General features: G+C 38.7%; 3 long non-coding RNA genes and 1 pseudogene across 3 annotated transcripts; 1 reads left to right on the plus strand and 3 right to left on the minus strand.

The window, feature by feature from the left end:
• Nucleotides 1-36,385: 36,385 nt before the first annotated feature.
• LOC143663476 (uncharacterized) lies at nucleotides 36,386-44,372 on the minus strand. Its single transcript, XR_013165948.1, has 3 exons — nucleotides 44,300-44,372; nucleotides 36,662-36,827; nucleotides 36,386-36,513 (listed from the first exon to the last, which is right to left on the minus strand). It is a non-coding gene; the product is annotated as an uncharacterized LOC143663476 (long non-coding RNA).
• On the plus strand, nucleotides 39,815-99,841 carry LOC143663034 (uncharacterized). Its single transcript, XR_013165718.1, has 3 exons — nucleotides 39,815-40,004; nucleotides 48,132-48,214; nucleotides 98,922-99,841. It is a non-coding gene; the product is annotated as an uncharacterized LOC143663034 (long non-coding RNA).
• On the minus strand, nucleotides 60,377-65,413 carry LOC143663035 (uncharacterized). The gene is made up of 4 exons (XR_013165719.1): nucleotides 65,220-65,413; nucleotides 64,500-64,626; nucleotides 62,740-62,805; nucleotides 60,377-60,515 (listed from the first exon to the last, which is right to left on the minus strand). It is a non-coding gene; the product is annotated as an uncharacterized LOC143663035 (long non-coding RNA).
• LOC143663706 (mRNA-decapping enzyme 1A-like) lies at nucleotides 79,999-90,100 on the minus strand (annotated as a pseudogene).
• Nucleotides 99,842-144,179: the final 44,338 nt, after the last annotated feature.

A 144,179-nucleotide genomic window follows, 5' to 3' on the forward strand; every position in this document is an offset into this window, starting at 1 on the left:
TCCTGGATATTCCTTCAAGATGAGCAAGCTTGTTTCCATCTGCTTTAAATATTAGGTTTCTGCTTTAAAATTGCCATCATGGAAAGCTGCACATTTTTGTTTGTTTGTTTACAGCTTTTCTTTAGTATGTACATAGTGCTTTTTTTTTTCTTTTTTTTTGTATGCTGTACCGTAGGGATCACATTTCCTTCTTTTTCCTGTGAGTATCCTCTTATTGCAGCATCATTCACTGAATTTTTGGTTTGTTTGTTTTTTTGTCTGCTTGTTTGTTTGGGAAGTGCATGGGTCAGGAATCGAACCCAGGTCTCCCACAAGGCAAATGAGAATTCTACCACTGAACTACCCTCGCACCCCCTACAAAGTGCTTTATGGCCGCTAACTCACTTAATTCTCATAGCAGTCACATGATGTGAGGATTATTATTTTACAGGTAAAAGAAAATGTAGCAAGCTTAAGTGGTGGTCAGGAGATTAGATAGAAAGTAACAGAGTCCAACACCAGCCCAGTCTTCTGATTCTACCTTTAGGCTTCTTTTTGGCAACCTGAAAAATATAAAAACAAGCCTATAGTTTCATAGTATCATGTACTTCTCCTCTTTCCTTCAACTTCTCTTCCTTTCAAACTTGGATCATGAAAAGAAACCTCAAAAAACTAGAGTTCAAAGATCACCAAAAAGTACACATTGTATTCAGAAAAAATCATATTTATTCTTACTAACTGATAAACTCAAAACATTTCCTGACAGAGGTTTAAATGTGAGTATGTGTGTGATTTTTAAGATAGCAATAAATGGAATCATATAGTCTACTTTTTATGTGATAGATAATAGAAACACATAATATTCTTGTTCACTCCGTACATACAAGAAATATTTTGTTGGTATTCTAGGACATGTGAGTTACAATTTCTGACTTCTTCCTTTTGTTTTATTCTTTTCAGAGTCCACATTTTCAGAGGAGCACTGAGAACTTAGAGAAGTCCATAAACAAGCATTTCACTAACAGGACTAAACTCTTTTTTGAGGCTAGAAAATAGAGTTTTTACACGGCCATGTGCCTGCCACCCATGAAACTGTCAGGAAGGTATTGGCCTTCCCTGGACCTTAATTTTTCATCTTCAAAACAGAGAGTCAGAGGGGATAATCTCTAAGGCAATGTATTTAAAAGAGTGTTGAACTTAGAGAAAAAATATGAATCCAAGCCCTGACTCTGTCACTGTCTAGCTATGTGATGTCAGGCAGGTCACTTAGCTCCTTTGAGATTTATTTATTCTTTTCTAAAAATTGTGGCTCTGATACCGCAAATCACAATGAGGCAATAAGGATGTTATGAGATAATGAATGTGAAAATACCTGGCACGTTGAAGAATTCAAGTAACTGTTGATTTTATTTTCATTTCAGCTCAGAAATGCTGTGTCCATAAGCACTTTGATTGAATCAGATAGAATCTTGAAACATAGTTTGAATCAACTTCTAAATAGCAGGTAAGATTGCCAAAAAGAATGTTTTTACTCTTCCCACTTGCTCAGATGGACACATATGCAGTAAAATCACTTCAGTCATCCCACATTTTTATTTCTTACTGATATATTTTAAAAGACAAGAATGATGTCTTCTAGACATCACTATGATGTGCCAGAACATGAGATCATTTAGTGTTGAAATTGCTCATCATCACCTCTAATATCACTCCCACTGGCTGAGACACCTTGGATATGTCAAAAGTAATTTTGCTTAATCCAACATGTTAGTAATGAGTATCTCCTAATTCTTGGCCATGAACAATCCACGCTTTTGAAGAAGTTCAAAATGGTGCTTTGGTTGATTTTAAACTCAAAAACTCTCTCCAAATTTTCAGCTACTTGCTGTGAAGGCAAATGCCTTCAATTTCAGATGAGCCAGATGGTTCTTAATGAAATAGTAAGATCCAAGTGGATTCTTAATATTCACAGCCAAATTTTTGAAGCTATTAGAGCCTAAAGAGTGTATTTGCAGAGATCACTCTCTATCCATCCATTCACTCAACCTATGCTTATTAAGCATCTATTAGATGTCCATCACTATACGCCTAAGAAGAGGAAAAATGAACTTTTATCCTTCTGTGAAATCCAGTAAACATGTAGATACCCTAGTGTGTAGTCTGCTTTGTGCTAAAGTGGAAAGAAGATGAATATAACAGGGACTTCTCTGCAGGAACACATAGAGAAGACATACAAAAGTCACTTACTATACCTACAAAGATTGCCTTCTATTTTGCAAATCACCCAGTTCCATCAGGTCTAAATCTTGAGACCTTATCACCTTGGACCTGTAGCAAGCAAAGAAGAATTTATGGATGCCCCAGAATACACTTATATAAACAGAGTTTCACAAAAGCAATAGAGCTAGATGGTCAGACAGATACAGAGGGAAAGAGGAGGAGTGACAGAGAAAGCCAAAAGGTGGAAGAAGCATAGGGGAGATTTTGCTAATCTGACCAATCAGATTAACAATTTATCCTTCCTCAGCTGAGAAATAAAGGTGAGGACCAGTGATATGAAGAGAACTTGAGACTTTTCTTTCCCTCTGGTGTTAGAAGGAAGACAATAAGAGACAGGAAAATGGGCTAGAAAGCTATTATGATTGGCCAGGTGTAAGAACCTATAGTAGGGTCCTGGAACTGTAAATGCTGGGAGAACATATGAGTGAGATAGGTGAGAAAACAAAAACATCATAATGGAACCTCTGAACGTCAAAGGGGAACCTTAAAAAGATGCCACAGTTTTGAGTTCTAGTTGATTGAGGCAATGACTACTGATTTGCTCAATGAACATTTTAAGCACCAACTATGTACATTTACTAGACCTAGCAGTACCTATAACTTAAAGCTACAAGATGGGCTGTCTTCATGAACAAATAATTGGAATACAATACAGTAATTGCTAGAACGGACAGATTTATCAAGAACCAGATCATTGCAGAAGAGACACCCTGTACTGCCAAAGGAAGTAAAGAAAGGTTCCACAAATTAAAAATATGTGAGCTGAGTCTTTGAAGCAGGAGAAGGAGTTGAGCAATTTGACTGAGTGGAGGGAGGGACATTGAGTTGGGTCCTGAGAAGCATTTACTTATATAATTATTGAGCTTGTACCATAAGTGGGGTATGCAGATAAACGCTTCCTTTGTGGTCTTGGAGCAGTAAGAGCAGATAATAAACAATGAAATGCATAAATGACAAAGACATTTTTAGGATCTGGCACATGCACGTAGAAAATGAAGTGGGCTAAGGGAGATCTACTTTACATGAGGTTGCTCAGGGAAGGTGTCTTTGGCCAGGAAAATTGAATTCAAATATAGGGAGGATTAAATCATGTGAAGACATGGGAAAGAATAAGCAGTTAAGGTAAGTTGAATGACATACCTCAACAAACACATGTTCTTAATCTTATGGTATTTTTAGTTCAGGTGGTGGGCCTTAATTTAGATTACTGGAGGCTTTGTGAAGAGAAAGCCATAGAAAGAAGCCATCAGAAACCCAAAAGCATCAGAAGCAGAGTCATCAGAAACCCAAAAGCAAAAGAAGAGGACATTGCTGTGTGGTGGTAAAGCCAAAGGAACCCTTAAAGATTGCTGGCGGCCAGCAAAAGAATGCTACAGTCTTCCAGAACTGATATTTGCATTTTGGACTTGGCTCAAACCTGTAAGTTATAAGTTCCTATTGCATGAGCCCACCCTTGTGTGACATTGTATTAGCAGCTCTGGCAAACTAAGACATCAGGAAAAGGGAGGGAAAAAGAACAGGCATTCAGACACTGTAACAGAATTGGAAGTTTCAAGGAATAGGAAAGGACCACATGAGTGGAGATGCAAGAAAGCAGCAGCATGAAAGGAAAGGACACCAGAAAGGAAGCAGCCATACCAAGTAAGGCTTACAAATGTTTGGTATGACAGGGACACAGAGTAGAGAAGCTGGAGAGTAGTTGGAAGGGCAGGTCATGAAGCACCACACATCCCCCTCTATGGAATAATGCCATTCCACTCACAGTGATGGGAGGCTTGTGAAAAGGAGCAGGATTGGGAAAAAGCTATAATTTCAGTTCTGTTAGCCAGTTGAGTAGACAAAGCACTACCATCTAGATACTAATCTGTCTATGGATGTCTACAACAAGCACGCTTTGGGATAAAGAATCAATAAATTCTCTGTGGACCTGTAATCCAGAGCCTGCAGTCATCCTGAAAGAGGCAAATTCACAAGTTGTTTTCTGTTGTGTTTTGTTTTTCCCCTTTCACGAGCACCCTGGATACAGAATGTCCTCTGTGAACCAGCCAGCAGAAAGAAATCCAGCTTTACAGTGCATGTAATCTGGACAGCAAGGAAAGAAACATTTAAGCTGTTATTTAAACAAGTTTCATTCCAATTACTCCTTTCCTATCTGTCAAAATCAATTATTCTCACTTATGACATGATCATTGCTTGCCGAGGTGATTGGGGGTATCTGCCTCCATGTTTTTCTCCTGATGTTTTCTTTCTTGGGTTGCTTTTGGTCATGGGTCATTCTATAATGTTGTTGTTGATTTTCCCACTGCAGACAGCGCCACAGAGTTGCTTTTACACAGTCATAAAATAAAATGAATGTACACAGGAAAAGGAGCCTTGCTCAGAGTCAAGTGCTGCACGGCTTAGCTTAACATGCGCTCAGCTTCACAAGCAGGGACCTGTTGGAACAACCTGTTTACTCTCATTACTTAAAGACACAGGGACCACTTGCATTGTGGCATCCCCCATGCTAATTCTGAGGCCCAGCCAGACAAGGACTGACAAGCTGGGTCATTTTTGCCTTGTGACCTGATAGAAATGCTAGACCTTAGACAACTTTGATGGGCTAATTGCAGTAGCATACTGAGTTAATCACACCTCGATTGGGTTCCTGGCAGCACTTCCATGATACTATCAGCTGGGGTTATTAAGTCTTCCTGCTGTATAGAAAAGGAAAGTGAGAACAGAGAGCTTAAGTATTTCCCAATACATGGCTATTAGGATAAATTTGACCAGTGTTCATGGAATCATGTTGGATCTCTTCCTGTTCTGACATCTTGAGTTGTCTTGTATTATTCCTCGCCCAGTCTTCTCAAGGCCAGGCATGAGTTTCAAATAGTGGCCCAGCACAGGTGTTTGCAGTGATTAAAATTTTTCAAATTTGTTCAGCTGCAGTTTCAACATTTTTCCCAGCCATTTATTCTTTCTTATTCATACTTCTATGAACTCCAAGAAATCTAATCTAAAACTTCGTGGAGTGGCAGTGGGGGATATGTATGAAGGAGCAAAAATATCCACATTTCTTACATTATACCCAAAGTGAATTTATTTCTGTCCTCTGCTTATATCATCAGTTTTATCATCTTCAAACCTTTGCTTACAGTATTCTTACAAACACTGAATTCTCCACTCCTACCAGCCCAGCAAATACAAATGTGCAAATCCTACCCAAACAAAATGTCGCTTTCAAAATTTAATACCACTAGCATCTCTTTTAATAGATTCCAATAACAAGCATAAGTTTCTGCTTGAAACATTAAAGCTATGAATCATAGTATGTCTTAGTCATAGTCTATCTCTAGCACATAGTAGATGCACAATAAATAGCCATTAAAATACATAAATATTGAACAGAAACTTCTTGTGATATAGCCCAACACATCTCATAATAACAAGTCATAAAATAATGTATGTACCCAATTACTGGATATAAACATGTTTTGTGTTAATTAAATTATATTCATTAAATATTTATGAATCAACAAGTTGAGGAAGAGAGAAGCAAAGATGATTTTAAATATATGGATAAAGGAGATGAAGACATTGATTCACTTTTTCATTAATTCACCAGTATTCATTGGGTGGCTTCTTTATGCATGATATTGGTTGATATGATCCTGAGTTTGTCAAGAGCAGACAAAAATAAAATTATATGATAGATGCCATATCAGAATTTTTTCTCTTTTTTGCTAAGGGCAAATATAAACCTCTCTCCAATGAGGAAAAGAGAAAAAAATCAGTTCTAAACAGGGAGTGTGATTAACTCCATCTAGGATATGTGAGCTGGGACTTCAAACTGAGTTCACCAGAATAAAGTGGGAATGGTATTCCTGATAGAGGAGTTAGAAAGGTAAAATAATGGCATCATCTCTTCTGTATTTTTCAGTACCAATCTTGCTCTTGATGAACTAGAACTTTTCCTGGTTTCACTTAAGCTTTCCAGAATCTTTGGAAGCCAGAGATGACCTTTTCCATTTGCCCAACTTCTAGTTCCATATTTACATCTTTCACAATAGCAACAGATTTTTCATATGTGTAACAATGGTAAATACCAAGCCCTCCAACCTACCTTGGAAAGAGCTTATCCTAGCACATATATTTTTGTCCTTCAATTCCCTCTCTTTCTACTATTGGCAGCATGACAGTGAACAGTCTAAAGCCAACGTCCCTACAAATCTTTCTAAAAAACCATAAGATACTTGACTATGACACTATCAAGGTGGTTTGGGTCAGATTTTCAGGCTGTATAAACTTTGTCCTTCCTTTCTAAACTCTAAACACACAAAAGAACATGTTTCTTCTTTTTTATATATAGTAATACCTCTTCAGTTTTACTGGTTTCTAAGCCTTTGTGTGTTGTTTCCCATGGATAACCAATTCTGATCCCTCATCCCACTTCTTGATGTTTTCCATTCAGATATATTGTAATAACTGAGGGTTTAGCCCATACCTTCTTAGGTGGTGTCTTAGTTTCCAGAGCATCTATCTATAACAAATACTACACACTGGTTGGCGTGGACAACAGGAATTTATTGGCTCAGTTTTGGAGACTGAAAGTCCAAAATCAAGCTCTCTCTAGGCCAGGCTTTCTCCTGGAATCTGTAGCATTCTAGTGCTGATTAACTTTTACCTGTGTCACATGGCAATATCTGGCTTCCACTTCTGGCTTGCTCTAATTCACTGAGTGTGAAATTCCTCTGCTTTTAAGGACTTCAGTCATATTGGATTAAAGCCCACCCATATTCAATTTGACCTCATCCAAATAGGATTTTCAGAAGTCTGATTTACAAATGAGTATATACACACAGGTCTGGGGGTTAGGACTTGAACATGACTTTGTAGGGGACATGGTTCAATCTACCACAATTGGTGTAACTAATTAATTAATTAATTTTACTTAATATATTTAGATTCATCTAAAATAATACCAGGGTCTCACAGTGACACAAGGAGCTGAGTTGGGAGATCTTTTCTTATCTGTTGTATAACAAAGAAAGAAAGTCACTTATAGAAAGTGATTTGGAGTTTTTGTTTAGTTCTTCATCTGTCACCTAGTACTTGGTGATTAATAAGTACTTAACATTACTCAATGAATGATTAAATGATCACTCAATCAGTTGTGGAAGTTAAACCATTCTAATCTCCAAAGCAATGCCTATATTTTTGATGTCCAAACTATAACTCTGTGCTATACTATTCCTTTAGATTTTTAAAATTTTTTAACAGTAAAAATAATTATCACTGGAAAAATAAGAACTTTCTTTGACATTCTTAAACTATTGTATGTCCTTAAGTAGCTTTTATTTTAAGCTACGTGTAGGAGGAGGGGAAGGGAGTCCCATAATCTTTTGGTGCCTGTGGCTTCCGTAGTCTTATTCTGGCCTTGTGCCCATGTTCTTTTGTATTACCTCCTATTTCCTTCACCCTTTGAATAGAAGCATTTGGACTTTATATTTCTGTCAAAACACCTACTCTGGGCTCTTATGATACCTACTAAGAGCAGCTCCCACAGCCTGGAAAGCCTGTGCAAGAGTTACCCTTAGTCACCTCTGAGTTAAGAAACCAGAGGCTGGATAGAGATTTGCCCCAAGTAAGAGGCAGGTCTTCACCTCAGAGGTGTTTATTTTTTTTTTAATCAATTAGTGAAGCAACCCAGACATGCAGAAATGCCAAGGGCCCTCTCAGCCCTCTCCCAAAGCACCAGCAGTATGAGATTAGAGGAGCTTGGAGGATCCCCTGGTGAGTCCCAGCAAAGACTGAGACAGCCCTGGGCTTTCTCAACTTTTAGCTCAACACTCAACAGCTCACTGCAAGGCCTTCCCAGTGAACTCTGTCCCATTGATATTGGACATTACAGGAAAAGAGAATAATCAGTCTTACTGGCCTCTGTGGCCTGGGAACCATGGGCAAGGATGTGAGCTAGATTCTACCCAAGCTGGCAAAGGCAATGCCGACTACATGGAATAGTGCAGAGACACTTGGAATCTAAGAGGTGGAATAGGCTGGATTACCTCTATGCTTCCTTTCACTGGTGGTTTTTTACCCACTCCTTGAATAATTCCTGAGATGGGAGTTCACCACTTTCTAGGGCTGCCAAATCACTTCTTTAATAATTTTAATTGCTAGAAATATCTACTTAATCATAACTCAGAACAACCTCTCATTTTTCCTATCTTTGTTATATGAAAGCAAAATAGTTGACAAAAACTTGTCCTCAATTTCCATAAGAGCTCTTCAAATATTTGAAGACAGGAGTTCTACAACTATAATACCTCCCTGTTCTGAGCTAAATAACTCCATTCCTCACCCTGCTTCAGTCTGGCTTCTACTCTTTCTGAAACTGCTCAACATGTTCACCAATGAGCTTCTAAATAATCAATTTTATGAACTGCTTTTAGACTTATCTTACTGAACTCTCTAATGACAGAGGTAATTTCTCCCTCTTGGAATATCTTTCCTGACACAAGTCTTTCCCTGATTTCCACCAACCATGCATTCCCTCTATCCCCTTCACTGTGTTTCAGTTCATTAAAGCTGCTGAAATGCAATTTACTAGAAATGGACCAGAGTTTGACAATGGGAATTTAGTAACTTACAAGCCTAAAGTTCCGAGACTGTGAAAATTTTCAAATCAAGGCATCATCAAGATAATAGCTTCTTCCTGAAGGCTGGCTGCTGATGATCCTGGACTCTGCAAACCCTGCCACCTGGCACGGGACATGGTGGTGTCTGCTGGTCTTTCCCTACTCTTCCAGGTTTTGTTGCTTCCAGCTCCTGGCTTCAGTGTCTTCCTCTTTGTTTCTGTGTCTTTCTCTTTTAGCCTTTGCCTCTTTCTTTCTCAGCTTCTTTCTCCGAATTTGTTCCTCTTATAAGGGACTCCAATTAGAGGATTAAGACCCACCTGGGGATAGATATCCCTGCTTAGTTTATGGAGTATTGGAGTGGCTGGAGGGAAGTACCTGAAACTGCTGAGCTGTGTTCCAGTAGCTTGATTCTTGAAGACAATTGTATAAATGTATAACTTTTACAATGTGACTGTGTGATTGTGTCTAATGCTCCTTTTATCCAGGGTATGGACAGATGAGTAAAAAATATGGATAAATAAATAGATAAATAAATAAATAAATAAATGTTGGGGGAAGGATAAAATAAACTGAGTAATAGAAACACTAGTGGTCGATGAGAGGGAGGAGTAAGAGCTATGATATGTATGCATTTTTTTCTTTTTATTTCTTTTTCTGGAGTGATGAAAATGTCAAAAAATGATCATGGTGATGAATACACAACTATATGATGATACTGTGAACCATTGTAAGCACACCATGTATGGAGTATATGTATGAAGATTTCTCAATAAAAATACATGAAAAGAAAAAAGAAGACCTACCTGGGATAAGCTCAAACTGAAATAATGAATTAAAAGTTCCCACCCACAATTGGTTTACACTCAAAAGGATGGATCAGTTTTAAGAACATGATCTTCTGGGGTGTATTACAGATTCAAATGACCATAACTGATTTTTCCTGCTTTAATCAGACATTGAATGTCAGTATTCCTCTGGGTTCTAGCCTCAACCCTCTTTCCTTCTTATTTTATCTGCCCACCCAGAGTGAACTCATCCACACCTATGCCTCCACTTTCATCTAAACATTGATGATATCCAAGCCTCATCTCCTGCCTGAAAGCCCCATGCCTGTATCCGACTCCTACTTATACATTATACAGGGGTCTCAAACTCAAAAGTCCAAAACTAAAATCATTACTTTCCTCACAAAAATCAGTTGCTCTTTTTTGTGTGTGTTCTTGTCCTTTTCCTCCTGTGTTCGCCAATAGTGCAAGGTTCTACCATCTCTCTCCTCAATGGCAAAGAGAAGAAAAAAACCTAAACATTATCCTTGACCTAAGCAACTTACCCATAATATTTCAGGAAATATGAAAGCAAAAGTTGAATTTAAATCCAAGACTCCTGATTCCAATCCACATAAATTTTCTTTTACATCTATATATATTTACGTTGGTAAATATGTGCAAATACAACTCTTTCAGAACTTTTAGGAAACATTTACTATATGTGATCAAACTAATTTCAGTGACAGACACAATATGTAATATGTAATATTTTTCATCCCATTCCATTTCCTTTCATCTTCATAAAAATGCAAAGCTTTGATGCAGACTACAATTGGTTATGAAGTCTATTTCTGTCAATGAGAGACTAGGCAACAAGGCAAAGTTCACAGCTGTGACCAGACACACTTTACCAACAGTTAGCTTAAACAAGGAGAACTTTGACATTTGCAATAAGGGGAAACCTTTCCATGAATTGCTGCTTTATTGAAACCTTGCCCAGCAGATGCAGTTTAAGTGGAAGGGGGAATTTCTGCTTCTGTTTATAGGACTGTGAGGGTCAGATGTCAACTAGGGCCTTCTTAAAATGGACTGGAAGAGATTGCCTTCTCTATGTCAGCCTCCATATTTTCACTTATGACAAATATTTAGGAATTAAATAATTTTGTTAGGAAGGCACAATGCCTTTTACAGCCTGAGCCCCAAGGGTTGCCATGGATTTGAACTTCAGAGTTTCCACAGCATTTCTAAATATTTGCAGAGAACCATTTCCTGCTTTGAGAATGACAAAAGTCTTACTTGGAGACTGAACATTTTAGTGCTGGTCAATTATTTCAAAGAGTTGGACTTTGTTAAAGTCCATACTCAAATATGTTACAACAGTTTAGGCTTGACAAGCTTATCCAACCCAGGAAATTCAAAATAAAAGCTGAATACTCCATCCTCAGTGCTCTCAGTGAGGGTCAGATAGCACAGTGGGGCTGTTATACAGGGAGCTATTCTCCAGAAGCAAGTGGCAGAAATTGAGTATGAAGTCCTCTATTCAGGAGACTACAACCTGGTATTATCCCCAAATCGTGTGATTAGGTGAGCATGTTCAGATAGAATAACATTTCCTTCCCAACCCAGCCTCTTAACCTTCAGCCACCTCTCAAATGATGTCATTATTCAGATTTATAAAATTTAAGTTATTTGCCCCCTCTTGCTGCCAGAAAAATTGCAAACCAGTACTAAGAACTGCTAGTTATTCTGAGAGTGAATAATAGAGTTTCTTACCTTGGCATAAAATATCAAATACATTCACTCAGCAGAAAAGAACTAATAGCCACTATTTATTAAATGTCTTCCATGTATCATACACTTTATGAGGATCTATACAGACTATATCTCCTTTAATTTTCATAAGAACTCAGTGAGGCAATAGTATATTCTACTATAGTCCAAAAATGATTCAAGGTTAAGAAAATGCTGTTAAACTTGGTTTGTGAAGAAGTATTTTGAAAATCAGAGTAAACAACTTTCTCAAGGGCCCACAGTGAATAATAGCAGAGCTTGGTGATTCACTCCAATAGACCCAACTCCAAAGGCTATGCTGTATCTTCTTCACCATCAGGCAGGTGCTACCAAGCAAAGTGACTGATGGCCCACAGCTGAACTAAGGGTGTCAGGGCAGAGCCTGAGATGGTGAGAAGCAACTGTCAAATGGAAAACTCAAACACTTGTGAATCATTTCACAATGAGAGCACTTTTTGCAGTTTGGATGGGACAGTTCTTCATTCAGCAGACCTGTCTCCACATGATAGAATGTTCTCTAATCCTATTCTTATACTAAATGCCAGTAGCATCTTCTGTCATTGATAAAGACAAAAACACTCTATTCATTTCCAAATACTCCTTAGGGAGGCAGTACTGTCTCCAGCTAAGGACTTCTGCTTAGAGAAAGAAGACCTGTTTAATCTTCTTAATTATGGATATTATTATTCTCATTTTACAAGACAAAGAAACTCCAAGTTCAAGTTCATAGCTTTAGAATGGAATCTATCAATGAATGACGCCAAACATTATTCTCTTGGAGACATCATTGTTCTAATTGCTTTGGTAATTTTCTTCTTGCCCAGATCATAACTTCTTTTGTATAAACATCCATTTGTGGATACACATGAAGATCACTGGGTTCCTAGAATAGGACAAGAGTCTTCTATATTCTCCAGAGTTCTTCTCATGTTGGATACTCAAATAATTTACCTAATTTATCTTATACTTAATTGTTAAGGGACAAGATACTAATAAAGGGATATAAACTTCTTGGGTCAATTTCTATTAGGGGGTCTGAATAAGGAAAGATTTCATGAAATAGGTAGTGATCTGGTGAATACTAAAAGAAAGATTTTATTTGAAAGGGGTCAATAGATTTAGAAAGCCACTTGATGGAAAACAAAGCAGTCTTTGGTATGGAAAGCACTTACATTGATTATAATTAGTCAGACAAAAGGCCCCTGGTTATTTCCAGATGGGAGAGTACCATACAGTCACTGCACAGCCCTTGAGTTACATTGAACAATTGAGGATATTTGGATTCAACAAGCTTGACCTGCCTTTACCTATCTGTGGACATGTCAAAGAGTGCCAGAAATGACTGTGTCCCCATTCCAAAGCCTCCACTACAGCACATGCTTCTAGTGGGTGCCCAAGAGAACACCAGCCTTCAGGGACCATAATGCAGAGCCACTGAATAAAAAAAACATGGATTTCTTAGAATGAGTCAGATTTCATTAAGTAAAGGAATGGAGTCTTTCCACCTTCTTTAAAAAGTTTAGTACAAATTCCAAATAATGACTTCCAAATATTGACTTCTCTGCACATTCCTTCTGTGGCTCAGTCTTTCCCTTGGTCCTCTCAGCTGGCTACTCTATATCTTCCCCCACCATCATTCCAAACCCATGCTTTGCCCTTCTCTGCCTTCCTCTTGGACCAGAAGCAAACTCCCATGGATGACAGTTCCCAGTCTTCTCTGCACCCTGACTTCCAGTTGGGTACAACCATTGAGAAGCCCAAGCAAATGAGAGTTTAGGTGGAGAAAGAGTTGAAGTATTTATCCCCTTCCCCACTTCCCACCCCTTAACTTGCTGCTCTAGTCCTGGTAATGACTCTATTCTTCATCTCCAATGGCCTTTCTTTCCCCTTGGCCTTGACCACTCACCACTATAGGTCATACAAAACACATGATCATCACCAGAACCTGCATCATCTCCCAAGATTTTAAACATTGAATTACCTGACCCCAACTTCCATTCTTGGACTCACTTGCTCTAGTGAATCCCTGTCAGTCCTTTTACCTTACTAAACCCCCAATCTTTTGATTTCACCACTTTCTCGTTATATCTTTAGGACAGATGGAAAGCTGAATCTGATACTACATATCAAACCAGATAGTCTCAAGGGGACTGAAATTGTAAATATTGACATTACTGAAAACACAGTGTCCTTCCTTTGTCCATGAGCACTAGCAGTCCTATGTGCTGCTGTTAGTCTATGGGTAATCCTGTTTGATGCTTCACAACCCCATATGTAACCAATGTCCTGAAAAAAAAATTCTTCATTTGAATCCTTGAAGTTATTTTATGTTTTTTATTAGACCCTGACTGAAATACAGACATCTTACTTAAGAACAAACACAAATGATTAATAAGTGTGGAAAGATATCTAACTTCACTAGCATCAAGAGGGGTGAATGAACTTAATAGACCAAATACCAAACAAACGACAAAAAAGAGTAACCAACATGTCTTTTAGAATCAAGAAATTTTTGTACACTCCTGGTAAGATTGTAAACTGATATAACAGATTGAAATTGAAAACAATGTGGCGTTATATCATATATGTGGAAATTTGCAGACCCAGAAATTCTAAGTCCTAGAAATTAGAGAAACTACCCCAAAGGAACATTAATAGTACAAATAATAAATTGAAATATATATATATGTATATTTTCACCAAGTAGAATATTATACAGCAGTGAAAATGACTGAAACACAACTTCCCTACAAAAGCATGAATTAATATTGGAAATATAATCGATTAAAAATGTCACAGAGGAAGATATATACAATTTATATAAAGCACAAAAAATAAACAACGGCAACATATTGTTCATCATATATATATGTATATATATATATATATATGTCATGGCATCTATATATATTTTATATTATATATATATATTTATTGTGTGTGTGTATATATATATATAATATATATATATATATATTACACCACGAAATTATTTTTCACACAAAGAGAGAAAAGAAAACATAGATAGAGGGATTACCTAGCATTAGCTGGCATGGGGCCACGGCAGGGCAGGCAGGTCAGGGACCTGCAGGAGAATGCAGTAGCCTTGCTAATGTACTAGACCTTCAGTTGTGTGGTGGGTTAGTGGGTAATCATATACATATTTCTCATAATTTTCATACACATTAATTTTATATTGCAGAATAAAAATATTTTTTCCTTTGTTTTTAAGGGAACTGTCAGTTCTATAATTGGCAATTTGGAAGCATCAGCATTCTAAGTTCCTCTCCAATTCAGATATCTCATCATTCTACAAAGCTGAATATTCTGAAGGTACAGCATTCTATATCAAAGCTAGCAATATTCTCCTGGTCATCCCTTATCATTAACTCATTTTATAGTTTCACCTCTCTGGGTCTTCATTTTCTGATCTGTGTAACAGCTTAAATGAGTGGGTTCTGCAATTTATATAGCCAACCGATTGTATGACGTTACTTAGTAAATCTCTAAGCCTCAGTTTCCTCCTATGTAAAATAAGGAAAGTATCACATATAGTGATTGAGATTGCATGAGATAATATTTTGGCCATCATATTATTTGTTTCTATCACTGCATAAATTTGAGGCCTTGGGCCACCTTTCATTTATCATTATAACTTCAGGTCCCAATATGTCCAACACATACACAGTGAATGTTCAATGAATGTTTGCTGACGTACATGCTCGTCGACCATGGAGAACCCAATTAAGCCTTCAGCATTCATGTGAAGCTTATTTGGAAAACTCTTTGGAGTTCTTTTGTGCTGTGTTCTTGGTAAGGTATGGCTTCCTTGGTAGCAAGAGGGGAAAAGTCTATATTTTAAAAGGTTTCATGGACTGCCAAAAACTGTTATAAAACAATATTTTGATGAGTTATACAGTAAATGAATCAGAAACATATGAGCTTAATTTCCCTGAAAATACATGTGGGTTTAAAAATGAAAGGAAAGGAATCTTGGCACAATTTGCTATGCCAAACCCAAAATGTTAGAAAAATATTTTAAGATGTTAGGATGCACAACTCCTAAATGCAGCTCAATTTGCTCATCCTTTAGTGGACAGCTTCCAGTGTACCTGTCAAGTCTAGTCTGCCATAGTTAGAAGAAGGAAAGCCTAAAAAGGAAAAAAAAATAAAGAAAAAAAAGTATATTGGACCAGCCAAAGAGCACAAGACAAGGAGCCAGGATTTCCAAGTCCTAGGTCAGCCTCTGCCACTTGTTAGCTGTGGGACTCTAGATTAAGGAAGGTTAGCCTTCCTGAACCTCAGCTCAGGATAACAGTCCATCACTTGCAGACCTCACAGGGCTGTTGGGAGCCTTGTTATAATGGAAGCTCAGGAAGCAGGAAAGCAGTGATATGCCGAGAATGATAGACAGTAGAACCAATAAGTGAGGTGGTACCCTCAGGGTAAGGCAAGTGTCCAGGTGGCCCAGATCCATGTGTCAGAATGAGCAGTGTACAAGATGAACATATGGCCAGCAATAGAGATGCCTCTAGGAAAAGGTAAACTGGGTATCCATGGTGGATGATCTGAACTACTCTTGCTTACCAGAACCCTCAATTCACTTATATTTATTGCCTCCAACCACACCTGCAGCAAAATCCCACCTCTACATCCAGGTGGTTGGACACTTGAGAAGTATGGTCACCAAGCTTAGATGGATCCTCTCTATTAACTCTTCTCCTGGCCTGCTATTTTCCATTATGTTACTTCCAAACTTGTCAATAAACTCAAGCCCTGCCACTGAAACCGCCAGGTTCTTACTTGTGGCAAATATGAGGCCAGCAGGCTTTATCTGATCAACATTATCTACATCTTTTTTTTCTTTTTCTGTCCATACCTATCTGTGTTAGTTATCTATTGCTGTGTAACTGATTACCCCAAAACTTGGCAGCTTAAAACAACAGTTTGCTGTCTCACTGAGTTTCAAAGAGCCAGGAATCCAGAAACTACTCATCTGTGTGGTTCTGCCTCAGGGTCTTTCATGATTTTGCAGCCAAGTTGTCAATGAGGACTCCAGTCAAAGGAAAGCATTTGAAGTCATGCAGTCTCACATGGTTGCTGAAAAGCCTGAGTTCTTGGTTGGGTGTTGATCAGAAGCCTCTGCTTTTCCAATGCAGCCCTCTCCAGAGGTTGCCTGAGTGTGCTGGTATCATGGCAGCTGGATTTTTCCAAAGCAAGTGATGAAAGAGAGTATGCCTAAGATGGGAAATACAATCTTATCTAAACTAAACCCAGATGACATTCTATAGCTTCTGCATACATTATTTGTCACACAGACCAGCACTGGTACATTTTGAAAGAAGATTGTGTTAAGGTGTCAATATCAGGATGTTGGGGCCATAGGGGGCCGTCTTGGAGGCTGGTTTCCCCACTACCTTCCCTCCATGTGTACTGAAGCCCGAGTCATTGGTTTACTTCCCAAATCTGCAACTTTCGAAAAGTTTGATCTTGGCAACTCATGTTCTTCAGGCTGATAAAATTAATTGTGCATATACATATCTTTCATCTTTCTTGGGATCTTACAAATGATAAATGTAAAAATCCAGGCATACCATTTAATCAAGAGCAGATGCTCCAATAAAGAAGGGCTCTCAATCTATGGAACTCTCCGTTACATCAGTGGAGAATAAATAAAAATATCTTTTTAGTATTTTAACAGAAGAAACTAGACTTCCTAATTTCAAGGAGACAATACAGAATTGTATTCAATGACTTTGACAGGAAATAGACAAATGACGGTTTAAGACAAATCTCTCTTTTTCTCTTCCCCCTATTGCCCAATATCTCACTGTGAGAATTTAACAAGTAAAGCACCTTTTCTATGGCTGTTTATTCACCTTAAAGGTGTCAAAAAACAACCTAAAATCAATACATAAACATATAGATATCTTAATAAAAATAGATAAATATCCTGAATGAATAAACACAACACCAGAATCACAGATTAAATATGTTCATTTAGAGCAGAAAATATACAAGATGACCCCAGAGCATCTTGTAGTGGCAAAAACTAAGGGATAAAGAAATGAAGAGAGAAATGAAAGAAGGAAGGAAGAAAAGGAAGGAGGGAGGAAAGAAGGGAAGGGAAAGAGAGTGAGAGAGGAAGAAAAGGAGGGAATAGGGAGACCGGGAGACAGGGAGGAAGAAAATCTCACAATGATGAGGGTTTGTCAAAGGGACACAGGAGCCAACTGAAAACTCTCCCAATGGCCAAAGCTGACACAATTTTAGCAACAAAACAAGTAGTATTATACTATAATGCAAAGCATAAAATATATATGCAGGTGTCCATATTAATATAAATAAGTGATCTAATAAATAAATAAATGGGGAGACTGGAGAAATCTCCTGTGCAGAAGAATTCCATATAATATATACATATAATTTACTATCAAGGAGGTGGAGCATAACTCCACATTCCTGTGCATAGTGACTTCCTTCCAATGCACATAATAGGGAAAGGAGGAACAAAAGAGTAACTTTAGAGTGGAGAAACCTGACACTACCTCAGCCACGTGATCCACGTTCATGTGTCAGGTTAGTATTGCAGTTTTTGGCTATGATTTGATGAGAAAAGCACTTTCCCGCTGTGGTCTTCTTTCTAAATTCCATGACTCCAGTGCAATGAGAAAAACATCAGGCAAATATCAATCGAGGTATATTCTACAAATACCTGACAGGTACTCCTCAAAACTGTCAAGGACCCTAAAAACAAGGAAATGTTTGAGAAACTGTTAGAGCAAAGGAAAGTCTAAGGAGACACAACTACTAAATGTAATGTGGTCTCCTGGATGGGATCCCCAAACAGAGAAAGGACATTAGGAAAAACTAAGGAAATGTGATTAAAGAATGGGCTATAGTTAATAATTATACATCAGTATTGGTCATTAGTAGTAACAAATGTACCATACTAATGTATGATGTCATCCACTGGGGAAACTGGGTACTGAGTATACACAGGGAGATTATCTTTGCTCTTTTTCTGTAAATCCAAAACTGTTTTAAAATGGTTTATTTTAAAAGAGATGTTTATTCTCATTGTAAGAAAATGAATAACTTTAAAAATTATCATTTTTCACATATTATGATGGCAAAAGTTTTTAAAAAATAGAGAAACTCAGTAGTGATTAGAATACAGAAAGAGTCAATTCTTGAAATATTTCTGAAGGACAGTTTGCATTAGTTAAAAGAGGTGTATGCCTTTGATTCAGAAAACTTGTTTCTAGCATTTATTCCTATGATTGGTTATCACGTAAGTGAGAATATGTATAAGGATGCTTCTTGCAGCAACTAAATGCTTATCAGTTTGAGGCTAGTTAGGTAAGCAATGATACAGCCTTAACAACCGATACAAGGCAGCCATTAAAATGATGTTTCCATTAGAAACATCATGCCCATATTGTAGTTGTATTAAAAATTTGTGGTGTGATTCCATTTGCGTAAGTCACTATACATCATGGTAACACACACATGGGTATTTTTAGCCATAATTGGTGGAGAATGATCAAATGTAAGGTGAGTGTGTTTTTATATTTCTTTATTAACTGATTTTCCTTATTTTTAAAAATGTTTGCAAACAAACACTCCCTGTCCCCAACATCTCCTTTCCCTGGTAACATCTAATATGCTTTCTATCTCCTCAAATTTGCTATTTCTAGTCACTTCCTGCAGGTGATATCATACAATCAATTATTTTTATGCAGATAATTAATCTAGCTCACATTTCAGTATTTGTTTGCTTGGGGTTTTGTTTGTTTTTAATTTTTACATCCCTGGTGGTCGAGTTCAAAGAGACTTGAGCCTTTTTTTTCCCCCTCCAGCTCAGGGAGAGGGGACAGAGGACCCCTCCCTCAGCCCCACATTCTAAATGTGGGCTCTTTGGAGCTTAACAAACTGAGGGAAGAAAACACATGCAAATGTGAACAGGAGGAAACTGAAGTCTTAAATGATTAAACTACTTGACCAAGACCGCACAATTAGTGAGTAGCCTACTTGGAATTCATATACTGACCTACGGTATTCCAAGCCCCTAGCTTTACAACCATCACCATGATTCTTGAAACAGACACACATGGCTCAAACCTTGGCTCTGCCATTTGCTAGCTATGTGGATACTGAGTAATTGAGGTAAACTCTCAGATCTTCACTTCCACCATTTGTAAAATGGAGGTAACACCACTTATTCTGCAAAATCATGTGAGGAAAGTGCAGTACTTTCAGACAGCATAGCACAGCATCGGTGCTTAATAAATTTTCCTTGGTTGGGCAGATGAAAGAATGTAGGAACAATTGGGGATGACTAAGCAGTATTTGATCATCAGTTCTTTGTCAACATATAAGTGGAGCAAGAGACTACTAATGATGCAATACCTTTTCCAAGGATTACTCTTCCTAAGCTATAAAACTTTAGAAATTTTACTTACTACAAAGAGGTCCTTTCCCTGTCAATTTGATCTCACGCCAAATGTTCTTTCTTTCTGGCCTGCACATTTTAAAACTATTTAAAAAGTCATTGATTTTTCCTTCAGAAAAAAATACTGTTTCCTCTACTTGCTTAAGAATGAATATATTATACGGATAGTTGAAGCTATCTTTTTCTGTTATGAAAGTATTTTATTGATTTCATAGCTGAAATATGATACATCAATAATAAGGACGTTTTGACATTAAGAGTTTGTCAACATAAAAATCTAGAAAATTTGAAAACAAAACCACAGCCTAAACACTGAGACCTTTTACCAGCTAACTCAAATTGTTATATTTTAAGAAAATACCTAAAAGTTTGTTTTTTTCTCATAAACTGCAGCATCTTTCAGTTGCATAGATGCAGCCTAAATAGACCTACAAAAGTTCATCTCCTTAATAAATTTTAAAAACAGGAGAGAATGTAATTTTTAATTTGTCACTTAGCATTAATTAAAAAGTAAACAAATAGAAGCCTCTTTTGAAAAGCAACGCAAGCCATGAATATAAGTTACTTAGCATTTAAACTTTCTAAGTGAAAGATTTCCATGGACCTACATGAACTGGAGCTCTATGGCAGAACCAGTTCTGCAGGTTTATCTGAAATGACAGTGGTTAAAGTTCAGGACCTCTGTGACCTGTTCAGTGGTAGGTTTACATTGAAACGGTTATAAATTAAGAGAGGTGAAACCAAGCCAAACAGCCCAGCATAAATATATCTGCAGACATACTAGCTACTAAATATTTTAAACATTGTCCGTATATGAGTAAACAAAACTTTTTAAATCATTTAAAAATATGTATTTATTCATAGAATTTAATAACTTTTTTTTTTTTTAGTTTAAACGCCTTCAAAAAACCAAAGACATATTAAACCTGATTTTTTAGAATTTGCATATTTCATGGATTCCTGGGAGGCTTCCCTTCTTCTGATAATGGTCAGGACTTCACACTTCACTGAGGGGTGTCTGAATGTTTCTCAGTTTGGATACTTGACTAATCCCTACCTGTGGAAACTGTTCCACTGCATTACACAAATTAAATATTTGAGCCCCACAGTTTCCACAGACTGACTCTGCATCTGTATGAAGGGACAAAGAATTATAATCTGAGAGCCCGATTTTCCTGGGTTTGCTAGGAAAACAGCAAGACTGCTGGCTTGCCCTTATGGGTGAATCACAGCCAACCAGCACAGACCAAATTTTGTGGTCTGGTTTTATTTATACAGTCATATAACTCAGGGCTTTAAGTCTGCACATTGTTGACCAAAATATTAATTGTGGCAAAATAGTTTGTGTCTGTACTGAAAGAGTAAAACCAGGGTAACCCACATGTAATGACCATGAATTAGTTAAACAAGGGGGAGAAAAGCCATGAGGCAGTGTTTTGCTGCCTAGAAAAGGCTCCTAACCTCTAAAGGTAAAGTAACTAAAAATTCTAGTGTTGAAGACAGCTTCAGCAGAAATGAGGAACTCCTGATTTAGCAGGAGAAATTGGAAGTCAGAACCCTTTTCTGTAAATATTTCTTTCTCTCTGTGCTCCAGTATTAATCAATATAATTGTCTTGTTCTGGCATCTGATTTTCCTTATCTATCAAACAGAGCCAACTCCGATAATCTGCAGCCTGCTCCTCCTTGGAGTAATTGGCCTTCACTTTTCCTTCCCACGATAGGCAGAATCCATGAAATTTTGATATAATCAATGAATGTTGGACACAAGGGGGAAAACCAAACACAAAAATGTCAAATTGGTTATCACAGTGTGTGGACAGCTTTTAAGGAGAGTATGAAAGGAGGTCTTCTAAGACAAATAAATCTGAGTTTTGGATGAGGTTCTCACAGTCAGGATGAAGGATAATGTTTGTTGCTCTTTTTTTTTTTCTGAATGTCTCAAGCATTATTTCAAATATCCACTTTGAAATTAGGCTGGAGACAAAACATGACCCAGTCCCATATTTACCAGACAGTGTAAGGACCTCAATGCAATAGTTTAAGTATGCATGAATAAGAGAGGGCTTTGTGTTCTTTTAAATAGCCCAAGGACTATAAAGGGTAAAACTATTTGACTTGCTTTGTCAGTGGTAACATCTGAGAGTCAAAAAGTTTTTAAGGAGAGCTCCTGACTGATCAGGGTAGACTTCCAGATCATTAAATATCTCCAGGTTGCAAGGGGCCAAGATAGTTTTCCTTAGGAGAAAGTTTTCGAATTAAAGGAGAACCACCTTTTCTGGACTTATCATAGAAATTATCCATCTCATCTATGACTCTTTAGAACATGCCAGTCCACTCATATATCACATTTCTTTAAGTCTACTAAAAATACTTCAGCCTTAAGTGCTAGCAATGCCCTCAGCCAGAAGTTCTGAAAGTGTAGTCTTGGGGTCCACAAAGCACATTCAGGAGTTTGAAAAGTCAAAATTACTTTCATATTAATTCTCAGAGTTATTTACCTTTTTTCACTTCTTCTATAAGTGTACAATGGACTTTTCCAGATGCCTCACGATACATGATGATGTCATCACTCTGATGACTAATGATGATGGATATGCATCCTTGTGTTCTCTAATGTTGTGGTTTTAGAGAATAAATATGTGTATTTCCAGAGCTTAACTCAAGTTTACCTCACTACTTCTATGTGTTCTTATTGGCTATACCTGCTATAATCTCTGCAGCCACATTATTGTCACAGTCATAATTCCAAAAGCTTCCCTGTAACTACATAAAAACACAAGAAATAATAAGTACACTCTATTGTACTAATGACTTACACTTACATTTTTGAACAGATCATTGGCTTAGAAGGGGAGATTAGAAGACTTGTTCTCTCAACCTACAGCTGAACATCTGCATCTAAAGATGCTGAAAAAGATGAAGCTGACATTTCAGAGAGTTTTCTGACTCCTGGAGAAGAAGAATCTACATCAAAGACAGGGGAGAAAACTGTAATATGAAGAAAATTATGAGTAAAAAGTGATACTGTGCCAAAAAGTATCTTTTTCTCAGCTCTATAGATATTAATAATTGACCTTATCTTGTCTCATACAACAGAGCATATTGGAATAATATCATGGTGTCAGTTAAAATGAGGTGTCAGTTCGAAACCAAGCAGTTGTAGTTTTTAAAAAAATGAATATTTTAAACGAACGAATGATGAGCTTTTTAGGCCAAAACTTTTCTTAGTGGCTTTTCACACTAAACTGAAGAAAGACCTTGAAGCATCAATCTTATGCAAGTTTCATGTATTATGTTGGCTAGAGAAGGACATTCAAAAGTGCAAAAGTTTGTAGAGTTGACATTGCTGAAGGTCTACTGAATGAAAAGTCAGTAAAAGAAATAACAGTACTGCCAGTTTCCAATGACACAGTAACTTGTCTAATTAAAGATGCAATTGCCAATCTGAAAGCTGAGTTCATATCTCAGCTGCAGAACTAATCGTCAGCTATTGTGTACTATCATTCACCCACGGGAAATTTTCCAAAAAGGAAAAAATAAGCCAATTCACTTAAGAATGACCTTAAAAGTTGTTCACTTTATTAACTCTCAACTACTAATTACAAGTCATTTTTTAATGCATAAGATCATGCAAAAATACTTCTGTTGCAGAATTGAGGTTGGCAGTTGTCTTAAGACAAACACTGGTAAAACTTTGTGAGTTAAAAGCTGAACTACTGTTTTTTCCATGGAGTACTATTTTTATTTAAAAGAATGAGTACAAACTAGGTTTCTTCAGGCTCCAGTATCTGTCAAATGTTTTCTTAAAATGCATGCAGTGAGGTTGTCAGGTCAAGGAAAATAGATGACAGTATTTTTTGCCAATGATAAAATTTAAGTTTTCAGTTGAAACCTAAAATTTTGAAAAACTTGAATCCTCCACCATGAGACTGATAGTTTCCCAATACTTAAAGAGTTTTCTAGTGACATTGGTGGTGATATTAACAAATACAAATTTCAGTATCCATTTGGGAAGATTTGCATAACTCAATGAACCAACACTTTTCAAATGGTCATTTTCAAATGACCATTGCATGATGTTGCAATGCCAAACACAGATAAAAGATTGATTCAGAGGTCAAGATGGAACCATGGATTTTAATGTAACAGAAACAAAAAGTTTATCTATTGTTTATCTATGTGGTTTGAGAGTATACTTTGCAATTGATGCTTTAGAAACATTGAGTGCAGTATCAAAGAAAAATAGCCACAATTATTTGAAAATCTGATTATAATACTCCTCCTTCTTCCAATAAAATGCCTGTGTGAGGTTGGATTTTCTGTGTATACTTCTATCAAAACAGCATCACAACGATTGGATGCAGAAGCAGATGTAAGGGGAGCTATGTTAAAATGGTTTGCAAAAATGTAAAACAGTGATTCTCTTTTCATTAAATACCTTTTTTATTTTGGAAAATATAGTGACTTTTCATTAAAAATATGCTTTTGAAGCATGCCGTGACTTTATTATTGTTATTTTTAAATGAATTTTTTTTTAATTTTTAAAACTTAGCTTTAATTTTTATATAATAAATAAACATAAATATTCTTAAAAACTAATAAGGATCCTGAAGTAAAAATTGAGAACCATTGACCTAAACAATCACTGATACTCCTTCTTTACCCTCTTCCTTACTCTTTGAATCCGTGTGCTTTTGTTTAGTTTCATCTTCATTATTTCCAAATCGTAGTCTAAGCTTCTACTAGTAACTCCACAAGTGAGAGAATCACTCTTTCATCTGCTCCAGGATAGATGAGGATGAGGGAGGGGAAGAAAAGGAGCAAAAGGGAGCAGAGAAAGAGAAAAGGGGGGAGAAGATGGGAAGGGAAAGGATATGATCTGAGTGGTAGGCACCCTATCCTTCCCCCAGGACCCCTTCCCCCTACAGTCCATAAACTAAAAGGTTAACACCTGGAGTGGCAGAGATCTTCTAGGACCCAGACCCAGCACTAAGGCCAGCATCTGTCCTCACCCACTGAGGCTCTGTTTCACTTGTGGTTAAATGTATATCACTTTGGCACATAGGATTGTTAGGAGGATAAAGTAATACATCACTATCGTAGTGCCTGGTGCATAACTAAGCTCAGTGAGTGTTAGCTATTATTGTAATTATTATTTCCTCCCCTCACCCCAAAAAGTCACTGTATTCCTCGAGTTTCCCCTTGTGCCATGACTAGAGTTTGCCTTATTTTTTCATGGTGAGGTATCACCAATCCCTAATTATGCAATAATGCTGAAAACAACTCTAGCATGCTTCAAGACAGTGACTTGCCTTGGGATGCAACCCACATCTTTCCAAGGAGCCCAAACAAAGTGTTCAGAGCGCATGCATACCTTCTAAGCATTGGCTTCCGTTGCCGTTTGCCAGCTGCAAAAGGAAAAAGAGCGGACTTTCAAAAATACCCCCAAGAGACTTCTTGGTATTTGAGCCCAGCTCAAGGCAGAAAATATGAAAAGCCCTGTGTGAAAATCTGTCTCTGGCGAGAGACGTCTGGCCAGCAAAGACTGACCCCAATATTCTTCGTAAAGCAAATAAGCTTCTGAAAACCTGGCCGCTAGCTCCAGAAGCAACTCAAATTCTTAACACTAGGAATATGACTTCTTATTAATACAATTTTCTTCATGAGCAGAGGTTGCTCGCAGAGAATTTCTCAACTAGGCCAATTCAGATTCCCAATCCTTCCTATTTTACTTAAGTTGTAGATGTATTTACACAAAAGTTTGGGCAGTATTAAACCACAGCAAGTCAGAGGTCCTGGAAGCTCAGGAGTAACTCATCCTTTCCCACTTGAAAAGCAGTTTTTAATCCAAGAATCAGCCAAGTTTCCGGTTCATTTGGAATCCAGGTCTTTCACACAGCATATCTTTTTGTTTTTTTTTTCCCCGTACCTGGTCAACCAACAAGCAAACTGAGACATTAGGTATTTTTCCACGGTTCTCTACAAATGTAAAATGCTGCTTCTGCTTCCATGTAAATGAGGCTTTACAGTTTACAAAGTGCTCTCTTACATGGTTTCTCACTTCATTTTTACAGCAGCCCTGATAGTAAGGTAGATGGAGGCACTAGGTGATAAGTAAAATAAAAAAAAAAACTGGATTTATAGTCTAAAGAAGATCCAGTTCTACTGCTACCTAGCCTGCTACCTATACTGTATCAATTAAAATTTGGGTCGACTCTGAAAGACAAAAAAAAAAAGAAAAGAAATCCTAAATAATGGTGGCTCAGATGAGATAGAGGTCTATTTCTCTCTCATATGCACAACAGAGCCCAGAAGTCAACAGTCCAAGATTGGTTGTTATAGGTTGAATTGTGTCCCCAAAAAAGATGTGGTCCAGTACTAAACTCCAGTCCTGTGGATGTGACCTTATTTGGGAACAGGGTCATTGCAGATGTGATTAGTTGAGTTAAAGTGAGGCTATACTAGAGTCAAATGGACTTGTAATCCAATATGCCTGAAGTGCTTATTAGAAAGAGAGAAGAGACACAGACAGAGAAGATGGCCATGTGATGATGCAAGCCAAGGAATGCCAAGGATTGCCAACAACGATCAAAAACTAAGAAAAGGTGAGAGAAGATTCTTCTCTAGAGCCTTCAGAGAGAGCTTGGCCCTGCCAACCCCTTGAATTCAGATTTCCAGCTTCCAGAACAGTGAGAGAAGAAATTTTTGTTGTTTTAAGCCATCTTGTTTGTGGTCATTTGATGTGGCAGCCCTAAGAAACTAAGACTCTGGTAGAAAGGACTGTAAAAGATTCAAGTTCCTTATATTTTATTGCTCCACTACATTCAACATGTGGTTTCCACCTCAGATCTCAAGATAACTGCATGGGCTTAAGCTGACCTGTCCACATTCCGGCCATCAAAAAGAAAGAGAAGAAGAAAGAGGGCAGAGGTTGCAGAACAACTATTCTCTATGCTTCCACACCCACCTACTTTCTGTGTCCCACATGGCCAAACCTAACTGCAAGGGAGGCTGAGAAATGTGTTCTTATTTCAGGCTGTCCATGTGCTCAGCTGAAAATCTGGAATTTTATGATGATGAATAATTAAAAAGTGGATTTTGAGGGACAATCAATAGCCTCTGCTATAATCTCAAGCAAATTACATGGGTTCTCTCAACCTGTTTCTCCATCTGTGAAATGCATAAATACTTATTTCACAGGCTGATCCTTGATCAAGGCTGGAGCTGGCCTGACTGATCTTTGGCTTTGGGGCAGGATGGTGCCTGGAGCAGGGATTTCATTGTTGTGATATGTGAGATTCCAAGACATAGAAGGTGAATTAAACTAGAATCTGAGTAGGACACTAGAGGTCTAAATACCAAACACAGAGTCAAGAAAAGAGACATTTGGGGATGACCTGGAGAGGGAGGTTAAGGATAGCAAAGGAGGTGATATGAAAGCAAAGGTAATAGGATAAGAGGAAGGAGAAAGGTGGGCCTGAGTGATTGTCTAGAAATACAACCATTTAGTAACATTGGCTGCCTGTTTACATGAGTCAATAAGGACCCTGTTCCTGCAAGGGACAACTCAACTTAAAAGTCTGTGTTTCATGATTGCCAAAAACTGGAAGCAACTAAGATGTCCTTTAATAGGTGAATGTATAAGCAAACAACGGTACATCCATATAATGGGATAAAATTCAGTGATACAGAGAAATAGCTGTTAAGCCACAAAAAATATGAAGGAACCTAAAATGTTTATGGATCAATGAAAGCCATTCTGATAAGGCTACACTATAAGGTTCCACCTATATGACATTCTGGAAAAGTCAAAACTGTAAGACCAATAAGAAGATCAGAGGTTGCCATGAGTTCAGTGGAGGGGATAAATGAGTACAGGGAATTTTTAGAGCAGTGTAACTATGTTGTATGATACTACAATGGTGGATACATGACATTATGCACTTGTCAAAATCCATAGACCTGTGCTAATGCAGAGGAAACTGTTGGGGAGAAGAAGTATATGGGAACTCTGTACAATCTCTGCAATTTTTCTGTAAACCCACAAATGCTCTTAAAAAAGTCTATTATAAAAAGAATATCATGATATCATGCCTTCCTATCCAAAAATAAATAACTAAAATATATCAAGAACAAAAAAATCAAGGCCAGGGTCGGGGAAAGCAATGGTAAGGATTAAATTAGAATGTTTGTAGAAAGTCTGTTAAACTACGTAGTGGCATCCAAAGGTAATAAGTAATAGTAGAATTATTATGACTAATGCCATGATTATTAACTTTCTGAGATTTTAAGTATAAGCTAAGTTTATAGGACCTCAAGTGTCCAAATATAAATGCTTAAATTGACGGGAATTTAAAGCCAGAACATATCAGGGCCTAAAGAAGTTTACATCTTTGATTAAGAACACACTTCCAAGGTGCCTTCCAGGCTTAAGCAAGAGGGGTGGCTCTGAATTAGAGTTTGGGATACCTGGTTTCCTGAACTGACTCTAACACTTACTACTTTTGTGGCTTTTGGAAGTCATTTAGCCAAACTGAGCCTCATTGTCCCCAACTATAAAATGAAGCATTGTGTGCTTATCTTATGAGATCGAGTCCAATTTAGTCCTGAATCTATGTATTAAGTTAATATTAGCAAAAGCTTTCTACATGCCAATCCTTTGCTAGAAGCTGAAAAACTATAATGTGTTGCTCCAAGGTAAAGCAGTCCACAGTTCTGATGAGTGTTGGTATGGAGACAAATCACTAGTATTCTGGCTCTGCTATTTACTGGGTGTATGGCCAACTCATTTAACCTCTCTGGACTGCAGCTTTCTTATCTGCAAAGTGAGGATAACAGCAATGTACCCTTCTTGGGCCAAAGCACGTGAAAGGCCTAGAATAACATGTAGCATATACTTAGTGTTCATTCGGTACATATTATTAGCATCACTGTCACAACCAATGCAACTGCCTAATCTGTCCACATGTACTTCTTGCCCTTACCTCACCCACCTAGATTCTTTGATGGATGTCATTTTGGACCCCTCCTATATGACAAGCAGTGAAAAAGGTCTCTGACATCATTTATTTCACATAAGCAATTGTTATTGCAGTGACTATTATTATTATTTTACTGATGAAGAAATAAATAAATTTGCCTAATTTCACACTTCTGGAAAGTGAATTTTGGCCACTCTGGCTCCAACACCATATTTTTTCAACCATTACCTATTTTATTTTTATATTACCCTCTGATTTTTGTTGATTTGTTAATTCTATTTCTCTGGTTAGAAGGAAAACTCCATAAACAGTAACTTTGTCTAGTTCACCACTAGATGTTAACTACAGAATATGGTCCAAACTCTAGCATAACATCCAAGGCCTTTGTAATCTGATCCTTGCCTACATCTCCAATCTTACCTCTTCTCCTCACTCTGCCCCTTGATATACCCTCTCTCTTTTTACTGAATTATTCAGTGTTCTTCAAAAGAGTCATAGTCTTCTAGAATTGCATGCTTCTTACCTTGCCGTCTATTTGGCATTCAATTCTCCCCTTCCCTCTGACCATCTTATGAGATACCTTGGATTTCTTTACTAACCAGCTCAGAAAGGGACCATCATGACTTATGGAGAGAAGATACAGTAAGACAATTCTTCATTGAGTCCCATCCTAGTGGGTCTTAGAGAATAAAATAAAGATTTATAACCTCTCTCTATCCCTATAAAATGGGGGTAGGATTTGAATTTTCTCCAAATTACAATCTTTCCTCAAAATTTCCAGCTGAAGTCTCATTCTTCAAACATTTGACCCCAAATTCAGTGTCAAACTTCCACTAGAGAGAGCTGACTCTCCCAAAACACAATCTATATTCACTACATTCCTAAGTATGTGCAATTATCCCTGATCTCCAAATGTAGTCTGCATATTTATCAAGATAATTTACATTTGGAACCAGAACCATAGATTTGACTGAATATAGCAATTTAAAGCATACTAAATAAATGGTGCCAAAGACCTGTGCATCCTAACTCCTGGTTTGAGTTCAGTTTCTCAAACTTCTTTTGAAAGCATATGTTCAGCTACAGGGGATCCCCTGGGACTGAGCTGTACATGTATGCACATAACTATTATGTTCTAGTTTATGACATATTCACTCTAAATAACCACACGTACCTGACCTTGTGCCCGTTCTGGGAAAACAAGACAACTAGGCTCAGTGTATTTGCATTACATGTCCTGGAATTAAAATAGACGATACAAAAGGCCATTTTGTTAGTAATTTTAACAAAAGATTACTCTTCGAACTGCCAAAGAACAAGAATTTTAAAGATTTCATATTAGGGTACTATTTTAGCCGAGTTGTGGAAAGGATTTTGTGAAAGAGAGCTTGTGCTTTAGCTTAAGGAATATTTGTTCCAGATAGACATATGAATGGGCACCTGATAAAAAGTAAGCTTCCTTGGTATTGCAGAAAGAACACAAGGCCAGAATTAGAACTAAGGATAAACTTCAGGTGTGTTTCATGCTGCGTAACTTCAGCTCCCCTAAACCTCAGTTCTTTGCAAATGAGAATGATAAGTCTAACATATGGAAAAGACACAATCATTAAAAGATATTATCTATGCTACTTGGCTCAGAAACTATTACCTTAGAAATGACCGAAGATATAAACATAAGAATGATAATAAAGAAGAGGGAGCCTGTTTTGCAAATGGCATACAGTTTAGTTAAAGCTGAGCCAGACCTCAACACTTGGATTTAGGTGCCTGCTCTGAGAGGCCAATGACTGGTTCATGAGACTACCCAGAAGTGATCAAGTCTGAGAAATGAACCACTACGTACAGAAGATGGGGTTGACAACAATGTCACTTGAAATATAAACTTGAATACTAATTGCAAAGTGGGTTGAGAAGGAAGAGAGCAATTTATCAAAAATATAAGCAGGCCCACACTTTGCAGTTATTTCAAAACTCTGAGGTGTGCATAGGGACTGGAGAATATGAGCACACCTCTATGGATGTGTGTGTGTGTCAATGTGTGCGTGTAGGTATGTAGTTGTGAGAGGGTAGAGTAGAGAAAAGAGAATGAAGGAGGCAAATGGCACAGAGAGAGTGGCTAGGATGGTAGAAGGAAACAAGTCTGATGTTCAATTTAAATTATTTGCACTGATCATTACCTCCAACGTTCAGGGAAGATTTAATGCCTACTCTTGCCTTGGGTATATTATACAATTTTGAGAATTATGTAGGAAAGAGGTTGGGATTCCTGGATCAATTCCCATGCAGAAATAAAGGAACAACAAGAATATCTACAGTAGAGAGACAAAAATTAGGCAAATATTGCAGGTCAGAGCCAAAGGTGATCCAAATCCCGGTTCCAACATGGAGAACTCATAGAAATATAAGGAAGTGTATATAGATACAATTGTTTTTACCTTGTTTTTAAAAGAAGTCTTAAATAATTTTTGTAGAATTCAAATTCTATGTAATTTACACAATATGTAATTGTGTAAAGATTAGATATGTGGTTATTTGGTAATTAGATGATACTTTCTTTTTAATGTTCCTTTTTTGTATCACAGTATTTAAATAAGCATTCTTCTGTACAAATGAGAGAACAAAAGTAAATGTCAAATCAAATTTCAGCATTTTTATTGATAGTTATTTGCATAAACATACATATGCATTCCCATTCACTTTTTACAATGTCAAGGAAATGGAAAATTGAAAATACTAATATCTCTTTGTAAAAATGTGCAAATTAATTATTGTGATTTCAGTAGAGCTTTACAGAAATTTCTCTTCAATATATGTGTCAAAATTATATGACATGGAGAGAAAGTAAAAATACAAATTTTCATTTTAATAAGTAATTTTTACCAGACATATGTGTAAAATCATTTTATTTTTAAAATTAAATGTAAATGTGTTAAAACAATTAAAATATGAGTGATATTGGGTATGTACAGTGGTTATTTTTCATGGATAAAGGATGGATTGGAATACTCTTACTAATTAAATTTTCTAGTATTACTCTTGCTGGATGGGCAATTTTTAGATGATCATTAAAATAAAAAGAGCAAAGTCTTGATGATCCAGGAATACCTCAAAAAGGCTATGCATGCCTAAATAAGGCACTAATTTTGAAATGTCATAGTCTTAAAATACAGTTAATATGAATTAATACTAGAATTTTCTTTTTTAGCGTTTTTTAGTGTGAAATATATGTACAAAAAAAGTGATAAAGTTCAAAGTACATTGTAATAAGTAGTTATAGAACAGATTTCAGAGTTTGGTATGGGTTATAATTCCAAAATTTTAGGTTTCTTCTTCCAGCTGCTCCAAGACACTGGAGATGGAAAGAAATATCAATATAATGATTCAGCAGCCATACTCATTCATTAAATCTTATCTTCTCTGTTATAACTCCTCCTTCTCTTTTGGTCCTCCTCCCAATCTTTAGGAGTATTTGGCCTATTCCTATTCTAAACATGATCATTTTGGAAAGGAGTGTCAATAAGATGGGGTAAGAGGATGAAGCCAGCTGATGTTCTTGGAAAAGCTGGCCCTTTTGGGTTTCAGGACTTATCTGCCTAGAAACCAATCTGGAGGTTGTTGGTTTCTGAAAAGTAAACTTAGTAGGTGACGATTTTGTAAAATCTCAGATAAAACCATAGGTGTTCTTTAGGGTTTACAGGAATGGTTTTGGTTGAGGTTTGGCAAACCCTGGTAATTAGCAATATATAGTTGTAACATTTTAATGAAGAAAACAAGTATCCTAGAAAGCAGATTATTTGAATTTTTCATAATGAGTACATACTCTTTTTGCCATCACTTTCCTTAAGAAGTTAAGCCTTAACATAAAGTAAAAGCTAAAAGAATGCAATGATCGTGAGGAAACGTCTTCTCTAAGATAGTTTCTGGGATGCTCACTATGTAGAGATGGCCTCGGCAAATTAAGACTGGAATACTCAAAATATATTGGCCAAGATGCCCTCTCTCCTAGGCAGTGCTAAAACATACTGACCTCATTTTATCAGCTTCCTTCTCTGGGATGAACTGTTCTGGCTAACCTCAGTTGGTTCTTTCTTTCTCCCGCTCCGTGTTTTTCAACACCATTGTCCATGAATTATCCTTAACTTGGTGGTGTAGCCTGGGCTGTCCCAAGCCTAAAGCTACCTCCAGATTGGAGTAACTTCTTGAGTCATTTTCTCTCTGTTATTTCAGGATGGTTCTTTTGGGGTTGACTACATTCCTCTACCATGTGCTGACTTTGTAGCTTCACCTTTGGAGAATAATCTTATTTTTCTTTTTCCCAAATCTTCAGAAGACAACTCACTATAGCCCTGAGTATGGAAAACTTGGTGTAATGAACGTGGCACTTAGCTAATGTTGAATAAATGTCAATCCCCTTCTTTTCCTTTTAGTGGATAGAAAACTATCACAATCTTTTAATGGACAAGTTTTTAATACGTGCTTGTGGAAAATACCAAGTGAATAACAGAGGTTGCCATATAAAATCTGTTGGCAAAGTAAGTTAAGAACTGTGACGTGTCTTATGTAGAAGACTAATAATGTGGGTTGTAACCTGGTGCCAATGTTATTGTTGAGATTAAACAAAGAAATTGCCATATTTCTACTATTGTATTTCTAAGCAGAAGAATTTCAATTACAAATTTATCTGGAAGTTAACCTGAGTTAGCATGAACCCATAGAAATGAAGAATTGTTAAAACTGCTCACACCAACAATATAATATGTCCCTATCATGTGTTCTTTACATATCTGTCTCCCTTACTGGTTTGCTAGGCAAACAAACCAGTTTGCCCTACAGGTTGAAGGCAAGAACCATGACCTTGTCAACTATCTAAACTTTCAATCCCCTTGCTCAATTCCTCTGCAGAGGCTAGTATTTATTCTCATTCAGCTTTTACTTTTTCTAAAGAAACGAGAAAATAATTTTTGAGGTTGGGGTGTGTGTAGTAGCTTTATGCACCCCAGAAAAGGCGATGTTTATTTACTCCATTCTTGTGGGTGCATATGTTTTGTGATGGCAGATTTTGATTCGATTGTTTCTATTGAGATGTGACCCAGCCCATTCAAGTTTGGTCTTAATCTTTTACTAGAAATGCCCAGAGAGAGACCTGAGTGAGAGAGCTCCTACAATCAGAGGCTGAAAGCAACAGAACCTGGAACAAAGCACCAGCAGAGGCCAGCCATGTGCCTTCCCATGTGACAAAGGAATCCCAGATACAAGCAACCTTTCTTCAGAGAAGATATCTTCCTCTTGATGCCTTAATTTGGACATTTCCATGGCCTTAGAAGTGTAAATTTGTAAACTAATAAATCCCTTTTGTAAAAGCCAATCCATATCTGGTATATTGCATTCTGGCAGCTTTAGCAAACCTGAACAGGGTGGGAGCAAAATTCTTATCAAAATCAACTCTCCAAACATGCAATATAAAGAACAAAATAAGAAAAGATATTTAAGACTTTTAACAAGCTCGGGGAATCTCCACATTATTTCCTGTACATGCTGACGCTGCTATATCTTTGTACCAATCGAAGAACAAGAACAGGGTCTTTCTATGCATTTAACTGGCACTAAGAAGCTAACCAAGGAAGCAAAATAGGAAAGAAATATTGGGCCCCTGGATAGGAAAGAGTGGGAGTGAAATGAATGTGTTTTGTGTGTCTACTGTGTTAACTGTTGTGGTAAAAACAGTTTTATATTGCTCGGTTCAATCCTATAAGAAAGGCATCATTATGTTTCCCATTTTGGAGATATTGGAGCTGATGCATTCACAATCACACAGCTAGTAAAATGGCTGAGATTTTTATTTAGGTCTATCTGGCTCAAAATCTCTTATCTGTTTCTACTAAGCCAGTATTTCCCATATAGTCTTGATTTACCTGAAGCACTTGTTAAAAATACACATTTTTGAGGCCTCTGTCTGGAGATCTTGACTGAATAAGCCTGAGGTGGGGTTCAAGCATGTGAACTTTTAACAATCACACCAGCTGGGTTTTATGACTGAGGTCTGAATCACTTGCTGCCCCTCCCTGCCTTCACAAGAGATATAGAAAAGTGTCAAATGAACCCTAAGATGGATGAGGATCTAAAAGGCTTTAAATATCCTCCCCATTATCTCCATCATTTCTCTTCCCCTCCAGTCTATTTATATATTTTATTTTATAAACAATAAAAATATACTAAAGTGTGTCAACTCAGTTTAAAGTACCCCTTTCAAGATTGGTTTACCAACACTCCCTTCTACAGAAATTCTGGTGTTTGCCCCAGCCAAATATTGCAGATATTAGTCTTAGTCAATCTCATTCTAAAAAAAAATCACTCAAAAAAGGGGCTAGTTGCTGGAGACTTGGGTTCAATTCCCGGTGCCTACCCAGGCCAAAAAAAAAAGGGGGGAGGGGGGCTAGTGAAATGATTGATCAGATTAATAAGGTTAAAAAGGATCTGAAAGTTCTTTTTCCTACTTGTCCCTTGTCCTGTCCCATCCTGTCTCCATCTTTTGCCATTCTGCTGTTTTTTTTTTTTGCATCTGTCTTTCTGAAATGTGTGTATATAATCTATGCATATTCATATCTTACCAATAAACTTTGAAGTGCTCATGATTTCCAGTTATTAAGGTATTCTAGTTTGCTAGCCGCCGGAATGTGATATACCAGGAATGGAACAGCTTTTAAAAAGGGAATTTAATAAGCTGCAAGTTTGCAGTTCTAAAGTCATAAAATGTTCAAATTAAGGCAAGGCTATAGAAATGGCCAATCTAAGGCATCTAGGGAAAGATAACCTCATTTCAAGAAGACCAATCACCTTCAGGGTTTCTCTCTCAGCTGAAGAGGCACCTGGTGAACATGGAAATGCTACTAGCTTCCTTGTCAATCTTCCTGTTTCATGAAGCTCCCCCACAGGTGTATTCCTTCTTCATCTCCAAAGAACTATGGCTGTGTGGGCTCTCATGGTTCTCGGGGCTCTCACCCCTCATGGCTCTGTTGCTCTCTCCAAAACGCTTCCTCTTTTTAGGATTCTAGCAAGCTAATCAAGACCTACCTGGAATTGGTGGAGTCACATCTCCATCTAACAAAAACTTAATACCCATAATTGGGTGTGTCACATCTCCATGAAGATAATCTAATAAAAAACTCCTGCCTACCTTATTGAATAGGGATTAAACTAGATAGTTGCTCCCACAGGATTGGATCGGGATTAAAACATGGCTTTTCCAGGGTACATAATCCTTTCAAACCAGCACATAAGGTAAGGTTTCTAAGACCCCCTCTATAAACAGATTAGTTTAAAGGAGTCAATCCCTAGCCGGTGTTTCTGAAACACTTTCTTTGAGGTATCCCTAATGAAAGAGGAAAGTTATTTGTGCCCCCGGTTCTTCCAATGAAAAACATGACATTCATTGTGAAGTTTTCTATTTTATCCTAACATTCCTGTGGATTTGGATTTATAATTTAAAATACATCCAGATTTGTTTTAACATAAAATTTTATTTTCTCAATATCGTTGAATAAAATTGAATCTCCAGAAAGTTACAGATCTTTGGCTGAGACGCTGCTATCCCTGTGCACAGATGAAGAGCCGCGGTTTTCAACCACCACCAGTAACAGTTCTGGGGGGATAAGTTCACTGGATCAGTGATCTTCCCAGTGATCTTCCCCCGGACAACGTGACCCAGCATGGGAATCTTTTAAATAGGAAATAGGAAAGAAAAGTTCAAAATACTGGTACACCCTGGTGAAATGTGAAATAAAAATTACCTAATCTGTCCACCAGTCAACTGTAGTAGAAGTGTCACAGGAGGTCAGACTTTGCTTCCCATTTCTCTCTCTCAGCTTCAGACTGAGTCATGTCCCAATTGTTTTCCAGACTGCACATTGTTTTCACATACACTGTCACATTTTATCTTCATACCAATCTATAGAACTAAATGAGACATTGTTATCCTCCTTTATCAAAGAAAAAAATCTGAAACAGTGAGATTATAAGACTTGCCCAGAATATATATCATCCAAGTCTATCTCTACTGACCCATAGATCTTCTATACCCAGCAAACATCTTTGACAGTTTCAGAAATACAGGATATATTTAGTAAACTATGGCTGAAATGAATTCATTATTCCAATTTAAAAAGACTTGGAGTACAAAGTTTAGAATTTCAGCTCAATTCTTCTACCCTTCTAAATCTGGTGTCATTACAAAGCTTTTGTTGTATTGCTAAAGTGCTACTGATAATTTGACTAGTAGTATTTGTGCCCCTCCCCACAAATGACCTTTCAAGGAATACAAATACGGAACTGTACACTACCCAACTAAAGCAGCTCCTGAGTTATCACTGAGGAATTGAGAGACTATCTTTTTAAGTTTCAAAGGTATAGACTAAAGTCAGTATTTGTAAATGTTAACTATTGTTTTTTTTCAGACTAGTCCAACCTGATAACAAGATTCCAATTGGATTATGACCTGTGTTCAATGAAACTTTCCATTTACATGAAATATGCTCTTTAGCCAGAAGGGTGGGGGATATAAAAAAGGACACAGTTCAGCTCAAAGAGGCCTAGACTCTTTATCATTCATCAGGCAAGGTGACAAGCTGACTGAAACTCCAGTGAGATTCAGTTTAACATAAACTTCCTGAGTTGAATTCCATTATTGCTAAAAATAACTAGAAAGAAATCATTTAAATATTTTCCAGAATACCAGCATGGGGAATTATTCATATTTGATTAATAGAATTATGAGAAGGGCTCATCCTGATAAGCATCAAAAATTGCTTAAGTTTTATAACTAGAAGGAACATTAAAAGAGCTTTATTTTAACCTTCCTACTAATGAAAGATTTCCTGATATACATCAGCAAAATGTGGCTTCAAACATTTAGTGATGAATATCCATTACTTTCTAAGGAAGTTCATTGTATTGTCGGACTTAAAATTTTGTTGGAAAGATGCAAACAAAAGTAAAGTGAAATAATTGTGAGAACATATTACAGCTCCCCAAGCCAAAGAAAAGAAATGGGTGATGAATTTCTCATATATTTCTTATAGGCAGGTTTGATATGGCCATGGCGGTAACGTTGGCCAGTATCTGTTAGAAATCTCATTCAAAAGAAAAGCATGCAGTAAGTTCTCAATTCATCCACTGATATTTTTCATTCTTGGGATACAAATAAAAAGAAGGAAAGAACTTGTTTGGACAGTATCCTTAAGAATTAATTACTGGCTCTGTGGAAATTAAACTTGCAAAAAACAGATTAGTGCATTACATTAAATTTTAGATAGTTATAAAAATCAGCATGGTCTAGACTTGGACATGAGGCAACTATGAAAAAGACAAAATTCAAAATTAGTAAAATTTCATAGTATTCAGTCATTCACTCATCCTATTATTTTATTATTTGATATTTATTGAGCAACTACTGTGGACCAGACACTGCAAGATACCAAGGAATAATGATGAAAAATATAGTCTCTGTCTGAAGGAATTTGCAATCTAGCCATAGAGACAAACAATTCAAGGATGTAGGCTCTAACAGTAGCTTTAACAGAGAAAACTGTGACCACTTGACTTCACTCTTCTCCCCTATATTTTACAGAATTTGGGCAAATTATTCTCTGAGTTTCCTTACAATTGTAAGTAAAGGATTCTTAGAGCATTGTGGGCAACTATATCATTAATGTGAAGATTTATGCCAATCTTCATTTCAATCGAACACTAAAAGCCTTAACGGAATTTCACCTTGTAAGGGATTTAAGGCAAATTCCATTTTCCAAGGTTTGGAAAACCACATTTTGAGTTATGTTTCTTCAACATCCTTTATTAAGGATGGCAGTCCATTCAATTGAATTCAATTCAACAAAGCCCTTAACCACATTCCAAAATCTGTCAAATTTTATAGACACAAAGATGAAGCAGACGTGGTTCCTGATTTCAAGGAGTTCAACTCTACGAAAAGACAGAAATGTTAACACAGAAACAGAGACTAGTGAGAAACATATCATGGTAGATGTCACCGAGCCACCACTCACTCCCTCCATGATTGGACTCCACTTACCTCTCTAGCCACCGTTCTCTACTTTTACCCATGAACTCTACATCCATTCACAAGGGCATTCTTTCAGTTTCTGAACATTCATTCAACCTTTCCTCAGGTCTTTCACATATTCCTTTTCCTCTGCCAGCATCACTTTTGCCCTTCTTTTTGACACCCTTCCCTCTCACCTGTTTAATTCTTACTCAGCATTCAGGCGTAACCGAACTATATTTTTGCATTACTCAATATCCCCCAACTCTTCCAACTTTGTCAGCAGTTATGCACAATTCCACATGTACTCTCTCAGCTCTGTGCCTTGGTTATCTTTCCCCAAGGCTAACTTCATGAGAAATTGTGTCCAGAGACAAACATTAAGAAACAGTTAACTTTGTTAGCAACATGTACATGCACTCTCTTGGCTCTGTGCCTGCTTTGTCTACACCCACTATAAAACCCTGCTTCCCCCTCTGATGAATGTGAAACACTTTCACACTGACTCTGTATCAGCTGCCATCAGAGCAACTTGACTCCTAGATTAATTTCTTTCTTCACTTCTGTAAGTAAGTCCCTATAATAAATAGCCCATAGCTGGTGTTTTTTTTGGTCTCTAGGCTGGAAAAGTCCCTTCGGGTCAAAACAACAGGCTTCAAGGTGCATCTCTCCATTAAGTAAGCCCATGCTCAACTCTTCAGTAAACTCAAGTTCAATAAACTTTTATCACTTTGCTTAGTAAAGAAAAAAAACAAACAAACAAGTCTCAACCTTTGACTGCTCCACTTTACATAGATGCCCCTATTGTATGATCTTATAACACCTTGGACAACTCCTATCATAAGTTCATGCTGTGTCATAACTGTTGTCAAGATACCTATCTCTCCTACTTGACTAAATTAGCTCTTACAAGGGCAGAAACAAAGTCTACTATGATCACACTGTTCTCTCTAGTATGGAGCACATAGTAGATTTCTGATGAACTGCTTGAATGAAAGAAATGGCATTTAAATTGTGTTTTAAAGAATGAATAAGAGTTCCCTAGGAGCAGGTGAGCCAGGTGGAAAATATTTACAAAGGTAAGAGGTCAAAAGCTTGAAGATGTGCTAGAAAGTGTTTGTTTGAGAAAGAAAGTGGTTTTTAGACGTTTTAGGTTATAATTTAGGGAGAAATAAATATAACTTGGGGTCCAATTAAGAAAAAAAGTTTTCATATGTTAGGCTAAGGAATTTGGACTGTATCCTAAATGTAATGGATAGTCAAGTCTCACCAGAAGAGTAAGGCCAAACCAGTGAGTACCATGCATTGCTTCTATTATGGAAAATATATAGGGAAGATCAGATTTTTTCCATTATAAAAGATGCTCTGTGTTTGGCTGGCACAGTTCTTTTTAAGTACAGATGTGGCTTTTATATCTATAGCCAGCCACCATGTTCAGTTCACGGTGGGATGATGAGTCATCAAACAGATAAATGTTTGATGACTCTCAAAACAAGCTATAAACAAATTTAATTATCAGTAGAGCCCATTTTCGTTTTGACTTCTTTTCCCTGTGTAGCACAAGTATATGAAAAGGAAACCTATAAAAGTATATACAGTGCATTTTCCAAGTAATATGTAATGCCTAAAATATAATTGTTAAGGTAATAAGAGATCTTGTCTCTAGGCAAATTATATTTATCTACTGAGTGCCCAACTATCTTTAAATTACTGTTTAATAACCCTCCTGCCTTCTTATTAATGAATATCCATATGTAGTGTGATATTAGACTGTGGTTTATTATTTTTCTTGAGACATAGACATGACACCACAACATTAAGAAGTCATGTCTTTAGCCATATTCAAATAAACAAAATACACTAAAAGCCACAATCTGTGAAGGATCGCAGGGTTTCCATGAGAAAATGAAAATGTAGATGCAGACATCTGATTTGCTCAGTTCCTTCATGAGCCCTTTGCAGCCTGCTCCATGTGAGACACAAAGGGCTTTTGTTACGCACATGCCGTACATCACAAATGGAGACCCTCAGCCAAAGAAAATATACAATCACCAGAAGAATAAACCCAGGATGAGAAGCACAGAGGTAGCATCAATAGACGTCTAATATGCCATTGGACCCATCTGGTTAGAATCACATCATCAAAATCAGAGCTGGAGTAGACCTTCCAGGTCATCCCATCTATTCCCCCGCCAACACAACAATCATCTTTTTGAGGGCCAGGTCCAGTTCAACTCCACATGTCTCAAGAGACAGGAATTCCACAGATTCTGCAGGCAAGACATTTACCATATTTAAAAAAGGCAAATGCAGTCAAAGAAGTGATTTCAGACAGTAAAAAAAAAAAAAAAAAAATGTATTCAGACTTTGAAACATAAGGGATTAGCTTTTTAACATAGAAATTTTACCAGTAGAAGAGCTTCATGCCTGAAGAATCACAATTAAAATGGAAAGAAGTTCCCTGGGCAATACAAAGATTTAAGAGAGACTCAAAGCTCTGTCAAGGGCAGCTCCTAGAGGAGTTGTCGTTCAAGGAAATTGTATGCCAGTGTTCCAACCCTTCTTCCAAGTCACAGACAGAAATGGAGCAATGGTGACTAGTCAGCAGCTGAAGTATTGGAAAAAGAGGTGAGCTGGAAATCAGAGCCATAGACACATCATTGATAAGAAAAGACACTTAGACTTTTTTGAGAGTTGGTTAAAGAAAGGGGGCAATTGCATGGTAAGAGAAATCCTATGTCAAGAAATAAAAGATAAAATCAGAATTTATGTCAAATTTTCAAGGACCTAAAGTTGGACTCAAAGATAGCCTTTGAAGTCAAGAATTCAGAAGTAGAGAGATAATATCCAGTAAAAACGGGTTTAGGTAAAAGGAATGAGGGCTCCTTAATGGGTGCCTCTAAAACTCATTTTAGAATTGTTTTATGTAGTAAGATCTTTTAACAGAAGCAGTGCTTTCATGGGTAAGACATGGGTAAGACATGCAATAGGGTAAGGAAAGCTGGAGCCTTCCTGCTCAAATTCACCTATCCCTATAGAGTTCTCACTACACTTCTGTAGAACTTCTGGCATTGATTTAAAACACCAGCTCCAACTGCATTGTTAAGATTTAATCATGTGGGGTATTCTGTGGTGCGGCCTTAGAAATTGGATCATGTCCCCCACAAGACATATTCATTTGTCTAGTGAGTGTGAACTCATTTGTAAATGGGATCTTCGGGTCCTAACCCACACCATATGGATGTGGATGTATTTATTAATAGGATCTCAGAAGATACTACCAATATGATGCCAAGTTGAACCAGGATGGGTCTTAATCTAATATGACTGGAGCATTTATAAGCAAAAATATTCAGGAGACAAATATACAGATCGCGATGTGACAAAGGCAAAGATTGACTGCCAGCAAACCTCCATTAGAACACTGCAAACTGTAAGTCAATAATAATACTTATTGTTTCCCCTACTAGTGTGTGGCATTTTTCATAGCAGCCCTGGCAAACTGAGACATGAAGCATGTCAAAAGGGTTGTATAACTCTATAATGGGGAATTCTATCCACAGAGTTTAGACCTTATTTTATTTAAGTCATATCCTGTCACCTGGCCACATCATGTAGCTGAGTAGTCCTTGCAAATCTCGCAGTCATGTCTATCTTGGCAAAATACATGGTGTACAGTCTGTGAACATTGCAGCTTGTTTGTATATAGACCAAAGTGGTTCAGCCCAGTCGTTTAGGTTCAAGATAGAGAGTATATTGAGGAGAGAGAATGGTAGAATTAAAAAGAGAGAGGAAAGAATAGGCAAACTGGAAAACAGGAAAATGAAGCAAGAACAAGGTACAGGATGTCAGGGCCAAAACTGTGTATTGATGATGGTTTAGGCAATATTGTTGGTTTCCTAAACCAAATGCACACAGCATCTTCTTTCTTGTTAACAGAAATATGACTTTGTTTGGATAATACATTGTTCTCCACCCAACCTTGTGCTTCACCTAACCAATCATAGTAACCCATATCCCTTGACAATCATTGATTTAAGAACGGGCATATGATAGCATTCTGTCCTAAAGAGAAGCCCTACTAGGGAGGTTCCATGAAGGATTTTCTTGTTTCTACAGTGGTGCAGCTTAGGTAAAAGGGTTCCTCTTCTTTTCATATATATTATATCTGGACAACTGATACTACACAAGTTATATAGTGACAGTGAAGGGAGCAACCTGAATGACAAAGCTGACAGAGATAGCTTGAGACCTTGATGTCATGTTGAACAACTGAATTACCCAAACTTTTGACGTGCCCGACCTCTTATGATTCTCTGAACCATCTTGAGTACACATTAAGCTGTAATTCCCCAACTTCCTTATATGGTTTGACCATGTGATTGAGTTCTGGCCAATAGAATGTGAATGGACGTGATGGGTGTCATTTCTGGTACCAGCTTTTAAGAAGCAAGGGTACTATCTCTATATTCCCTTCTCAACCTTGCACCAGCTGAACAAGGTGACAGTGAGTCTCTAAGGATTGCCAAATCCATAAACTGTAAGTTTCCTGGATCTCTGAATTACTGTGATAAAGAGCTAACATAGACCAGAACACCTGTTGTAAGGTTTGATCTGTTGCATATTGTAGCATCTTTTTGTTATCATGTGTTAGCTTACTTTAAATAATGCAACTCGTACACATTCATTTGGCTTATAAGGACAATACCTACCTGGTCAGCATCTCAGGATGGTAGAGAGAATCATGTCACAGAAATGTGCAACAGGTGTGGGTTTGCTTTAGTTCATAATGCCTTCACAGACACTAGCATTCATGAACTTCCCAACAGTCCTGTAAGATAGGCTGAGCTATCTTATTACCCTCATTTCAGAGGTGGGGAAACCAATAATCAGGGAGATTTAACAACTTGCTTGAAACTTCCAAGTTCCAAATTTAGAACTGAAGCTCCAAATCCTTTGTCTTTCCCATTGTAATTTGCTGATTGTATGCCTTTTGAAAACATATCCTCGATTGATGGCTTTATTGCATAAATTCCTCCAGGAATTAGGGGATGTCTTAGAAGATCCAATTCAATTGAGTTCTGAATCTGGAATATGAAGGATTTATAATTCCAGAGGATTTAGCAATGAGGTTGGACCTACCACAGGTCAGTTTTCTTGGTAGATTCTCTCACCATGCCTCAGACATGGCTGGCTCCCTCAGAGGTTATGGAGCTCATTCTCAAGCCTCAAATCAAAAGTTTCTCTGGCATCTCCCTCAAAATTTGTCTGTCAACCTCTATTTGAATACATCTGATGATGAAGCACACAGTATTCAAAAGCTTCTCAATCCATTTTTAGAGTAACCAACTTGTCCTGACACCCCAGGACTTACCTGTTTTTAATACTACAAGTCCCATTCCTGGAAACCCCCTCAATCCTGAGAAAACTGGGATGGTTGCTCACCCTATTGTTGCCAAACAATGGAAATTCTAAACGCATTATTTTAATTGAAATGAAACTTGCCTTGCTGTAATGTCGACCCAATTTACATGTTTTGCCCTCTTTAATATCTATTACTCAACCAACATATGTTTCTTTTTAATATCTGAATTGTTTCTGGTTTTCTCTGGCTATCAAAAGCTTAAGGTAAACTGTCCTACTATAAAGTATAGGATCAAATGATCTAAACTTTTAATCACTGGTTTTGACAAGCAAGGGCTAATTCTGATTACTTAAAAAAAAATTATTCTCCCTACAAGTGTATAGTGTAAGACTTTGGATATTGTTTTTCTTGTTCCCCAGGTTTATTTTATGATAAGTTTCGTGAAAATAAAAACATATTATGATCTAGCAAGTATAAAGATAATTAATTGCTAGTAATTGATGCTTATATGAAAGTTAGTTTTTCTTAATCACTATATCCTCTTGAGAAGAGTTTTCACCACTGAACTTAATTACTCCTGAGAGCTAAACTTTTTTTCTTTCTTTTACTTTTCCTTTTTTTTACTACGAGTGTACCATTTACTCCAGGGAAAGGAGTAATTTCTACATTAGTGGGTACTGAGGGACCACCAAAACCAGGAAATAACTGTTTTATGAGTTTTCCTTAAATCAAAGCAACAGGGATATGGTCAACATCATCCTTTCACTCCCACTGGGTTCTTTAGACAAGTGCTTTTTGGGAAAAAGAAACTTTTTTTGCAGTGAAAGGCACATCCACTTCATTGCTTTCTTTTCTGTTGAAAATTGAGTAGGATCCAAATAGTCCATAAGCCCTCTGCACCAAGCCAAACATGTCTCTTTAAGCTGTTTTGATTTTCTTGCAACTTACCTGCTTGTATGTCACCTGTGGGAACACTTTGTAAAACTAGAATTAGGATGTTTATATTTTATATGTCATTAAAATTAAAATAAGTAAAGTCGTGATTACCATGATGATTCTGAGAATTTGGCAAAGTAAATATTTCTAGAGAAGATTTAGGCATTCAGTGACTTTGGGAACATTAATTATATAGTCTTATAAATGTAGTATGCTTTTCAAGGGCCAAATTTTTTATTCTAGAATGTAAGAATAAGATGAGGCTTTCAAGTCTATATATTTCAAACACCCCCTCCCCATTTTATAGATGGCTAATTGAAACTCAGGGAGCCCAGATGATCACACTAAAGTTCAGTGCAGAGACAAAACTAGAATTCTGAAGACAACCAGACAGATTTTTCTTGTTTTCTAACTCAACAAGTCAAAACAGTGATCCTTCAGCAGTTGAGGGTGATGAGTTCTTTTGAGAACTAGGTTAAAACTGTGAGACTCAGCAAAGATGTAAAAAAACACAAGAATTTCATATAATTTCAGAAGATTCAAAAATCTCCTGTATTTCATACTTTAAATCCCTTAAAGTCCCTTGGGTCATGGATAATTTTCTAAGGGGACACCTTGGACAATTCCTGGGCAGACTCCCTATTTAAAGAACAAGCCATGTTAGAATTTAATTGTCTGAAACTCAATAATTTTTTAATAAGCAATCAAATCCTTGTTTTTGTATATTTGAGTTTTTATTTACATTTATGCTAAGGCTTTAAGCATTTTATGAATGAGTTGCTTTGATATTAGACTAAGAATAAAAAATTAACTTCAGGAATTAAGAGTAGGGACTGGGTAATGTCATCAAATTTACTCCTGTAAATATTTAGATTTTATTTTATTAAATTAACTATCACTAAAAATTTGGGGAAAATGACTTAAATTCTTTAATTATCACAATTACAGTATGGCTTACACTGTCTAGCTATATTAACTACCTTTGATAAATATTGTTGTTTCTAATATTTGTAAATAATATTTACTTTATACTTTAACCTATACCAAGTACATGCTGATGAATTTTTGTTATATATCCTCCCAACAATAGCATAAATTGGGTTTTATTTTACACATTTTATAATTAAAATTATTGAATCACAGAGAGATTGAGAAATTCCTCAAGGTCTTCAACTAATGCAATCATTCTCATCTAGGGTAATTTTGCCCTCCACCTTCCAGGTCAGGAGATTTTCAGCAATATCTGGAGCCATTTTAGTTGTCACAAGGTGGAGGGGTGGGTGCTATGCACTTCTAGTAGGTAAAGGCTAAGGATGCAGCTAAAAATTCTACAGTACATAGGACAGCACCCCACCACAAAGAACTATCTGGTCCCAAATATTACTAGCGTCAAGGTTGGAAAATCCTTAAACTAGGAAATGGCAGATTGAGTCTTCAACCCCAGACGATATAATTCCAGGATACATATCCACTACTTGCTCTAAAAAAAAAACGTATCTAATAATATGTTCTACCAAAATACAAATGACAATAATCTTTCATTTTGCAAAATGTTTTTGTGCTAACTTGATAGTGTGTAGTTAATAATTACTTTGTGGTTAAGACATGTGACTGAGAAATTGTAAGTAAATTACGGCCAAGTCATTTGCATTATATACGCCAAGGGAGCTTGTGGGAAGATTGAAGCTCACCTAAGAGAGTCTCAGGGTCCCAGATCCACTCTAATAAGTTGTCAGTGCTGAAATAAATATTTTGAAGATTGTAGTTGGGTCACATTTTGCTGAGGGTAGTGCTGTGCAAAGAGTGGTAGAACTCATATTGAGGTAGATCTGTGTGATTAATGTTGAAAATATTCTTCCCAAGCAACCTTTGTATAGTGAACTGTGATTCATGTGACTATGAAAGTTGTAACTCAAGGTTGTAATTGAAAAATGTACCTGAAAATTGTCATCTGAGCTGCAAAGAGCTTTAGCTAAATACAGGTCATCTTCTCCAATCTCTGACCTGGGCAGGGAATAAGGCACAGCTTCATATCTTTGTGCACCATTTATCTTCCAGGCATCAGATATATACACTGAGGACAGTGGGTGATCATGGCTTTGTGGGACCAGAGAGACTGAGGACAAAGCTGTCTTTATGATACAGGCCACTTTTGGCCTGTGCTTAACTTCTATAGCTGTAGTGTTCAATATTCTCTAAGAAGAAAGGGAAACCATGAGGGTCTAGCCAATTGCCCATACTCAGGCATTCAAAGACTGCAGACCCATTTACTATTTGTACTACATGAATAGGGCATTCTAGTAAGGCCCTAATGGGGGCCTAGTTATTGTTATTATTTTTAATTATGGCAAATTTATAAGTTTGTTGCTAGAGGCAACAAAAAGAGAGAGAATAATAACAATAAACATTCTAGCTGATGTTTGCCATTTGTGTCAGGTAATCAATTTTTGTTCATATCACAAGGCTTTAGCAAACACTTAATGTTAATTGTGCAAGTTTTCACTAACAAAACTAAGAAGGATATGAGATTATCATTGTACTGTTAAAGCTATCACTGTAAATAAGTAATGTAACCACTGAGACTGTTAAGGGAAGAAAACACTACTTATTCATCTGGCATTTAAGAAACATCTACTATGGGCAAAGTACCATGCTAGGCATAAAAGTAAAACATAACTCAATATGAGCCCTTTCCTTAAAAAGCTTATAACATAGTGCTAAAAGCAGACAGATGGTTTGGTAAGAAAAGGAAAACAGCAGAGAGGAGACAGGAAAACAAAAGGAAAGAAAAGTAAGAGAACGAGAGAAGGGAATTCAGATGCAAAATCACAGACATCTGCTTGTTGTAAGAACTAAAGAAAGTTGCTGACCTCTCTGAGACTCGGTTTCTTCACCTCGAAAATAGGCACCATAACACCCACCTTGAGAGAATTTCTAAAGAAGATGGCAGAGTAAAGACTGCAGGACTCACCCTTCTTACAAAATCAGGTAATGAACATGCAGAAACTGTCTGAAACACTATGCTGGGGTTCTGGAGGACAGGAGAGAACTTAGAGAGTGGGATGAAGAGACTGTAAATGACTGTACAGCAACTGCTGGCACCCATTTCTGCTTGTGAGGCAAGCCACCTTGGGTCTGACCTGGGCTGGCTGCTGCAGATGGAGGGGGACATAGAAGCCCTCTTCGCCAAGAATAGGGGATGCATGGCCAAGCACTGATAATGACTTTTTATTGGCAAATTTAGATAGCTGGGTCCAGGCTCTGAACTGCTGTTTTAGCTTGCCCTGGACAAGGAACACTGTAGCCACAGTTTTAACCCCACCCCTGACAGTGGTGAATATGGTGGAGGATTAAAGGTTTAAAGTGGAGAGTTAAAGCCTAGGGTCTCCTAGTGCGGGGGGAAAAGTTTGCTAAAGAGCACCACCTGCTCAAAGGTTGAAAGCACAGCTTCAGGAGCCATCAAAAAGGCATTTTGGCATCTTCCCTGACCCTCTATTCCCAGGGTTCTTGGGAACTGTCTATTGTGGGTCCCTGGCCCTGCTTTGGCTGGGAAATACTGACTTGGGATGATTCTCTTTGAGTTGACCCTTATCACAAAATTTGTCATCAAGGCAAAAACAGCTAGAGGCAATGAAAGGAGAGATAATAATAATAATAATATATGCAAAACAAAAAGATCAGATCAAGATTCCCAGAGAAGGAACAGAGAAAAAGAAGATTTCTCCTAGGGGTGAAACAATTACACAAGTAATGCTAACTTAAAAATTGTACCTTATAGTCAGGGTAAGAACCAGATGAAGCAGAGCTGAAAAATCTGATCTGTTAAATATGGCAATTCTAAAGGACTAGAATAAATTGAACCAAGTGTCAATGAGGTGTCTTAACACAAAGCCAATCAGCAATGAAACCTTAGGCAAGACAGATAAACTGACTGTCAGAGAAAATTCATCAAGATAATCAGATGCCCAGTTATGAGCAGAAAATTATAAGCCATACTAAGAAATAGGAAGATTTGGCCTAATTTGTCAAAGGAATAAATTAAAATTTTAGATGAGACACAGAATTTGGAACAGCTAATCAAAGATGTTCAAACGAATCTCCTAAATTGATTCAAAGAGATAAAAGAAAATATGACTAAAGAGATAAAGGATATTAAAATGACATTTGGTAAGCATAATAGAAAAATTTGAAAGTATGAAAAGAAACATAAAAGAATTTATGAGAATGAAAGGCACAATAGAAAAGATTAAAAATACACTAGAGACATGCAGCAATAAATTTGAACAAGAAAAATCAGTGAACCAGAAGATAAAATAATTTGTATCTTCCAAACAAAGGAACAGATAGAGAAAAGAATAGAAGCTATTGAGCATGGTCTCAGGGAATTGAATGACAGCACAAAACACACAAACCTACATGTCATGGGTGTCCCAAAAGAAGATAAGGGAAAAGGGGTAGTAAAAATATTTCAGGAAATAATGGCCAAAAATTTCCCAACTCTTATTGTTAATATACATGTCCAAAAAGTGCAACATACTCCAAACAGAATAAATCCTAATAAACCTACTCTGAGACACATACTAATCAGAACATCAAATGCAAAGATAAAGAGTGAATTCTGAAGGTGGCAAGAGACAAGTGATTCAACACATACATGAGAATTGCAATAAGATTAAATGCCAATTTCTCATCAGAAACCATGGAGGTGAGAAGACAGGGGTATGATATATTTAAGGTACTGAAAGAAAAATTTCCAGCCTAGAATTCTTCATTGAGCAAAACTGTCCTTCAAAACTGAAGGAGGGGTAGGTGATGGTGGCTCAGTGGCAGAGTTCTCACCTGTCATGCCGGAGACCCGGGTTCGATTCCCAGTGCCTGCCCATGTACAAGTAAATAAATAAATAAATAAATATGCAGTAATTATTACTAAAAAAAAAAAAAAACTGAAGGAGACTACGGGGACATGACATCCAGGAGTGAAAGCGTCCCTGATGATGTGGGAGAGGACTCCCAGGGATGAATTCAGCCCTGGCACCATGGGATCAACAATTCCATCCTGACCAAAAAGGGGGAAAGAAGCGTAACTAATAAAGTATCAGCGGCAGAGAGAATTCAAATAGAGTCGAGAGGCTGCTCTGGAAGTTGCTGTTACACAAGCTTCAGGTTGACCTTGCTACCTATCATAACCTACCAACCCCCAACCAGGACCATTCCAGCCAATGCTGAAGAAGACCTAAGGCAATATATAAGATTCCACAAGGGTTCCATGCATTAGAGTAACTTTCCAGAAACCTACAACCTCCAGAGGGGTCCCTGGTCCAGATAAATCCTGAAACCTAGAGGGCCCAGCCTCTCCAGAACATCAGATAGTTCCATCTTCCTAACCCATATTAGTGACAGACCCTTCCAGTATGAAAAATTTAGAATGCCCATAGCCCAAACACCCCTAAAGAGAGGGATGGAAAGATGGTGGAGTTATACAATAAAGATAGGATTTAATAAATGAATGTGAATGCTAAATCATTAAACTGATATCTCTTTTAGTCTCCAGTATCTTAGAGCAGCTAGAAGTAAAAACCTAAAATTGTGGAACTGTAACCCATGTTAAACTCTTAATATGTTCTTCAACTAATTGTGGTGCTATGCTTTGAAATTTATTGCTTTTTTGTATATATGTTATTTTTCACAAAAAAAGAGGGAAAAAAGTTGATTGTGATGATAAAAATATTTAAGCCTTCTAGCCTCCTATATTCTGGAGCAGCTAGTAGTGAAAATCTGAGAGGATCGTATGGTAGCCCAAGACAAACTTTGGCATCTGTCCCTGTAACTACCTGTTGAAGAGTACTTTGAAAAGCATTGCTTTCTTATTTCTTTTTCTTGTATATATATATATTGTACTACACAATTAAAAAGTTAAAAAAAAAACTGATGGAAAGTGTATAGTTTGGTAGCTGCTGAAATGCAATATATCAAAACTGTAATGGCTTTTATAAAGGGGAGATTTAATAAGTTACAAGTTTACAGTTCTAGGGAAGTGAAAATGCCCAAATTAGGGCACCAACAAAAGGTTACCTTCACTCAAGAAAGGCCAATGGGGACTTCCTGGAAGATGGCGGCTTAGTAAGACGCGCGGATCTTAGTTTCTTCTCCAGGACACCTACTAGGGGAGTAGAAACGATACAGAAAGCGCCCAAAGCCACAACAGAGATAAAAAAGACAGCATACCCCATCCTGGAACGGCTGGCTGGCTGAGAGAAGCAGCTCGGGTGAGATCGCCGAGGCGCGCGGGCCTTACCGGGCGGGGTGGCAAGCGGCCGGAGTTACTCCCTTCCCCCTTCCCGGGCCGGCTGGGAGAATTGGAGAGGCGGTCCCCTGAAACAAAGACGGCTGGCGCCCACACCACGCGCAGCCCCCGGACCAACTGAGAGAATTGGATCGGAAACCCCCAGGCCGCGGAGAACGGTGACGGGTGGGGGAGGCCCCTTCCAAACCCGTGACTCCCGGGGAACGTGCACTCTCTCGGGCGGGCCGCTGCCGCTGGCGCCCTCCCGCCACGCTTGTTGCCCAGGGCCGACTAGGAAATTCGGACGGGCTCTTTCCCTGGCTGCGGCGACCAGCAACCCTCCCTGCGTTCGGACCGAGGGCCGGCTCAAGCCGCTTCGGCTAGCGAACCCCCAGGACGGCGAGAGTTTTCCAAAGTTTAAGGTCCCACAGCACCTTTTACTGGTGGGACCCGCAGACAAACGTGTGCCACGAGCGCCACCTACTGGGCAGGATAAGAAAAACAGAACCCAGAGATTTCACAGAAAAATATTACAACCTTGCTGGGTCCAACACCAAGAGAAATCTGAATAAATGCCCAGACGCCAGCAGCAGAAGATAACTGTCCACGCTCAAAAGATTGAGAATATGGCTCAGTCAAAGGAACAAACCAATAGCTCAAATGAGACACAAGAGCTGAGACAACTAATGCTGAATATACGAACAGAAATGGAAAACCTCTTCAAAAATGAAATCGATAAATTGAGGGAGGACATGAAGAGGACATGGGCTGAACATAAAGAAGAAATAGAAAAACTGAAAAAACAAATCGCAGAACTTATGGAAGTGAAGGATAAAGTAGCAAACATAGAAAAAATAATGGATAGCTACAATGATAGATTTAAAGAGACAGAAGATAGAATTAGTGATTTGGAGGATGGAACATCTGAATCCCAAAAAGAAACAGAAACTATCGGGAAAAGAATGGAAAAATTTGAACAGGGTATCAGGGAACTCAAGGACAATATGAACCGCACAAATATACGTGTTGTGGGTGTCCCAGAAGGAGAAGAGAAGGGAAAAGGAGGAGAAAAACTAATGGAAGAAATTATCACTGAAAATTTCCCAACTCTTATGAAAGACCTAAAATTACAGATCCAAGAAGTGCAGCGCACCCCAAAGAGAGTAGACCCAAATAGGCGTTCTCCAAGACACTTACTAGTTAGAATGTCAGAGGTCAAAGAGAAAGAGAAGATCTTGAAAGCAGCAAGAGAAAAACAATCCATTACATACAAGGGAAACCCAATAAGACTTTGTGTAGATTTCTCAGCAGAAACCATGGAAGCTAGAAGACAGTGGGATGATATATTTAAAATACTAAAAGAGAAAAACTGCCAACCAAGACTCCTATATCCAGCAAAATTATCCTTCAAAAATGAGGGAGAAATTAAAACATTCTCAGACAAAAAGTCACTGAAAGAATTTGTGACCAAGAGACCAGCTCTGCAAGAAATACTAAAGGGAGCACTAGAGTCAGATACAAAAAGACAGAAGAGAGAGATATGGAAAAGAGTGTAGAAAGAAGGAAAATCAGATATGATGTATATAATACAAAAGACAAAATGTTAGAGGAAAATATTATCCAAACAGTAATAACACTGAATGTCAATGGACTGAATTCCCCAATCAAAAGACATAGATTGGCAGAATGGATTAAAAAACAGGATCCTTCTATATGCTGTCTACAGGAAACACATCTTAGACCCAAAGATAAACATAGGTTGAAAGTGAAAGGTTGGGAAAAGATATTTCATGCAAATAACAACCAGAAAAGAGCAGGAGTGGCTATACTAATATCCAACAAATTAGACTTCAAATGTAAAACAGTTAAAAGAGACAAAGAAGGACACTATATACTAATAAAAGGAACAATTAAACAAGAAGACATAACAATCATAAATATTTACGCACCGAATCAGAATGCCCCAAAATACGTGAGGAATATACTGCAAACACTGAAAAGGGAAATAGACTCATATACCATAATAGTTGGAGACTTCAACTCACCACTCTCATCAAGGGATAGAACATCTAGACAGAGGATCAACAAAGAAATAGAGAATCTGAATATTACTATAAATGAACTAGACTTAATAGACATTTATAGGACATTACATCCCACAACAGCAGGATACACCTTTTTCTCAAGTGCTCATGGATCATTCTCAAAGATAGACCATATGCTGGGTCACAAAGCAAGTCTTAACAAATTTAAAAAGATTGAAATCTTACACAACACTTTCTCGGACCATAAAGAAATGATGTTGGAAATCAATAATAGGCAGAGTGCCAGAAAACTCACAAATACGTGGAGGCTCAACAACACACTCCTAAACAACGACTGGGTCAAAGAAGAAATTGCAAGAGAAATTAGTAAATACCTCGAGGCGAATGAAAATGAAAACACAACATATCAAAACTTATGGGACGCAGCAAAGGCAGTGCTAAGAGGGAAATTTATTGCTCTAAATGCCTATATCAGAAAAGAAGAAAAGGCAAAAATTCAGGAATTAACTATCCATTTGGAAGAACTGGAGAAAGAACAGCAAGCTAACCCCAAAGCAAGCAAAAGGAAAGAAATAACAAAGATTAGAGCACAAATAAATGAAATTGAAAACATGAAAACAATAGAGAAAATCAATAAGGCCAGAAGTTGGTTCTATGAGAAAATCAATAAGATTGATGGGCCCTTAGCAAGATTGACAAAAAGAAGAAGAGAGAGGATGCAAATAAATAAGATCAGAAATGGAAGAGGAGACATAACTACTGACCTCACAGAAATAAAGGAGGTAATAACAGGATACTATGAACAACTTTACGCTAATAAATACAACAATTTAGAGGAAATGGACGGGTTCCTGGAAAGACATGAACAACCAACTTTGACTCAAGAAGAGATAGATGATCTCAACAAACCAATCACAAGTAAAGAAATCGAAGCAGTCATTCAAAAGCTTCCTAAAAAGAAAAGTCCAGGACCAGACGGCTTCACATGTGAATTCTATCAAACATTCCAGAAAGAATTAGTACCAACTCTCCTCAAACTCTTCAAAAAAATCGAAGTGGAGGGAAAACTACCTAACTCATTCTATGAAGCCAACATTACCCTCATACCAAAACCAGGCAAAGATATTACAAGAAAAGAAAACTACAGGCCGATCTCTCTAATGAATATTGATGCAAAAATCCTCAATAAAATTCTAGCAAATCGTATCCAACAACACATTAAAAGAATTATTCATCATGACCAAGTAGGATTCATCCCAGGTATGCAAGGATGGTTCAACATAAGAAAATCAATTAATGTAATACACCATATCAACAAATTAAAGTAGAAAAATCACATGATCATCTCAATTGATGCAGAGAAGGCATTTGACAAGATTCAACATCCTTTCCTGTTGAAAACACTTCAAAGGATAGGAATACAAGGGAACTTCCTTAAAATGATAGAGGGAATATATGAAAAACCTACAGCTAATATCATCCTCAATGGGGAAAAATTGAAAACTTTCCCCCTAAGATCAGGAACAAGACAAGGATGTCCACTATCACCATTATTATTCAACATTGTGTTGGAGGTTCTAGCCAGAGCAATTAGACAAGAAAAAGAAATACAAGGCATCAAAATTGGAAAGGAAGAAGTAAAACTATCACTGTTTGCAGACGATATGATACTATACGTCGAAAACCCAGAAAAATCCACAACAAAACTACTAGAGCTAATAAATGAGTACAGCAAAGTAGCAGGTTACAAGATCAACATTCAAAAATCTGTAGCATTTCTATACACTAGTAATGAACAAGCTGAGGGGGAAATCAAGAAACGAATCCCATTTACAATTGCAACTAAAAGAATAAAATACCTAGGAATAAATTTAACTAAAGAGACAAAAAAACCTATATAAAGAAAACTACAAAAAACTGCTAAAAGAAATCACAGAAGACCTAAATAGATGGAAGGGCATACCGTGTTCATGGATTGGAAGACTAAATATAGTTAAGATGTCAATCCTACCTAAATTGATTTACAGATTCAATGCAATACCAATCAAAATCCCAACAACTTATTTTTCAGAAATAGAAAAACCAATAAGCAAATTTATCTGGAAGGGCAGGGTGCCCCGAATTGCTAAAAACATCTTGAGGAAAAAAAACGAAGCTGGAGGTCTCGCGCTGCCTGACTTTAAGACATATTATGAAGCCACAGTGGTCAAAACAGCATGGTATTGGCATAAAGATAGGTATATCGACCAATGGAATCGAATAGAGTGCTCAGATATAGACCCTCTCATCTATGGACATTTGATCTTTGATAAGGCAGTCAAGCCAACTCACCTGGGACAGAGCAGTCTCTTCAATAAATGGTGCCTAGAGAACTGGATATGCATATGCAAAAGAATGAAAGAAGACCCATCTCTCACACCCTATACAAAAGTTAACTCAAAATGGATCAAAGATCTAAACATTAGGTCTAAGACCATAAAACAGTTAGAGGAAAATGTTGGGAGATATCTTATGGATCTTACAACTGGAGGCGGTTTTATGGACCTTAAACCTAAAGCAAGAGCACTGAAGAAGGAAATAAATAAATGGGAACTCCTCAAAATTAAACACTTTTGTGCATCAAAGAACTTCATCAAGAAAGTAGAAAGACAGCCTTCACAATGGGAGACAATATTTGGAAATGATATATCAGATAAAGGTCTAGTATCCAGAATTTATAAAGAGATTGTTCATCTCAACAACAAAAAGACAGCCAACCCAATTACAAAATGGGAAAAAGACTTGAACAGACACCTCTCAGAAGAGGAAATACGGATGGCCAAGAGGCACATGAAGAGATGCTCAATGTCCCTGGCCATTAGAGAAATGCAAATCAAAACCACAATGAGATATCATCTCACACCCACCAGAATGGCCATTATCAACAAAACAGAAAATGACAATTGCTGGAGAGGATGCGGAGAAAGAGGCACACTTATCCACTGTTGGTGGGAATGTCAAAGGGTGCAACCACTGTGGAAGGCAGTTTGGCGGTTCCTCAAAAAGCTGAATATAGAATTGCCATACGACCCAGCAATACCATTGCTAGGTATCTACTCAAAGGACTTAAGGGCAAAGACACAAACGGACATTTGCACACCAGTGTTTATAGCAGCATTATTTACAATTGCAAACAGATGGAAACAGCCAAAATCTCCATCAACAGAAGAGTGGCTAAACAAACTGTGGTATATACATACGATGGAATATTATGCAGCTTTAAGACAAGATAAACTTATGAACCATGTAATAACATGGATGGACCTAGAGAATATTATGCTGAGTGAATCCAGCCAAAAACTAAAGGACAAATACTGTATGGTCCCACTGATGTGAACGGACATTCGAGAATAAACTTGAAATATGTCATTGGTAACAGAGTTCAGCAGGAGTTAGAAACAGGGTAAGACAATGGGTAATTGAAGCTGAAGGGATACAGACTGTGCAACAGGACTAGATACAAAAACTCAAAAATGGACAGCACAATAATACCTAATTGTAAAGTAATCATGTTAAAACACTGAATGAAGCTGCATCTGAGCTATAGGTTTTTGTTTTGTTTTGTTTTGTTTTGTTTTGATTTTACTATTATTACTTATATTTTTTTCTCTGTGTTGACATTCTATATCTTTTTCGGTTGTGTTGCTGGTTCTTCTAGACCGATGCAAGTGTGCTGGGAAATGATGATCATGCATCTATGTGATGATGTTAAGAATTAATGATTGCATGTGTGGAGTGGTGTGGTCTCTGAATGTTGGGTTAATTTCTTTTTTTCCGTTAATTAAAAAAAAAAAAAAAAAGAGAAGGGATAGTCGGGGATGGGGGGGTGCAGGCTGTGCGGCGGGACTGGATATAGGGGCTCGGGAATGGACAGCACAATACTACCCAGTTGTAATGCGGTTATGTTGGAACACTGAATGGAGCTGCATGTGAGGTATAGGTTTTTTGTTTTTGTTTTTTTTGTTTTTTTTTCTTTCTATTATTGTTTTAATTCTTATTCTGTTGTCTTTTTATTTCTTTTTCTAAATCGATGCAAATGTGCTGAGAAATGATGAATATGCAACTATGTGATGTTATTGAGAGTTACTGATTGTACATGTAGAGTGGAATGATTTCTAATTGTTTTGTTAATTCTTTTTTTAATTAATAAAAATAAAAAATAAAAAAATAAAAAAAAATAAAATAAAATAAAATAAAATAAAAAAAAAAAAAAAGAAAGGCCAATGGGTCAGGAACATTTTAGTTAGCTGGAGAAGTCGCATGGCTGGCATCTGCTGGCCCCCTTCTCCTGGGTTCTGTTGCTTTCAGTCTCTGTGCATGTGGAGGTTTCTTGCTTTGCTTCTCTGGGGCTGGTTTTCATCTCTTAACTTCCCTTGGCTCTCTCCAGGTTCTGGATTACTTAAATCTCATGGTAACGTCAGCTGGGCTCCAAGTATCTCCAAACATTTGTTTCTCTATTTTCCACGTCTGCATCTGTGTCAGCTCTGCTGTGAAGTTTCTGTCATTTCTCTAGGCTCTGTCATTTCTGTCATTTCTCCAAAAATGTTTTCTCTTTTAAAGGATCCCAGTAAAATAATCAAGGCCCACCTGAGATGGGTGGAGTCACATCTCCATCTAATCAAATGTTAATACTCACAATTGGGTATGGCACTTCTTCATGGAGATAATCTAATCAAAAGATTCCAATTTACATTATTGAATCAGGATTAAAATAAATGGCTGCTCTCACAAGATTGGATCAGGATTAAAACATGACTTTTCTGGGGTACATACTTTCAAAATGATACAGAAAGTTTAAAATATTAACAGATAAACAGAAGCTGAGAGGATTCATTAACAAAAGACCTGCCCTTCAAGAAAAACTTAAAGGAGTTCTACAGGCTGAAAAGAAAATGCAGGAGAGAGAGGCTTAGAGGAGAGTGTAAAAACTATAACTCGACAATAAAAAGACAAACAATCAAATTTTCAAATGGGCAAAAGCCTTAAAATAAACATTTTTCCAAAGAGAAAATACAAATGGCTAAAATACACATGAAAATACGCTCAATATAACAAGCTATTAGGGAAATGCAAGTCAAAACCACAGTGAGATATCATTTCATGCCTATTAGAATGGCCACTGCTAAAAAAACAAAACCCAGAAAACTACAGGTGTTGGAGAGGATGTGGAGAAATAAGAACACTCATTCACTGCTGGTGGGCATGTGAAATGGAGCAGCTACTATGGAAGACAATTTGGTGGTTCCTAAGGAAGTTAAGTATAGAATTATCATGTGATCTGGCAATCCTGCTAATAGGTATATACTCAGAAGAACTGAAAGCAGGGAGGCAAACAGACATTTTCACACTGATGTTCATAGCGGCATTATTTACAATTGCCGAAAGAAGGAAACCAATTGCACAATACCCAATTAATGTATAAACAAAATGTGGTCTATACTTCTGATGGAAAATTATTCAGCTGTAAGAAGGAAAGAAGAAGTCCTGATGCATGTGACAACATGGAATAAACTTGAGGGCATTATGCTGAGTAAAATAAGCCAGACACGAAAGGACAAATATTGTATGATCTCACTGATAATGAACTAATTAAACTCTATGCAAATTCATAGAGTTAGAAGCTAGGACATAAATTACCAGGAGATAGAATATGTTTAGAGAATAGGGAGCTGATGCTTAATCTGTGCAGAATTCTTAATTAGGTTGGTTGCAAATATTTGGAAATGGATAGTGGTGATGGTAGCTCATTATTTTGAGTGTAATTAACAGTACTGAATTATGTGTATGAATGCGGTTGAAAGGGGACGTTTTAGGTTGTCTATGTTACTAGAAGAAAAGTTAGAAGATAAAACAGGGAATGTAGAACACAATGAACCATGTTGTGGATGTTGACTGTGGTCAACACATATAAGAATGTTCTTTCATGAATTATAACAAACGTATATCACTATTACAAGGTGTTCATAATAGATTGGTATATGGGAAAAATATACCTAACACAAACTATGGATTATAGTTAACAGTAATATTTTTAGTATTTCATCAATTGTAATAAATGTACCATTCTAGTGCAAAGTGTCAACAACAGGGGAGTAAATGGGAACCTGCATTCTTATGCATGACTTTTTTATTTTTTGTATGCTGCATGGTGGGGTCACATTTCGTGCTTTTTTCCATGTGAGTATCCTGATATTACAGCACCATTTGTTGAATTGTTCTTTGTTTGATTTTGTTGGTTGCCCAGAATCGAACCCCGGTCTCCCAAATGGCAGAAGAGAATTCCACCACTGAACTACCTTCACACCCCACGTGCATGACTTTTATGTAAACCTACAACTTCTTTAATTAATAATAAATAAATAAATGATAATTTTTAAAAACATGCTAAGTGAAAGAAAAGACATAAAATACCACATATCATATAGTTTCATTTGCATAAAATATAAATATAAATAAATCTATAGGCACAGAATTGGATTAGTGATTACGTAGGGCTGGGGAAAGATAGAAGGATTGAGAGGTGTCTTCTAAAGGGTTTGCAGCTTTTATTTTTTTGAAGTAATGAAAATGTTCTAAATTGATTATGGACACTTGCTCCCTCATTTCTGCCTTGCTAATGTGTTTACGGTTGCACTAAAAACTATTGATTGAACACTTAGATTGATTCTATTGTACATGAATGTATCTCAATAAAAGTGCTTTAAAATGAAAATCACTTACCTTGTCAGATACAACAGAAAGTTTACAAAAAATAAATTGTAATAAAAATGTAATGATGGCCATTCACAGGAAGTGAGCAACATAATTGAGTGGTTAATAGCATGGACTCAGTCAGACTGCATCTTTTTCAATTTGGAATCCATCATTTCTAAGCTGAGTAAACTTGGGCCAACCATTTGCTATTATACCTCCGTTTCTTAATCTGTAAAAAGAGGCAATAATTATAAGTACATAATGGAGTTATTCTGAGGAAAAAATTAAATAATCCATGTAAAAGCACAATGTGTTGCCTAATAAGTGTTAAGAACTGCTATTATTTTTGTTCTTGTTTATGTTGTTTGTGGCCAACTAAAGAGATCAAGCAAGACATCACAGAGCTGAGCCTTATGGGAATTGGTGACCCCAGGAAGGGAGAAAGACTCTGATAGTTGAGCTGAGAAAAGGCACAGACTCTGGGGAATTCATGACCTACTCAGAGAAAGAGAATATGGAAGATGTGTCTACAATGACTACAATTAAGCCCTGTCTAATTTTCCAGATGAGAGCATACAAGTTCAAAATATGTGGCTTCTTCCAAAGATGGAGCCTAATTCCCTTCCCCTGAAGTTTAAATTGGACATAGTGACTTATTTCTTATGAATAGACAAAAGCAGATATAATGCTGTGTGATTTCAGAGACTGGGTCATTAAAGGCATTGCAACTTCTTGCTATTCCCCATCTCTGGGATTACTTACTCTGGAGACAGCCAGCTGCCTTGCGGTGAGGAAAGTAAAGCAGCCCAATGGAGAGGTCTGTGTGGTGAGGTGTTGAAGACTTCTGTTAATAGATTGATGAGTGAGCCATCTGGGAAGTTCTTCCCTCAGCACCAGTCATGTCTCCAGACGACCACAATCCCATCCCAACATCTTTACTACAACCAGGTGACAGACCCTTGGCCATAACTACCCAACTGAAGTTTTTCTCCTTCAGAAACTGTTTGAGATAGTAAATAATATTCTAAGCTACTAAATTTTCAAGCAATTTGTTATGCAGCAATAAATAGCTAATATAAGAGCAGATGTTGAGAAAAAGAGAAGTGCATGGGGGCTGTAACAGACCAAGATGGTCTCCTGAAGAGGTGAGTCTATAATAAGCAAAGTAATAAAGTGTGGAAAATGGCATTAGCAAGGCAGAAATGAGGGAGCAAGTGTCCATACCTCCTTAGAACTGGTTAGAACCAAACACAGTCACTATTTACCTACAGAGAGAAAGGAAGAAGAGGAGGGGAAGAAAGGAAGGGAGCCAGATGAGGGAAAAGGGGGACTTGCACTGTATCTATGATGATAGATTTTTTAAAAAACTGGAACAATTTTAACAAACATCGAAATCTATTATAACTGTACGGTGGTTAGATAGGTAGTAGATGTATTTTTCTCATTAGTCTATACAAACACAATTTTTTGCAAATATTTGCAATATTTGAAATGAACCTACAGTACAGTTGAGAAATAAGACAGGAAAGAGAAATTAGACAATTAGGTATGAATCTTAGAGGGAAGAAAAAATGCAGACCTACCTACCTAGATGATATCCCCACCGGACTTGCCTTCCTTTTGTTCAGTATAGTTCATCACATCTTTACTTAGCTTCTATTATGTACTAAGGACTCAGAGAGGAAGAGAGTTGGGGATGGGAGTTGGAAGTAGCAAGAAAGAGAAAAGGTTCCTGCCACCAATGAGATTCCATTTCTCTAGAAGTAGAGAAGGCAGGAAAACGAGCAATTGCATGGTTTTTAAGACAATGATAATGAAAAGGAAAGAGTTTTTTAGTTTTTAGGACTATAGAGTTAAGGCATCTGTGGCTAAAACTTCACTGAAAAGATGACAGCTAATTGGAAACTTCAAGTCCCATAGCAGGATTAGTCAAGTGGCTGGCTTAGGAGGAGGGACCAGGGTTGCAGAGACACCAGTTTATATGAAGACCCAGATTGAGGCCATGTAAAGGACTTCTGGGTTGTAGAAAAGCAGAAGTATTGTGTGGACTTTCTACACAATGTAGAAAGACCATCCCATTCATGTGATATGCTGCCAGTGATATATAAAATCCAGCTTTTTGTGTAATGTCTATCGTTGTTAGAATACCTGATTATCTTTCTTTTGACTTCCATGACCCAATGTCAGAGCAATTTCAAGTTACCATGACTAATTTGCTAAATCTGTAGACTCTTTTAATTTCACAAAAAACATGTTTTAAGGAGCAATTCTTTCACATATTCAATGAATATGAATGTTCTTCTTTGAATATGTCATGTGTTTTCTTGAATACATTAAAAATATATTTACAAATATTTTAAGTATATTCAAAATTATAATTTTCTCACTTATATTTTACAAGAATACATGGACTCTAGATTCATGCTGCCTGGGTTTAAATCCTTGACACTCACCTCATAAGGATATAATCCAGCCAAGTCTCTTTGATTTCAACAAATTAAACCTTCCTTGAAATGCTCCTAAATGAAAATATCCAAACAAATATATTAGGGAAGAAAAGTGCTTAAAACAAGTTTTAGGAAATTAGTAAACGTGGTAAAGTTGGTGAATTGGTCATCTGTTCAATTGATTACTCGGAGAAACATCTCAGCGAATTTGCTTTTGGAGAATTGACTTTTGGTTTCAATAAAACATAAGACATTATCTCTGTCTTTTCCCTTTCCCTGAATTTCCTGACCTTCTCCTCTGCGTCTCAAATTCTAGGCCCTGCTTGTGGGGATTACTCTGATGACCCTTTTGAACTCTTGGAGTCTCTGACCTTTCCCAGGAATCTGATGTTTGTACTCAGATTCAGAGATCTCAGGAAGAGATAGCCTTGGTCTCTGCGCCAGCCAGATGTCTTGGCAAGCTTTTCTCATTCTCCCCATCAGGGATGCTCTAATCTAGAAGAACCAAGGGAATACAGATATCAAGACTGACAGCTTGAATAAAATAAAAATGTGACTCAGCCAAACACCTGGCAATGCAAAATGGGGGATTAGCTCTTTCAGATTCTCCATTATGTTCCATAGGTGTAAGACCTTGCGAACATGTCGTGCGTTGATAAAACACTGACAGTGAATACTACCTATCCTGTTTTTGGAATCTTTAATCTTCTCAGAATCATTTTTAGAACTTGTTTAAAATGTAGATGCCAAGATTCTAGCCCAGACCACTGAATGAGAATCTGTAGGAGTAGAACCCAAGAAATCATATACTGAAGAAATACTTAAGGTGATTCAGGTGTGGAAATCACTGCCATAGTTCACCATGGTTTTAAGGGGAAAAATAGAAGCTTTCACTTCTGGTTTAGCCTCCTCAGCACACACAAAGTGACTGAATATTTGAATTCATACATGAGAAGACAAATTCTTTCTTCAACTTTATGATGATTAATCTGTTGATCTACCTGGACACTTAGCAAACCATCACTCCATCCAGTGACTCACATCTCTGGGAATGATGCATCCTTATTCTCAGCCAAGCTTCACGTTTTTATTTCACCCTTACCCTCCCTGATCTTTACAAGCCAAATCCTATCAATCCAACTTTCTTAATATTTCTCAGTTCTGTTCATCCATTTCTTACCCATATATACTATATTGTTTCAAGCCTTCATCATTTTTTATTTGCTTATTTTGGTAGCATAGTTTATTAATTTGAGTAAAAACAAAGAAGAAAAGAGAAAGATAAGATGTAGCTGTAAAGTAACTATTACATGTAAACCTTGTGCTTGAGTCTTCATATATTACTTAATTTTTTATCCTCAAAGCTACCTTCTGAGTTTAGTTGTCATCTCAGACTACCCTCTAGGAGAGAAGGTGAGGTAGTTAATAATTTTTTCCCAATGTTTCACAGCTAACAAGTGGCAGATCAAGTTCTTTAATCTAGTGCCCTTCCTACAGTCAGAAGCATTTCAATGACTTCCACAATTGTTTCCAGTTATTCCTTCCTCGAGGCTGATCTACATTCCAACAACTTTACATAAATGTATTTTCATTGTTTTCTTTGCCTGAGTGGACACAGGGACCAACTGTTCTCTGTCACTCATCTATTGCACTTTCATATACTTGAAGCCTGAGAACCTCTTCTAATTTTCTAATTAATCAATCATTCTTTCATATACTGAATTTAGTTTCCATTGATGGATCAGTCACAGATTGCTGACACCAACCTTGGCACTGAGCATCAGGTGGAATAAAGATGATAAGTTCACTGCCAGAGGGGCACTTGAAATCCAATAAAAGCATGACAGATGACAACCAGGTAAATCTGTTAAGTGCATTGTATGAAATCAATTCCTGAAATAAATAGGAAGGCTGTGAATGAAATGAGGCAATAGTCCAACAGTCCTCTTGCCCAGCTGGGCAAGCTCCTTAGAGAAATAAACAGCATCCTTTTAAATATCCAGACAGGCTCATGGTTGAGTCGATTTATCTATATCATCTACAAACAATATTTAACTTAATCTAAGGCAGAACAGGAGCACACACATTGAGGTCTGGATCTGTAGCCATTCCTACAACACTATAACATTTATGGGAGCTTTCAAGACTAAGAAAGAAAGAATGTGTGAGTCCTCTCTGACATGGCCACCCTCTCTGGAAATCAATTACTCATTTTCGATATGCTGCCTGCTTTGAAGTACTTACATTAGCTAACTGTCCTTTGGTAGGGAAGAAGGGGAAGAGAAGTCAAGTCAGAAGATTGTGATTCCAAGTTCAGTTTTGCCTCTCATCAGTTGTTTGACATTAAGACAGCCACTTGGACTCATTAAGTCTCATTTTGGCCAAACTTCCAAAAAGGGAGTTGGGCTATATTTCTCTAAAGAGCTCTTCCAGCTTAACAGTTCTAAAGTTGCATGTGAATGAGAATTTTTAAGAGCACTTCTTACCTGGGGAGATTCAGAAACAATGTGAGTGGAAAGAGAGTCTTCACTCTCCCTTGATCTCTATGTTACTCATGTATGTGTGTTATTGCCATGCCTGCCAATTCTAGCCAGGAGTGTATTGGTGCATAGTGCTTCTTGTAATCCTGTATGTCTGTTATGCCTTCTCATTAACATACATGCTAGGGATCTGCCTTATATTTGGCACACCAACATTCTCAGGAGCTGTTCAGTGTATCTGAGGGGGCAGGTATTAGGTGGCATTATGTCACAACAGAAGCCATGGAGTCAACCTTGGAGTTGCCAAGCAAAAGTCTCAAGATGGAGGACAAGCAAGGAAGCAACCTGACTGACAACCCCAAATAGGTTTGATCCTTCTTAGGCTTACAGGACATCTGTTGATTTTGCCTGCCCAATCATTGATACTCCCTTCCCTCAGTAACAGTAACCCAATTTTCTTGTAAGAAACAACTTCTCTATACTCAGTACACTTGGTTTTGGATTGGGCATCAGACCAAGGCCTCAACCAATCAAAAAGTTGGTTTAATGCAATAATGCATGCAAAACTGAGGCCGATGAAAATCAGATCAAGATTCAAAGAAAATATCCCTCATCTGGGATTGCCTGCAGTAAGGATTATGTAAGACTAGAGCTGCTGTGAGCCATCGTAGGAAACATGATAAGAAGCCAACACAAAGGAAAGCAGGGCTCAGAAGTAAGAGGATGGGTTTCAATGATATTGTCTGTGTCCCTTTGGTTCCAGCCCAACACAATTCTGAGACAAGAGAACATGCCAGAGAGTAGATTAGTCATGAGTTTTAATTAGGAGCTTATGTACAGGAGGAAGGTACTTCCCAATGGCAACTCATTGGGAAATGAAAGCTAGCCCTCTGCTGAGACTAAACAAGAAAAGGAGAGGGGCATGCCAGGCTGTTTAACAGTGTCCCTTGAGATTTGGTTATAATGGGGTGTCAGTAGATGCTTGTGAGTCTTGGTTCAGCAGAGTTCTTGAGAGTGAGTTTTGCATTCTTTGACCTTCAATGCCTGTCCTTGTCATGTAGGCAGGTGTGTGCAGTGACTTGCTCTCAAAATGGAGGAGGGGCAAGGCCAGGCCCTGGGTCTTTATACCATTGATTTAGCCATGCCTGCTTTTTCATTTATACAGGTCAATGAAGTCCCTTTTCTGTTTAAGCCAGCTTCCAATAGGTTTCTCCTATTTGAAATCAGAAAACGCTTGATTTATACACTGAATGCAAGCATTTGGTCTTGTATTTGCTTTTTAAAATTTTTCAACATATGGTTTGACAGGTTTGACCATCTCTAAAATGGCTTCCATGTTTATCATTCAGTGCTGGTCTTTAAACTAATCTGTCCAAGGGAAACAAAATGGTAGAAAGGCTAAGACTATGAGATCAGACTGACCTGAATTTGAATCCCAGCTTATCCACTGCTTCATCCCCAAACTATAGTAAATCAGCCTCTATGAGTCTATAGGTCCCTGTAAAACTGGGGCAGCAGTGTGTACTTTGCACGATCCCCTTACAGAATTAAATTGAATAATATATAGAAAGCACTGAGCACATTGCCCAGCATATCATATACAATAGACAAATGATAGCTGTCAGTGCTTTATTAGTTCGTGGAACCAGAAGCCACATCTAGTACTTTTCTGACATCAATGTAATAATGATACTTCCTACTACTATAAAACTCATATATCATTTGTAAAACATTTTGTTGTCCATTACTTCATTTCCCCCTCTCTCCATAGCCCAGAAATAGTGAAATTTGGTATGGTAACCTCTCACTTAATAGAATAAGAAATCAAGGTAGTAGGAAGCAGAATCAGGGCCAAAGTCTTAGTCATTGGGCAACTGACCCCAAGCTTGGAGCTCACTTCCTCACCAGGCTGCCCCACAGGCCTGAAGACCAGAATATGCCTCACCTCTCAGAGGTTCCACTAATACCCTCTGGGCTATACATATCACAGAATCATACAGTGATAAAGTAATAAAAGTCAATGAAATTTCCAACCTCCATTCCTAAGATTTCTGCTAATTTTACCCTAAAAACATAAAATGAGAAATAAGAGAGACCAAGGTTAGAATTTGGGGTCTTTGTGACCACAAGCAAGTGAAAAACCTTGCTGGGCTCCAGGTTCCTAATCTGTAAAGTAGGGCTCCTACAAGTGCCTCTCTCTCCTGCTTCTAATGAGAATCAAATTGGTAAATGTTGTACATTAGCATAGCAACTACACATAGAAAATTCTGTGAATGGTGTAGAACGTCAAATTAATTATTAATGTGATCATTATTATTATGAGCCCAGGATTCAGAACCACAGTGCACTCTCTATTCCTTACTGCCTCTCCATACTATAAACTGCTTAAAAAATAAGCAAAACTGAAGCCAGCAACTATGTCTCTGCTGTCTCAGTACTTCCAAATCGGTTCATAGTTTAGACATCCCAAAGAGTGAAAGATCGCAATGCTAAGGAATCAAATTGAAGTATAATCCTAAGGGCATAATCACCCCAAGTTCTTATGTAGGCTCCTCTTCCCTCCCACCAAGAAGGTGATTCCAGCAGTTTAAGAGGATGAAAGGGTTTGACTCAGACATTCCTACTTTAAGGGTTTTTTTGTGTTTTCCCTGTGTCTATCCATTATTCCCTTCACACACCTGCTTCAGAGATAGATGAAAGTCAAGGTGGCAGTAATGGGCCTGGGCCCTGTTAGAGCTGACTTGGACTTTATCCTTTGTTTGTGTTCTCTGCTTGTGATTTGTATTAAAGTCACTTTGGGATGTATGCTAGAAGGCACAAGAGGCCTTTTTGATTGAACAGTGAAAGAAGCCTATTAGAAACGTGAAATCATAATTTCTGGAAGTTTGGGGACTTAAAAAAAAAAATGTGGACAGCTGCTGGCCGAAGAACTGAGAAATGTTTAAGTCAGGAAAATATCCTAGGTAATGGAGCTGGAGAGTCTAAATCAGTGGTAAATGCTGCTAAGCCATCATTACACACTAAATAGTTATTAGTCATCTCTCTGTTTTTAGCAGAAAGCTTAAGGATCTGAAGTCCAAAGAATGCACTCCATTCTCTCCAACAAATCAAAAATCTATTCACCCTAATAGCAGAAATATGCCAAGAGAACATTAAAGGTCAAGCTAAATCCACAAAAAGCAAAGCAATACAGATTTCAAAGACCCCAAATGGAAAAATACAATTAAAAGTTGCCAGCTTATTCTGAGCAGGAGAAAAGATTGAGAACTTGATTTAAGGTCAGGAGCCCAGACGGGCAATGGCAAAGGGAAGCAAGAACTCTAAGCCAAACCATAAGCAAAGTGGCCTGTAAAGTTTCAAACTTGGCATGAGTCTTTCCCTTTCCAGCCCTCTCTTGAGCAAGTGGGTCACAGTGGAGTTGAAACATTGAATTGTTCCCATGGGACCTATATTGGAAATGGGATGTGAGGACCTGGCCTCAAGTAGTTAGACCTGGCTTTGTGCCCAGTTCTGCAGTAATTTTCCTGTATTACCTTAAACTAGTCATTTACCTTACCCTGACCTAGTTTTACCTAATTGAAAAATAAGTTCTTCTAATAAAGCCAAACTTTTTAGAAGGCCCTCATTTTGTTGTTTTGGGAATGCCAAAAAGTCACCACTGGGACTTTAGGCCTACCTCCATAATATCCATCCCCACCCCCATTAAACTTTTCCACAATGCCTGAAATACTACCATTCATAACTATATTTAATCTATGAGCATTTTCTGTGTGTCCACTTTATGCCAGGCACTATACTAGGCACTAGTCATGGAGGAATGAGAAAAACAAACATGGGCCCTGTTCATAATCCAGATGGAAGAAACAGAGTACATTACATTGGCAAATGCACATACATGTACATACATGTAAATTGAGAATGTGCTATGAAGTTAATGAACAAAGTACTCTGGGAGAAATCAGAAGCCTGAGCCATAGTTGTGGTCATAAGCAAAGCCACTAAAAAGGTGATGTGCTAATCTCTAAACTGGAAGGAAGCTTGTTGTGTTCCAGCAAACAAAAAGGATGAAGCTCAGAAGGTGAAATGGAAAGGAACTTGAGATGAGAAATGATACAGGGCCTGAGAGCCATAAAAAAGCATTTGGGTGTTAGTCTACTTGTAATGCAAAGACATTAAAGGGTCTAAGCAATAGGGTGACAACATGTCTCTCACTATTAAAATTACTCTGATTTCAGTGAGGTAGACAGAATGATGGAAGGTCAAGAGGAATCAAGGAAGACATATACAAAGTTTTGTTCCCCTCCTATGATGGTTAATTTTATATATCACTTTGGCTAGATTGTGGTGTCCAATTGTCTAGTCAAACACTAACTGGCCTAACTATCAATGTGGAGGTATTTTATAGATGGGATTAGCATCAACAAGCCTTGACTTAAAGGAAATTCCCTCAGCAATGTGGGTGGGCTTCATTCAATCAAATAGAGCTCTTAAAAGGGAGAACTGAGGATTCAGAAGAATCAGAAAGAATTCTGCCTCAAAGCTACACCTTCCACTCTTCCCTGGCCTCCCCTGCAGACTTGGACCAGATTTCAACATCACTCCTCAGGGAATTTCAAACCCCTAGCCTGCAATATGGAATTCAGATTTCCCTGCACAATTGCATGAGCCAGTTTCTTATAATAATCTCTTTATTTTGCTATTGGTTCTGTTTCTTCTAGGGGGAACCCTGAATAACATACCTCCTTAGATTGCAAACTCCATAGGATAAAGAGTTTTGACTGTTTTATTTACTGGTGATTTTCTGGTTCTTAGAACAAATGATGTGTATGAGTTTAGGGAATAAGTTCTAGTGGTATATAAAGGCAGAAATTTATTCAAGGTCAAGAAAAGAAGGCCTGGTGTAGCCTTTAAGAGAAGGCCTGAGTATGGATGAATGAATGAAGATTGCTGTAAAAAAATTAAATCGGTATGGATATAGTAGTGAAAGTGGAGAGAGTAAGAAGGTAAATTTGAGATATAGTTTGTGTACTACTGAAACAAGGTCGGTATTAATCAAACTAATTTATTATTAGTTTAAGATGTTAACTGTAACTGCAAAGGTAAACACTAAAAAAAAGAGAAAAGAAAAGAAGAAAGGGATTAAAATGGTACAATACAAAAAAGCAAGTAAATGCAAAAAGAAATTGGAGTAATTGCAATAGATTTTTAGATTTTACACTAAAAGCACAAATAACAAAAAAATAGATAAAATGGACTTCATCAAAAATTGAGAATCTTTGTGCACCAAAAGACATTATCAAGAAAGTGGAAAGACAGCCTACAGAATGGGATAAAATATTTGGAAACTACAAATCTGATAAGAGTTTAATATCCAAATATACAAAAAAAAAAAAAAAAACTAAACAACCCAATTTGAAAACGGGACAAGGAAATAATTCCTTAAAGAAAGCATTCAAGTGGCCAGTATTGGCATGCTCAAGATCATTAGCCATTAAAGAAACGCAAATTAAAACTATGAGGCACTCCTTCACACCTAATGGGATAGCTATTACTTTAAGAACTGAAAGTTTTTTTTTCACACTACAAGTGTTGGTGATGATGCAGAGAAATAGGAACCTTCATACTCTGTTGGTAGCAATGTGAAATGATGCAGTCACCGTGAAGAACAGTTTGATGGTTCCTCGGAAAGTTAGACACAGAATTGCCATATGATCCCCATCAATTCCATTCCTAGGTATATACCTCAGAGAATTGAAAGCAGGGACCTGGGCAGCCATCTCTGCACCAATGTTCATCACAGCATTGTTCACAGTAGCCGAAGAGTGAAAGCAGCCCAAGTATCCATCTATGGATGAATTAGATAATCAGAATCTGGTATATCCATACAATGGAATAATATTCAGCTGCAATAATAAGTAAAGAGATGGTTCAGGCTACAACATGGATGAAACTTGAAGAAATCATGTTGGTTGAACAGGAGAAAATATTGTACGATTTCTCATACATGACATACATAGAATGAGCAAATTCATAAATAGTAAAAGCAGAATAGCGGTTACCAGTGGATGGAGAGGGGAAAATGAGGAGTTATTGCTAACTGATTATGAGTTTTGGTTTGGGATGATAGGAATAGTCTGGAGATATTGGTAAACATTACACACTATTGTCAGCGTAGTTGTGTAGTTAATGTCAAAGAACTGTCCATTTAAAATGGTTAAAATGAATTTTATGTGATATATATTTTACCACAATTAAAGAAAACTGTTTTAAAATATGTAAGGGACTTCAAAATGGAATGGATGTGAGGGCTGAGAGGGACAAATAAAGATCAGTGTTATCCTTTCTGGCTTAAGCAGCAAGGTAAGGGGCAAAGACATTTCCAGAAATGGGAAATCTCTGGAAGGACAGGTAAATTAGATGATTGGCCTAGTCTGAATCAGAAACAGTCCAGCCACTCCAGGTATCTAAATTTGACAGGGCTTCTCTAACAAAATGCCACAGACTGGGTTTAAACAACAAGAAATTATTATCCTGCATTTTTGGAGTACAGAAGTGAAAAACGTGTTGGCAGGGCCATGTTTCTCATGAGTCTGTATTAATCCAGTGGTAGTTTGCTGGCGTTCAAGCTCTGCCCCCATCACATAGTGATCTCTCTCCATCTGTCACCTCCTATGGCTTCTACTACTCCTGATCATTCTGTCTGTGCTTAGATTTCCTCCCCTTAGAAGAATTACAAGTCATATTGGATTAAAGTCTGTCCTGATTCATTTTGGCCTCATTTTAATAGCATCTTCATAGATCCTATTTATGAACAAGTTCTCACATACACAACTGAGGGTTAAGACCTGGCCATGTCTTTTGGGGGACACAGTTATCCCTAACACCAAGTACGTGCATATCAGAATAAATGCTTATTACTAATAAGTTTGGGGGTGACATATTATGCAGAAATACTGTGGCAATAACTGACGGAGCAGAAGTTATGAGATTCAAGGGAAAATCATGAGTTCAATTTTGAAATATCAAACTGGAGATAGCTATGAAATACCCAAGCAGAAGTATCAAATTGGCAATTGAATACACAATTCTAGAAACATATATAAAAGGTCTCAACTCAAGATAAACCTTTTGGAGTCATCAGCATAAAGATTGTTTTTAAAACAGATTCATGAATGACATCATGTAGGAGGAGAGTATAAAAAGAAAGTAAAAAAAATACCCATATCTAGCCATCAGGTCTTTCTATATTTAGAGGCCACAAAAAGTAACTACCAAAGACTGAAAAGTAGAGACCAAACAGATGTTAAGAAAATAGTTCAATGGGCACAGTAACCAAGGCAAGAGATTGTTTCCAGGAAGTAGAGACTGGTCAATTGTGGTGAATGTTAATGAGAAATTCTATTAGCTTCTTTTTGCTGCTGAAACAAATTAACACAAACTTAGTGACTTCAAACAACAAAAATGTATTATCTTAACAGTTCTGGTGGTCAAAAATAAAAATGGATCTCACTAGGGTAAAGTCAAATGATGACAGAGTTGTGTTCCTTTTGAATGATGAAGAGAAAAAATTCATTTCCTTGCCTTTCCCAGCTTCCAGAGACCACCTACATTTCACAGCTTGTGGTCCCTTCTTCATTCTTCAAAGTCAGAAGGGTAGCATGTTCAAACCTCTTTTAGACTCTGACACTGACTCTCTTGCCTCCCTCTTTCACTTATATGAATTCGTGTGATTACATTGTATGCATATGAATAATCCAAAATAATCTCCCCATGTCAAGGTCACTTGATTAGCAATCTATATTCCATCTGCAACTTTAATTTCCCCCTTTCCCCATGCAACATATTATATTTAAGTGCCCAGGGGTTAAGAAACAGGCATCTTTGGAGGGCAAATATTCTGTATACTCACATCATCTAGGGGGAGAGTATAGGAAGAAAGGCAAAAAAAAAAAAAAAAAGTGCGTTTCTAATGTGTTAGCTCCCCAGAATATTAGAAGAGTTTAGGCTACCTTTCTACTCTACCTGTCTGTACTTTAAAAGAAGCCTTCTGTTTGAAAAATCTCTTATTCAAGAATTATGTGAGAGATATTCAGGGAATTGGAGAAATAGACCTAAACTACAAAGGGAACCTATTTAGCCACAATTCTAATGAGGATGCTAAGATGTATTTAAGAAGATAAGATTGAGCTCCACCCTGGTTCTCTTTTAATTGGGTTGTGAGTGAAAGATATACTTCTATAAAATTAAGCCACAGAAATGTGTAGATGTTACAGCATTTATTCCAGCCTGATCAAGTTTTATCTTTAAGAGAGTAGACTCTATTAAACAAAGGACATGATTAAAAAGCCAAGAAATTCTATGGACATTGTAAAGAAAGTATATGGTTGTCCTGTCAGCAAGTAAAAGAAAACAACTAGAAATGCCAAGAAAAATTAAATGATATATAAGAACATCTGGTTCAAGTATGAAATAAACTAAAACTTGATGATATTATACAATTAGGATCGAAGAAAAGAGCTTCCATTTGAACTTAACATTGGAAGCATCCTTTGTCAAACAAAAGCTTAAGTTACATACATTTCCTTCAACAACACTAGGTTATAAAGCATATTTGATGCTATTACATTCACATAATCATAAATACTGTAAAGGCAGTTCATTTACTTTCAGTTTTAGAATCAATTCATAATCTAATCATACAATAAAAGTTTGCATTATACACTTAGGCATTGGATAAGTAATTGCATGTTTGATGTAACTTGGGAAATGCAAGGGAGAGTGAAAATCAAGAGTTCCGTTGGGATGCTAATTTCCCAATAGTGGGGAAATAGTGGGGAGTCAAGAAATACTCTCTAAATTTGATGGAAAAAAGAAATAAAATTTTAAATGTATCATTTAACAAAACTTGGAAGCAGTATGTGTGATTCAAAATCCTTAATTTTCGTATAAAAGGAATGAATAGAAAAATAAAGAAATATATAATAAAATGTTTAATATTATTTCAGTAACAATTAGAAGAAATAAAAACACAAATAATCTTACTCAGGAGTGGGACTAGGGAAGGACAATAGGAATGAAGAAAGAAGAAATGGTAATTTTTTACCTGCTATTGAAATTTAATTTTTCAATAATTTCATCAAAGTAATGCAGTAATACATATTTTATTTTTATGGTACTATCAAGCAAGACTGTGAGAATATAAGACAGAGCAGGTATGCTTGAAGAATGGGAGGATATAGATTTTAGTTTAAGCTTATTTATTTGAAATCTTTAGATCAAGCTCAATTACTGTAAGTTCTTTGATAGTGGAACTATGAATATGCGCTCAACACACAATGAGGGACTTTAGTGTACTCACTTTGAAATTGGCATTTTATTTTCAAAAGAATTTTCTATTCAAAGATTTCATTATTTGTCCCTAAATATATCTAACTCTTTAACTTAGAGTAGTTATGATTCTAGTAAAAACCAAAACACCAGCAATTTTTCCATTGCTCCTCATAAATATTTCATTTTGATTCATATTTTCTAGTGGCTTCTCTAGTCCTGACGTTACTGAATTTTTTTTAAAGCCAGATTCTTGGATTGGAACATTTTCTATAGTTTTATAAACTCATGTGTCATGAACTTGGTTTGGCAGTTAATTAATAGCCTGCATTCTAAGCACTTTTTCATAAGCATAGCGTCATATTATAATTTGTTGGTCTTATAAAAAGGAAGGTGCACAAGAGAGCACTGAAGTGAAAGTTTGGACTTTTGCAGAGACAGATAGGTGAGGATTATAGAGGGGGCATATTTGATGGTCATTGTGGGACTGATATGCAAACCATGAAAGTAGATTTATTTGTCCAGGCAGAGAGGGAAATGAGAGGAGAAATAATATCAAAAAACCAGGCAGTTCCCACAGGAAGACGCAGACATAAGAATAAAATAAGATTAAAGTGTGCTTGAGGAAGTAAAATGCAAAGACACTAAACTATGAATTACTTGAAGGCAGAGATGTTAACTTTTAATTCCCTAATCCTCCTCTCTCCCTGATCCCATAATAAGACACTTGGCAAAACTTTTATTAAATGAGTACTGGAGATAGAACCATGTCCTCACAAAAGGTATGTTCAAGTCCCAACCACTGGTCCTGTGGGTGTGAAACCATTTTTAAATAGGACCTTTGAAGACATTGTTAAAAATTCAATGAAGATTGCCCTTAATCCAATATGGTGGAAGGAGAAACCATGGGGAGCAGCCAGAAGCTGGAAGTCAATGGAACCCTGAAGAGAAGGATGAAGATGCTGCTATATACATTGCCATGTGACAGAAAAACCAAGGACCAAGAATTATTGGCAACCCTAGAATGTCACAGTTTTCAGGAAGAAAGTATTGCCTTGCTGTCAACTGGATTTTGGACTTCTTCTATCCTAAAAACTATGAGCCAATAAATTCCCATCGTTTTAAGCCAGCCCATTGTATGGTATTTGTTTTAGCATCTAGGGAACTAAAACAATAAGAGAGAAGGGGGAAAATGCAGAATGGGTGAAGAGGTAGAGAAAACTTCTTCTAATAGAGAAAAGAGAAAACAAATATACTGAAAAAAAAAACAACTTGCCTCTATAAAGTAAGTGCTTGTCTACTCAGCACCTAGTATTATAGAGCCCATTCTGACATAGTAAACACCCTTCACAAGTAAGAAGGAAAGAATAAATGAAGTATAGGCTGTGACAGGCGCAAAGGTGAAAAGCCACAAAGGTGACTGATAGAGGGGAATTGTGAACTAAGATTAATTTAGGAAGCCAGAATTTATATTTCCTTTCCTGACCTCAATCCAAAAATCATAATTAGTTGCATTATATGAAACAGAATTTGTGACCAAGAGGACTCCAATATGAGGGACCTAAAATGTAAGTCCTCAAGTCCTCCAGGTTTCATGGGTCACACTTTTCTTTACCATGCAACAAGACAATTTAGAGTCAGTATCAGCAGAGTCCCTGAATAGAAATTGTGAGGATTTATTTAATGTCTTAAATAAGCAATCCTTCATTATGGTGTTAGTAGAAATAGCTATGTCATGGTTAGGGTCATGTGTCAACTCAGCCAAGTGGTGATACTTGTTTGTCTGGTTGGGCAACTGCTGGTCTATCTATTGTGATGAGGACATTTCACAGAATTAAATCATGATCATGTCAGCTACATCCACAGCTGATTACATTTGTAATTACATTTGTAATCAGCCAAAGGGGAGTGTCTTCTGCAATGGGTAATGCTTAATCTGATCACCAGAAGCCTTTAAAGGAGGATTCAGAAGAGACAGGCTCTTCCTGTTTTGGCTGGTGAGCCTTTCCTGTGGAGTTTGTCCATACCCTTTATTGGAATCATCGGCTTCACAGCCTGCCCTGTGAATTTTGGACTGTGCATTCCCATGGACATGTGAGACACTTTTATAAATTTTATATCTGCGAGTGTTCCCTGTTGATTCTATTTCTCTAGAGAACCCTAACTAATATAAGCTAGTAGATCTATTCTTTAGCTTAAATGAAGAGACTTAGCAGAAACTTCAAACCACTGATTCCTTTAGGTCATTTAACTGAGAAATTATGAATAATTATAATGAACGTAAGACTTCACCTCCTAGGTACTAAAATCAACATCAAAACATGCAAACAAACCCTACTTTCACTTCCCTTAATTCTCTAATACAACCCATGAAAATTATATGATAGTAGATCAAACTATATTAATATCAAAAAAGCAACAGAATATTCATACTGTCTTAATCACAATCATACTTGTTGCATTTACTTGTTCAGGAGATAATAGGCTAATTTCTGCCCACAGGTGGGGGCTCAGAGGAACTGCCGCTGGTCAAAACTTGTCACTTTCTGCCTCAATGAGATATTGAGACTTCCCATTGAGTATAGGTTATGCCCAGTGTATTAGCTACAAGCTGCTGGAATGTGATATACCAGAATTGGAATGGCTTTTAAAAAGGAGAACATGATAAGTTACAAGTTTACAGTTCTAAACCTATAAAAATGTCTAAATTAAAGCATCCAGGAAAAGATACCTTAATTCAAGGAAGGCTGATGACTCTGGAACACCCCTGTCAACTGGGAAGTCATGGCTGGCATCTGCTGGTCCCTTGCTCTTGGGCTCCATTGCTTTCAAGCCTCTATTTCTGCAGGGAAATTGCTTCTCCAGGGCTGGCCTTCATCTCTTGATATCTCTAAATATCCATGTCTCTGTTCTCCAGGTGTTGGCGTCTGTGTCAGCTCTGGGCTCTGAAGTTTCTGTCAGCTGTCTCTTTGTAGGCTCTGATTGTCTCCAAAATGTTTCCTCTTTTAAAGCATTCCAATAAACTAATCAAGAACCCATACGAGCAGCGTTATTTACAATTGCAAAGAGATGGAAACAGCCGAAATCTCCATCAACAGAAGAGTGGCTAAACAAACTGTGGTATATACATACGATGGAATACTATGCAGCTTTAAGACAAGATAAACTTATGAAGCATGTAACAACATGGATGGACCTAGAGAACATTATGCTGAGTGAGTCTAGCCAAAAACTAAAGGACAAATACTGTATGGTCCCACTGATGTGAACAGACATTCGAGAATAAATTTGGAATATGTCATTGGTAACAGAGTCCAGCAGGAGGTAGAAACAGGATAAGATAATGGGCAATTGGAGTTGAAGGGATACAGACTGTGCAACAGGACTAGATACAAAAACTCAAAAATGGACAGCACAATAATACCTAATTGTAAAGTAATCTTGTTAAAACACTGAATGAAGCTGCATCTGAGCTATTGGTTTTTGTTTTGTTTTGTTTTGTTTTGTTTTGACTTTACTATTATTACTTTTATTTTTGTCGCTATATTAACATTCTATATCTTTTTCGGTTATGTTGCTAGTTCTTCTAAACCGATGCAAATGTACTAAGAATTGATTATCATGCATCTATGTGATGATGTTAAGAATTACTGATTGCATATGTAGAATGGTATGATTTCTAAATGTTGGGTTAATTTCTTTTTTTCCGTTAATTAAAAAAAAAAAAAGAGAGAAGGGGTAATTGGAGCTGAAGGGATACAGACTGTACAACGGGACTGGATATAAAAACTCAGAAATGGACAGCACAATACTACCCAGTTGTAATGCAATTATGTTAAAACACTGAATGAAGCTGCATGTGAGGTATAGGGTTTTTTTTTTTTCTTTCTATTAATGTTTTAATTCTTATTCTGTTGTCTTTTTATTTCTTTTTCTAAATCGACGCAAATGTACTAAGAAATGATGAATATGCAACTATGTGATGTTATTAAGAATTACTGATTGTACATGTAGAATGGAATGATTTCTAATTGTTTTGTTAATTCTTTTTTTAATTAATAAAAAAAACTATTAAAAAAAAAAAAAGAACCCATGCGAAATGGGGAGAGTCACATCTCCATCTAATCAAAAGGCCATACCCAGAATTGGGCGTGTCACAACTTTGTGGAGATAATCTAAAGTTTCTAACCTATAGCATTGAATCGGGATTAAAAGAAATGGCTGCTCCCACAAGACTGGGTCAGGATCAAAACATGGATTTTCTGGAGTACATATAGGTTCAAACGAGCACAAGCAGCTGTAGAGAATTTCCAGTCTGCATCCTTCTGTGGGTTTCTGCTTCCCACCAGTTCTTGAGATCTACATCTTATTATTTTTATTTTTATATTTTTTTATAGAAAAGATGTATGTTTATAGAAAAATCACGCAAAAAAATACAGGGTTCCTATATATCCTATTAACACCTTGCATTAGTATGGTACATTTGTTACAAGTAATGAAAGAAATGTTATTATAACTGTACTATTAACTATATAGTTCATGCTTTACATTAGGATTCACTGTGTGTTGTATAATCCTACATGCTTTTAAAAAGTTTTTTACATATATTTATATTCTGAGAAAGAGAGAGAAACCACTCTCATTTCTTTCTTTTTCCTCCAAACCCCAGCACCTCAGCCCCTCTCAGGGAGATGAATCTCAATCACAGAAAAAATAGCTAACAGTTGTTGTTCAACTGGTGCATGGCAGGCACTGTTCTGCTCTGTAGGCATTCGCCCCAGTTAATCCTCACCCAAGGCAGCACACCCATCTCCATATCACAGATAAGGAAAATGCACCACACTAAGCACCTTCTGAGAGGGGGGCACCAGTGCCTGATCCCCAGCCTCTAACTCAGCTCTTGCTCTTAGTCACATCTCTGAATGCAGGAAAGTCCTCAGGTCTTTCTCTCAGGCTGACCCACCCATCAATGTGCTTTCTTAAATAAAATAATCATTTTAGGAATGAAAACTGGTCAGAGCCAGCTTTTGTTTTAAATGGCAATTAATTCTTTCTTCTTGCCAAATGCAGACAACTGTTACTATGTGCTGGGGCTAGGACAAGGGGTGGGAAGAGTAACCAGGCTGGGAGTAACCAGTAGTTGTAAACTGTAATGAAAGCCACTGACTCAGATCAATGCTATCCCTCACCCCCAGCTCCCCAATATGCTCTATTGAAGAAAGTCAAGCTAAATTTAATTCATTTTCCAGTTCCCCACCCGAGGCACAGTGCATGGGGGATCTTTGAATCTCAGTGGACATGCGAATCCAATGAAGGGAAGCCACCCTGCTCATCTGTCCTTCGGGATAATAGAAGAGGTACCCTGTGCTAACAGCCACAGGGATTGTGCCACCCTGTGCAACTCTAGTGGGCCCCAACCTATTTTGTGCAGAGGTCTCTGGGACAGCCTCCCAGGTGCCTACAAGGTGCTGGGTGAAGAACTGGGTGGGGACTTGCCCACGGTGACCATGCCCTCACCACCATCTCCCATCTCCCCCACTTCCCTCCCTACAGCTCTAGGTGAGGGACACGTCTGAGTTTTCTATTTCACAAGGTAGGAATTGAGTGTTCAGAGAAATTAGGTGGCATGACTGGTAAGGAGCAAAGGTTAGACCTTGTATTTCTGAACATGCAATGTATACAAAGGGATTTCACATTCAATTCTCACGGCATTCCTGCAGGAAAAGCACCATTATCCCTGTTTCTCCAACCAAGAGCTCATGGCTCAGAGAGGGTCAGTGATTTCTCTTTGACCATAAGGCTAATAAGCAGTGGGGCAAGGATTGGAAAGCACATTTTCTTCACCCTAATCCCATGTTCTTGATATCTCTGGGCAGTCAAGAAGGGAAGTATCACAGGCAGGTGCAAAGGTATGGGGGCCTGATGCACTGCACCAAGCACAGCCGCTGGTTGTGGTTCACTCATTAGGCACATATTTATTGCACTCTGCAACATGCCAGGCACTGTGGTTGGCAGGGTGTTGGGGACATAACACAGTGATGAATAAAATATGCACAGCTCCTGGCACCACAGAGACACTTAAGAAGCCATGAGAGGTGAGAGGAGAGGTGCCAGGAAATATACATGTGCTACAAGAGCAGGTCACAGCACAGAAAACCCTCACCCTGCTAGGAGATCCAGGGAGAACTCACCCAGGAAGTGGCATTGAGGCAGATATCAGCAAGTGATAATAGAGGGCATGGCAGGCAGAAAGATTTTCAGGTACAAAACCTCACAAGTGGGAAAGTTGTTGTCATATCTGAGAAGCTAAGAATCCAGTGAGGTAAAAGGATGCATAAAGAGGGAGGAGCAGAAAACATGAGATGGGTGTGAAATGATAGAGCCAGATATTGTAGGGCCTCCTACTTCAGAGACCCAAAGACCCAACACAGTGGACCAGTCAGTGAGGCCTCGCCACTCTCACATGTCCTTTGTGGGGCAGGAAAGCAAGACCATTAAGCTGTTTAATCTCATCCCCCTAGGTCATTTCCTCCAGCTTCGAATGAATCATACAGTTTCCTTCTTTCCATCCACATGGCCTGGGTGCCGAGGCTTGGAAAAGGAGCCTGTTTCCCAGGTGCAGCCTCACCAGTGGCATATAAAGGGGGATTATTTCCCTTCCTGCAGCTTGACTCCTTGCACAGGCCGGTCTTGTGTTGGATTTCCTCATGGCCAGATCACATTACGAGCTAATATCTCATTTGTAAGCTCTACATCACACCTCAGTTTCACAACATTGTGGCTTCCAAATGTACATTTGTTTATTTCTCTTTCAAAATTAGTTGGGTACCCTACGGTGAGAGAGAGAAAATGGAATGTTCACTAGTCCAATAAAATAGAGAGGCCCTAAATTGCTATCTGGCCATAAGGATGTAACTTCATCTCTTAATTAATAGTCTGTAAAATGGGGTGTTAATTCATCTGCCATGACAGAACTGCATATAGTTCATAATAAAGTGGAGCAGAGTGGATTGGAATTTGGGATGCTTAACAGTAATGCTGCCTCTTCCACTAAACATCTCTCTTGTCCTCAGTTTCCCCATCTATTATATTAAAAAAATGGAACTAAAGTATCTCTAAGGACTCTTTTAAATATAATGTTCTTTTCTTTGCTTGTGATTAGTGATTAGCAAATTATTCTGAGAATTTTCAACTGTTAAGAATTAACATCGCTATATTTTTCACACACTATATTTTTACTTTTGGAAGATGAAAGCTGAGAAGAGATAAGGATAAATGAATTTTTGGTAGAGTAACACAATGTTTCCAATTTTCCAACCCTCATGTCCATGCCCTTTGTCATGTAACATTATAGTCCTGCCCACTCTGACTCTGACCTTGCTTTGGGCCAATGTGATATTGGCAAGTAGATACTCCAAAGACTCTTGTATATTGAGGTACCTCTGCCATAGCCGTGAGAAGGACATGCCAAGCTAGCTCACTGGACCCAGAAAGAGGATGAAGGCCATGTGGGGCAGAGCTAACCTTCAGACACATGAGCACATAAGCAAGCTTACCTAACCAAGCCCTATCAAGCCTATCTTGGATGAGTTAGAAAAAAAAACATTTATTATCATAGCTCATTGAGTTTTGGAGTGCCTTATTATGCAGCATTATTTTAGAAATATATAACTGATACAAATCTGAACTGAACCTAAGTATGTCATGATTTATTTAGTTCAAACAAACAAAAAAATCTCCAACTTGTTTTCTGTTTCCTCACTCTGTCTTCATTTGCTCTCCATCCTCCCTGCTGTCTCAGATAAAGACATATCTCTTTTCCATGCCAATAGTAATCCTTCCTCATCTGTCTCAATTACTTCCCTTCCAACTTCATCCCTGTTGTCACTCCACCCATCATCCATCCCTTAGAAGAATGAAGGCACCTTGACATCTACAAGGCAAGCTTCTCTTAGAGAGGTAGATTAAAAAGGAGAAACCATCATTGTCTGGAAAAGAGGGCTGTTACAAGACCATTTTTCAAAGAAAAGTATCTATCATCTGGTAGTCACCAGGGAAATAAGAAAGAGGGCTAGGGATCATAGAATGGATCCCAACCAGCTCTTCTGCAGGTGGCTCACAACACTGGGAAGTAGTGAGGTAGGAGTCCTGAATTCAAAGTGCTGCATCCTGGGGAGAAGAAGGAGCACCAGTTGTGAAATTCCCTTAGTTTCCCAGAATCCTGCCTTAGAAATCATGACAGCCCATGTAAGGATCTGCCCATACTCATCAGCTTTAGCTGATTTTGAACCTCCTGAATCTGAAATTATCATCTACAGGTTCAACTCAGTGGTAGGGATTCAGCCTCTTGAGTACTGTTTTATGATAATTATTGACTCAGTTGAAATTGTATTAAACAAAAAAGCAAACATTTTCTTATGTTTCTGTCAATGAAATTTAATATATGTTTCAAAAATGCTAAATATGCTTCTAGGACCTTCTTTAAGTAACTTTTACAGGTGCTAAAACTTGGTTTTAAAATTTTATTTAAAAAATTGCAATCATATACAAATTAGGATGATAATTGCTCATTTAAAAACATATAATAGCTTAATATTTGCAAACATACATAGATAGTATAAAATCCATACCCTTAAAAATGTCAATGATGCAGTACTGTGCTCAAGGAACAAAAATCTTGCTGTAATTCCAGAGCTTCTCACCCCTACATTTGAGGGACCTGGAAATCTGGTACATTGAGACTCCAGAAGGCCACATGGCCAGAGCAGTAGTACAAAATTAAAAAAAAAAAAAAAACTAGAACACATATTTTATTAAAAACATTTTTAAGAAATCATGCAAATAATAGAGAAATATAATTTTACATTTTCCCCACTTCAACATAAATAATATTGCATCTTAACATTTTCAATGGAGATATGAAATACAAAACTGAGTGAAACACTGAACATGTCTCTACTGATGAATTTGTTGTAAAACAGGCTCATTGATGCCCAACTGACTCAGTGAAATATGCTCAAAAATGACTTTGAGAAAGCCCAGTGTAAGTTGCTTTATTTTCTTAAAATCTCAAGTGAGAATTTAGACACTTGAAAACACAGGGCATTGTTGGTTCCAGAAGGCATTTTAAACACACCTAAAGAAAACCAAATGTCAGTAAGAAACATGCACACAGCAAATGTGCAGCAAGAATGCAAGACATTTCCCTGCGAACCCACTCTTTCCTGTGCCACTTCTCATTCCTTTGTATTTCCATGTTTTGAATCACATTATGATGACAAATTTTGGTTTTGAAGAAGTTTAGGTACCTTCAATTTCACATTGCATTATTCATGATACAATGACTATTGAAGCCTCTATTACCAAAATAAGAAAAATTGAAACTACATTATTTGAAGAGGACAGTAATAAAATCGTGTAGTAAAAATATTTATCTAGAAGCGGATTTGACAAGATTTATATTTCTTACAAGAAAACATGGGCCAGAAAAAAAAATGTTTGACATGCAAAATATGCCCAAATTTGTTCTAAACTAAAACTTGTGCATCCTCTGACTGAGAAGGATCCAGGTCACCTTGGGTTTTTAAACATTGCTCCTTGTGATGGCGACTCATAAGCTTTGGAGGTAAGCTATGTACACTTCACATGCAAACAGCATAAATGCTTCTCCTGACACTGACAGTCACCTGAAAATTCAGGATTTAAAGTTAATTAGGCCAACCTTCATACCTTACAAATTTCTCAAGAGTTGCACAATAAAGAGGAGCTTCTAACTCTAAGACAGAATAAACTTATGAAGTATGTAATAACATGGATGGACCTAGAGAACATTATGCTGAGTGAGACTAGCCAAAAACTAAAGGACAAATACTGTATGGTCTCACTGATATGAACCGACATTAGTGAATAAACTTGGAATATGTCATTGGTAACAGAGACCATCAGGAGATAGAAATAGGATAAGATAGTGGGTAATTGGAGCTGAAGGGAAACAGACTGCCCAACAGGACTGGATACAAAAACTCAGAAATGGACAGCACAATACTACCTAATTGTAATGTAATTATGTTAAAACATTGAATGAAGCTGCATGTGAGAATGATAGAGGGAGGAGGGCTGGGGACATAAATGTAATCAGAAAGAAAGACAGATGTTAAAGATCAAGATGGTATAATCTAGGAATGCCTAGAGTGTATAATAGTAGTGAAATGTACAATGTACAAATTTTAAGAATGTTTTTGAATGAGGAAGAACAAAGGATTGTCATTATCGCAGGGTGCTGAAAATAGATGATATCTAATACTTTAAAATGTCACATTATGTGTGAGACTAAAGCAAAAAATGTTTATTTGTTACAAAATTTAGATTTTGACTAGAGCATTTCCTAATATAACTAATGTAGATAGTTTGATTGAATGTCATAAGTACTTGGAATCTCAGGTAGCACATGAGTTTTTGTTGGTTTGTCCAGAGTGATCCCCCGATGAATCCCAGAATGATTTGATCAGTGACTGGAAAAGTATTTGCAAGCCCCCTTCGGGGAATGGTGAGAGTGGGGAGAAATTCAACCTCCCCAAGTTGAATTCTTGATATTCTCACAAACAGTGTGGACAACAAAAGCTATAGACTGAGCCCCCAGTCTTGGGGTTTGTTCACATGAAACTTAAACCCACAAAAGATAGGTCAAGTCTACTTAAAATTTAGGCCTAAGAGTCACCCCCAAGAGAGCCTCTTTTGTTGCTCAGATGTGGCCTCTCTCTCCAGCCAATATGATGAGCATTCTCACCACCCTCCCCCTCTCTGCATGGGACATGACTCCCAGGGGTGTGGACCTTCCTGGCAACGTGGGACAAAGATCCTGGAATGAGCTGAGACTCAGCATCAAAGGACTGAGAAAAACCCTAGAATGATCTGAGAATTAACATCAAGAGACTGAGAGAACCTTCTCGACCAAAAGCGGGAAGAGTAAAATGAGGCAAAGTGTCAATGGCTGAGAGATTCCAAACAGAGCTGAGAGGTTATCCTGGAGGTTATTCTTACGCATTAAGGAGATATCACCTTGTTGTTCAAGATGTAGTGGAGAGGCTGGAGGGAATTGCCTGAAAATGTAGTGCTGTGTTTCAGTAGCCATGTTTCCTGATGATGATAGAACAATGATATAGCTTTCACAATGAGACTCTGTGAATGTGAAAACCTTATGTCTGATGCTCCTTTTAGCTACTATATCAACAGAAGAGTAGAACATATGGAATAAAACTAAATAATAGGGGGAACAGATGTTAAAATAAATTCAGTTTGAAATAGTGGTAGGTGAAGGTGAGGGGTAAGGGGTATGGTGTGTATAGTTATTTTTTCTCTCTATTATCGTTTTATTTCTTTTTCTGTTGTCTTTTTATTTCTTTTTCTAAATTGATGCAAATGTACTAAGAAATGATGAATATGCCACTATGTGATGATATTAAGAATTACTGATTGTATATGTAGAATGGAATGATTTCTAAATGTTTTGTTAGTTAATTTTTTTTAATTAATAAAAAATAAAGAGGAGCTTCTGCCTTAAGGGAACAAAGCTGTTGGGAGATGTGTGAGTCTATTCAAATACTTCATTGTAACCAGAACAAAAAGAGCAGAGTCCACCTACCAGTGATGCCCAGAAACACCTTCACTCCAAGCTCTTTGGAGCTAGCCCCCAGAGCCTGTACCCAGACCTCAGAGAGTGGGGAGAGGCACACAGACAGACAAATTGGCCCAAATGCAGCACTTCTGGGATTCTGCAAAACCTAGCAGGAAGTGTCTTTTCTAATGTCCATTCTTATTCAACTAAGTTTTTAAGCTAAGTGTCCAGTAGAGATACTGCAGCAATGTAAATATGCAGCCTAAGATAGCATGAAGTTCTGGATAGTAAGCCTGATTGAGGAATAAGCAACTGAACTATGACCTTCAGGCTATGGTCACTCAACTGCAACTATCCAAGTTTCGCCTGGCTTCTCTAGGGACTCATTCTGGCCTGAAATTCCTGGTAATTATGACCATGAACTTCTGGCTTTGGAATTTTAAACAAATGCTAGGAATATACATATTTAGGAGTTGCTACAGGTTTATCCTTTTCAAGTCTCCATGATTTGGAAACTTAAAAGTTTAGTTTCACACTATGGAAATCTTATTATAGATTCCTTTTACTATCTACCATATTCATTCCATGGATTAAAAAGTGAAAACTAACAGATTTGATTATAGACCCTCTGTTATGGTTCGATTCATGTGTCAACTTGGCCAAGCAATGGTGCCTAGTTGTCTGGTCAAGCAAGCACTGAACTAACCATTACTGCAAGGAAATTTCATGGCTGGTTAATAAGCCAGAAGGCTGATTTATTAAATCATCAGCATATTGATTGCATCCATGGCTGATTATGTCTGCAGTCAGCCAGGGGGAGGTCTTCTGCAATTAGTGATGTTTAATCTAATTCAGCTGAAGGCTTGAAAGGAGAGCATCATTTCATCTCAAATGTCTATTATAACAAGAATCTCTTGATTATCCTGTTTACCAAAACCCAATGAGATAACAAACCATCTCCTGTGTCAGCAATTTTTTGTATTTTGCTATAACTGATTCTTTCCTGGATGATGCAGAAATAATTCATTTTGGTAAGTGTATTTATACACTATCTTTAAAAACTATCCTAATTGAATATGAAAACTTAGAAGCTTCCATGAATTCTGCACAATTCACACATAACCAGGTGACAGTGATAGAAGACACTAAATTAATAAAAGTTGTTTAAGAAGCACATTTAGTAGATTAACAAAAGCCAATCAAAATATTCATTATGCTAAAAACTAAGACCAACCTAAAACAGGTATATGCTCACAAGTAATTTTGTAAATTTCAGCTAGAAAAATCTATGGACTTATGATTGAGTTGCCATCAAAGGTTTAATGATCATCCCCAAGGAATAATTACATCTGTGAGCATTATTCACAGCCAATCCTTATGCTAACTGGTTGAGCAGATTGGATTTCTAACCCATTCTTAAATAGTGCTCAGAAAAGTAAGCAGTACATCTTAATTGGTTAAATACTACAAAATGAACTCTATCATAGAGGTGAAGATATTTTCATTCAAAGATTCAAAGGATATCTTAAAATTATTAGTGCTGAGATAAATCTAAATTTACATAAAAATACTTCTAATCACCATTACATGCCATAAAAGAACACCTATAAATCACAGCAGATCAATCATAGTATAAACTAAGCATCTTTACATATTTTTACCCTTTTATCTGGAAACAAATGCACAGCCTAGGAATACATTGATAAATTTCGAATTTCATACTTTTAAAACAAATCCATATTCTACAACAAAGTAAGTGCAATGTGAATAATAGTTCCTTTTTTTGCATATTTTTAAAACTATTTTCAGTACTTTCAAGGAAGGGAACCAGAATGGCTTTGCCATATTGGTCCATTGATACTTTTGTCAAAGTGCTCAAGTAAACAGTCAATAATGACTTTTAACCGGTAGTTAGACGGAAAATAAAGCTGTGTGTCATATAGAAATTTAACACTTTCAAAATCACTGGAGAGTTTAATGTAAAATAAAGATTTCTGATAAGATTCAGGTTTTACCAAACACAGCCATTTTTTCCAAAGGTGTGACATGACTGCTGCTGCACTACCACAAGGCCTGGCAGGGCCTGATTCAAACAGTAACATGCAGATGGGAGCCTGCTGCAAGGCAGGAATGGGAACACTTAAAACCAAAACACAATTGAGAAATTTCAGAACTACTTGTAAGGCCCAAAAGGGGCATTAATCTAAAATAAATGTCACTTGACCAAATCAATCCTAATTTCTCAGCCTAAATTCTAGTCTCTAAAATTTGAAGCTACCTTTGCACAAAGCTGACTTCTACACATTCAGAACTTAACTCTCAGCCTAATGCCTCAAAAGGCCTGTTATTAGGAGTTAACGGGTAGGGAGTGAGAGGTGTGGGTTGGACTGAATTTTGACTGCTGTAAAGGCTGGTTATTACTCCTTCCTAAATCATCAAAAATGAAAATAATATGAAAATCAGACCCCTTATTGCATATACCTGCTTATATCTGATAAAACATCCACATAATACAAGCTGTCTTTTTTTCTTAAAACTGGATAACACCTTAGGCTGTGGAAACACTTCAGTGTCCAGGTTTTGCTGCACAGACTGAAGGGGAATGAGCACTTAGTTGATCAGGGAGCTCTTGCTGCTTCTGTTTTAGGAGAAAGCTCTATGAAGCCTTCAGGTGTGGCCAGCTAGCCAGCTAGTGAAGGAAAGCTGGGTGTCATTACATCTTTCCCAAGTGATGTGTCTATTTTTGGTTATGCTGTGGGGTCAACCTCAGTTCCTGGGGATCAAAGTTTGGGAGGGATGTATCAGCTTGTCACATTCAAGGGGGTCCTGAAGGGGCTATGATTGACAATCAGACCAGTGTGGGTTAGCTCAAGACTGATTCAGGAGTGGAGACCTCTATCTAGGCATGGTCTTCACTGCCTGTGTCATAGTGTTGTTTTTTTTTTTCAGGTAAGCTGGGTGGAATCTCTGTAGTAGGAGTTTCTTCTGGCAGAGTAGAACTGAGGACATGATCAACCAGATGATGTAGCTTGGGGTAGCATGCTTTACATGAGACTGTATGATGGAGGTAGGAGGGATTAGCATCTTAGAGGCAGGGTAGTAATCTCAGGTTGGACTGAGTGGTGGGCAGCAGATTGTACACCAAGGATTTCTGACCGAGAGTTCCCTCCTAACTGCTCAAAGGAAAAATGTAGGATTGGGCTGGGTTCTTTCTGGGAGACATCTCTTGGCAGCTTCTCCACCTCTTCTGAATCAAGGTCCATGACTGTTAGCTGTTCCTTTGGTTCCAAATAATTCATCCACTGTCAAATGTTTGTGTGCAGGTGTAGAAAACTTATCTTGTGACCCAGAGAGTGTATTTTCTAGAGTCTCAGTCCTTGTCAGATGAGAGAGCAGAGTTCTTGGCTATAACCGAGGACTGGAAGTAGTTGAGTCACCCATCTGATTTCTCTCATATTCATCCTTGGCTCTGCTCAGCATCTATAGGATGCTGATGGGCCTGTGGCCACTGCAGCCATTGGCCTGGTTAAGACTCTGTTTATCCCAAGCAGCCTGCCAGAATTGCATGTCTCCTCTTCTATCACATTGGCCATGCATTTGGTCATGTGGTGGCAGGCATTCTTTCATAAAACCAGACACTGTATATTGGCAAGCTTGCATTTCTGTATAGAAGAAATGGTCTATGGAACTGAAATTCGAACTCTTTATTTATTGGTTCAACAAGATTGTGCATATTCAGCCAATTAACAATGGTAAAACCATAGTAAGTTGAGGCTGACCCCTGATATACAAATATCTATATCAGTCTTCTCTAACTGATTGGTCTTGGGGCAGAAAGTGTACAGAATAACTTGGCTGGTGAGGTCTGGAATGCTAGTGGTGTGGGGGTTGTGTTGCTTCAGGGCCACCGACTCATCTCCTGCTCAGCTCAACTCAGCAGCTCCATCTTGATTCCAGAGCTGAGCCCCTCCCTTTAGTAACTTTTAACTTGAATTTTCCTTAGTTTGAACTGAAGGCTAGAGACCAGCTCTTCAGTATCCTCCTTTGATTTCCCTCTTTGTACAGGAAACCCAAGATCAAAACAATGAAAAATAAGTACAATTGTTTATAAGAGGTACAAGTGTCCTATGAAACATGAAAGTCATGTGAGTATTAGGTGGTATTTATAGTATATAAATATGGTATATATGATTTCTATCAGGAGGTTTTCAGTAGAAATCACTAATGTGAGTATGTTTAAATAAAAGGATATTTTAAATTACAGCTTACTAGATCATAAGCTCCATCAGATGAGGTATCTGTCACTTTTATTTATAACTTTATGTTTATTGCTTTTCAGGGTACATGAAGAATGGTAGATGGAGGGAAGTATGATGGATTAATAAAGGAAATATGCAGTATGCCAGATATTCTTCAAAGCTCAGGGCATACAAAAAAACCCATTAAAACCAAATCCCTACTCTAGAAGAGCTTTCAATTATCTTGGTTCTGATCATATTTTACAATTCAAGAATTAGGCTCTTCTAATTTATGGTGGGGTATGACATATTTCCTTAGACCAAATGTACTTTCAACTAGAACAGAGCACCTTCTTATGCCATTTTGGCCAGGACAATTTTGATAGAATGTTCTCCATATATCCATCACTGAGATTACAGCCATGATATAATAATCTATTGTGGTGGTTATTTCTCCATTAAAATGGTAGTCCTTTTGGCCATTGAGGACTTGGCATATTGTACGTGCTTAACAAATATTTCTAGGATAAGTGATTGAATGAATGTGCCTTCAAATTTGTATTTTTATTATACTGAGTCTCCTCTTTTAAATCTTTGTTATAGAATATAGGAATGAATGAAAATGAATGGATGGGTAAAGATCACTTGCCTATTATATCATTCTGAATGTGGACATCATCCTGATATGTGGTATTGTGGACCAGCAAGGAGCACTATGGGGTAAACATGCTGAGACCAGAACAGTAAGGCTAACAACAAGAGGCAGGTCAATGCTGGGAGGGTGGGAGAGATGTCCTCCAGATATATCAACAACTAGCAAGTCTCTTTACTACACAAACTCTGAAGCAACTGTAAATAAAATAAGAGTGTTGGCAGATAGGAGATAAAATATCAACTTCATTACTTAATAAAGGCTAGGATTATGAGAAAATTGAATTTCTTCATAATAAACCACAATACTTTGGGTTGAATTGGGTCCCCTTAAAACATATATTGAAGTTCTAATCCCCAGAACTCCTAATGTGATTTTATTTGGAAACAGGATCATCACAACTCTAATCAGTTAAGCTGTGGTCATACTGAGGTAGAGGTGGCCCTTAATCCAATATGATTGGTGCCCATATAAGAAGAGGAACAGAGACACAGTGACAGAGACACACAGGGAAGAAGGACATGTGAAGATGAAGGCAGAGACTGGAGTTATGTAGCTACGGGTCATGGATCATCAAGGATTGCCAACACCACCAGAAGCTGGGAAGAGGCAAGGAAGGATTCTTCCCTAGAATGACTGGAGAGAGTATGGATCTGCCAACACTTTGATTTCAAAATCTTAGGCTTCAAAATTATGAAAGAATAAATTTTTGTTGTTTTAAAGCTGCCCAGTTTGTGAAACTCTTGTAAGGCAGCCCCAGGAAACTAATACACTCAGAATTACAGACCCTTATGCATTCCAGCACAGTCAGTGCTGGACCACCACATTGGAGCAAATTCCTATACAAACTGTCCTACATGGAGCATCAGAGAATGTGGGACTCTGGTTTCCAAGAAAGGAAGGAAAAGAAGATGTGACTGATCTATGTACATCCCAGTTTCTCCTTTATAATTCAACAATCAGAAAAATCCTAGGATGGAGGGTAAAGAAAGTTGAGAGTCCAAGATTGCTCTTCTCATGGGGAGGTCTCTCCACATAGATTGAAACATTGGAAGTGAGCAAAGCATCCCATACAAATCAAACTTGGTCCTTAGAAGGGTCAGGATAGATATAGCATCAGATCAAGTAATTGGAGGGGTCAGTTCTGAGAAAGAGTATGTCTGAGAGTGGTAAATGGGTGATCATGATCATAACCAACCAAAGAATTTGTTGACAAGGAGGAAAAGGACAGGCCTGGAATTCCAAGGTCTCCTGGATGATTTATCTTGCTGCAGATTTATACTGCTCCCCCTTTCTTTCCAGCAACTCCTCCCAATAATATATTTCATCTATTCTTACTGTCAAAGCACTCTGGACTAAGTCATTATGCCTATTGTTTTAATAATTAATTTCCTACCCCTGCACATTATGACCATGGCCTTTCATTTTAAGTGGCAAAACTTCCTTTTTGTTTTTTGAAGTTGCATACATAAGTATAGGTTTAAATTCCAAGAACTTCTCATTTAATTTACTTCTAATTAATTTACTGTGGGGCATTTAGTAAAAACTGAATAATTTATCCTTTTAGTTAAATTCTGTTGGAGAAATTGGAATAAAAATGTTTTAGGTATTTCCGAAGCTTCTATTAAGAAAGTGCAGCAAGTTGATTTGATTAAAATACCACTCATTGTAAAATGTGCAAAAGAAGGTGAACCAGGGCAGAAAAAATATTTTGTTCCTTTAGGTGAGTAAAATCTTGTATTAAATATTTCTCATGTATTCTAGTCTTGGTTGGAAGGTATCCTCATATGAACAAGGCATCATCTTTTCATACTGAAAACTGATATTTAATATATAGTATTGTCAGAGCTATCAGGAATATTTATTTAGTATGGATGGTTCTTTCTTAACTATGGCCCTGTTCTCTCCAGGGCCATGCTTTTCAAGGAATCACTTGCTTTAATGGATCTGTTCTATACTAAGTAAAAGAGCAAGTATTTATTATGTATTTGTTATCAGACTCAATCCATAATTTATTTCAATCACAGGATAACCAGAACTTAGGTATGCTGCTTCTCTCTATTTTCTCAGATAGGCTGCATTATTTCTATTTCCATTTTCTTTCAGTTTTTTTAAACAACTATCTATTCTGTAAACTTCATGATAATAGATGTTGTGTGTTTTTTGTTCCCCTTTATGTCTCGCTCAAACTGAGTACAGTGGCTAGCCATAATGTGTATTCCACAAACATTGAATGAATGAATGAATTTGTCACCAATATTTTCAATGCAAAGTACTTAAAGATACATGAAGGGTAATCTCATTAAGATTACAATATAGAGGCTGCAAGGGTAGTTCAGTGGTAGAATTCTCACCTACCACGCAGGAGACCTGGGTTCGATTCCTGACCTATGCATTTCCTGAAAACAAATAAACAAAAATTCAACAAATGGTGCTGCAATAATGGGATACTCACATGGAAAAAGAATGAAATGTGACCCCAGCCATACAGCATACAAATAAAAGAGAGACTACAATATGTAAAAAAAGATCAATGTACATAGATACGATAACACCAGAGAGGTAATGATAAAACCTGGGAGTGGAGTTAGAGGCGAGGTTTAGGGAGGGTATTCCCAACATTGACATTGGGCACAGGGGAGCAGGAACAGCTCACTTCGGAGACGACTTCTTTTCAAGACATCTTGGTATTTTCATATTGCATCTGGCCCCTTTTTTAAGCAAAACTTTACTCTCTTGGGTAAACGGCACAGGGAAGTAAGATTGGGATACTGGTAATAAGATGAACTGCTACTATGATGATATCTACTCAGGGCCAAGAACCACGCTTTATATAAAATATGTCATTAACTCTCACAAAAATCCTAGATGGCAGGGAGCCCTGCTCCTTTCTGTAGCTGAGATAATGAAGGCTGAACTGTGCCTAGGACATTCAACGCCCAAGCCATATCTTGGTCTCTCCTAGATCCTTCCTCTTTGAAATGATTTTTAATATTTGCTGTTTCTAAATTGTTTCTTAACAACAGTTCAGCTAAAGAAAAGTAAAATAAGTCCTCGCCCTATTAACCTGCGTTTATGCCCTGGCTATGTGCAGGAGCTCGTGTGTCCCACTGGAGCTCTCTGGCACTCAGTCTCTCATCGCCAGAACAGGGATAACACAACCCTCCTCAGGAGCTCTTGTAAGAATCTAATGAGACAGCAGCATGCCTAAACCACCTGGTACCTGCTCCATTCAAGTATGACTGTTTCTTTTCCTAGACTTGGCTTCCTATTCCCAAACAGGGTGGCTTGGGAATAAGGACAGAGGAAGTGAAAAACAAGGCAAAGATCACATGAGGACATTATGCTGAGTAAAATAAGCCAGACACAAAAGGACAATTATTCTATCATCTCACTGATTGGAAATAATTAGAATAAGCAAATCTGTTGAGTCAGAACCTAGAATATAGGATACCAGAGGCTGGGTTGGGGATTGGGTTGCGGATAGGGAATGGGGACTTCAATGTTTATATGGTACAGAATTTCTACTTGAGTTGATTGTAAAGTTTTGGAAATGGATGCTGGTGATGGTAGCATAACACTGTGAATATAATTAACAACATTGAATTTTATATGCGAATGTGTTTTCTTTAAAGGCAATAAGAAGGATTTTTATGGTGATGGAACTTTTTTATCTTTACTGTATCTATGGCAATATCTTGATTGTGATATTGTAGGATAGATGTTATCATTGGGGGAAACTGGCTAAAGGTACATAGACTCTATATTATTTGATAAAACTGTATGTGAATGTACTATTACTTCAAAATAAAAAGTTTAAATTAAAAGAAAAATTGCATAAAGTCAAACAAACAAAGCAAAGCGGTGCCTACTATTACACTATTTACAGAATAATCTTTCTTCTTTACCTTTTTTTTTTCTGCACACCCTTATTACCATATAGTACAAATAATAAAATTTACTCTATTAAAGTTCAGTGGTTTGGGGGGTATATTCAGAGTCATGTAACCATCATCACAATCTACATTTAGAATATTTCATCACCCCAAAAAGAAACCACATGCCGATTAGCATTTACTCCTCACTCTCCAACCCCTACCCCCAAACCTTCCCTGGCAGTCACTAATCTACTCTCTACTTCTATAGACTTGCCTCTTATGGACAGTTCCTATAAATAGAATCATACAGTACGTGGCCTTGTATGATTGGCTTCCCTCACTTAGCATAATGTTTTTAAGATTCATCTACATTTTAGCATGTATCAGTATTTTATTTCTTTTTAAGCATATTTTGTTTTTCCATTTATCAGTTGATACACCAATAGGTTATTTCCAGTTTGGGGTTATTATGAATAATACTGCTGCAAACATTTGTGTACAGTTTTTGTGCAGACATATGTTTTCATTTTTCTTGGGAATATGACTAGAAGTGTAATTAATGGGTCCATCTCCTTCATCTTGAACAAGGAGAAAATGATGATAGGGGAATAAGGGAGAATCCATCAAGGTAGTACAAAAACTACTTATAGTGCATATGGAATGTATTAGTTTCCTGTTGCTGCTATAACAAATTACCAGAAACTTAGTGAATTAAAACATGATAAATTTATTATTTTACAGTTCCAGAAGTCAGAAGTCCAAAATTGGTCAGCAGAGCTGCTTTCCTTCTGGTGGTTCCAGGGGAAAATACATTTCCTTGTCCATTCCAGGTTCTCTCCATCTTCAAATATCCCTCTCTCTCTCTCTCTCTCATAAAAATCTTCTGACTGACCCCACCTGAATAAACCACGATAATCTCCTCACTCAAAGGCCTTACCTTAATCACACCTGCAAAGTTCCATATGACATGTAAAGTAAATAGTCACAGGTTCCAGGGATTAAGGTGTGGAAACTTTTGGCGCAATTATCATAAGTTATGATGTTCTTTTTATCAGATATTATAAGCTTAGCTATCAAAGCATAGAAATTAGAATTAACTTTGCAAAGTGAGAGAAACATGCTTGTCATTTTCGTTTAGACGATATAAATCTTAGCACTACCAAAGTAACTGATCAGCACAGTTATAGGAATGGTTCCCTGGGTCAGAATTCGAAGGACCAAATCCTAGTTCTGTAACGTACCAGCTGAGTGACTTTGGCAAGTTAATTAAGCCTTTTATGCCTCTGCTTTTACATATGCACAATGGAGGAAATAAAGATACTAGTTCATGTAATGTTTTTAAGAATTAAATAAACCTTTGAAAATACTTAGAACAGGCTCTGGAATATAGCAAATGTTTACAAATATTTATTAACAAATTATCAAAAAAAATGCTGAAAGGACAGTCAGTGAGCCTAACTTCATACGAAGCAATGAAAATATTTTTTCTTTATGAGAGTTTAAGTCATTTACCAAGAAAATCTCTAGCTTTGTTTCTTTATAAAACACCATTCTTGGGCGGGCCGCGGTGGCTCAGCGGGCAAAGTGCTTGCCTGCTATGCCGGAGGACCTCGGTTCGATTCCCGGCCCCAGCCCATGTAACGAAAACGGAGAAACAAAATACAATAAAACAAGAAAATGTTTAAAAAAAGATGTTTCCCTTTCTTCCTCTCTTCCTTCCTTCTATCCTTCCTTCCTTCTCTCTGTCTTTCCTTTAAAAAAAAAAAAAAAAAAAACACCATTCTTTCAGGTTACCAGATTCTAAGATTTTCAGTCAAGCATGCTATGTTGCTGCGGGGTTGTTTGGGTATCAATATCAGAGACCCTAAGTCTTATAACAGAGAGTGAGTTGGAGGCCTTTATCTAATGTCCATTGTGACTTTTACAATCCCTAGTCACCTTCTCCCCCAAATAGCATTATAGTAACCACACAGGTGGTTAACATTTATTGAGCATTTACTATGTGCCGGGAAATGTTCAAAGCATTGAAAAGTAATTAGCTCATTTAATTTTCATCCCTACCTGTTAGGTAGCTAGTATAAAATCTTTTTTATAGACATAGAAATGGAGGCCCAGAGAGGTTATGCCTCTTGCCCGATATTGTACAGAGTTGTAAGAAATGAATCCCAGAGTGTAAACCTGATCTTATGACCTCAGGTGAATTATCTCTCCACAAGGGAAGCCCTGAACATGGCAGATGAGACAAATTCTGGACCCAGCCTTCATGGATTCAAAGTCTGGCTCTGTGACATGTACAAGCTGGATAACTTAAGGCAAATTGCTTAACTTCTCTGTGCCTTATCCATAAATTGGTACTCAAGAGGGTGAGAATGGAGTTGTTATGAGGAATAAATAAGACACTGTGTACAAAACTTAGAACATCACCTGTCCCAGAGTAAAGCTTCATTAAGATCCTTCAAATGGAAATTAGTTTCCTTAGTAATAGGCTCTGATTTTTGAATGTCATCAAAAATAAAAGAAAATTGCATTTCTTCATAATTGCCTATAAACAGATGTTTAGTACTCAACAACCTCTGCAGGTATTTTTCATTCACACATTCATTCTTTTATTCTTTGTTTTATTTCTTTAACAAACGTGTTGGGCCTCCAGTATAAGCTAAATCCTATATCATAGGTTCTTACAGCCAGTCTTTATAAAACATCCCACACAAGTGGTTCTACTGGGGCCATTTTTCCAATGAAGAAATTGAGACGCAGAGATTTTAGCTCATGATGGCTATAGGTTCAGGTCCAGGAAAGGGGTTTCTCCCACTCCAAGGCTGCTGAAACATCCTGTTCTTCTTTGGATTGTGGGATGAGCACGGACTATGAGCAAACACAACTGACCATAAAGTCAGCTTCAGTCAGTTGCCAGCAAATGACCTTCAACAGTGTATTTAGTCTATGTCTCAGTTTTCTCTCCATAAATTAGAAATGTTAATTCCTGCTTTCCAGCATTGTTGTGATAATAATTCAGTATATTGGTATGCATGGATGAGATTAGCCCAATAAAAGTTTACTTTTTGCGCTTACCATTTGTATTTCTTTATTAATTTCTTCATAAAAGTTAAGTTAGCCTTTTCTTTCTGATGAAACGCTAATATGCTCTTTGCAAAGAATGCATCAGGGGAAACTTTTCATGCAGTTTTTTTTTTTTTTTTAATTTTAATATAAATGCTGAAAAGGTAGCTTGGAACGTTTTACACATCTGTTATAAAACCCCCAGGAGTTGTCTGGAAGAAAAGACTTGACTACAAAACAGGTGGCTGGACAAGACATATTAGTCTATCTGAAGGGCTGGACTTCCCTCAAAAGCTCACAAGCTAAAGAAATAGTCCCCTGCAACTGTAAGAAAACAGTAATTAATGACTACAGACACTTTCCTCCCAGTCCAGGTGATAAAGTTTCTGTGCAGGGGTATAACAAGATCAAGTCCACATTTTGAGTTCTCTGCCAAACTCCAAAGGATCATTAATAATCATTGGCAATAACCAGAGAAGAGCAAGGCCCTAAGAGCACCCAGAACCAATGGGGAGCCAAGTGTGCTGGGCTCTTCATCTCATTTTTCACCCACACCACAACCACAGAGGGAGGTATTATTATTACTACCTCTGCTTTTCATAAACTGATGCTTAGAAAGTTTGATTTTCTTGCCAAGGAACCACAGCTAGCAATGGACAATGTCCGTGGGGCGGCTTTACTCCAAAGCCCATGCTGCTGGGCCAGATCAGTTCCATTTTCCACCGTCTTTCTAGTCTTAATAAAGAGAAAGATGCCTCTCATGCTATACCACTGGGCAGCTAAACTTCACTACAGCCTAGGTATGTTTCAAAGAACACTTATTAACACACATAAAAGCTATCAGCCTGCCCTAGTGAGACATATCACACAACACTTCAATTAAAATAATAATTAAACAGTAGTTTGTAGCACTTACTCATGTTGTCTCCATTTTCACAGGAACCTCTTGGAGGGGATGCTGGCAACCCACAAGAGGAATGCACGTGAAAAGGTTGATTTCCCGAAGGAAGGCAGTGAGCATGTGGCTGAGCCAAGAGTGTAACCAAGAGGCCCTAGTCCACCACGTTATTTTCCTGTCAGGAACCCAAGCTTTTCTGCTTCCCCAGCTTCTGAGAATTCTGCTTCTTCTATTGAAAGCAGGAAAAGGGCTGGGTAGTCAGGGTGACGGTTTAGGAAAAGCGTGGCCTTTGAAGTTGGACAAATTCGTGTTCAATTGTCAGTAAGCTGAGCAAACCACAGAATCTCTCAACATTCAGTCTCTTTAATAGTGAAGTGGATAGTTCTAAGAATTCATTAGATAAACCATGGAGAGTGGCCCACAGAGAATCCTGTTAAGTGAATTATATCACTCTATTCAAAAGAAGGCCTGGCTCAATCCCAACCTCACCATTTATTATGGGTGCTGTCTTGAACTCACTGTGTCTCCCTCCTGTTAACTCATACATACCAAGAATTGTTGTTGCAATGGATATAGTAACACTTGCTACATTTTCACTTATTTATAAATGGAAAGAAGTCATTGTAAGAAACCCAAAGAGATACAAAAAGTGTCTAGAACATAGAAGGTATTAATTAGATATGTGTTTAATGAACAGGTAATTACTACAACACCCCTCACCCGCAAAAGTCAAAAGGCCCTGTTGTGATGAAGATAGAAAAGCTTTCACCTACGCACTAGCTTCATTAGTGAGACAAGGAAGTGAGAGCCAATTCGCTCTAGAAATTAGAATCCACAATTCCCACTCTGATCAATAAAACCATTAAATGCCTTAGTCTTTAATTTAACCTAAAATCCAAAAGTTTCATTGAAAACAAACCCTTTGGGCAATTTCTTTTAAGTTAACTGTGAATTTAATTTTAAGTCCTCTCATCCCCTAATTCAATATTATTACAAATAAAACATGTTTTAAACTATGTTCCTATGTAAATATTTTATATATATACAGATATGGATTTGTCTCAGAGGAATTCTAATAAATGTGTTGAAATCTGAGTTTGATATCTGATTGCTGGAGGTGCTAGGAAGACGTATCTCAAAGATTTCCTTTGGAAACCAACCTCAAATGATCAGTGGGTGTTCAAAGTCAGTTCCTATTAATGCTTGTACATATGGTATTAATTCTACATTAATTCTGTCAAAAGTGATATCATAGTTAGAAGTTCCAAATGATGACATCACTAAAACAACTTGGTTTTCATGAGCATGGGACTGGCCAGTGCCAAAATCCAAATCAATCTATTCATCCATCTATTCTGACAAGTTCAGTTTAATTAGTTCATGGCCTCATAATGAATAAGAGACTGGCTTTCTGTTCAATTGCCAGAGCCATTTCTATTCTCTTCAACTTAAGTGCCAAATGCTTACACTGCTGTGCCCAATTTATACCTTTGCCTATAATTACTGGTCCCCAAGGTGTGATTGTCCTTTTTCATAAGAGTTTGTGCAGCTGCCAACATGAAGTTGTAAATAAATTGTAATACCGTTGCTATGAGGTGTAAAAATCCCACAGCTCATATCCAGAGCCTTGTATAATAAACTCAAGTAAACATTCCATTTCCTGCAAGTGATTGTGGTCTGTGACTAGATTTAGAAAACAGGGCAGTAAGTCATCTTTCTTTAATGAGTCGTTGAAAACAAAGTCGTATCCCATGAAACCAAAGCCTGTCCCTGACAAAATCAAATAGCTTATTTTGTAAAAGACCCTCCTAAGGGGACAGATTTTTCTGTAGATCATGAGCTCAGGTCCATTTTCATAGTTATGGGTGCTTAAACAATAGCAACCCCATTCTCTTATCAGTCTCCACTGTCAACGGAGTAAAAGAGATTGCTTTTCTACCAAGAGAGGGAACAACATGCTATAAGAGGAAAGAATGAAAGAATCAAGCATAGGAGACCCAGCTTGATGACCCTATCCTACCTCAAATTCCTCCACTGTAATCTGGGGAGAAAAATGCCCACCAAATGGGTTTGGAATGATTAAAAAACAAAACAAAACAGGATAATCAAATGCAAACACCTCAGAAAATGCCTGTCGAATAGGTGGCACATCAATGCTAATTTTCCTCTCCTTTTTCTTTCAAATAAATAACAAAAACGCTGTATTTCTTGGTTTCCATTAAAATAGTGCTGCACCTACTGTGTGCAGTGTGCAAGGTTATAAGAACATGCTGCAGTTGAGAAACAAGTCATATTTTCCCCAACATCTCTGTTCTTAAATTTTTTTGTAGAGCTCTTTTTAAAATTGTCTCATCTGTGAGATTGTGATCAAGACTGTAAAATTGATACCTATACCTACAAACTCCAGTGAGTAACTTGTAAAATTCATTAAGATCATTGGAATTTTTCTATATTTATTTCTTTTTTTATCAAAAAGGCTGCACTAATTATTTTTCCTTGCTTAATTATAAGTGAATTTAGGACAATTACAAGCTCTTTCTTTCATATCAGAATTTTGTCCTATGGAACTCAGACCTTGGGTTCAAATTTAACATAAAACAAATTTTATATTCAAATGAATTAGGCCAAAAAGTAGTCACTGATTAAGATCATTTGTGCCTAAACAATGGCCCAGGTCTAATAGTGAATATTAATTTGTTGAATATTAACAACTCATCTCTGGGTTTGGCAGAGACCATTATTGCTCCCAAATATACATGGTCTCTCTAACATTTCCAAGTTTCCCTTGGTTTAGGCAGGGACCATTTGACTAGTTCTGGTAAATGGGAAATGATCAGAGGTGACGTAAATCACTTTCAGTTAAATGAAGCTGAAGTCTTTTCTGTCTCTCTCTTCCCCAGCTCTAGAATAGAAATCTAGGAAAACATGTACAAGATAACATAGTACAACATGGATTAGGGCCGGTTGACTTTCATAGAATTATGTGCCAGTGAGAAATTAAATATTACAATATTATGACGTGGGGTTTGGTTGTTATAGTCCTTTGCATTAATTTCCTTTATCTTTTTACTAGTACCATGTTTTCCCAGCCTTTGCCAGTCCCTAGAAATAAATGGAATCACATTCCCAGCCTTCCCCACTAAACAGTACTGGAGCTTCTAAGGAGTGTTTTCTCTTTACAGTTACAATAGGAATCCACCAGAAAAGGCATTATTTTGGTGGCCTGAGGCACCTGGATTGGGCACCTCCTTCACTTCTATTCAGTTCTACCATGTCTGCTGGGCACTAGGTTGACCCAAGACTTCAATGTCCTGTATACTAAAGGGAGCAATACAATCCTTTCCCACCTTTATGCTACCTTCTGATGCAGGCTCTAAAGTAAAGCTGCCTTTCTCCTTGTCTTAGTTTGTCAGGCTACTATGATAAATGCCATACAATGAGTTGGCTTAACAACAGGAATTTATTAGCTCATGATTTTGAAGGCTAAGTTCAAAATCAAGGCGTGAGCAAGATCATATTTTCTCCCCAAAATATGTCATGTTCTGCTGTCTGTTTGCAGTAACTGTTGGGGTTCCTTGGCTTGCATCTCTCATCATACAACCATCTCTCCTTTTGTCTGCTCTTCCCGTATTTGCTGACTACTGGCTTCTGGCTGTGTGGCCTTCTCTTGACTTCTGGATTCTGGTTTCTTCTCTTTATAAGGCCTCTGGTAATAAGGATTAACACTTGTTCCAACCCAACCCAAAAAGCATGGGTCAGTGCAGCCTCAAGACCAAAGAACACATCAGGCATGGAGTTAGACATGAATTTTATTAGGACTCGCAAACAGGAGATGACTCATCCTGATGACAGCCATTTTGGAAATGGAAGTCAGCACATTGCAAAGATGAAGGTGCTAGGGTACGGCTTATAAGGATTTAGGATAAGGACATTCCATAGGTTTGAGAACAGAGTTTTAGCAAGGTCTCATGACACTGGGTTTAGAGATTTGTTATCAACTTATCAGGGGAGAAGAGTTTTAATGCTTTATAAGATAAGTGGTTTACGATACCATCAGTACATTATTTTCCTCCCTGAGGAGGTCTGTTGACGTCTAACTTCTATCCAGGTCACATAGGTGGCTACATGCAGTAACTTACTCTCAATCTGGAGGAGGAGCCCAGGTCCTAGGTCTCCGCAATCCATATCCTCACAGCAGATTATGTTGACCATAGAACAGACATTGCATCCATACTCCACAAGAATAGTATGAGACAACAGAACACTAGAAATCCCACATACAGAGATAAAAATCTCATTATGATTTTCCTCCATGACTAAGAAAAGGAATTATACCATTTATATAAGGGGTCTACTGATAATTGATCAATATTGTATATATGCTCTTGCATATGATTTTAAACTTGTGAAACATTGTGCAAAATATCAGGAATACATACACAGAACTGCACATTAATTAAGGTGCTAGTGTCACTTTGTGCTGAAGTTAGGATATCTAAGGTCATTCCATTTTGTAAAACTACTTTCCTAAGTAGTTGTGTGATTTCTTCATTTAGCAAGGATATAGCTTTTTTGATTGGCTAAAGCTGCCACATGTTATTCAGTAACTATTATAGCTCCACTTGCAAAAGTGGTTAAAGGAGTCCAAATAAAATGGCTTAATAAAATCAGGGAGTATGTTTAATTCTATACTAGGTTTAACCATTTCCCAATTACTAAGAATATGAGGTAGAGTTAGATAAGGTAGCAGGGACTTAGGACTGTCCCCATGTACAACCACCTGTCCAGTTATAGGGTCGTTCATATTGCCCAGAGGTCCATAGCAATCCCTTTGGAAAAAGATATACCTCATGTAAGATGGAAATACTCTTCCGACGGAAAAGTCTGTTGTTTTGTAGCTTAAAATTATACAATTCAGCAATTGTGAATCATGAATTCCATCAAGTGGTTCCATACGGACAGGAGCAACATGGTCTCCTATTACAGCTTCTGCTGTCAGCCATCCTGAACCGTCATATATAGCATAGCCCAATACAGGTAGGGCTTGTTCACTTGTTCCATACAAAGGATAAGATGTAAGCCCCAGTCTCATTTTAGAATGGTAGTTGTATTTCAGTCTTAAATAAGAAGATTCTTTTCATATTTTCCATTGCATTGAATTCTACCAGGACAGCAGGATATTCTATACAGTCCAATTTGCAAGGGTCACAGTCTAGGGAAAGTCTGTAGTGTCCAAAGATGGCAAGTCCATGCAAACCCAACATTGGGCTCAATTGTGGGCATGAGTTACTGCTGAATTTTCCTGTAGGAAGGTGCTTACTGGGGCACTATGGGCAAAAAGAATGATTTTTATGGGTAACAAAAAGGGGTAATTCCTCCTGATCTAATAATATGTGTGCTAGAGTTCCAGTGGTTAATAATAAGGTACCAGGTAGCGGAACATTTTGGGGAGGCTTGAAATATCAGATATTCTTCCCCTGCAAATCTTAAGGGTCCTCTACCATTGCATCAATTGTTAATCTGGGCATAAAAAGGGTCCAAATAGTCATGCATCAAGTTCCCATGGGAATGGGAGGGCCTAGGTTGGTAATAAAGATTTTAACAGCCATTTTTGTATAAATGATGACCAGATTACAATATTTTGGGTGCCTCTTATTCCTCATGGACTTAATATTCTCAACCAATGGGGCTACATAGACTGGTATCAAGGCCAAAGGACCTCATTCTCCCTCCATTTGTATGTATGTTGACAGTTATCAACAAATTATCATCATTCCCCCTTTTCGGCTGTAAAGTGGCTGGTCCTTTAATTTGTATTCTTGGCACCTGCATCAGTCCTGCCATTAACATTTCAATAGGAACAGGTGCAGCAGCACCCTCCCCCCACCCTGAGCTGCAAATGCAAATGGACTAAAGTATAATATAGTCTTTTAGTCCACTATTGCAAGAACCTTTAATCATCTTTCAATTGTTCCTTTAAGAAGCCATTCATTGTTTCAATAAGGCCCACACCTGTGGAATTCTAAAGTAGATGAAATGTCCACATGATGACCTGATCCATGGCCCACAAATGAGTTATCTTCCCAGTGAAAGAGGGGTCCCCTGATCGATGTCTATTTGTGTAGGTACTCTTCAGAGGGCATTTTCCCTTACCAGACAATCTTTCCCACTGGGTGAGCTAACAGAAGTCCCATGGCAGTTTCTACTGCAGTAAATGCATACCTTGCCTCTTCTGAGAGCAGAAGGAGACCAATATAATCCACGTGCCATCAGATTACCAAGATCTGTGACCAGCTGATGTGTCTCATCTGGTGTGGTGGCCTACATGGTGGATACAGGGAGCACTAAGGGCACTCTCTAGTGATGTGCACTAGCTGCTGGCATGTGATTGGCAGGTGGAACTGCTGGGCCAGACACCACAGGTTTGATACCCTCAGTGTCCACTTTTCTGACGTAACCATCTTACTGCTTCCCTGGGTTCACCTGTACTACTCTGAACCCATGCAAGTGTATTTGCTTCCATATTCCCAGGTAACTGTGGGAGTATGAGCAGGGACATGATAGACAATTACCTTTTGTCATTGGCAGGCCATCCCAGATGTTTTTCCACAATTCTTGTCCCTAAAGGAGTCAACCTATGATTGTCCATTGTTCCTGCTTCCAGGTTGCCATCCAGGTCATAAGGCCTTTGTAAACAGCCCAGTTGTCAATACATGTAGTTGGCATATCTCCTGGTTCAGGCACTATTACTATCTATACCGTTCTCAATTCAGCCCTTTCACTGCTTTGCATAGCACCAGTCTCCCACCATACAGTGTCAGTACTGGACTGTACTGCCTCAGCTGTCCTTGAGGGAGGCTGCCTGTTAGGAGATCCATCAGGGTATGAAGCAGACTCAAGAATTGTACCTGCAACTTATATAGTGGCCATTTCAACAGCTATCTCAAGTGCAGTGACGTTAGCTGTTGAATCTTCTATATAATGACACTGGTCTGAGAATCTTGTGCACTTTTGCACTCAGAGGGCTGGTATTGAAAATGCTGAACTGCAGCAGGTAGGCTTTCCATTTGTCTGTGTGCTCAGTTGGCACTGCCAGAGAATGACTTAAAAGTCATATAGGTTATTCACCCCTGAATAGAGATGGCCATTTTCAAAGTAAGTGGGCATCTTTACATCTGCCCCTTCACTTGAAATAAGGAATTATATGCAGCACATAATTGCTTTTCCAGGGGGCTGTATCTCAGTTCCTCCCTTTTCCATAATTGTGACCAAAAGCCAAAGGGCATTCATTTAGAATGTTGCCTCTGCCACAGACCCCACCCAAACACAATCTCAGTACCGGATACATGCAATTCACAGGCCAGGTCTGGCTCTATGCCTCCCAGTGCTTGTGCCTGTGCTATTGCTCTTTTCGCTTTTTCAAAAGCAGCCTGTTGGGAGATATGCCATTGACATGGATGGCCTTTCCTAATCAAAATATACAAAGGTTTTAACATTTTAGCTAAATGAGCACAAAAAGCTCCAATACCCAACAACTCCCCAAAAGTCATTAGTTGTTTTGGCATTTATAGCATGGGGAAACATGGTACTTATCAATTACAGCAGAAGGTATAGTTTTAGTCTTACCTGACCATACAACACCCAATAAATTGACAGAGCAGTCAGGGCCTTGTATTGCGTCACAGTTCATTGCCCATCCTCAAATATCAAGCTGAGATAACAGTGAATGTGAGGTTCCCTTTAATTCTGAAAGAGTTACTGGCTAACATGACATCTTTAATATAGTGAAAGAGACTTTTCCATTTAGCTAAATCCTTTGCCACGAGACCACGGCAGATGGTCAGACTATGTAATAGCCTTGGGGAAGCACAGTACAAGTCCATTTTTGACCTCCCCAAGTGAATAGAAATGCAGGCTGGCTTGATATGTCTAAGGAGATACTAAAGAAAGCATTAGTAAGATCCAATGCAAAATGATATTGACATAATTGGGTGCTAATCTCTTGTATTAAACCAGCAATGTGTGGGACTGCGGCATGTAGCAGTGATGTTAATTTGTTTAACTCCCAATAATCTACTGTCATATGCCACATTCCATCAGACTTTTGTGCTGACTATACAGGACTATTGAAAGGGCTATGGGTGGGTATTATTATACTCACCTACTCCAACTCTCCTTTTGTGGCTAAGATTTCTTGGTGTTCTCCTGGAAGTTTATATTGTTTGTAGCCATGATCCTCCAAGGTGGAGATACATTTACAAGGGATCATTTGGCTCATCCTCTCAGTACTGCTTCAATCATTCCTCACCAGAGGTGGAATTTGCCTATAGTGGTTTGCAACAAAACATTCTGTAGGAGATCAATTCCTAAAATGTATTCCAGTATAGAGGAAATATATATCCTATACTCTTGGGCAGGCAATTTCCAAATTTGCCAGATTAAATTATGTAATTTGGCTCTGACTGTCTTTTCCTCAATAGTCGTTGTTCTAGTTTGCTAGCTGCCACAATGCAATATACCAGAAACAGAATAGCTTTTTGTACAGGGGAGTTTATTAAGTTGTAAATTTATAGTTCTAAGGCCATGAAAATGTCCCAATAAAAGCAAGCCTATAAAAATGTCCAAATTAAGGCACCAACAAGAGGTAACCTTCACTCAAGAAAGGCCCATAAAGTTCAGGGTTTCTCTCTCAACTGGAAAGACACATGGCAAGCAAGGTGACATCTGCTAGCTTGCTCTTCAGGCTTATGGTTTCATGAAGCTCCCCTGGGGGCATTTTCTTTCTTCATATCCAAAGGTCTCTGGCAACATGGGCTCTTGTTGTTCTCATGGTTGTCTCCAAAATGTTTCCTCTTTTAAAGGATTCCAGTTAACTAATCAAGACCCACCAGGAATAAGTGGGGTCGCATCTCCCTCTAATCAAAGGTTAATATCCACAATTGAGTGTGTCACATCTCTGTGGAGATAATTTAATCAAACTTCCAACCTACAGTACTGAACAGGGATTAAAAGAAATGGCTGCCTCCACAAGATGGATCAGGATTAAAACATGGCTTTTCTCGGGCACATAATCCTTTCAAACCAGCACAGTCATCTATGGCCGGCATTTGCCCATGGAATTGGGCTACATTCACATAGATTAAGCTATATTTGGCTCCCATTTCTACTAATGCTAACAATTGCTGCTATTTAGTAGGGGGCCAGTAAATGGTTAAATCTACATATGGCTTCTGATCTCCAGCTATTATTCACACCCAGGGATCTTGACCTCCTCACTATAGACGAAAGAAAGGGGCTCACCAAACCTCTTCTGGAGGATTGGAGGACTCCCAGGCTTGGGACCTGACTTCCTTTCTCCCTGAGAAGCTTGGGAACTCACTTTAGTATATCTTTGGTCCTTAGACAATTTGCACCATAGTTACCAGGACTATAGTAGGTTAGTTATCTATAGCCTCTATCCCTGTACCTGCAGCAATGAGGTTTGCCCACTTCTGCTTGCAGTCTACCCAATTAGGGCTGTCATTCTCACAGGGAGCCTTTCCCTCGTCCTTAATCCCACCCCCTTTCTCCACCCCTCTGCCTCTCTGACTCTGTATCAACTATCGCCTGAGCAGCAAGGGAGACAAGCTATCCTACTAGTGGTCATAGGATAGACATGAGAGGCCATAATAACGGTTGGGAACAATATGAAATATCATGTCTTTCATTCCTGCAGTAAAAGCTTCAGTGTCAAGACCTACAAAAGCCATGGTATAAATGGTGTGTTTCATTCCCAGTCCCCTTAAAATGTCTTGTAGCACCTCCATATTTTGCCAATAGGAGGTACCGTGCAGTATATCCCCCTCACCAGGTCATGAAGCCTTACACAAGTCAATCAGACATATCAATAAGGAAGCAGTTTTCACATTAGCTGAGGTAACACACAAGCATTGTCACAGAAAATGGTGGGTTGTAATAAGCTCCAGTTCACCCATCTCCACTTCAAAAAACACTTCTCCATCTGCTTTGGTGTCTTATAACCTCAGAAGCCAACTGGGTAGAGACTCCCTAGTTTCTTGTCTATACTTCTGCCCTAAATCATGCAGTTCAGCAATGGTATAATCTCTCATGACAACGTGTAATTTCTGTTCAGATGGTTGGAATTGCTGAACCCCAGGGGTTTGGGTTTTTGTCTTTTTATTTCTGTTCGTTTTTTAAGACACCTTCCATTTCTGCTGTATTGTGGGGTGCACACTTTGGAGGTCTTCATCCTCCCCCACCTCCCATTCCTCCTCCCTTCCCTCTTCCAAGGAGGAGTCTATGGGGTCCCACGATTTGGGATCCCATCCTAGAGTAACTAAAACTCTCCAGACTGAAGCCCAAGGCAACTTACAGCCTCTGACTCAGGCATATCTGCATGTCAGAGACTCTGACAGTCCACAATCAGAGTCCTTCATTTCCACCTGGGCAAGGCACGTATCTCTTTCTAGTTTTAATTCCTCCTCTAGACAGCAGGTTGCTGCTTTTGCCACCAGTTCTGTGTCTGTGGCCATATTTAAGGCTCCTGAAAGGGGCCAAGCTATGGCTGCCATTATTTGGCATTCTTTTGTCTTTTTGCTAATATTTAGTTGTCCTACTTTCTGTTGCAAAATGGTTAGGAACCCTACCAGAATTTTCACCACAATTCACATTCATCCTGAAAAGCTGCCACCCTTCCCCACATGGATGATATAGGCCAATTCGGGATCTCCCCCACAGTTTCTCCTTCCCAGGACTCATGCCTGCTATGGCCAGAGGCTCTTGGTTCTCCAGTCTGGTACACCAGATGTTCCAACTGAGCTCTTGAAAAGCACAGGCTGACACAGCCTCAAGACCAAAGAACATGAAGGCACAGAGTTAGAGTTGAATTTTATTAGAATTTTCAAACAGGAGATGATTCTTCCTGATGGTAGTCATTCAAGAAATGGAGGCAAGCACTCTGCAAAGGTGAGGGTGCAAGGGGATTTGGGATAAGGACATTCCATAGGGTATGAGAATAGAGTTTTAGCAAGGTCTCATGACACAGGGGTTTGAAGATTTGTTATCAATATATCAGGGAGAGGAGTGGTAATGCTTTACAATATAACTGGTTTATGATACCGTCAGTACATTCTTTTCCTCCCGAAGGAGGTCTGTTAAACTCTAACTTTTGTCTAGGTCACATAAGTGGCTACATACAGTAACTTACTCTCAATCTGGAGGGGGGAGCCCAGGCCCTGGGTCTCTAAAGACTTACTCTGAGTCAGTTGGCTATGCCTTAACCAAAAATAAACAAAATACTCTTTACAAATGGCTTTACACTCAAAGGAATGTAAATTAAGATCATGACTTTTGTTGGCCTACATAATTAAATCTATCATACTCCTCAATGTCTTAGTTTTAGTCTGAGGAAGAAAGAAATTTACTTTTCATTTGTAATAAATGTCCTTAGACTTTCATGTCCTTGGACTCAGACATAGGCTATATACAAACTGATAGACAGACCTTCATTATACTCCAACTCTGATGGTTGAAGCTTTGTCATCAAAGCGTTGGAAGAGAATTCCCAAGGAGGAAAATTCTCGAGAGGGTAGAGTATTTCCTTTCCTTGAAAGCACCTCAGTCCTGCATTCACAAAAGCTTCTAGACAGCTCACATAGCATTTCAATTGCCCTTCCTTAGGATTTTGATTTCTAGGAATACTCAAAATATAGGCTCAAAGCTGGACCCTTGAAACAGTTCATTCTTTTGCCTCTTTCAGCCCCACAAGACTCTGAGATCCTTGAAACCAGAAACTTACTTATCTCTTTTCTTATTTTTCATTTTTGATGCCCTTATTAACTTTAACTGAAGGGCACACAATTGGCAAGTTCATAATGTAACACTTCAAAATGACATGTTGAATCATCATCAATATCACCATCTTGAATAGTTAGTGGGCATATGCCAGCAATCATGTCATTAGTCCTTTTAATTTATAGATGGGAAAATTGAAATGATAAGTGATTTACTCAAGATCACCCAGCTATCCAACAGTGAGGCACAACTACCAGTACATTGGTTGGAACTGTTCAACAACATTGGCCCCTAGTTAGAAAACCTGGGTTTGAACCCTAACCCTAACATATAATAACTGCTGGACATGGTCTAAGGAAGGCAAGTGACATTTATCAGCCTCAGCTTCTCTCCTTAAAATGGAGATAGGTATCATCTTCTGACCCTCTGCACAGTTCAAGTAATATAATATAGGTAAAAATGTCTTTTCAAGTGTCATGGTTAGGGACAGGTGTCAACTTGGCCAAGTTGTGGTACCTGTTCATCTGATTGGGCAAGCATTGGCCTGTCTGTTGCAATGAGGACATTTCATAGGATTAGGTCATGATCACGTCAGCTACATCCACAGCTGATTCCATTTGTAATCAGCCAAAGGGGAGTGTCTTCTGCAATTAGTGAAGCTAAATCCAATCGTGGGAAGCCTTTTTAAGGAGGACTCAGAGGAGACAGGTTGCATTCCTGCCTTGGCTGGTGAGCCTCTCCTGTGGAGTTCATCCAGGCCATCCATTGGAGTCATCGGCTTCGCAGCCTGCCCTGTGGATTTTGGACTCTGCGTTCCTACGGTCACGTGAGACACTTTCATAAATTTTATATTTGCAAGTGTTCCCTGTTGATTCTGTTTCTCTAGAGAACCCTAACTAATACATCTTGGTACCAGGAGTGGTTCTTAAGGAACAGAATCTTAAAATGGGTTTTTATGAATGATTTTCTACTCTGACTGGGCTCAGAGACACTAAGGACTCTGATTCCCATAATCAGAATGACACTCCCAATCCATGGACTGAGTTGGCAAAGGAGATAGTCAAAATATCATCATTCGATTCTCCTAATGCTTCGCTTGTACGAAGCCAGAATCTGGGGGATAATGTTTTTGACACCTTTGCAGAGTTTTGTAGGAATAAGAGTTATAGAGATGTTGGTTGGTTGTTGTTAGATACACTGTCTACATTAAAGGGTGAAAGGGATGGGCTTAAGGCTTCAAACAAGAAGCTTAAGTGCCGTCTGAAAGATGTAGAGGTTTCTATGAGTATCCTGAAGGAAAATTTTATTTCCTGTAGCCATAGACTTGAGATCTCTGAAAATCAGACTCAGAATCTTATTGTTAGAGTAGCAACTTTACAACGTAAACTGAAATCTCAGTCTTGCATGGTGTCTGCCATTAAAGTGAGGGCATTGATTGGAAAGGAGTGGGACCCTGAAAAATGGGATGGTGACATATGGATTGATAATGATGTTGGGGGTGAGGTTGAAACCCTAGACCATGCTGAGCCTTCTTTAGATAACCCTGTAATAGTCTGCCCTGAGGACATAGCTGCCCCACCTCCAGCCTGCCTTGAGGAATTGGCCACCCAACCTCCTCCTGAAGGGATTAGCCCTAGAGTTATTAATCCTGTTTCACCAGATGAAACTGCAAATGAAAGCCCTGAAGCAAATGGCTTGGAAGATATTTCTAATTCTTTTCATGACCCACCCCCACCACCCCTCATTTCTTCTAGACCTATAACTACAGTAAAGTCCCAACAGGCCCCTAAAGGTGAGGTACAAAGTATCACACATGAGGAGGTACGTTATACTCCAAAAGAACTGTGTGAGTTTTCCAATTTATATAGACAGAAATCAGGGGAATATGTGTGGCAATGGATTTTAAGAGTGTGGGATAATGGTGGGAGGAATATAAGGCTGGATCAGGCTGAATTTATTGATATGGGCCCACTAAGCAGAGATTCTGCATTCAATGTTATAGCTCGAGCAGTTAGAAAAGGTGTTAACAGCTTGTTTGGGTGGTTGGTTGAAACATGGATCAAAAGGTGGCCAACATTACCTGAGGTTGAAATGCCAGAACTGCCCTGGTATAATGTAGATGAGGGGATCCAGAGGCTTAGAGAGATTGGGATGTTAGAGTGGATTTATCAGGCAAAGCCTGCTCTTAACCCCAGGAATGTCCAGAGGATGCACCTTTTACCAGAACAGTGAGAAATAAATTTGTGAGACTAGCACCATCATCCCTCAAGAGCTCTGTGGTTGCACTTCTCTGTAGGTCAGATGTTACTGTAGGAACTGCTGTCACTGAGCTGGAATCCTTAAACACAATGGGGATGACAGGATCCCGAGTTGGCAGAAGCCAGGTAGCAGCACTTAATCACCAAAGACAGGGTAGACGTGGGTATTATAATAGACAACAAACTCAAAGGAGGCATCAAAATTATATGACACGCAGAGATTTGTGGCATTGGCTAGTAAATCATGGGGTGCCTAGAAATACAATAGAAGGGCAGTCTACTAAATTCTTGTTGGAGCTGTATAAACGAAAGAGTTCTAGGTCAAGGGAACAGAAGTCTAACCTGAATTACAAAAACACAGAGTCACGGCCCCTTAACCAATTTCCAGACTTGAAACAGTTTACAGACCCTGAGCCCCTTGAATGAAGGGGAGGCCAGGTCCTTATGGGGGAGAAACCTGTTACACTGCCACAAATTTATACTGTTAACCTTCCTCTAAGTCTTCCCCAAGGAAACTGACGGCCTTTTACCAGGGTAACTGTGCATTGGGGAAAAGGAAATGATCAGATATTTCGGGGATTATTAGACACTGGTTCAGAAGTGACATTAATTCCAGGGGACCCAAAACGTCACTCTGGGCCACCAGTCAGAGTGGGGGCTTATGAAGGCCAGGTGATCAATGGAGTTTTAGCTCAGGTCCATCTCACAGTGGGTCCAGTGGGCCCCCGGACCCATCCTGTAGTTATTTCCCCAGTTCCGGAATGTATAATTGGCATAGACATACTGAGCAACTGGCAGAATCCCCACGTTGGTTCTCTAACTCATGCAGTGAGGGCTATTATGGTGGGAAAGGCCAAGTGGAAGCCACTAGAACTGCCCCTACCAAGCAAAATAGTAAATCAAAAGCAATACCGTATTCCTGGAGGGATTGCAGAGATTACTGCCACTCTTAAGGACTTGAAAGATGCAGGGGTGGTGATTCCCACCACATCCCCGTTCAACTCTCCTATTTGGCCTGTGCAGAAAACAGATGGGTCTTGGAGAATGACAGTGGATTATCGTAAACTCAACCAGGTGGTAACTCCAATTGCAGCTGCTGTTCCAGATGTAGTATCATTGCTTGAGCAAATCAATACATCCCCTGGTACCTGGTATGCAGCTATTGATCTGGCAAATGCTTTTTTCTCAATAGCTATTAGTAAGGACCACCAGAAACAGTTTGCTTTCAGCTGGCAAGGTCAGCAATATACTTTCACTGTCCTACCTCAGGGGTATATCAACTCTCCAGCCCTATGTCATAATCTTGTTCGCAGAGACCTTGATCGTTTCTCCCTCCCACAAGACATCACACTGGTCCATTATATTGATGATATCATGTTGATTGGACCTAGTGAGCAAGAAGTAGCAACTACTCTAGATTTACTGGTAAGACATTTGCGTGTCAGAGGATGGGAGATAAATCCAACAAAAATACAGGGGCCTTCCACCTCAGTAAAATTTCTAGGTGTCCAGTGGTGTGGGGCATGTCGAGATATCCCTTCTAAGGTGAAGGATAAATTGCTGCATCTGGCCCCTCCAACAACCAAAAAAGAGGCACAATGCCTAGTGGGTCTTTTTGGATTTTGGCGACAACATATTCCTGATTTGGGTGTGCTACTCCGGCCCATTTATCGAGTGACCAGAAAAGCTGCTAATTTTGAGTGGGGACCTGAACAAGAGGAGGCTCTGCGACAGGTCCAGGCTGCTGTGCAAGCTGCTCTGCCACTTGGGTCATATGATCCAGCAGATCCAATGGTGCTGGAAGTGTCAGTGGCAAATAGAGATGCTGTCTGGAGCCTTTGGCAGGCCCCTATAGGAGAATCACAACGCAGACCCTTAGGATTTTGGAGCAAAGCCTTACCATCTGCTGCAGATAACTACTCTCCTTTTGAGAAACAGCTTTTGGCCTGCTACTGGGCCTTAGTAGAGACTGAACGCTTAATCATGGGCCACCAAGTTACCATGAGACCTGAGTTGCCTATCATGAGTTGGGTGTTGTCTGACCCACCAAGCCATAAAGTTGGGCGTGCACAGCAGCACTCTATTGTAAGGTGGAAATGGTATATACGAGATAGAGCCAGAGCAGGTCCTGAAGGCACAAGTAAGTTACATGAAGAAGTGGCACAAATGCCCATGGTTTCCACTCCTGCTGCCACATTACCTTCTCTTTCCCAGACCAGAGCTATGGCCTTTTGGGGTGTTCCTTACAGTGAATTGACTGAGGAAGAGAAAACTCGGGCCTGGTTTACAGATGGTTCAGCACGATATGCAGGTACCACCCGAAAGTGGACAGCTGCAGCATTACAACCCCTTTCTGGGGTGTCCTTGAAGGACAGTGGTGAGGGGAAATCCTCCCAGTGGGCAGAACTTCGAGCAGTGCACCTGGTTGTTCATTTTGCTTGGAAGGAAAACTGGCCAGAGGTGCGTTTGTATACTGACTCATGGGCTGTTGCTAATGGTTTGGCTGGATGGTCAGGGACTTGGAAAGACCATAATTGGAAAATTGGTGACAAAGAGGTCTGGGGAAGAAGTATGTGGATAGACCTTTCTGAGTGGGCTAAAAACATGAAGATATTTGTGTCCCATGTGAATGCACACCAGAGGGTGACTTCAGCAGAGGAAGATTTTAATAATCAAGTGGATAAGATGACCCGTTCTATGGATACCAGTCAGCCTCTTTCCCCAGCAACTCCTGTTATTGCCCAATGGGCTCATGAACAAAGTGGTCATGGTGGTAGGGATGGAGGTTATGCATGGGCTCAGCAACATGGACTTCCACTCACCAAGGCTGACCTGGCTACAGCCACTGCTGAGTGCCCAATCTGCCAGCAGCAGAGACCCACACTCAGCCCCCGATATGGCACCATTCCCCGAGGTGACCAGCCAGCTACATGGTGGCAGGTTGATTACATTGGACCACTCCCTTCATGGAAGGGGCAGCGATTTGTTCTAACTGGAATAGACACATACTCTGGATATGGGTTTGCTTTCCCTGCACGCAATGCTTCTGCCAAAACTACTATCCGTGGGCTTACAGAATGCCTTATCCATCGTCATGGTATTCCACATAGCATTGCTTCAGATCAAGGAACACACTTCATAGCAAATGAAGTGCGAGAATGGGCACATGCTCATGGAATTCTCTGGTCTTACCATGTTCCCCATCATCCAGAAGCTGCTGGATTGATAGAACGGTGGAATGGCCTTTTGAAAACTCAATTACGGTGCCAACTAGGTGGCAAAAACTTGAAAGGCTGGGGTAATGTTCTCAAGGAAGCTATGTATGCTCTGAATCAGCGTCCACTGTATGGTGCTGTTTCTCCCATAGCCAGGATCCATGGGTCCAGGAACCAAGGGGTGGAAATGGGTGTGGTGCCACTCACTATTACTCCTAGTGATCCACTAGGAAAATTTTTGCTTCCTGTCCCTGCTACCCTGAGTTCTGCTGGTCTACAGGTTTTAGTTCCAAAACGGGGTGTGCTTTCTCCAGGAGAAACAACAGTGATACCACTGAACTGGAAGTTAAGATTGCCACCTGGCCACTTTGGGCTACTTATGCCTCTGGATCAACACAGCAAGAAGGGGATTACATTATTGTCTGGGGTAATTGACCCTGACTATCAGAAGGAAGTAGGACTGCAACTACATAATGGAGGTAAAGAAGAGTTTTCTAGGAACATAGGAGATCCCCTGGGGCATCTATTAGTACTACCATACCCTGTGATTAAAATCAATGGAAAACTGCAACAACACAATCCAGGCAGGACCACTAATGGCTCTGAGACTTCAGGAATGAAGGTTTGGGTTACCCCACCAGGCAAAGAACCACGGCCAGCTGAAGTGCTTGCTGAGGGGAAAGGGAACATGGAATGGGTAGTGGAAGAAGGTAGTGATAAATATGAACTTCGACCATGTGATCAGTTACAGAAACGAGGACTGTAATGCTGTTTTGTTTGTGTTATACTATTTAAGTTGTAAGATATCAAGTTTAAAAATGAATGTTGCCCAAGGATTTGCACCCTATTCTGGAGAGATTTAATGTGTTTCCAGTTATATGCAGGACAGTTGAGTATTGTCAGGTAAAAAAAAAAATGTGTGCTTGTTTTCATTTGGAAATTAAGTATGGTCTAAGGTGATATATATATATATATGTGCCAAGTTGACAAGGGGTGGACTGTCATGGTTAGGGACAGGTGTCAACTTGGCCAAGTTGTGGTACCTGTTCATCTGATTGGGCAAGCGCTGGCCTGTCTGTTGCAATGAGGACATTTCATAGGATTAGGTCATGATCACGTCAGCTACATCCACAACTGATTCCATTTGTAATCAGCCAAAGGGGAGTGTCTTCTGAAATTAGTGATGCTAAATCCAATCATGGGAAGCCTTTTAAGGAGGACTCAGAGGAGACAGGTTGCATTCCTGCTTTGGCTGGTGAGCCTCTCCTGTGGAGTTCATCCAGGCCATCCATTGGAGTCATCGGCTTCGGAGCCTGCCCTGTGGATTTTGGACTCTGCGTTCCTACGGTCACGTGAGACACTTTCATAAATTTTATATTTGCAAGTGTTCCCTGTTGATTCTGTTTCTCTAGAGAACCCTAACTAATACATCTAGTGTTCCCAATTAGAATAAGTTCCTGAAGAAGAGAAAGTATGCCTTACCTTGTTTGCTACACCAGAATCTGCCTCAGTGATTATCACATGAACAGAATTTGGGAAAAGCTGAGCTAATGATCAAGTTAACCATTTAATGCATGAAAACCTATGCTGTGAGTATAGAGAGATCACCCTTAAATGAAATGATTGTATAAAAATAGGGATTAAAAGCCTGATGTTTGGGTTCAAATTCCATCTCCATTCCTTATTAGCTGTGCCATTTAGGATAAGTTACTTAACCTCTCTGTATCTCAGTTGCTCATCTTTATCAGGGAAGGAGTGAAGTAAGAATCAAATGACCAAGGCCTGGCTCTATGTCACCACAGATACACATTTTTATTATAAGTTTAACATTGATACCTTTTTTTGAAATGTGTTCTATTCTAGCCCTCTTCTGTTAGCATTTTCATTCCAATTGTAGGTTCTGCCATTATGAGTTTATATGAGTTTCCGTACGTTCTATATCATTTTTAATTTTTAAAAAGAAAGAGAAGATTATAGAAGTCTTTGTATTAACACACAAATGGGCAGGCCACAGTGGCTCAACAGGCAGTGTTCTCGCCTGCCATGCAAGAGACCTGGGTTCAATTCCTAGTGCCTGCCCATGCATAAAAAAAGAAAAAGAAAAGTTAACATACAAATGTTCTCTTTAACAAAAGGACCACAGATAGCCAAGAATAATACATCAAGATTACATCATGTTGCATCGAAGGAGCACTTAGATATCTTTGAAAAGCATAGCATCGAAAAAAGCTGCCAAAGTATCAGGCACATCACAAATGAGATTTTCAAAAATTCACCAGGGAGTGATGCCTTTTCACCTAGCCCTCTTATTGTGCCTTAATGAATGCCATTGTCTATTCAATCTGTCCTGCAAGCCAGTAATACCGTAACTTTATTGGGAACAAATGAATACATATTTATAATACAAAGCCACCATCATGATACAGAGGGTGATTCACACCTCGGTGCCTCGCTCTTGTTTGGTACTTTCCCTTACATGCCCTGCACCTACTTCATTTATCTTATATTTTACCTTCAAAACTCAACTGCAGTATCCCTAGGCTTCAAAACAGTCTACTTTTCCCACTACATCTCCACACACTCAGCCACGGCCCCCAAAACGAAGGACCTACTCTTAGGCATATTCGTATTGACAGTAATATAACACAGATCTTCCATGAAGTATGTACTCAGAAGTGTCTTTTTGAGTGAAACAGAAACCCATGAAAGACAGTTTTTCAGTTAACTTTGATTGGTTGTTTCAACAAACAAGAGAAGTCCTAAAAACTCTAAGAAAAATGTATAAAATAAAACCTTGAAATTTTAAAAATCTTAATTTTTTCTTAATAATTTGGGAAAAGATCAGCATTATTTGCTATTACTCATCTAGCATGTGAAATGCTGATGTTCTCTGGAAATCATAAGAACAATTGACTCAAACTACCTGAAACCACACAAATCAGGTAAAAGGGTACAGGGTGATTAATTTAACAAAAGTGGCTAAGCAAATCTTTTCCTATTACCAGAACCCAAACCCATTGCCCAGTGATCCCAAGGCATAAAGACGAAAAAAATAAACATGTTCTGGGGACTTCTAAGATGCAGAATCTATAAATACATTATCTTTGACAATCACTAAAGCCTTGCAACTTAGACATCATTATTTATATTAGTATATTTAATAAAACAACAACTAAACTTTGAAAATGTGAAATGAATTACACAAGGCAAGAGCAAGTAGTGAGTAAAAGAGCCACTATTTGAACTTATATGTAACTAGTGCAAAGTTCATATGTTTTTTTCTATAATATGAAGCTGCAATAGTTAGGAGAATAGAAAACTATCACATAAATTGAAATTTTCAGCTACTCAGACAATATTCATTCAGGAAATTAAAAGTGAAATATTTACCAAAAATGTATTTTATTAGACCAATAGAATTTTAGAAGTATAACATATAGTACAGATCAAGAAGTCCATTACACAGATGTAAAACTGAAGTCTAGGACGCTTAAGGAGCTAATTCAAAGTCATGCAACCACCAATGTTTACATATGTTTTCATTAATGCATTTGTTCAATAACTAACTCATCAAGATTTGGGGGGTATCGGTGGTGCATCCCCAGGATTTTTGGTCCTGGGACCATTGTATGATATAAATCTCAGGGACAATGCTTACCATATTTCCCATATTTCTCTTCTCTTAGAAAGAACGCCAGTCTATAACTAGAAAGCTATGAATCTAACAACCCAATTGATATCACCAGTTAGAAGTCTCAAAGATACTGCAAACCAATATGCTCAAAGTCAAACTCATATTCTTTGCCCTTGAACCAAATCTTTTCACAGTGATCACTGTTGCAGTGAATAACACTATAACCCATTTACTTATGCACACCAGAAAGTTAAGATTTACCTTAGATCCCTCCATCCCCATCATCCTTCATATGCAACTATTTCAGTCCCTATTACAATTACTTCTAAAAATCTCTCTACACCCTTCACTCTTCTCCATAAGAATTGCCCTTAAGTCCAAGCTACCACAACCTTTTGCCCAAACTATTAAAAAAGTTCTTACCAATCTACCTTCTTCATTGTTGTTCCTTACAATCCATTCCTCAAGAAACAGCCTATTTTTATTATTTCAGTCTGCTTTTAACAAGGGGAATTGATTAGTTTAAAAGCTTACAACTCTGGGCAGTGTGATGGTAGCTCAGCAGGCAGAATTCTCACCTGTCATGCCGTAGACCCAGGTTCGATTCCCTAAGCCTGCCCATGTCGGAAAAAAAAAAAGCTTACAGTTCTTAGGCAGTGAAAATATCCAAATCTAGACATCATGAAGACAATACCTTCTCCCTGAAGAAATGCTCCTGGCAACCCAGACTCCTCTGTTACATGGCAAGGCACATGGTCTGCATTTGCTAGTCTGTCCCTCCTGCTTCCAGCTTTTGGGTTCAGCGGCTTACTCACTGTTTTTGTGGCTTTCCCTCTCTGCTTCTATGTCTTTCCCTCTGCCTTCTGTGTGCTCCTCTTTGTATTTCATCCTCTTATAAAGGATTCCAGTAAAAGATTAAGACCCACCCTAAATGAAGTGGGTCACAGCTTAATTTAAGATCCTACTCACCAAAAAATTACCCTTAAAATAGGTCCATACCCACAGGAATGGATTAAATTTAGTTTCAAACTATCACAAACATCCTAAAATCCTACAGTATTTCCCTTTTGAATAATATAAAAGCCCTACAACGTTCTGGGCTTCATCTCCTGTCATCCTCTTTTCACGCTTGTGAGTACCTGTCTTATTCACAACGGGACCTTTACACATGAATTTAACTCTCACGTCTCTGCCTCTAAACTGATGTGCGTGACCTTAGGAAAGCAGTCAACTTCTCCATGTTTCAATTTCCTCTTCCCATACTAAGGGAGTGTCTTAGTTTCCTAGGGCTGCCATAACAAAGTAACAAACTGGACAACTAAAACAACGGAAATTATCGTCTCACAATTTTTTATTCTAGAAATCCAAAATCTGAAGGATGAATCCTTCCTTTTCTCTTCCTAGCTTCAATCTCTGCCTCAGTCATCATGTGATATGCCCTATGCCTTGTCTGTGTCTTTTCTTCCTTTCTTTTAAGAACACCAGTTGTGTTGGATTAAGGGCCCACCTACTTGAATATTAATTCATTTTAACTTGTCTTATTCCATCTGCAAGGTCCCTGTTTACAAATAAGGAATGTTCTGAAACACTAGGGATTAGCACTTCAAATTGTATTTTTGGGGGAGTGGAGAGTTGATGGTACCAGTCATCCCATCAGCTCTTTCCTTCTATGACTTCTAAATCTCTTTGATATTATTTGCCTACTGATTTTCTCATCATTAACATGTCACAAGTCCCCAACGTTACCAGGTTGAAGTACATATGTAAATTTTAAATTTTAGAATACCTAAAGAGAGACTATTTTTTGAGAAATTGATCTTATGACACCACAAGTCATTCATGTAGGGAAAAATAAATTATCTCTTGGACAGAAAATGCTCCCAATCACTAAACTCTGACCCCAACATTGAAAATGAAAGTGGCTGGGAAAATGTTCTAAGGACTGGGGCACTTTCCTGAAGCTTTCCTTCAATAGCATGGGAAAGTCGACTGGTAAGTCATGGCAAATACCTCTGCTGATACTCCCAAGAATAATAAGTGCTCCTACCTGATAGTAGCAAATAGATTTTTTTTTCCAGTTGGCTGCAAGTGTTTCCTTTTCTAAATAGCTCAAAACCTAACATTATACTCAGTTTGTAGATTTGGGGGGCAATTCTTGGAGTCTAAGAGAATGTTGCCTTGGATCGTTGAAAAGATTCTTCCCACTAGAAAATGGCCTACCTAATGCAGTCTTGTGGCCTTGTTTTTTTAGGAAATGGTCTTGTCATTCAGGTTGAAGGACAAGATTGTTTTCCTTTGCAAATCTACTTTGCTAACCATTATGCAAAAACCTTAATGAGCTATTTCTAGAGAGGGCATACCACATACATAGTTTCTCTGTGAAAACATGCAATGAATGAATTTAGAGCTAGGATACCAGCTCCAATACCAGATTCTCCAGTTGACCTTCTCATTGGTAGAATTAATCTTTATTTCTAGGGGCGATTAGCATTCACTGGTTGTTATTTTATTCAAACCTTAGGGTGGAGACCACAAGTCCCTTACATGTGGTAGTAACAAATCTTTATTCTCTATATCAAAAAGGGGAAATGTAAGTATCTTCCCATACAGATCAAATGGAAACATGACTAATGATTCAAAATTTGTAAAACTGATTCCAGATACTGTTGGCAATTATGTGATCTGTCAGACCATTCTGTGAGTTTTTTTAATTCTGAAATATTGGGGTGCTGGGGTCTTCATATGATGTGGGTATACTAGGGAGGGAACCAAGTTAAGTTTTCTTCCATTCTCACCTTCATACTACCCCTCAATCATTTTGTCTACTCTATTTATTCATTCTTTATAATAGCCTTATTGAGATATATTTTATATATCACGATATCACTCACCTCAAATTCAATGATTTTTAGTTAATTTATCAAGTGTAGTGACCACTAAATCAGTTTTAGAACATTTTTGTCCCCAACTGAGATCCCTCCTGCCCAATTAAAGTAATCCCCATTCCCACCACTGCCTCAAGCAGCCACCATAATAAAATTTATATCTCTATAAATGTTCCTTTCTGGAAAAATAAATTAATAATAAATGTAATCATATAATATGTGGTATCTTTTATCCAGCTTATTTCATTTAGCATAGTGCTTTTGAGGTTCATCTATGATGCAGCATTTATCAATAGCTCACTCCTTTTTATTCAATCGTATGGATATACCACATTTTATCTATTCAGCCATCATTTGACAGATGTTAAGTTGTGTTTAGCTTTAGACTATTTGAATAAAACTGTTATGAACATTCTCATAACCTCTGTGTGTGGACATGTCTCTGGCAGGAATATAGGAGTGGAATTTCTAATTTGTTTATGCTCTTATTAAATCCTTCCACACAACATTAATTCATTATCAGCTCACTTTATATAAGGCAGCCCTGCCCTATGGAAGAATATTGAATAAATGAAGTTTATCATAAAGGAAATAGGAAAGGTATACATTTGTATCCTAGAGAGATGGATCTTGAAGGAGGGAGAGATTGGTTTCAGTAGGTGAGATGATCTGAAGCACTGTACCTCAGAAAAGATCACATTCTTTTAATCCAGTTCTGTGGATTAGCTCTGTTGTGGGTAGGACCTTTTTGACTAGGTTATTTCAGTTGAAGAGTAGCTGGGGTGGGTCTTAATCCTCTTATTAGAGTCCTTTATTAGATGATAAAAGGTAGAAAGAAGATAAAGAAAAAAGTCCCAGAGAAACTAAAAGAGAAACACACAGAATCTCAGAGAGGAAGTCACTGAAGCAACAAAATTTGGGAGAGAAAGACATAGCTAGGCTAAAACTCAACTATAACTGCATTCAGAGCCACTATGTGCCTTCCCACATGACAGAGGAGTTGGGATCACCAGCAGCCTTTCTTCAGGAATGAGGTCTCATCCTGTTGATATTTGATATGGACATTTTTCACAGCCTCAGAATTGTAAACTTGTAAGCTAATAAATCCCCATTGTAAAAGCCAACCTATTTCTATATTGCATTTTATAAGTTTTAGCAGATCAAAACAGTAGGGAAACAGGATGACTTCCTGGATGGAGTAAGACTGTGCTGGAATCCTGAAGGATAAATAAGAGTTCAATAGCTGGACATTTCTGATGCAGATTACTTTCTGCTAAACCCCCCAGTGTCACTTCTCGTTTATGCACAGTGTGAATAAATATACCAATTTCAGGGTCAGTACTCATGGCTCCAGATATGACTCAGTCTCTCTAGGTGAGTGTCAAACTCTTCTAGGCTTTTGATTTTTCTCATTTAAAATAGGAATGAGCACTTTCCTCTTGAAATTTTGTCTCACTTTTCTCCCTAGTATGCCTTAAGATTTAGGAGAGATGTCCTTGAGGCCTGCATTGGATCGAAGGGACCTTCAAATAGTATGAGTTTTTCTCCTGATATGGGTATAATCAGTTGTTGAAATTTGTTGATATGAGAAATTTATAATAGAACAAAGCTTACATATGTAAACTGTACCACTAACCTAACCTGTATCTCATAATACTTCATCAGTCCCTATATGATCTTCAATCACTTAAATCTAATACCTTCCTTACTTTTGTTTCTTTAATATGCCAAGCTATTACTCTTTGAGGTCTTTGGATTTACTATGCCTTCTGCTCAGAATATTCTTCCTTGCATAATCCAAAGTTAGCTCTCTTTATTATTCATAATTTACCCCTAAATCTACCCATGATAGAGATCCTCACTGAGTATTTTAATAAGCATAGTGATAACAGTGCTATCAAGTTATGGATTGAATCATGTCCCCACAAAAACAGGCTAAAGTCCTAACCCTTGGTCCTATAGATGTGGACTCACTTGTACACAGGACCTTTGGAGATTTATTAGTTAAGGTGTGGCCACAATGAATCAGGATGGACTGTAGTATGACTAGAGTCCTTATAAGCAGAGGAAATTTGGACATAGTAGGAAGAGATAGATCGAGAGAGATGGCTAAATGATGGAGGCAGAGATTGAGTCCTGGATTGCCACAAGTCAGCACCAAAACACAATAGACTTCAAATAAAGCATGGCCCTGCTGATACCTTGAATTTGGACTTCTAGCCTCCAAAACTGTAAGACAATAAATTCTTATTGTTTAAGCCAATTAGTCTGTGATACTTTGTTATGGCAAACCTGGCAAACTAATACAGGATATAGTACATCTGAAATATGGTAGATACTGAATAAATATTAGCTTAAATTAACCATGTCTGTTAATTATATCACTATTAACATTATAATTCAAACTATTACCAAAAGGAGGTATTTCTGAAAGGAAATTGTTCTTGGAGAAAGCTAATGGAGATTAAAATTTGACTACCCTAAGAAACAAGAAGGCAAATGCACTAGAGCTCTGGCCTGATCAATAACATGTTATGCTCGTATGCCATTTGGCTGATAATGACGTCCTTCAATGAGGGCATATTACCTTCCTTGGACTAGTAGTTCAACTAGTCAAATAAAACCAGCACTCAGTAAGGAAACATATACACCACCCAGGTCATTCTCTCATGCACTTTGTAAGCTCAAGAACATAGTAAAACTGTGAACATTGACTATTCAAACACTAAATTAATCAAAAAGGATGAGGCAGTGGTGGCCTGGTTAACTAAGGGAGAGGCCATACATTTTAGTTTCTCTAGTCTATTGTTTGCTCATCATCCTTTGCTTTATCTACTTTTTGATAAGTGAAGGTTGTCTGTATATAAGTACCTTGTGTTGGCTGTGACATATAAAAGAATTTGGTAGTATGACTAGGGGATAGAATGCAATGAAAAGAAAGAAATGAGAACTTAAATTTATAATAAAGAATTTCTAAAACTTAAAGGAATTACTTGCTCCTACTGACCAATAATTGGTAAAGTATAATATGTGACATATCCCAAGAGAATTTGTTTTAATGCCACATCTTATGAAATAGGTAGAATAAGACTATTTTTAAATGGAAGGAACCGTCAAACAGAGAGATTGGGACTTGGTCAAGCTCACAGAGCCATTTAGGCATTGATATAAAGATGGAGTTGGGGACTCTGATTTTCTGACTCCCAGCCCAGTGCCCTTTACAATATATTTTACTTCCTACAGCTTGGGAAAGGCTGAGTGGAGACGCCTGGAGGCAAGAACAGTGCATTTTATTTCAATATCAATCTCCGCTGTACCAGCTCTTTATGGGTAAACTCTCTTCTCAGGGCACCCTGTGAGTAGGGTAGGTAAACATAATTTGATGCTCAAGAACATTTTACTACTAATGCTGAAATCTGGACTTTAAACTTGACTTCCTTTGCAATTTTCTAGTCTCAAGACATTTTTAAGTGTGCATGTATGTGTCAATCGACTGTCAGAAAAAAATGATCACAGTAAATGAGTAAGGTAGAAGTCAAGGACAGGGGGAAGGTAATGAACCCAAAGATGATGGCAGTACCAACCTGTCACATCAACATATGAACCCAGGTTTGAGGCTTGGACCTCTCTGGCCCCAGGAAGAAATGGAAAATGTGAAAAACCCATACAGAAAACATAGAGGACTTTTGCAGAAAATTAGGATCCTGGCTCAAGAGCTATGAAAATTCCTTCATAGGCTCTTGCCAATGCACCTCATTGAGGACACATGGAAACAGACCAAAGTAGCCTGTCAGGCTGCCTCTGCCAGGAAATGTATTTTAAAAAAAAGTTCGTCATTTATCTTAGTAATTACAATCCAAGACTGTCGTGCACTATGGATGTTAAAAACTTAAAATAACGAATATGTTCCATTCTTTTGAGATATATAACCTGATAGTTGAGGTTCTTGATGTCCAACCTGCTATGACATGGAAGTAGGTCAGCAAGGAAAATGTATAATCTGTTTCCAGCTTGTTCTAGGCTAAAGCTCAGCTATGACTGCATGCTGAGTTGTTTATTTCTTTTTTTCTTCTTTGGTCACATTCTTCTGGGATATGTGTTAGGTAAGAGGCTGGATAGCATAGATATGTGTAGTAGGAAAAAGAAGATATCCTGGACTATTGCATCCTGGCATTTGATCACGGAGGCCAATTAGCTTTCTCAATCTCAATGTCTCCATGAAGCAACTTAACTAGTGAAAATCCACAATTACTAGAGTTTAGGTCCTTAGATCTAGTAGAGATAAGTTGATTCTGATGGTAACACCAGGTGGAAGAATATGACACAGTTTATGGTGGTGAGCATTAAAATTGAATGCCAAGAGTGGTGCAAAGGTGGCTCAGTAGCAGAATTCTCACCTGCCATGCTGGAGACATGGGTTTGATTCCTGGTGCCTGTCCATGCATAAATAAATAAATAAACAAACAAACAAAAATAAAATTGGACGCCAAACCTTCAGTGAATGACAGAGGCTCTGCTGGGTCCACCTCAGTCTTCTGGAAGGTTGCAATAATGACAGACAAATAGGCTTGACTGCTTGGTCTGCCCTAGAACCTCACATCCCTTACTGCTTGCCTTGGGCTCAGGTCTCTATCCTCTGGATGTGAGGCTCATTAAGACTTCCATGCCTCAGCTCAAATTCACCCAAGAAATATTTATGTAGCTTCTATTTGTGCCTGCAACTTGGTTAAATATTGGTCAAGATAAAGTCTTCAACTATAGAGAATGTAGTGTGATACAAGAGATAGGACATGTAAACATACAACTCTGCTAAGACCAATTTTTACAAAGTTGAAAATAAACAAGTAATTATAAAAAGCCTGACAATACCAGGTAGTGCTCTCAGCACTGGGAATACTGAAAAGAGTAGAGATCACTCTTTTGGAGAACTAGTTCCATGATCTACGTAGATTCAAAACCATTCTGCTAAAGAGGAAAAAAAAAATACTCAAAACCACGGGATAGGATCTATTGGATAGGATATAGTGAAGGTGTGTGTGAGATGCAATGAAACAGGAAATACCTAACACTTTCTTGAGTCTAGGGGCTCAGATATGAGTTAATTTCTGCACCTCAGTTTCTGTGTGGGAAAAATGGGAATAGCAACAGTTTTTAACTGTGAGGTTGTTGTTAAGATTAAATTTTAAAATACACTTAAAGCCCCCTCCTCAGTGTAAACACTTTCCACATTGATAAAATTACATAGAGAAAGCCCTGGGGACCTGCTGGGGACAATAAAAAGGAAAACAAGCAATGCTTTACTTCCTCCTTGAACTCTCTCTTAAGTTATATCTTGATATCTTTGAAATATGAAATCTCTACCAAGGTGGCTGACCCCAATAGCCCATAGGCACCTAGTTCATTACATTTGACCCAATACAAAATAAAACCCACCTGCCTTAAACACATCCCTATAAAATGGACAAACTTTGTTCAGTCAATAGGAGTCAAACTAGCATTCTTTTCACATCTATAAAAATCTCCTGCTTTAAAAAAAAAAAATCACTTGCCACCCCTAGAAACTTGAAGCTGCTTCTGTTTGGCAAGTGATCTGGCTTTGTTGCTGCAGCAAAAATTTTGGTGTCTCAAATAAAATGCTGCGATCTTCAAACTCAACTCTGATTTGTCTTTCAACAACATGTTAGCCAGGACTACCACATTATAATTAGAATTAAAGACAAATAACTCCTAGGCATCCCTCAAGCATAGCCTCAGATGTGATATTGTCTATAACATCTTCCCCCACCATATCAGTCTAGGAAAGATGCTCCTCCTCTGGGCTTCCATGGTACCCCAGACCTGCTGTGTCCCAGCATTTGCCTGATTCTGTTGAAATTCCCACCTTTGCATCTCATGCACCCCTTTGCATAAGCCTCTAGAGAGCAGCAATGCATTCTTGCTTCTATCCCAAGACCAAAGCATAAGGCTTAGCACAAAGCAGTTGTTGCAGAAAGCAGTCGTCCAAAAGTATTTGCTGAATGAGAAAACTTTGAATGACATTGTAATGAATCAAATTGGATCCTACCAATAAAATTAGATGATCCAAAAGCACTGGTCTAAGGCACCTGAGTTCTCCAAGACCACCAAGGGCCACGACTGTGGCTGAGTGATCTCGGCAGACACACTTTTCCTTACTAGTCCATGGCAGCCCCACCCAAAGGAAGAGTAAAGACGTCATGTAAAAAAGAAACACTGGGGTAAGAAGTTGGTTTCTGTGGTCTAATGAAGTTAGAAAATACTGATTTAAAAACTGCATTTTGTTTTGATTTGATTGGTCTGTATCGATGGATTTCTCAGACTGAAAGTCTGCAGAGTATAGTATTTTCCAAAGACATTTGGGATAGAGGCAATTTTGCTGGTGATCTTGCCCTTGGGTAAGTGTGCTCCCCTGCAAGTCTGCAGAGTTTTGTGAATGACAAGCCAGAGATGCCAAGGTGCCACAAGGCACAGAGCACTAAGCTGCTGCACCAGCTCCCTGTCCTCCAATGTCACAAAATCAGCCTGCAGGCTCACACCCCCATATGGCAGAATGGGCCAAGGATGGCTAACAGTGGCACAAACAATACTGTCTGGCCTGGGAGAAGGAGAGCATGCTTATTTATTTAAAAGGAACATAAAGAGTTTTTGTCGGAGAGGTGAAAATGGTGAAGGAAATAATATTTATTGGCAATTCTTTGGTTATAAACAACAGGAATCAGTTCTGCATAACTTGACTAAAAAATATGTTAGAAATACTTGGAGTAGTTCACCAACATGTAGGGAAAATTGAAGTATCAGGTTTTGCAAAGAGCAGGACTCAGGGTGGTTTGGGAGGGGTTCAGGTTGGAAGCTCCAGTGACTTAAAGGCACAACTGTCACCAGGAATGAGCTCCAAGTATTTTCCGACTTGATGCCCCTGCCACCAAGAATCGAATTGCAGGGAGAGAATCTCTGATTGGCATGTCTGGGACCCATGTCTATCTCCTGGCTAGGAGGGTAGGCCACCTTGATTGACAGTCTGGTGATGGTGTCATCCAGTGTGTAATTGGAATGCTGTCACTAGAAAAGGAGAAACAAAATGGATGGTGGGCAGCGGCAACAGCTGCCTATTACCTGTGTTCTTCTCTCAGTATCTCTATGTAGTACTATCATTCCCATTTGATGGAAGGAAAGAGCAAGGCTCAGAAGGTTTAAGCAACCAGCCTAAGGGATTTGAGTACAGAGTTCGTGTAGAGAGCCGCTTTCCGGGTTTGGCCTAGTGGACACGCTGCAGCCTGCTCTAGAGTTCCCCCCGCCCATCGAGTGAGCCAAGATGGCGCTCACATCCTGCTTCCGCAAATGACGCACACGCCCACCAACCCTATCTTCCAATCACCTCTGTATACGTGGCACTAACCTATTGGGTTTGGGCACAGTATATAAGAGGTTACCCGGACGGGGTGGGTGGAGACGACCCACAGGGAGCCGTGCCTGACGGCCGCATAGAGGTTGTTCCCCCGCGGGAAATTTCGCCCGCGCGGAACCTGTAACAGAGAATGCAAGCTTAACTCCAGTAAAGGTCTGTGCTTACAACTGCTACGTGTCTTGGATCTGTGTTTCTCACCAGCGCGGATTTGTCTGCGTCTCTCTGTCTCTCCTCATTGTCTCACCCGCCGGCCGGGGGCTTGACGCTGAGCGAGAAGTCGCGGACAAGTTCGAGAGCATCAAAATTGCAATATTCTCTCTGGTGGCAAAGTCTATACTTTTTTCCACCACAAAGTCTCTGATCTGGGTCCTGAAAGGTGGTTAGATTTTCAAATGGCAGAGATATGAAGGAGAAAAAAGCAGGAAATGACCAAGACACTTGCTATGCCATGCATGTGATATTTGCAGTATTCCCTCCAACTAAAGAAGCCAGTAGACTTTGCAAATGTTAGAGCAAGAAAAAGGCATGTTTAGAGTTTCCCTCTGAGACCCACAAACATTTTGCTAAAAGGAAAGCGATCCAAAACAACGTTTGTTTAAATTAAAAATAACAATAAAAAGAAAAACATGAAATCTATTCCTAGCCAAAAGGTTGATCATTAAACAACATTTAAATTTGGCTTTGATAAAAAACTCTATGTTGTTTTGGATAGCTATATTTAAGCAATTTTGCAAGCCTCAGAGGGAACTAAAAATGCCTTAATTGCTTCCTCGTTTTTACATACTCCATTATATTGAACCTCAACAGCATCTGTCACCAAATTACCAGCATTATGAAAACACTGTGTATTTTATACATAGAGGAACCCCAAATACCTGAAAATACCTCCAAGGGTTTAAGGAGCCAATTAAGCATTTTAAAAAAAATGTATTTAATTTTTAGTTATGCCTGGGTGGCTGAGACACACCCTAAAGCCTTCGTTTTGTTTTTTGTTTTCTCATTCAAAATATGGAATTTTCCATTGAAATAATCTCTAACAGGCCTCATGAAAGGTAGTCATGTGTCTTCTAAGCAAGGACAGTTTATTCCTTGCCACTTTAAAATGCCAAACCTTACATTAAGGATGAAAAAGATGAACTGTGTGGGGAAGGGAAATTAACATTTCTGGAGCTCCTACCAAGTGCCTCACAGGTCACTAGGCCTCTTTCATTTTGATATTTCAGGGGGAGTTGTTACTCTCCATAATTTAGAGATGAGGGCACAGGGATCTGAGAGGCAATTTTCCCAAGGCTATATAATAAGTAAGTGGTGAAACTGAGTTTTAAACCAAAGTGGGTAAAACTCTAAAGCTCTTGCTCTTTCAAAACAGTCTATGCATTTTTACAAGGGCTGATGGTTTGGGATCTCTAGCCATTCCCCATTCAAAATAATCTATAAAATGCAAAAGCAAGCAAAACAAACCAAAACTAGCAATCAACACTATGCCTTCTGATTCGGATTTTGGCTTTGCTTCAGTTATTAAATGTCCACCATACCTTGTCAGCACCATGGTTCACTCATCTCCCTGATTCAACTCTGTCCTAGGAGTGCCACAAGCTACCATCTTCCCAGCTGCCAAAGCCTGAAACTGAAAATTCTTCCCTCTGCATCAACCCCAAGCTTGTCACTAAGTGTTATCAATTGCACTTATATATCTCTCAAAACTGCCCAAGAAGCCTTGGCTAGCCAATACTCTCTCCTTAGCCCCTAATTATTGTAGTGCACTGATGTGCTAGCACTCATTTTCCCTTCTCTTTCCTGTCCTCCCACTAGACTATCAATATTTTCAGAGTGGCAACTGAGTCTTCTTTGTCTAGGTGTCCCAAGCCTAGCATACGGCATGGACTCGATAAAGGTCACCTAATTAAATGGATTAATAAGGGAATAAAGGCATGTTTGACAGTAGATGCATAAGGCCTTGGACAGCAGTAATGGAACAGTGTAAACACAATGGAATATTACTGACTGGTCTTCAAAAGTCTTTTTAACTTGTCTGCTTTTTCTGTTTCTGGACATTCTCTTTGTTCCAATTAGACATATTTGTTTATTGACCCTGTGAGTTCACTTTTCACTGCTTCTCTGATATTTGACTCTCTCTTGGTACCTAAATATTATCCAAACTATAATTGGACATTGATCAGATGTGTGGACCTTCACAGCCTTGTCCTAGCTCTCCTGTATAAGCAATTCTATCCAATGAACCTAAAGTCAAGGTAAAATTTGTTTATTATTACTTTCCTTTACAATGCTTTTTTTCCCTTTATGTGGCCAATGCCTGCTCACTTCTCAAAGTCTATTTCATAGCACCACTATGAATCTGCCCCACTACCCTGCTTCTATGAAACATCTAATTCAGAGGGCTTATTAATCTGGGCCCATGCAGTGAGTACAATAGGAGGAATTCAATATAGGAAACTTGTCCTGGTGACATTGCAAGGGCTGAAAGGGCAAATGGGGAAAGGTGAGAGGGTAGTAGTAGGATGAAGTCACTATCCCTGCTGGTGCCCTAGGGTCAACCAGGGGAGGTGAAGTTACCAGAACTCAGGACCTACATTCAACCTGGAATGAAAGGTAGCCCAGCAGGAGCTCAATCTCAAGGTTCCAGTGGCCAATGACAAAGATGTCTCTTGAACCAGAGAAAGGAGGAGATAAAGACTGGTATCTTCCCTTTCCCTACCATCCAAACTCAGGAAGTACCTCTCATGGGCCAGTTGATAAGGAAGCCTGACAGTGCAGTGTGTAGAGGTCACCTCCTCAAGCTCCATACCCATCATGATACAAAGCATATTAAGGGAGGGTGTGGAATGTATCTGTAAGCAAACAAGCAGGAAGTAACACACATCACACTTGGTGGATTTTTTTAATTGTTTAAGCCCATGGACAATTAGACTCCCTCAGGCAGGGATCACATCTTACATCTGTGCATGCTCAACACCTCAACCCCAAGCACAAGGCCTTCACATGAATCTTCAAGCACAAATTAGAAGGAGGAGGAAATACAAAGAATCCTTCAGTCTACAGGTGAACTACTCCTGTTAAACATTTAGAAATTCACAGATCGCTTGTTAACTGCTTGCAAGGTTGCTTGCTTGCTTTTTTCACTTACACTTTACTGGTACGGTCTTATGTCCTTCTTTCCTTTTTTTATTTCTTCCATGCAAGCAAACGTGGTATTGCATTTATTTTCATTACTTTGAATGCATATCTGTTCAATTACATGCTATTTAGCTTGATTACATTATATTTACTTTGTTACTCATATAACAGAAGTCCTGAGTAAAGTAGCTCAAGTCACAGAGGAAATTTAATGGAAGGGTGTTAGGTATCTTAGGGAATTCGGTAGCTGGCAACAGGAAAGAGCAAAAGTAGGGGCAGAACGCTACAGAAAAAGCAGTGCTCCTGCCCCACTGCCCACCTCTTGTCTTTGAACATTCATTTCATCCTTGTCTCCCACTCTTTGCAGGCAGGACCAACATGGAGTTGCTTTCTCTACTGCCCTCACTTCACAGGAACCTGGAAAGAATATCAGTTTTATTTTTGAGCGTTCCAGAAAAGCACTCAAAATGAATCACTTTTGGGAACAGTCCTTGGAACCGTTGCAAAGGGAAATGCCATGTGACATTAACCTGATATCCTTATTGTAACTATGAGGGGAGGTTAGGAGGAGAGGGCAGTGCCCAGAAAGGATCAGGGGAATCCGAATCCGAGGCAGCCAACTTGGTAAGTTTCCACTGCAAGCCTAAGTCAGGATCGTAAACCAATGTATGTTCTACGGAAAACCAGTCTCAAAAGATGTATACAAAAGGGGACTGGAATATGATACACTTGAGAAACACTGCAAAGTGCACCTCTTAAGCCACTATGCACATTAGCATATTAAAGGCTCTGAGAATTTCTACTGATTAAATCAGCATATGGCAAATTTATCTGACCACAGATTACATTTTAACAAAAACATTAATTATTGTTTCTACCAACTACTTGATATCTACTCTCCTAAATCAAATTAGCTCAAATGATCATCATTCATAGCCACCTCTTGGCCCAATTTCCTCATGCAGACTCCTTGGAATCAGCAGACACTCTTAGAGTTTCATCCCTGCCTTACCGTTTTATGAACTTATTCAAATAATTTGTCATGTGTATTTTTTTACAAGTCATAGACTTGTGATTGATTTTATGCCCCCTTGCAGTAGGAATCATATCCACTCTCCACTCACTAGCTCTTTTTGTCTGGATACTCATATTTCCTCATATTTACCTCTAGGAAATTGCAATTCTTTCACCAGAAAACTGAAATCATTAAGAGATGTAAAACAGCTAGCAAAGTACTTGGCATGCAAGAAGTCTTTGATGGGTGGGAGTTTTCTTTCCTTTCATTGTCTTAACATCTAGGGAAGGGTAAGTACTAGAGAAAGAAATGGTCAAATTTTTTCTTTTTCTCTCAATCTCTCTCTCTCTCTGTGTTTGTGTGTGTGTGTATTTCTCTCCCACATGCTCTCTCTCTCTCTCATTGTGTATGTGCGTGCATGTGCATCTTTCTCTCTCCCTCCATACCCAGTAAATACACACACATTATTTAGAACTTCACTTCATTGAATTCAAGCTCAGCATCTCCAACCCTTTCCTTTTCTCCTATTCCTCTTTCCTTCCTCTTTCTCTAGTGACCTCAATTTCCCTGTCCCATCCCTTCACTCACTTTGCTCTTTCCTTCCCTCTTCCTCCTAAGACATGCCTCTTTAAAATGCAAACCACCTGTGACATGACAAAGACTGTTAGCCTGTAGAAGTTGCACTTTATGGGCTCTCAGCAGGAGATGGTCTGGAGGAGTTAGTAAATAGAGCAGGGGACAGGAAGTAGACAGAACTTGCAGTATTGCCTACATTGGAGATTTTCTGGAATGGCAATGTCAGGTAGCAGATAACCAGGAAGATGGATCCCTCAATTACTGTTTTCTCAATTTCACTGTCATATGCTCAGAATTTGCTGGATATCTATATTACACTGCAGTGGTCAGTAAATTACTAAAGCTTCAGACCTTTTCCACCTGATATTGCCTTTCTCTTCTTCCTACTCTTTTTCATCATCTCCAACTTCTTGTCCACCTCCTTCTCCTTCAGACCACCTGCCACTTCTGCTTCTCTGTCCTCCTCCTCCTGCCTTTTCCCCCTCCTCTTCTGTCTCTACTTCTTCACCCTCCTTCTTTATTTTCTTATGAAGAATTGGCCTCAGAAATTTCTGCAGTCTTAACATCCTCATTCCAAGAAGAGTTTCAGTCCATTACTACTGGATTCATTACTAAAGTCTCCAATGCTCTCCAATCTATGGAGGATCTGCTATGTACCAGGCAGGATGATAGCATTTTGTGGCTGTCTCTGAGCACCTCAGGGGATTTGTATATTGGTGCCACAGAAAAATATGTGCGGAAACATTTCTGCTTCTTTAGTGCTTGTTCTTAGAAGTCAGTCATACAGGAAATAGTTACTTCATGCAGAGAATTAAAAAATACATTTATGGGTCCTTGTTTCTAAAACTACCTGTAAGCTTTTTTTATTCCTTACAGTCACAATATGCTTACTTTTAAGCATAAGCCATTTCCTCGTCACAAACTTTTCTGCCCTACCCTATACAATGAGCATTTCTGAAGAGTCCACATTATATTTGAGACAGTGCTGGGTGGGCTTTGGGGAAACAGAAGAGTGAGATAAACTCCCTCCCCTGAATAGTGTACAAGAGAATGGGATGAAATTCATGAGAGACATGGACCACGAGCACTCCAAGGGAGTGAGAGATTTATCTTGCCTTCCCCCATGTTAATATTAGCCTTAAGGCCATGCAGGAGTCCACTGGGTAGAAGAGGCCTGAAGACATTCAGAGCAGGGAAAGAGCAAGTGCGAAGGAAGAGGGATCCAAAGTCACAGCACTCCAGCTCACAAACATTCTGTCTACCTCAGGTGGCTTTTATTGCTGTTCATAAACATGCACTTCCCATGTCTGTAGGCAGATTCGACATCTCTGCCTGATGCCATGATACAATGCCTCATGGGGAGGGCTGTGCATATCCACACTCATTGATGTTGGACTTGGCCATGTCACTTGCATGTTGACTGAGGGCATGCTGCATCCACACGTGTGTTCCTGCAGGATTTGGGCTCTTTTCCCTCTTCTATGAGACCAGCAGGTCTCCCAGCTGCTCCTTCACCCTGGTTGGCAGATGGCAGCCAACATACAGATGCCCACATGTAAGACAAGGAAGATCTTGTTGCTATGACTTCTGAAATTTGGGGTTTATCTATTAATGCAGTAAGGCTGAATCATGCAAATCCTCCTTTCTTTATTCTCTATTTCAAAGAAAAATACTCTAAAACTCTTACACTTCCATAAACATCAAGCTTAATATCAAGAATTATTTCTCTAATTAGTTAAAAAAATTAAGAAAAAAGCATTCAGGTTTAGCTTAACACCTCTGTACCAATAGATTTGAGTTTTCTATTTTCTTTCAGAAGAAAAGTGGCTCAACAACAGTTCTTAAAAGAGGCCTGCTGTTTCTGTATGTTCCATGACAGTTGCATAGTTTTTATGAGTGTTTGTTGCACAACTAAAAGATGATAAATAGGGGCCACATGGTTTGGGGGAACAAATTGAAAAATAACTGAGTTCAAGTTCTAGTTAGTTCTGAAACTATATAAGAAACAGTTTTAATGTGGTCCAAGTCTCTCTTCTATAAAATGAAGGAGTTGAATAACAAATATCCAAATTTATTCTCTTTTATAAAAGCATTTCACTTTAGCTCACCTAAAAATATAAAAGCATAGTGGACACTAAACTCCAGGGTATTCTTTGGTGTCTGATTCATCATAGCTCTGCAGTATTTGGCACACTATCAGACTTAATAGAATGAATGAATGAATGAATGAATGAAATATATATTGAGCACGTAATAGAATAAATGAATGAATGAATGAATGAAATCGATATTCTGTGCCAGGCAAAGTGAGAACCACTAAGATCGCAAATATGAAAAGGACACAATAATGTGGAAGGCACAGATACACTAAAAACTACCTCCATAAGGACAGCGAGTACAATGACAGAGAGAACACGGAGCGAGATGAAAACCCACAGAATAGCTGCCCACCCCAGCCTGGAGCCAGAAAAGGTTCTTCACTACTCAAAAAATGTTTTCCCCTATATTATGAGCATTTTTTAAGTCATATTTGGGAAGTAGTTATTGAGGGATTGCAAAATACTAGTCAGGTGAGATGTGTCCCCTTAAGCACCATATAAAAATGGTTCAAGAAACTTAAGAGGGACAGGAGGATAATAAAATCCTTGCTTCCATAAATTGAAAATAATGGAGAAAACAGAACTCTTCAAACAACTGCTCTAGAGACATCCCCTGAGAAAGAAATTTAAGACAAGAAAAGAATTTTTTTTAAAAGTCTGGGTTTGAGGCTTGATCACTGTGTCCTAAATAAGAAGTCAGTAATGTTATATTTAAAACTATATGTAGTTCTTTTAAAGGGGTCTGAGGGGGCCCTCAATTTTTATCATATGAAAATTTTAAGAAGATGAGATGAATATCTATTAATCAGTGTTCTTAAGTGCCATTATTTGACCATTTCTCTGTCTAGAACTCATTCAAACTTATATAGCGTATTATATTTAATTAATTGAGTGTTTATGCGTTAAAAAGTTTTGCTTGTGACTATAGTGAAATTTCCAGGATTTATGACAGGAACATTTTAGAACAGCAACATGTGTTTCCCTCTGATTTGTATAGCTTCATTCATTATAATTTTTCCTGATGTTTTGCCTACCATATTATTAACTTCCCCAAAGCAATGAAATACCAGCTTGTCTTCTCACAGCAAAGAAATGAGAGGAATAATTATGAATGTGGAAATCCCAGTGAAAACATGCTTCTATTAAAAGAGGCTAGGAGTCCAAGAAGGAGCTCACTGGATTTATGGAGTCCATTAAAAAAAAAAAGCAAACATGCAGGAAAACAGATGCATTTTTTCACCCAGCATCTTGAACGTCCCATATGCAAGGAGAAGAGATCTTTTATTATGTATATTTTAATATCACTATGGGCAAAAACTTTTATTTAGCTATGAGTTATATAGTCCAAATAAATTACCAAGGTTTCAAGTGTGTGCCATGCATAAATATTTAATCACTGCAAAGTGTTCTTTCAAAAATGTAAGAGTTTGTAAGCACAGTGTTTGTTTGGTTCTGACTCTGCGGATGACTCTGAGATTGTACCTCACAAGTCTTGGCTAATTAAGACCCTATGATAATGGCCAAGACAGGAGAGAGTAAGAGAGACTTCACTGCTTGTCAATGCAAAGATGCAGAACAGTCTGGAAAATCAATTCCAGCCAGGGCTGTATATCAGTGGATATTTGACAAAGAGCTGGGGGGCTGACAGGACCACCAGAACCATTCATGTTTATTGTTCAACGGCATGTCTGGGGGCCATCCAGCCCCAACCTGGATCCTGAGAAGAAACTACCAGCCAAGGGATGTGCAGCAGGAAGATGGGAGCAGTGAGGACCAGAGGGGTAGGAGACTGGCTCCCGGCAGCCTTCCCTCCTGTTTGAGATGTTTGTATTATGACATCCTGCAGACTCCATTGTTTTTTCTCACAACATCAGAGCCAGTGTCAGTGCCCTGACCATCCGGGTGGCCTCTCATAAAAGGACAAAAAAAAAACCCTTGATTTACATTCTTCCTTTCCGAAATGCTCTCTGCTTTTCCACCGTGTGTTGCCTTGTCTAACCTGATATCTAGCTTTTGCTTACATGACCCCTCAAGTCAGACACTGTTTCCAAGTGTGTATTCGTTAAGAGGAATGTTAGGCTGGAAAATAATTCCCAATCCCAATTCTTCCTCCCAGAATCTGTGCCTTAAAGCAGCACCACAACTCTACCTGTGAACACTGACGAAACAGGAGAAGAGTCCCAATTGAAGGTGACTAGTTCAGGGTAGGTACCTTAGATTATGAGACAGGGATTTTCTGAATTAATGGCTAACTTTTGAAATTCATCTTAAAGAGCAAAGTTTTCTTTAGGGAAAAAACCTTAATAATCCATCTGGGGCATCAGAGACTCTGGATAAAAACCCCAAAGCATCAGAGGAGAGAACTTGCTATGTATGATCTAGACACCAGGGCACATCGTGGTCCTGAATGGCAGGAACAGAGAGGAGGGACAAGGAGACCTGTGCCACATGCAGAGGTTCAGCTGAGGAAAGTTCACCAAGAAATCCCCATTTATGATGTGACCAAAAAAAATTTTAGAGATAAAAGAAAAAAACACTGCATTAAGTATAAAACTTGTGCATGTCCTCAGACCCCCTCCATCATTTCCTTCGTACTCCATTTTGGGCAGGGTTTCACATGCGTGAGTTGCCCCTCCATTTCTGGACTAAGATGGAATGCTTGGCTGAGGGGCCATGAGATCAGAGCAGCCACCAGGAAGCCAGATGACACAGCCCAGAAGAGGGAGGGGAGGAGAGTGACCCCTTGGGCTGAACTTTGACTGATGGGAAAATGAAGACAGAGGGATCCTGTATTAGTTAGGGTTCTCTAGAGAAACAGAACCAACAGGGAACACTTGCAAATATAAAATTTATGAAAGTGTCTCACGTGACCGTAGGAATGCAGAGTCCAAAATCCACAGGGCAGGCTGCGAAGCCGATGACTCCAATGGATGGCCTGGATGAACTCCACAGGAGAGGCTCACCAGCCAAAGCAGGAATGCAACCTGTCTCCTCTGAATCCTCCTTAAAAGGCTTCCCATGATTGCATTTAGTATCACTAATTGCAGAAGACACTCCCCTTTGGCTGATTACAAATGGAATCAGCTGTGGATGTAGCTGAAGTGATCATGACCTAATCCTATAATATGTCCTCATTGCAACAGACAGGCCAGCGCTTGCCCAATCAGATGAACAGGTACCACAACTTGGCCAAGTTGACACCTGTCCCTAACCATGACAGTCCACCCCTTGTCAACTTGGCACCTATATATATATATCATCTTAGACCATACTTAATTTCCAAATGAAAACAAATAAGCACACATTTTTTCTTTTACCTGACAATACTCAACTGTCCTGCATATAACTGGAAACACATTAAATCTCTCCAGAATAGGGTGCAAATCCTTGGGCAACATTCATTCTTAAACTTGATATCTTACAACTTAAATAGTATAACACAAACAAAACAGCATTACAGTCCTCGTTTCTGTAACTGATCACGTGGTCGAAGTTCATATTTATCACTACCTTCTTCCACTACCCATTCCATGTTCCCTTTCCCCTCAGCAAGCACTTCAGCTGGCCATGATTCTTTGCCTGGTGGGGTGACCCAAACCTTCATTCCTGAAGTCTCAGAGCCATTAGTGGTCCTGCCTGGATTGTGTTGTTGCAGTTTTCCATTGATTTTAATCACAGGGCATGGTAGTACTAATAGACGCCCCAGGGGATCTCCTATATTCCAAGAAAACTCTTCTTTACCTCCATTATGTAGTTGCAGTCCTACTTCCTTCTGATAGTCAGGGTCAGTTACCCCAGACAATACTGTAATCCCCTTCTTGGTGTGTTGATCCAGAGGCATAAGTAGCCCAAAGTGGCCAGGTGGCAATCTTAACTTCCAGTTCAGTGGTATCACTGTTGTTTCTCCTGGAGAAAGCACACCCCGTTTTGGAACTAAAACCTGTAGACCAGCAGAACTCAGGGTAGCAGGGACAGGAAGCAAAAATTTTCCTAGTGGATCACTAGGAGTAATAGTGAGTGGCACCACACCCATTTCCACCCCTTGGTTCCTGGACCCATGGATCCTGGCTATGGGAGAAACAGCACCATACAGTGGACGCTGATTCAGAGCATACACAGCTTCCTGGAGAACATTACCCCAGCCTTTCAAGTTTTTGCCACCTAGTTGGCACCGTAATTGAGTTTTCAAAAGGCCATTCCACCGTTCTATCAATCCAGCAGCTTCTGGATGATGGGGAACATGGTAAGACCAGAGAATTCCATGAGCATGTGCCCATTCTCACACTTCATTTGCTGTGAAGTGTGTTCCTTGATCCGAAGCAATGCTATGTGGAATACCATGACGATGGATAAGGCATTCTGTAAGCCCACGGATAGTAGTTTTGGCAGAAGCATTGCATGCAGGGAAAGCAAACCCATATCCAGAGTATGTGTCTATTCCAGTTAGAACAAATCGCTGCCCCTTCCATGAAGGGAGTGGTCCAATGTAATCAACCTGCCACCATGTAGCTGGCTGGTCACCTCGGGGAATGGTGCCATATCGGGGGCTGAGTGTGGGTCTCTGCTGCTGGCAGATTGGGCACTCAGCAGTGGCTGTAGCCAGGTCAGCCTTGGTGAGTGGAAGTCCATGTTGCTGAGCCCATGCATAACCTCCATCCCTACCACCATGACCACTTTGTTCATGAGCCCATTGGGCAATAACAGGAGTTGCTGGGGAAAGAGGCTGACTGGTATCCATAGAACGGGTCATCTTATCCATTTGATTATTAAAATCTTCCTCTGCTGAAGTCACCCTCTGGTGTGCATTCACATGGGACACAAATATCTTCATGTTTTTAGCCCACTCAGAAAGGTCTATCCACATACTTCTTCCCCAGACCTCTTTGTCACCAATTTTCCAATTATGGTCTTTCCAAGTCCCTGACCATCCAGCCAAACCATTAGCAACAGCCCATGAGTCAGTATACAAATGCACCTCTGGCCAGTTTTCCTTCCAAGCAAAATGAACAACCAGGTGCACTGCTCAAAATTCTGCCCACTGGGAGGATTTCCCCTCACCACTGTCCTTCAAGGACACCCCAGAAAGGGGTTGTAATGCTGCAGCTGTCCACTTTCGGGTGATACCTGCATATCGTGCTGAACCATCTGTAAACCAGGCCCGACTTTTCTCTTCCTCAGTCAATTCACTCTAAGGAACTCCCTAAGAGGCCATAGCTCTGGTCTGGGAAAGAGAAGGTAATGTGGCAGCAGGAGTGGAAACCATGGGCATTTGTGCCACTTCTTCATATAACTTACTTGTGCCTTCAGGACCTGCTCTGGCTCTATCTCGTATATACCATTTCCACTTTACAATAGAGTGCTGCTGTGCACGCCCAACTTTATGGCTTGGTGGGTCAGACAACACCCAACTCATGATAGGCAACTCAGGTCTCATGGTAACTTGGTGGCCCATGGTTAAGCGTTCAGTCTCTACTAAGGCCCAGTAGCAGGCCAAAAGCTGTTTCTCAAAAGGAGAGTAGTTATCTGCAGCAGATGGTAAGGCTTTGCTCCAAAATCCTAAGGGTCTGCATTGTGATTCTCCTATAGGGGCCTGCCAAAGGCTCCAGACAGCATCTCTATTTGCCACTGACACTTCCAGCACCATTGGATCTGCTGGATCATATGACCCAAGTGGCAGAGCAGCTTGCACAGCAGCCTGGACCTGTCGCAGAGCCTCCTCTTGTTCAGGTCCCCACTCAAAATTAGCAGCTTTTCTGGTCACTCGATAAATGGGCCGGAGTAGCACACCCAAATCAGGAATATGTTGCCGCCAAAATCCAAAAAGACCCACTAGGCGTTGTGCCTCTTTTTTGGTTGTGGGAGGGGCCAGATGCAGCAATTTATCCTTCACCTTAGAAGGGATATCTCGACATGCCCCACACCACTGGACACCTAGAAATTTTACTGAGGTGGAAGGCCCCTGTATTTTTGTTGGATTTATCTCCCATCCTCTGACACGCAAATGCCTTACCAGTAAATCTAGAGTAGTTGCTACTTCTTGCTCACTAGGTCCAATCAACATGATATCATCAATATAATGGACCAGTGTGATGTCTTGTGGGAGGGAGAAATGATCAAGGTCTCTGCGAACAAGATTATGACATAGGGCTGGAGAGTTGATATACCCTTGAGGTAGGACAGTGAAAGTATATTGCTGACCTTGCCAGCTGAAAGCAAACTGTTTCTGGTGGTCCTTACTAATAGCTATTGAGAAAAAAGCATTTGCCAGACCAATAGCTGCATACCAGGTACCAGGGGATGTATTGATTTGCTCAAGCAATGATACTACATCTGGAACAGCAGCTGCAATTGGAGTTACCACCTGGTTGAGTTTACGATAATCCACTGTCATTCTCCAAGACCCATCTGTTTTCTGCACAGGCCAAATAGGAGAGTTGAACGGGGATGTGGTGGGAATCACCACCCCTGCATCTTTCAAGTCCTTAAGAGTGGCAGTAATCTCTGCAATCCCTCCAGGAATACGGTATTGCTTTTGATTTACTATTTTGCTTGGTAGGGGCAGTTCTAGTGGCTTCCACTTGGCCTTTCCCACCATAATAGCCCTCACTGCATGAGTTAGAGAACCAACGTGGGGATTCTGCCAGTTGCTCAGTATGTCTATGCCAATTATACATTCCGGAACTGGGGAAATAACTACAGGATGGGTCCGGGGGCCCACTGAACCCACTGTGAGACGGACCTGAGCTAAAACTCCATTGATCACCTGGCCTCCATAAGCCCCCACTCTGACTGGTGGTCCAGAGTGACGTTTTGGGTCCCCTGGAATTAATGTCACTTCTGAACCAGTGTCTAATAATCCCCGAAATATCTGATCATTTCCTTTTCCCCAGTGCACAGTTACCCTGGTAAAAGGCCGTCGGTCTCCTTGGGGAAGACTTAGAGGAAGGTTAACAGTATAAATTTGTGGCAGTGTAACAGGTTTCTTCCCCATAGGGACCTGGCCTCCCCTTCATTCAAGGGGCTCAGGGTCTGTAAACTGTTTCAAGTCTGGAAATTGGTTAAGGGGCCGTGACTCTGTGTTTTTGTAATTCAGGTTAGACCTCTGTTCCCTTGACCTAGAACTCTTTTGTTTATACAGCTCCAACAAGAATTTAGTAGGCTGCCCTTCTATTGTATTTCTAGGCACCCCATGATTTACTAGCCAATGCCACAAATCTCTGCGTGTCATATAATTTTGATGCCTCCTTTGAGTTTGTTGTCTATTAT

This window comes from Tamandua tetradactyla, chromosome 19, assembly GCF_023851605.1.
Source record: "Tamandua tetradactyla isolate mTamTet1 chromosome 19, mTamTet1.pri, whole genome shotgun sequence".
Taxonomy (NCBI): Eukaryota; Metazoa; Chordata; class Mammalia; order Pilosa; family Myrmecophagidae; genus Tamandua; species Tamandua tetradactyla.